The sequence below is a fragment of the Durio zibethinus genome, chromosome 11 (genome assembly GCF_047325235.1).
Source record: "Durio zibethinus cultivar Kanyao isolate XHJ-2024 chromosome 11, ASM4732523v1, whole genome shotgun sequence".
NCBI classification, from domain to species: Eukaryota; Viridiplantae; Streptophyta; class Magnoliopsida; order Malvales; family Malvaceae; genus Durio; species Durio zibethinus.
Window position 1 is genome coordinate 20,013,641 of NC_143172.1, and position 144,179 is coordinate 20,157,819.

Here is a 144,179-nt window from a genome sequence, read left to right on the forward strand (position 1 = left end):
ATTTATAGTGATAATAAATAAATATCAACTAATTCATTTTATAAATTACAAAAAATAGTTAAAATTCTATATCATCCTATTATGAACAATAAAAAGATTTTGCTTACTTAAAGTATCAAATGATGTAAAAAATTATTTTGGTGTTAGAAAAAAAAGCCTAATGGAAATTCACACTTAAAGTAAAGTCTAATATGTTCTCTCTCTATTAATTCAGATCTATGATGAAACCTAATATGTTTAGAAAGAAAAATATATCTTCCTTTTCTTTTTCTTAAGACAGTTTTTTATGCATTTAATCAAACAGTTTTCAACACATCAACATGCACACACTTGTTACCTATTAAGAAGATAAAAAGCTACAACTTGTTTGATTCCCTCAACTTACATTATTAACATCTTGCAAGAAATTAAAGAGAATAATAAAATAACAATAATTTTTTTAATCTTATTACTTTTAAATATTAAAAACCTAATTAAACATGTAAACCACTATTAGTAGAATTGTAAATAATAGAGCGTTTACCTTTCCAAAGTCTGCTATGACCTAAATTGCTTCAATATTGGTTCCATAGAGATTTTCATGATCATAAGCATACAAACTAAAGAAATTACCCATGTCTTGTATCTCTCTCCATTACACTTCGGTTAATAAAATGGTAATGAACTCCATTATTCTCTATGCCCTTTGATGCACATATTGTGTGGCTAACAGAGAATCCACATACAAATATTTTGAACAACTCTTAGGCATCAAAATATTCAAATAGATTTTATGCAACTTAAAAGCATCGAGTTTTGGAATGTAGAAATGCTACAAATAAATGAAGTATTCCAACCGTAGAGTATGTGTAGCTCATCCTTAATCAACCCTTAAAAGATCTCAAGGTTTAAAATACCAACCTCAAGAAACCAAATACTATCCTCCATTGTGGAACCCCTAATAATAATCATTATTTCATTTTTATTCGAAAGAATACGAAACGGCCTTTACATGGCTTTGGTTTTGTTCCCAGAACTGCAGGAATCACCTTAAAAATATTAACAGAAATAATTAATTTATTTTGGTATATGTTAACCAAAAACCAAAATATGTCTACACTTTACTTGGATTTAAGAAGACTTATCCTAAGTTTAGGGAGGTATAAGTTTAGAGATGCTTCAAAATTTGATTATCTAAAGCATATAAACAACATCCACAGCCTATCTAATGTTTTAAATATGTAAAACAAAAACCTTTCTCCTTCATGGCTAATGAAATGATCAAAATATCCGCATGGCTCTTCTTTGTAACTAAGAGTGATAGGAGTTATTGCCGACACAATCCTTAACAATTTGTGGCCTTGTTTTATTGAAACAACTTTGACAACAATCTAAGAATTGAAATTTAAAAAAAAAAAAAAAGTCTCTTAAAACATTAAATCTTATTGAATAAGTCTTGCTTGCTTTATTAAAAATTGTGACAAAAATAAAGCATTGAATATACATATTGCATAAACACCTTAATAGCACTATAAAAATCTAATTTTTATTATTGCTTGATTAGTTAACTTTGTTTATTTTAGTTAAGTTTTTTATTTTTAGAATAAAGAGTGATTTGGTAATTACACCAAATCCTTTTTATTATATTCTTATTATGTGTAAAGAGTAGATTTTTCCTTTAATTAGCTATTGTTTTTATTTTTTTTAATAAATGAAAATCTTGAGTTTTAAGGCTAGGAATATTCAATATTTAGCCTATATATTTTTTCATACAATTCTAGCATTGTAATAAGAAAATATAGAGGAATAAAAAGGTTTTCTAAATATTTGTTTATGGTATCAGAGCATGATCTGAACTTTTGAAATTTTACACACTCAAAGTCCAGATTGGCCAGTTGAACGGAGAGCTCAACATTGGAGATTACCTTTAACCTTCAAGGTATCATCCTTGACAACTTCGATGTATCCGAAAGATCAGTCCTTCAAAATACAAGGCATAAACTTAATGGACAAAACTATATTCAATGGTTATAGTCTATTATGATGTTCATGTGTGGAAATTGATGGTACCAATTTGATATCAAGTTATCCAAGCCTTAAAACATCTTCATAGTTTACCAAATAATTTAATTATTAAAAATTGATCTTAAAATTATTACAATAGTTTGGTGAGGCTTCGTTGTTGGATTCATTAAGTTTTTTATAAAAGCTTTTATTTATAATAATGACATTTAGAACCTAGATATCAAAATTTCTTATCTAAATTCTCCAAGATGTTAGTAAAATTTAGCAAAAATTTTCTTACATAAAAATTTACATAAAGATTGCTATTTGCAATATTCTTAGTAATTCCATCATCAGAGATTCAAAATCTAATTGTTATAAAAGTAATTTATTTTTAGAAATATCTTTTAATATATTGGTAAGATTTTCTGTCAAAGATTATCCTCCATTAGTTTGGTAAGATTGAAAATTTTATTTTATAAAAAATTCATTATGAAATTTACTAACCACTTAGTAGAATTCATAATTTAAAAATCTTTAAATCTATGAAAATCCTACAAAGTTTTTTTCTTTTTTTCTTTTTTTTTTTCTCATCACATTAATTCAATCATAAAATTAAAATAATAAGTAGAAAATAAAAACAAAAACAAAAAATTAGATTAAAAAATCAAAGAAATAAAGCCAAAAATATAAAATCAAAAGGGAAATCAAAATAAAAAATAAAATGAAAAAGAAAAGAAGAAAATTGCAATCCGAGTCAGGTTGGTGCACGGATACTCACACAAATCATCGAGTCATATGCAAGTTAGGAGTTCTTCAAAGCAACATCATTTTGGCTCAGTATAAAAGGCAAAACACTTTGATTTTCCTTAGAAACATCATACTTCTCTTTCTAACCTCTAAACATTTTGACATCTCTCTAAAAAAAACCCTCATCAAAAACTTTAACTTTCTCCAAAAACTAACCAAATTCCTAGATTTCAGCCTAAAAAATTTAAACGGCATCAAAAAATTCAAGCCAAATCCAGAAAACAGCCATTACGGATTCTTTCAATCATCATGATACCTACCAAAAAATTTACAAAAAACCCAAAAAGTATGCAGAGTTCAAATCCAACCTAGAAAAACTCAGAGTTTAACTAAAAATTCGTAGAAAAATTCTCGAAACATTAAAAATTTTTAGAATCCAAAATTTAAATAAAAAAGCTAAAAAATCAAAACAAAAAAACCCTAGCTCTAGAAATCAAACAGACTTTTAGTTCAAACCAAATCAAAATCCCAAAAAACCAAAATTCCAAAATAAATCCTAAAATTCCATAAAAATCAACCCAAAATAGAAAACTAAAAAAATTTAATTGTTACTTGCCCAAAATTGTTAATTGCCTTCCCCATGATTACATATTTTTATCTTTTATAAAGAGATTCATGCTATTTTAATATGGGAAAAAATCAATTTCTCTCAAATCTATGATTTTATTTGATTTAATTTTTTTATGAATTAATTTTTAATGATTTGGTTTTGCATGAATTAAGCTCCAAACTTTCCAAAGATTGAATTCAAAATTAAAACTTAATGGAAAATCCCACGTTTTCAAATTTTTTTGGGTTTTTTGACCTTTTCCCTTTTTTTTTTACATTTGACTAAAAAGGAAAATTAAACCAAAAATAAAATCAAATCAAATTAAATCAAAATCAAATTAAAAAATTTTGGGCTTTTACCCCATTAGGCCCAAAGCTTTCCAATTAGGCCCAATTTACAATCAAAAGCCCATTTTAATTTCAAACAATTTCTTATACAAAATGTAGTATCTACAGTTGCCTCTCTTCATGCATTTTCTGTGAAACAAGAATTTTACAAAGGTCAAAAGACATTCATTTTGTTCGGATCCAGAAAAAGTAAAAATTTTTAATTTGATATTTAAAGATTTACAATTTGAAATTTTAAGGGTTAGTCATTAAATTCAAAGGTTCACTAAATTTCAAAGATTTGCAACGTTCCATAACAAGAATTTAAAGATTTCAAGACTCCAAGATTTGCAAAAGATTCAAAAATTCACAAAGATTCAAGAATTACAAAGGTTTCAGGTTTTGCAAAAGTTTTAAATTTCATAAAAATTTCAAAAGTTCATAAATGATTCAAGATTCTTAAGGATTCCAAGATTCATATAGGTTTCAAGATTTGCAAAGAATTCAAAATTCATAAAAGATTTAAGTTTCGCAAATGTTCAAAATTCGTACAAACTCAATATTCATAAAAGTTTTAAGTTTCATAAAGATTTCAATGGCTCTTATATGATTCAAGATTCTCTAAGATTTCAAGATTCACAAAGAGTTGCAAAAGTTCAAAAATTTAAGATTCTTAAAGATTCTAAGATACGCAAAAGTTCTCAGATTCATAAAGATTCTAAGTTTCATAAAGATTCCCAAATTCAAGATTCATAAAGATTCTCATATTCACAAAAGTCCCTAGATTTACAAAGATTCTAACTTTGCAAAGACTTGAAAAATCGCAAAGACTTCAAGATTTGCAAAGGTTCACAATTTTTGTAAAGATTTACAAACACTTTAAGATTCGCAAAGTTTCCTAAATTTTGCAAATATTTGCGAAAACTCCAAGATTTGTAATGATCTTATGATTCGCAAGAGTTTCAGTTTCACAAATATATCAATTTCGAAAGAATTTTTAGATTCGCAAAAATTTTGTGTTTGTAAGAATTTTATATTCGTAAGAATTTCAAGTTTGCAAAGATTCTTCCAGATTTACGAAAATCTTCAATATTCATAAAAATTTTAGATTTGCATGAATTCATAGTCGTAAGAATTTTTGTTTCACAATAATATCATATTCACAAGACTTTCAAATTCATAAAAATTTCATACAAGAATGTTAAATTCCTAATAATTCAAATATTTGCATTCAAAAAAATTTTGTTAGTGATTCACATCCAAAATTTAAAGTTTCATATTTGAAAAGTTCATGGATTTGCATTAAATATTTCAAAGCTCATATCCATAATTCAAATATTCTCACTTGAAAATTTAGAGATTCACATCTAAAAGCTAAAGATTTTCATTTGAAAAACTTAGGGATTCACATCTAAAATTTTAAAGATTCACATTTCAAAAACTTCAGTGTTTTACATTCAAAATTTCAATAGTTTTTATTCAAAAAATTTTAAGGTTTCACATCCAAAATTTTAAAAATTCACATTCGATAAATTTTAGGGATTCATAATCAAAATTTCAAAGATTCTCATTTGAAAAATTTTAGTGATTATGCCCAAAGGTCTTAAAAATTATGGCTATTTTTTAAAGAAAAAAACTCCTTTAAATAAAAGCTCTATAACTTTAAATGTTTGGAATGTTTTCGTTGTCTAAAAAACACTTTATCATGAAAGATTTTCCTCATTTGAGGATTCAAATGTCAAATATTTCCTCCCAACAAAGTCAAAATCTTATATGCAATAAATGTTATGATAATAATGCAAATGCCTTCTAAATGATGCAAATAGATCAATCCAGATTCTCATTAAATGATGCAAATGCATGTCTTAAACTATAATTAGATGCCATACCATGATTCAATTGTTCAAACCATGATGCAAATGCATACCTAGACTATGATACGAATGCAATTATCAAAACAATGATCCAAATATTTACTAAATTATATACATGTACTTATTCAAATAACAATGCAAACACCATACATGTAATGTAGATGTCACTAAATCAATGCCATGAAATTTCAATTATGGTAATAAAGCTTTTAAGACTCCACCATCTTATATATTCTTTCTTAGCTTCTCAATACTAATAATCTTAGAATAAATTTTATCAACTAATCCATGTTATTTTATTCATCTAGTCATAACTCACAGGTTATATTGACTAATACATCACTAATTCATTATTGGGTCACTTCATTTGTGCCTTTCAAATTATCTTCCCAGGCTTCTTTTACTTTTTTTCTTTTTTTGCCTATGTCATCTTGGATTTCATTCAAAAGAATGAAAGAATCTTTTACAAACATTATCATTCATTTACTTACCATTAGGGGTGTAATCGATCGAGTTCAAGTCGATACAATATTAAGTTCAAGCTTGAGCTTGATTCGAATTCGAGACTCGAAACTTGGCTCGAACTCGATTGAATTTTATTTTTTCAGCTCGAGCTTGACTTGAGATAGAAATCAAGCTACTAAAGTTCGATCAATTAGGCTCGATTAACATATAAAAATAAGCTCGATTCTTATATTCGACAAAAGTTTAATTATTTATGTTTGAGCTCGAACTCGAGTTTGAGATATTTTATTAATTAAAATAATAAAAATATATTTAATATAAAAGCTTGATTAAGCTCGCAAGCTACTTGAGTCGGATATAAGAATGCTTAAACTCGACTCGATCAATAAGTCGAGCTACTCGAGCTCGAGCTCAACTCGATAATAATCGATTCGAATTTAAATTTTATTCAAATAGAATCCCAGTAGCTTACGAGTACTAATGTATCATTTACACCGCTATTTACCATTATTCTAATTCATGACCAATATGATTCAATCATAAATTTTATCAATTCATTAAAAGGATGCACATTTGCTAAAAAATGAAAGAAATAGGTATTTAATATCCAAAGGAAGTTTGGTCAAGAACAAATAAAGATGAACAAAAGCAAAATATTGTGGCTATTTAACTAGGATATCAATATTCAAAATAATAACTAGTCAAACAATTTTGAACTTTAACTCAAAATTTTTTCTCAAAAATACATTTCATTGATATTCTTGATCTTTGAACCAAACATTATCCATATCTTTGGGATCTTCAAATTAAGCTGTTTTTTCAAGTCTCCATTTTTACTTAAACCATCTTTTTTAGTTTTCATTTTAAGTTTTTCTTTTTTTTCTTTTTTCTTTTGCTTCCACATCTTTTTATCAACTTTTCTTTTCATTTCTCTATCCCTTTAATCCAATAGTGACATTTCGATTAAAATTCCAAACAATCCAATTGCAAACCTCTCGTAGTTTAATTCATAATTTTTCAATTCGAACAATTACATTTGATCAAAATAGACTTTTTAAGGTACATAATATAAGCTAAGGTGAAGGGTTATGAAATAAATAGATAAAATAGGCCCAAAATGCATTTGAAGGGTAATCAAACCAATGATCTTTTTTTTTTTTTTTACATAGAGTACTTTGACATTTTACCTTATCAATTTCTTTTTCTTTTTCCTTCTTTCCATTTTTCTTTCCATTTTTTTTTCATTTGTTTATTTTGTATTTTTCATTATTTTTTAAGAAATATTTGAGCATGAAAAGGCTTCACTCCTGAAATCATTAAGAATCTTCATTTTTTTTTTTATGAACAAGCTTCTCAAACTTTAACTACAGTGTGGGGGTGATCCTTGGTTAGGGTTTCTTGAAAAAAAATTTTCAATAGGCTCAAATGGGGTAGTAAAAGAGAATTTTACTTTTTACGTGAAAGGTAGAAGAAAGATGGTCATTTTTTTTTATCTCAAACATGAATACTCTTAATAAAGAACATTTATTGACCAAAAATAAAGATCATGTACTACATCAATTTCATCTTTCAATGAGCAAAATTTTTTATCAGATTTATCTTTCTTTATTCCATAAGCCTAATAGACAATTTTCACTAATAAATCATATCAACATGAATAATACTTTTAAAATCGAATCCTGAATTATTGTCATGATTGTCTAAATATTCATTATTTGGAATTTCAGAATGAATATAATAAAAGATATAAGAAGGTAAAATCATATGATGGTGATTTATATAAAAAAGGGAATGTCTTGAAAATGCATCATATTTATAACTTTTATTAAAATGATGAAAAAAATAAAATCTTAATACATAAAAGAGATCACTATTATAAAGAAATCTTAAAATGACAAGCAGTTTCAGTCAACTTTTTTATATACTTCCCAAACTTATGCTTTTGAGTGATCGAGCAAAGGTCATTATTAACATTCAGCTCCCCTAATTCATTGAAACTCATCGAGTTTACTTTGATCAAACTTTTGTACCTTATGCTTGAAAGCAAGGATAGTTTTTATAAAGTGACCCATATTCCTATTATGGCAATCACACGTGACATCAATATTTTACCATTTAAGATAAGGTGACTTCAATGATTTCAAATGAACTGGAGATACCAGATTATTCTTAATCAATTTGAGAATAGCTCAATATATGTCATGGGTATAGGATTAATGCAAGCTTTCTCTTGGTTGTTCTTAGACCCTCTCAAACCATTCATTTGGTTGTTAGGCCTTGAAACTAGTATAGTGACAAGACTAAGCCCATATGTAGCTGTTTAAAAGGCTGATTGATAAATAGATAGGTAAACTGGCTATAGAACAGGTTAGTAAAAAACTTGTGCAATACTATTGATAGCAATATAATAAGTAGGATAAATATGTTATGGATATTGAGTATAACTTCTAAACTGTTAGCCCTAAAAATTTATAGCTTGGGCTTCAACTTTTTTCTATTTAGGCATCCCTCTTTTTTTTTATATTGTTGGTCTCTCTTTCATCAAGCTGCCACTCTTGATGGCATTTTTTATAATCTCTCTTGAGATCATCATGTCGGTAAAGCTTTTTGTTACATTTCCTATCATATTCTCATAATAGGGTGCCTTCAAAGTCATAACAAACATTATTGTAGTCTCTTTTTTAGTTAGAGGTGATTGAGCTTGAGCAACCATATCTTTCTATCATTGGACATATTCTTTGAAAGATTTTATTACCTTTTTTCCATGCTTTATAAAGAAAAGTGATCAGAAGCCAAGTTAATAAAGTGATAACACTAATTAAAAAATGCCCGAGCAAACTCTTTCAAAGAGTGGATGCGGGTTTAATTTAGCTAGGTATACCACCTTACAGCTGAACCAGTAAGGCTATTTTAGGACATATGCATTAATAGCTTCTCATCACTGGTCTAGGCAATAATTTTTTTACAATACATAATGACATGAATTATTGAACACTTTGTATCGTCGTACTTTTTGAACTCAGAAACCTTGAATTTTCATAGGATTACAACATTTGAGACCAAGCAGAGGTTGGCTACATCCATGGAGCCATCAAAGTCTAAACCTATAATGATTCATAGTCTCTCTTCCAATAGGTTAATTTTCTATTCAAACTCTGAATCCTTTAAACTTTTAACTGCCTTCAACTTTAACTTTATCTTTTCTTTTGGATTATCCAAATTAGGACTTGAATTGGTTCTACTACTTTTTCAGTGAAGATAGAACTAATAAAACTTTAAAATTACCCTTAAGTCAATGTAGAAAGCATCTCAATATAAGTAAATTTTGTAGGAAATATGAATGGTTATAAAAAAATTCCCTAGATGGAATGGACGTAATATGGACCATAGCTAGAAGGATACAGAGGATCAATAACATCTTACAATGGATGGTCTTGAGGTTGAACATATTCTTTTATAGCTTTCCCTTTGTTTAGCTTGCTTAGTGCTTCTAAGATTTTGGTTTAACTCTCTTTTGATCTCTTCTTGAGCCCTCTTTAACTTTTCAACATGGCTTTCATTTTCTTGTTCAATTTGTCTAACTCAAGCTCAGGTATTATACTAGTGGTGAGTTGGTGGAGCTATCTTTAAACCTTGATTTATCACAATTATAGTGTGATTTAGAGTGATGTTTATGAAACCATCCAATTATGTATGAGAATGAATATAGGAATACATAAGAATGAATGCAGGAATGCATGAATGTAATAAGGAGGATTTACTACATAACAATTGTTAACAAAGAAAATCTTTATTGAATTAAAAGTTATTTATAACCAAATCTAATATTACATCCATAAAAAATCTATAATTTATTGAGGAAAGAAATCCCTAATTTGTCGATATTGGCTTTACATTTCATTAGAGAAATCTAGTAGTTCTTGGCCATGTACTCCCACTATTGACACCCTTGTATTTCATTCTTTAACCTTTTTTACTATGTCTTTGGCTTTGTAAGTAACCATAGTGAGTTAGTCAAGCAGGTAGTCCAACTGGTCCTACTTTCTTACATATGCCTTCTTTACTTGCTCACATTCTTCATTCACAGCCCCCATTTGTGTTTTAATTTCAACCATAACCCCATTCAATATTTGGATGTGTTTTATGCCTTAGAAAGAGCATTATTATTTTCTTGTAGCTTTGCTTGCAACTGTCCATGTTTTTTCAAAAGTTGGGTCAACTCTCAAATGTAGATAACTGTGTTGTGTTAAGGTCAGCAAACAGACTCTTTCATTCATTTTTTTCTTATTTAAGTGCTTAAACTTCCTTTTTTACCCTTTTATTTACGAGTTTTAACTATTCGAGCTCTTTTTTTAAGCCAGTAGAGAACTTTATCGGGCTCTTTATAGATGTAACTAAGATTTTTTCTTATTAAAATTGTTTTGTAGTAATTTCTTATGATAAATTTAATGATGTAAATGCATACATAATAAAAGAAAAAAGTTAGTATATATACAATACATACAAAGTATAATATATAAATGTATAATCAAAATAGTAATAAATGTCCCATTCTAACATAATGAAAGATAGGGCTCTAATTTAAATTCTTATCCTTAGGATTTATTTACATGCTAAAGGTATTGAATAAAAGAATAAAGTTAGGCATAAGTGAAGGCTAATGTTAATTAGGTCAAAAGATGCCATGAAAGCTAATGCTAATTAGGTGAAAGCTAATGCTAATTAGGTGAAAGCTAGTGAAAGCCATTGTAAATCTTTTAGACTTAGACAAGAGTAAAGGCTTTCTAACTAGGGCCACCTAAGAAAGTCAGCAGATCAGATAAGGAAGAAGGAGTCCTCTCAAACAGAAAGTAAAATGGTCAAAGTTTAATTTGCCAAGGTGGGAAGGAGTATATCAACTCTAAAGAATACTACAAAACTTGTAATGGCTTGTAGTAGGTCTACTTATGGGTAGGCAACTACAGTTGAAACTGGTTTATAAGAAAAAAAAATTAAAAGGGTTGGCCAAAAATCATTCTCCATAGAGCAAGTTTTCCCCTTATCTTTTTACAAAAAGCTACTCTATGGTGGCTTTGTCTCATTGTTTATCTTATAATTATATTATTCAAAATAATAAGAACTATTTGAGAGTCTCGGTTATTTATGAAAGAGTGATCAAAGATACTATGCAAAGAGTTTGAGAAAAACTTACGGGAGCAATTCCATAGCTATTTGTTATCTTTGGTAGACATGCTACATTAGTTAAATCTGTAACTTTAGCTCCCTTAAACTAGATTATGCATACTACGAAGCTTCATTTGTCTATTGCTAAAGCTATTGACAAGGAAAATAGAAATTTATTTTGGGAAAAAAAAAGTAATCAAAATAAGATTCATCTAGTTGTTAGGGCATTAAAGCCACCTATACAAAAGTTGGTTTGAAATTATCTTTCATTCTAAGGCATAACTTGTAACCATGTGCTTTATATTCACCTAGAGTTTGCTCTAAAAAATATAGTCATCCCTACCCCCTTACATTAATCCTATAAGCCTTCTATCCATTCTTGTTTTATCACGGTGGGAGAGCAAAACAAAATAGAAAAACTCACATTGGGTTTAGGGATAATCAAGCTCAAACTGATGACTTTCACCACATCAAAATGACATTCTACTGCTGAGTTATATTCTTTCCCTGCCCCTATCAAGAAATAGAACTGACTAATCCTAAGGTAAAAGATCAAAAAACTCAACAATGCCACTATTCTTGAACAACTTGGAGCCAAGCTTTCTTTTTTACACTATTATGAATACAAAAATAATAGAAAAAGTTAGATTTGATTTTCTGGGCTTCCTTTTATCTGGACTTGCACTTTGAGTTCTCTCTTACCTTATAAGGCTTTTTTTCGATAAGATGACTGAGCTAAAGATAGTAAGAGATCTTTCTCTACCCTATGTGACAAAGCTATTTTAATTATCCCCCACCTTAATAAGGATAAGATATTGATTTCTTTCTTTTTTTGGTATTCAAGTTTCCAGCCATTAATCTTACAACTGCTGGCCATCTAGTTGAAGTTAGAATAATAGTTTTAAAGGTTTAACAGTTTAAGGGTTCCCAAATTATTCCTTACATCATTGTCCATTATGGACTAATAAAGCACCCTAATCCTCGCCCATTATAGGCTACAACCGAAAAATGTTTAATTTATGTGATAGTATTTTACTAGCTTATGTGGAGATGAAGCTCAAGTGTAGAGCTCATGTTATATACATGTAAGTGAATGACAAATATGATTAAAAAAAGATAAATAAATAAAGCATAGACAAGGGAAAATTTTCTTAAATTTATTAAGTTAGGCTTGGATAACAAAAAATCATTTATTAGCTTGACTCTCAAATTTTCTTAATGGAGTCGCCAAACTGTTATAACATATAGATCTGTAAATCTATCGCTAGACTTGACTTTAGGAGTTATCACAAATCTTTTTTATTTAGGTATGATTGGCTACCTAACTAAATCTATCACATCTTAAAGATGGGCCACAAACTTAACTTAAGTATCTTTAAATGGTAGATTTTAGTCTACGAAACTAGATTTAGGTTCAGGAGTAAGGTTACGTATAAGAAAGGTTATAGCAGCCTCACAACACCAACCAAAAATATGGTACTAATTTGATTTCAAATTATCCAAGCCTTAAAACATCTTTATAATTTACCAAATAATTTAATTATTAAAAATTGATCTTAAAATTACTCTATTAGTTTAGTAACAGTTAAGATAATTTTCTTACCTCAGGAGTATTCATAGAGACTAGTATCCCACTTTGAAGAAGCTTCGTTGTTGGATTCATTTATTTTTTGGTAAAAACTTTTATTTGTGATAACGAGATTTAGAACCTTGGTATAAAAAATTCTTATCGAAATTCTCCAATACGTTCGTAAAATTTAGAAAAGATTTTCTCACCTAAGAATTTACATAGAGATTGCTATTTGCAACGCTCTTAGTAATTCTATTATTGGAGATTTAAAATCTAATTTTTATAAAAATAATTTATTTTCATAAACATCTTCCAATATATTGATAAGATTTTTTATCAAAAATTATCCTCTAATAGTTTGGTAGGATTAAAAATTTTATTTTATCAAAAATTCATTATGGAATTCACCAAATGTTTGGTAGAATTCATAATTTAAAAATCTTTAAGTCGATGAAAATCCTATCAAAGTTTTTTTCTTTTTTCCTCATACATTAATTTAATCACAAAATTAAACTAATAAGCAAAAAATAAAAACAAAAACAAAAAAAAAAAGATAAAAGAAATCAAAGAAATATAACCAAAAAAATTAAAGAAAAAAGAAAAAAAAAATAAAAAAAAAAGAAAAAAAAAAAGGAAACTTGCAATCCAAGTCGGGTTGATGTGCAGATCTTCACGCAGGTTAGTGGTTAGTGGTTCTTCAAAACAACATCATTTTTCGCTCACTATAAAAGGCAAAAAACTTTGATTTTCCTTATAAACACCATACTCTTTCTCTCTCTAGCTCTAAAATTCTCTGACCTTTTTTTAGAAAACCCTTACCAAAAACTTCAACTTTCTCAAGCAATCGACCAAATTCCCATATTTCAATGCCAAAAAATTTAAAAAGCATCGAAAAATTCAAGCCAAACTAAAAAAAACCCTCACAAACCCAAAAAAATCCATCGCAAATTCATTCAACTACCGTGATACCTGCCAAAAAAATTCAAACTTCAATAAAAAAATTCATAGAAAACCCATAAATTACCTAGAGTTCAAATCCAACTCAGAAAAACCCAGAATTTAACCAAAAATTCCTAGAAAAATTCTTAGAATTTTAAAAATTTTCAAAATCCAAAAAAAAAAAACAAAATTATCATAACAAAAAAAAATCTCCAGATCTAGAAATAAATAGAGCTACAGTTCAAACCAAATCAAAATCCTAAAAAAACAAAATTCCAAAATAAATCCTAAAATTCCACAAAAAAACCAAAAAATTTTAATTAGTGCTTGCTCGAAATTGTTAATTGCCTTTCCCATAATCATATTTTTGTCTTTTATAAAGAGATACATGCTATTTCAATTTGGGAAAAAAATCAATTTCCCCTAAATTTGTGATTTTATTTGATTTAATTTTTTTATGAATTAATTTTTGTGATTTGGTTTTGCATGACTTAAACCCCAAACTTTCAAAAGACTGAATTAAGAATCATAACTAAATGGAAAATCCCACGTTCTTGTCTTTTTAGGTTTTTTTACTTTTTATTTTTACCGTTCACTAAAAAGTAAAATTAAACCAAAAACAAATTCAAATCAAATCAACATCAAATTAAAATTAAAATTAAAATTTTTCGATTTTTACCCTATTAGGCCCAAAGTTTTTCAATCAAACCCAATTTACAATCAAAGGCCCATTTCAGTTTTGAATAATTTTTTCAGACAAAATAGAGTATCTATAGGTTATCTATTTAAGAAGATATAAAACTCAGAAGGATCTACGAAAATATACATTTTCAAAGTAAAACCAAGAATTTAAATCGATTTCAAAGGTACTTGAAATTCACATAGGTAACACCCTTATTGAATCTGATTCTATTGAACCTCTTAATGATCTTAATTAATCAATTGCTCTAAGAAAATGTATGAGATCATGTACTCAACACTCGATCTATAATGTGGTTTCTTAATTATGAACAATCCAACTGAGAAACACTTAAAAATTATGTATCGAATCCTACAGTACCAAAAGAAGAGTTTTAGCAAAGGGTTATTTTTTTTAAGAAAACATCAAGCCAAATGTTGAAATTTACATTAAAGCTGATAAGGCCAGATCTGTGATCGATCGAAGATCACTTATTGGTTATTATACCTATGTTTGGGGACATTTGGTTATATGGCGAAGTAGAAAGTAATATGTGGTGGCTAGAAGTAGTACAATAGTTGAGTTTAGCTTTATGTCTCATGGCATATGTGAAAGAATTTGGCTAAAAAAGTTACTTAGGGAGTTAAAGGTCTTTGCAGAAGAATCCATGAAGTAAGTTACCAAAAAATCCTATTCATCATAACAAGACCAAACATATGGAGATTGAACGTCACTTCATCAAAGAAGTTATAGAAGAAGGAATTGTTAGATTAGTTTATACTCCTACATGCCTCTAATCTGTAGACATACTCACTAAAGCTTTATCTCAAAACAACTTTGAGAATCTAAAATCTGAGTTAGATATGATTGACATCTACCACCCAGCTTAAAAGAGAGTGAAAATCTAATCTTCGTTATTGCTTGATTATTTGACTTTGTCTATTTTAGTCAAGTCTCTTATTTTTAAAATAAAGAGTAATTTGGATAATTACACTAAATTCTTTAGTTATTTTTCTATTATGTGTAGAAAGTAAATTTTTTCTTTAATTAGCTGTTGTTTTTAAATTTTTTAATGCATGAAAATCTCAAGTTTTAAGGCTATGAATATTTAGTCTTTAGCTTATATATTTTTTTCATACAATTCTAACATTGTAATAAGAAAATATTGAGGAATAAAATAATTTTATTCCAAAGGGTTTTTTAAGCACTATATACTTGAAAATGTTTTGAAATGCAAGTCTGACCAGGAAACTGGAAATTGCTTTTCTCAGTGTTTCGAATTTCTTGAAACTTGTCTTCAACCAGACTTTGAATTTTATCCAGGCTATTTGAAATTATGGAGCAAAGAAATTGTAATTCCCAACGATTCAAAGTAATCATACCAACAATTCCTTTGTTATACTTCTTCAAAATATTATTACTGTGGGTAATCATAAAATTATTGTCACTTAAATCTTTTTTTTTTTTTGTAAGCTTAATAATTAACTAAGCTTGAGTTGATGAGTGAAAGATATAATAATTGAAATTTTTATCTACATGTTTTTATTGTTTAAATGTTTAGTACTGATTAGTGAGGTTTGTAATAAATTTTTGTATAATGAGTTGGAATATAATTTCCTTAAATTGATTCTTCTTTTATGGAAGCTAAAAAGTAATCAAATAGTTTATTGAAACTATTGCATTTTAATACTTATATTGATGTTTGTTTTTCTCTCAGTTATTTAACATTAAAACTGTAAATTATTCATTATTTAATTACATATTTCGAAAATTAGTTAGCAAGTACTAAAATGAACAATCATCTTATAATCATTGAAAAAAATGCGAGAGTAGGAATTAATGAAAATTAATCACATACCTTCTGAGACAAAAAATACTAACAATAAAATCAAAACCAAACAAATCTAATTTATGTTCCTTGTGGGGACCATTAGATCCATATTTATCAGGAACCAGACCTTTCATTCCATCGGTATACAAGTTTTTCTGAGTTCCTAGTTTTGTTTTCCTACCAATATATAAATAACCATTGAATGAGAAAAGATTTTTCAATAAAATGAGAAAAGCATTACAGGGGTTACCTAATAGAAGATTTGCAACTAGAGGACAAAGATTCAGAATCCATGGAGGACATCTCGAGAATGGCACGATCCTGATAAAAAAAATGAAATAATATTTATAACCATCATTTCATTTAAGAAAAAAACATAACAGGATTTTTTTTTCTTTTTTTTTTCCTTGGTTGCATCGTCGGTTGACAGACATCCAACCTCAAACATTTTGGGTTATGAAAGGCGTCGGTCTACCCTGATAATTGCTAGATTGTTGAGTACTTGAAAGGGCTTGATTGAAACCTTACCCTTCTCTCGCTCCCCCCTTTCTGCCCTCTTTGTTTGTAGCTCGACCTCTTTTTGTTTTTTTATTTCTCTTTTCTTTCCTTCTTGAGTATTTTATTCCTTTCTTTCCTTCTCGATAACTTTGATTTTTTTTTTCTTGAACAAACAATGAAAATAATCAATTAAAAGAATCATGAAACTTTTGGCTTCTCAAAAACCTACGATTTATTTTAGGCTTAAAATCAACATTTAAAAAAAAATCTAAAAACTTAAAAGACTTTAGGAAAAAATAATTGAGAATGGATAGGAGGCAAGAAAAATTTTCTTACATATAATCATCTATTCCCAAATTATCCCTACCATTATTTTTTATGACATACATGAATTGGACAATAAATCAAAATTTGGGACAGTTTTAATAATTTTATTGATTACTAACAATGTGGTCAATTAATAAAATAATTTGTTAAATATCATTAAAATATCAATTTCCTAATTTATCCGCAATACTATTGGATTTATTAATATCTCACTTACAAAAATTTTATGACTAAAAATTAATTTTTTTCGTAAAAAAAAAGATTTATTTTTGTTCTTCGAACAGCGATTGTCAAGGGCTGCAAAATAACGCTACGCTATTGCGACCCAAAACAACTCTACCATCTATCTATCTATCTATCCGGACTTAAAATCAACGCTACGCGGATCACCTGACCCTACTTAACCCTCCCTTTGCTCCATTTTTCCCTCTTTGTTTGGGTTTTTACGGGGTCTCTCTCTCCCTTCCTCTTCCCACTGATTTCTCCGACACAATAAACTTCTGGGCTCTCTCCTCCCCTCCCGATTCAGATCGACCCGAAAAGTTAGCTTTTTCCGAAACCCTAATTTCTCATCTCTGTGTTTATTTTATTTTTCTCTTTCACTCTCACTGCTTCACTGCTCGATAACGCATGCTGATTCCTTCTTTTTCTCTTTTTAATAATAGGTTTCACAATTGCAAGTTCCTATAATAGCTAGCGCTTTATTCGCGATTCATTGAAGCATTGAGCACCTTTTTTCCCTGGTACATCTTCTTTCTTCTTTGTCTAGCTTTTTTATTTTTTGTTTTTAGTTTAAATAAATGAATCAGAAGAAAAAAGAAAAAAAAAAGTTCAATCGCCACTGAAAAATTGATTCTTTTGATACGCAAATAAATGGAAAAATGGATCCCAAGTTTGGTTCATGGCATCACGTTTACCGCATTTAATTTATTTTCCCAACGTTAATTCAAATTGCGCATAGATTCTGTGGAATTTATTTATCTATTTATTAGTTATTATAGTTTCCCTCTTTGTTTAATCTGCTTTCTGCTTCGTTTTCTTTTATCAGTTTTAGATCAAAAACCTGTGGGGTAAAGAACTATATAAACGAAGATGTTTGGTACAACTAACCGTAAGTTTTTTCTCTCACCTTTAATCTTCCTGCTAGAAATCAGATTTTGATTTGATTGGTTGAGTTAATGTTTTGATGAATGTATAATTGCTTCCATTCCTTTTTAAAACTGGAAGCTCGTGCTAGTAACTTTTATATAGGCATTGCGAAATTCGGAAGGTTGAAAATTAGCTTCGTTGTTCAAAAAGCTTTTTTATGTTGTATCCGTGATATTCACAGATTGTTATCTTACTTTTTTTAAGTTATTCTTTTCTTTTATTATAATTCTTTTTGGCAATTTTCTCTACTGCATTTTATCACAGCAAAAGTGTTTACTGGTATCCCAATAGTGCTCTGTTCCCTAGTAATGTTTAGTAGGTTGTATAGCTTCTTGGTTTGCTTTTTGTTGTAATATTTTAATTAGCAAAATTGTTAAGCTTGTTATTGGTCAACTATTTGTGTTTTGTCTGTGATATATATGCTTGTAATTTTTCTTTCGTGTTTATGTATTGTTGTTGTCTTTAACCTATGTGTTACACGTCATCCTTTTTGAGAATAAATTTGTTTTTTCTTTTTGGAAAACTAAGTTAATTGTTAGAAACTCTTTAAACAGCTTTTGGGCAATCATCAAGTAGCCCATTTGCATCCCAATCTGTTTTTGGCCAGACCAACAATGCAGCTAGCAATCCGTTTGCACCTAAACCTTCCTTTGGTAGTCCAACCCCTTTTGGCTCCCAAACAGGGGGTTCAATATTTGGGGGTACTTCTACTGGAGTGTTTGGTGCAACCCAAGCTTCTTCTCCCTTTTCCTCCACAACAGCCTTTGGTGCCTCATCATCTTCAGCTTTTGGAAGTTCCATGCCTGCTTTTGGATCTTCTTCTACTTCTGCTTTTGGCAGTTCATCATCATCTTTTGGTGGTAAGTGTGTCTATGTTTTTTCCTTTCTATTGTTATGACTCAGTTCTCCTTTATTTCATATTCTTTCTGTTCTAGTTAAATATATTAATGAATGGTAATGCCTTTTTGTCTTTTGGTATTTTATGATGCTTTATTCCTAGTGTTCTAATATCAGATACGTGTAGGTCATTTAGTTGTTATGCAAATACATACATACATACATGCATATATAAATATATTTATATTACAATTAGTTGCACTATAATATCATGGAGATGGAAGAATTTAGTGTTCATTAGTAAGAGATTTGTTTGTTTGTTTCAATTGTCATTAAGCACCTAAACATGATCTTGAATGAGAGCCATCTTTTTCATAAGGAGCACTCGCTATTTCTCATATACATTTAATTTGCTAATTTATGGTAATCTGCTTTTAATTATTTGCATGTGACTTTTTGGTCATTAGCTCTTGGGTAACTTGGTGTCTTTTACTCAGTTTTAAACTGATGACTTTTTTTTGGATAGGGCCTTCTGTTTTTGGTCAGAAGCCTGCATTTGGCTTTGGGTCTACAGCCACTCAGTCCAGTCCTTTTGGAAGCACAACTCAGCAATCACAGCCTTCATTTGGTAGTGGTATATTTGGTTCCTCCACACCTTTTGGTTCAACTCAGTCTGCGTTTGGTTCCGGTACGCCTGCCTTCGGTGCCACGAGCACCCCAGCTTTTGGTGCCACGAGCACCCCTGCGTTTGGTGCCACGAGCACTCCTGCGTTTGGTGCCACGAGCACCCCTGCCTTTGGTGCCACGAGCACCCCTGCCTTTGGTTCAACTGGAAGTCCAGCATTTGGGAGCACTGGAACTGCATTTGGCATGTCTAATGCCCCAGTCTTTGGAACTGGAGGTGCATTTGGGGCATCAAGCACACCTGCTTTTGGTACTTCCAGCACTCCTGCTTTTGGAACTTCCAGCACTCCTGCTTATGGAACTTCCAGCACTCCTGCTTTTGGAACTTCTAGTTCTGTTTTTGGGGGTTCAAGCACTCCTGCTTTTGGAGCATCTTCCACTCCTTCATTCAGCTTTGGGTCTAGCCCAGCTTTTGGTCAATCAACGCCGGCATTTGGTAGTAGTCCTTTTGGAACAACTTCATTTGGAGCTCAGGGTTCTCCTTTTGGTGAGCAATCAAGTCTACATGATTAATTATAAACTTTGAAGTTACTTGTACAGTTTAGGCAAAAATGTTTATTTTCATAGGCCTTCCACATTTTGAGTACAAGTTCATATCATATCATATATATATATATATATATATAATTAAATTCTTTTGAGTTCTCATGTAGGAACCCAATCTTCTGCAGCGGCATTTGGAAGCACTAGCTTTGGCCAGTCACCTTTTGGGGGTCAACGTGGGGGAAGTAGAGTAGCTCCTTATACACCTACAACTGAAGCAGATAGTGGGAGCGGTACACAGCCAGCTGCAAAGTTGGAGTCAATATCAGCGATGCCTGTTTACAAAGATAAAAGTCATGAGGAGCTGAGATGGGAGGACTATCAGTTAGGAGATAAAGGTACCTTTGTGTACAACCCTGAAAGTTAATCTTTTTTCTTTTTTGTGTTTGACATTCCCTACCCTGCTATATTAATTTGAAATTTCTAATCTTTCATCTTTTCTTGTTTGACATTCCCTACCTTGCTGTATTAAATTTGAAATTTCAGGTGGACCGCAGCCAGCTGCTCAACCTTCTGGAGGGATTGGCTTTGGTGTATCAACTGCACCTACAAATCCTTTTGGTTCTTCTCCAACATTTGGTCAGACATCTTCAAATCCTTTTTCCAGCACAAGTATCAATCCATTTAGTCTAAAACCTCCATCCTTTAATAGTACAGGTTTTACAACCTCGACTGCTATATCAAATCCTTTTCAATCGACATCATCAAGCCTTTTTGGCCCAACTTCGTCAACATCTTCAATATTTGGTTCCTCTTCCACTCCTACATTTGGAACCAGTTCATCTCTTTTTAGTTCGTCTGTCACTCCTTCATTTTCAACTTCACCATCTATTTTTGGTACTGGGGCAGCTCCAGCTACAACTCCAGCATTTGCTACTGGTTTAAATTTTAGCAGCAGTCAGACATCCCCTCTTTTCAATTCTACCCCTGCAATTGGGCAGACAAGCAATGCTTTTGGGCACATGACCTCTACGTTTGGACAGAATGCTAGTAACTTTGGTCAAACAAGCATTTTCAGCACACCTTCCACTGGATTTAGTGGGAATATGTTTTCGAGCTCTCTATCCTTGGCTCCTTCTAGTAACCCAGCTGCCTTCGGCCCAACTACTGTAAGTCACTCGTGAAATCTTTACAATCATTCTTTTCATCATATTTATGATCCTTAGCTCATGTCATTTGGTTATAAGATGAAGCTATAATATTTGTTGTTTTAGTCTTCATTTTGATCTAAGTGCTCTATTTCTGTACATTTTCATCATTCTGTTGTATGGTTGCAGAATTATCTGCATTTCTTCTTTCTGAACTGAGAATTCAAAATAATTGTCCACTGTTGAGCCCTGTGGTGCATGATTGATTGAAAAGTGGACTAGATATCCAATTTAATTGCTGATAGGATTCAGCTATTTGCTTCTGTATTATGTAATTAAGAAAGATCCAAATAAGAGTTTTTTTACCTTGCCGGATTTAGATGCCTAACTTTTTGTTGATTGAAGAGTCATAATTGATAATTTTACGAGGAAAGCTTTTGCATATCTAAACATCAGGGTTCGTGGGGACTTATTTAGTTAAATTCATGACTACTTGTTGATTGAAACATGTTTTAACTATTTTATGAAAAAAAATTTATGACTAGATTTATGATTTTAGGAGTTTTGCTTGTTTTAATTTGCAATAATACTCTCTAGGTTTATGAATGAGTCTTTGTGTAAACATGCATGCTTTTCTTACCTGTGTCTGAGCCTTAAGTTCAGAGTTTGACCCACTGTTTGTGTAGCCCTCTTTTGCTTCACCTTTTCAGACAGCTCAGCCAGCTCAGACCAGTGGTGCTTTCAGCTTTAGCAATTTTGGTCATACACAATCAGGTAGGAGAAGTTTTATCTTGAATATTATCATTTGAAGTTTGAGCTTTCTCTGATGGTGCTGACCATAATGAAGTTGGTGGCTTTATAGGTGGTGGATTGGGCATTTTTGGTCAGAGTAATATTGGACTATCGTATGTGTAATATCCTTTGGATTTTGCTTCTATTTCCACTGGGACTTGTACATATCCTTCTACATGCCTTCAAGCATATGCATAGCTATTACTATTTACAAGTATAATTTTTTCTTGTTCCTTTGCACATGTCTATGCAAAAATGTGCCTGAACAAGTTTTCCCCATGGTTATCTAAATAGTTATATGATTTATATTTTGGAGCTTAATCCTGCATGCTCTTCTGTTTGATAGGTCTGCTACGCAGAGTGCTGCTGTAGTACAACCCGTGACTATTACAAACCCCTATGGAACACTCCCTGCAATGCCTCAAATATCATTTGGTCGGGCTGGGACTGCACCATCTGTTCAATATGGGATTTCCAGCATGCCTGTAACTTTCTGACCTTGCTTTAGTTTTCAAGTTTGATCTTCTGTTTACTTGTTATAGATCATTCTCTCTCTTCGTGCTAGTATTAGCAATGATTTTGTTGTAAATTAAAATGTAATAGTATTAATTGGTTGACTTGTAATGAATTTATCAGGTTGTGGACAAACCTGCTCCTGTTAGAATATCGCCCTTACTGACTTCCCGATACCTTTCTCAAAGACGGATTAGGTTGCCTGCTAGGAAATATCATTCTAATAATGATAGCCCAAAGGTGAGGGTCCTATCTTTCATGAAAGAGTAACTCTAATCTGCTGATATAAAATATTATTACATTGCTCAGCCTATGAGATTACAGTTCTAACATGTGTTCATTTTATTTGTTAATCTTTATCTACAGGTTCCATTTTTCAGTGATGATGAAGAGACACCCAGCACACCTAAGGCTGATGCTGTTTTTATTCCTAGGGAAAATCCAAGGGCTCTGGTCATTCATCCCAGAGAAAGTTGGCCTTCAAAAGCTTCTGCAGAGAAGGCATCTCCATTGAAGGATGCATCTACTCGTGTGCAGGAGAATGGTAAGATACTTTTGAGTTCGTCTGCATTCCTTTGGTGGGACCAAGTGAATTAGTTAGGATCAGAACAACAGTTTATAGATAGGGGTGAAAGTGATTGCTTTGAAGCATTTATACTCTTTGCAGACTTTGTTTCTTCTGTGCATGTGCTACTACCTACCACCATTTGACAATATAAGGTTCTCAGCAATTGTCTCAAAATGCTATTGATGCTCAAGTCCTTGTTAATAGCATTTAACCTCAGAGAAGTCAGTAGTGAGAGTTTTTTTATTTTTTTTCTTATGTAATTGATTCCTCTTTGTAGTCTTTTGTATTTCTGTTCTCTTTGTCTCTCAAACACACTTCCACAAAAACACCCTTGGGTTATAGTCAAACTGATGAGCTAACCAAGTAATACCAATTGACCTAGCGAAAAAACAATAACGCCATCTCTTGTAAGAAGTCACTTTTCTGATGCCATTACAATATTCTTATTGCACTGAGAAAATGCTGTGATTTTGTTTTTAGATATATGAATTCATATTTACAATTTTTAATGGTCTGATTACATTGTTTTTTGATTGCTCGTCTGACTATTTGGAACATGCGTTTTATTTAGGTAAAATTTCTGATGATGGCTCCAATGCTGAGGATAAAGATAGTAAGTTGTATCTTTTACGGGAAATTGAAATCACCTTTAGTTTCCTATCGTGCCATTTTATTTAATTTATGTTGCCATTATTGTGTCTTTGATTTAGTGTTTTGTGATGTGAAACTTGCATGGGTTATAAAACATTTCTCCCTTTCTCCCTTGGATTGCTTTAGGAACCATTTTATCTCCTCAAGCTTTTCTTTTATGACTCTCTGCTAGACTGTCAGACAGAAATGGGTACCCCGTTGTCTATTTCTTTGGAGTTTCTGATATTCATATGGGACAAAGCAAAGCATTAAAGTAATAGTTTTTCCTTTTGCCATGATGATTCTTTTTCTGATAAAGATGATGAGTGTTTTTATCTGATTATAACTTTAAGATGAATTTAGGATCATTATAAATTTGTTTGCTGACATCTCTGCTACTGCTTAATCTCTTTTGATTGATATGATCATTGTAGAAAATCCAGCTGAAAATGGCCTTGTGAAGGAGCCAATTCATCCAGTCAGAGGTAACCAGAAAGCCAACGGAGTGAATGATAATCAATCTGCTCAGAAAGAGGACTCATACTTGACGCTCAGTGGCCATAGAGCTGGTGAGGCTGCTATTGTGTATGAGCATGGAGCTGAAATTGAGGCTCTAATGCCAAAGCTCAGACGGTCTGATTACTATACAGAACCTCGAATCCAAGAACTGGCGGCGAAGGAAAGGGCAGAACCAGGGTATTGTCGCCGTGTCAAGGATTTTGTGGTTGGGCGGCATGGTTATGGAAGCATCAAGTTCCTGGGTGAGACAGATGTGAGACGTCTTGATCTGGAGTCCCTTGTCCAGTTTAACAATCGTGAGGTGATTGTTTACATGGATGACAGCAAGAAACCTCCTGTTGGACAAGGTCTTAATAAGCCTGCAGAGGTAACACTTCTTAACATCAAATGCTTTGATAAAAAGACCAGGCACCAGTATACAGAAGGGCCAAAAGTCGAGAGATATAAGGACATGCTTAAAAGGAAGGCAGAGGACCAAGGAGCAGAGTTTCTGTCTTATGATCCCATCGAAGGAGAGTGGAAGTTCAGGGTCAATCACTTTAGCATGTATAAGTTGGAAGATGAAGAGGAAGATTACTCAGAAATGTGCTCTGTTCCAGATTGCTGGTAAGAAGATGGGGACACTGTTTGCTTCATGCCAAGTGTTGAAGCAAGAGATTGTGCCTGGTCCTAGTGTTTGTCCCCCCTCCCCATGAAGGGTTGTTTTGAATTGTACAGAAATTGCCAAATTGTGGTAATATTGTTTTGACTTTTGTGGTACATCGGAGTAACACTTGAATGGTTGTGTCTTGTGGTTTATTTTTTTCTTCCTGGGTATTGGTTTTGTTTTTGTTTTTGTTTTTCCCTCTTTCTAGTTTTTACTCCTTTGATATGTTACTTCTGAACTGTAATTGGAAAGGGGAGATGGGTTGTTAGTGCTCTTACATGAATCTTTGAATTTAAGTAAGTCTCTGTTCATGCTTTAAATCATACATAGGTAAGCATACATGTGGTTGTATTTCCTAATTTTTTTTTTTTTTTGGACTGAATATTTATATCTTTTCCGCTTGGATAATTTTTTTTTTTTTTTTGGATAATTTCTTACTTGGAATATTGATATATGGAGTATCAACCAAATATTTGTGTCTAAAACAAATTTATTTAACACCAGTGACATTAGCATGGAATAAGTATCATAATTGATTGTAACCGGTGAAAGTGAAGAAAGAATTTGTTATAAGTTGTGGAGAAGTGATGTGAAGGTTAGTTTAGGTAGACGTAGTAATTTCAAACACAACATAATGATATGAAAACAAAAAAATTGTATGTTTAAGAAAAACATTTCATGTTTAATCTTGTTATACGGGTACACGTTTAATATTTTTAATATATTTAACATATTTTTTATATTTATTTTATTTGAATAAACTTATAAATTTTTTTTAATTTTTAATTTTTTAATTATAATACCTAATTAGCTATTGAATATCATATAAAATTGATTTTAAACATTTAATTATTATACTCATATAATAATTATTATAAAATTATTTTTTATATTAATGATATAAAAACAATATAAATAATAGAATTAAAACGATACATCATTATTTTATTTTTTAATTTTTAATAGTTTATTATTTTAAATTTGATACTAAAAATTAATATAATTTTTTAATCTATATATTAAAAATTAAATATATATATTAAATGTGGGTATCAAATTTTTTTATACTTTTTAATATACAAATACTTTTTTATATTATTAATATATTTGATTTATTAAGTTAAAAATGATGAATAATTTATAATAATTTATTATTTTAGTTGTGTTTTCGTATATATTTGTATTAATCGTATTTATTTATGTATATCCATATTAGTTATGTTTATTTGTATATATTCATGTTATTCATATTTATTTTCATATTATGTTTAAATGAATTAATTATACATATATGTATCATATCGTATCGCATATAATACGTATAATAAATATATCATGTTTGTATTTAAGATTAAAATATGTTTTATAATTTATGTCATATTTAAATTTTAATAATTTACATCATTACATATGTCAAATATAATATAAGATAAAACATAAAAACATAAATTATCACGTCTAAGTTTAGCATTGTAATTGGCACTATTGAGTATAAAAAAACCGTTTATAAAAAGTGTAGTAAGAAATGTTGTTAAAAAAAATTGAGTGAAAAAAATACCTTTAAAAAGTGTTACAAAATGTGATTAAAAATTTTAAGTTTTTGATATTAACGTGAAAAGTGCTAATATGTGAGTAATTTATATGTTTAAAAACATATTCATAAAATAATAAAATATTAAAAATATATGAGTAATATAATAATTTTTTATTTTAAATGTACTTTTTTTATATAAAAAATAATTTTTAATGAGTTTTTTTAGTTTGGATTAGCAAACCAAATTTTTTAATTGAAAAATCATATTTTTTATTATTTAATATTAAGGTTAAATTAAAAAAAAATTTAGAAGGCAAGAATTACTTTCAACAACAATGTTGAACTAGACCTAAATTTAATGGATAAGTTGTGTATTAGAAAAATTATATAGACAAAGAAGACTTAAGGTAAAATTTAACTTTGACTTATGTTACAATGGCAAAAGTACCTCTTATCATATTAAATTAATTTTCTTCTAAAATTTTTAATTTGAAAAGATTTATTTTTCTGAGCAAAGATGAAAAACAATCTTCTCTTATATTTTTTTCCTCTAACTTTTTTCTTCTATCAAATAATGAAATTATATTCTTTTCACTTTCGTATTTACTCTTTTTCAACAGTCACCTCAACATCCAATAATTTTGTTAATATTAATAAAAAAACTTATTTATCAAAAATAAAGTCCAAATTTAGCATGTTCATTAACCAAAAATTTTATATTATTTTAGTCTAAAATTCTAAAATTCAAATGACGCATAAAAAAACCTATTATATATCTACTTAAGATTCATAAATATTAATTGTTTATCCTCATTAATCATTATCGCGTTATTAAAATTTATTGAATAGATTTAAAAATCATTGGTATAATTTATTTTTTAAATGATTATATATATTTTTAAATGTCTTAACATATGTTCATTTTTTAAGTTTTAAAAATATAAGTTGATATATTTTTGTATTTGATTTTTTTTTACAAATTATTTTAAATAATAAATCTTCTAAAAAAATATTTAAGTAAACAGAAAAATAAATAAGAGAGGAAAAACTAGAATGCTTAAAATATTTTATCATATTTTATTATTATGGGTCGCTTGAAAATTAGGTTCACCATAATTATAGAACAAATTTAAGGAAAAAAATTTTGTCCAAAAAAAATCTTTTAAATAAGGCATTTAAATCTAGCTCTGTCCATGAGTAATTGGGCCACAAAAGGTCTTTTGGGTCTTTTTTTTTTTTTTTCAAAGCCACACACCCAAAAGCCGAAAACCTAACCTCGTTTATATAAGGGCTTTTAGGTTTAGGGGTTTTAGAAAGTGAGTGGTGGCTGTATTTCTTCCTCTTCTGGAAGGAGCCGAGAGTCGACGAGGGAAGCAGAGAAAAAGAAAATGAAGACCATACTTTCGTCAGAGACAATGGACATCCCCGATGGGGTTAACATCAAAGTGAAGGCCAAGATGATCGAGGTTGAGGGCCCCAGGGGTAAGCTCACCCGCAACTTCAAGCACCTCAACCTCGACTTCCATCTCATCAAGGACGAGGAGACCGGAAAGCGCAAGCTCAGGATCGAGGCTTGGTTCGGCTCCCGGAAGACTAGCGCTGCCATTCGCACCGCACTCAGCCACGTCGAGAATCTCATCACCGGCGTCACCAAGGGGTACCGTTACAAGATGAGGTTCGTCTACGCTCACTTTCCAATCAACGCCTCCATCACTAACGGCAACAAGTCCATAGAGATCCGTAACTTCCTTGGCGAGAAGAAGGTCCTCTCTCTCTCTCTCTCTCTTCATTTTTTTAATACCTTTTTCTGCATATATTTTTATTGGATCGGAATCTGATTGTCACTGTTGATTCATTTCATTTTTTTTTTAATTTGAGGAATGCATTTATTATTTTTATTATATATTTGTGTTTGGTTCGGGCGTTTGATTTCAAATAATTTTCTGTTGAATGTTTGCCTATTCTAGTGTTCAAAAATGTTGAAATGATATATTCCTATCAATTTCAGTTGAAGATGTCACATTTTGATGCCTGATAGCTTAAACAGAAATTTCCTGTGCCAAAAAAGTACTATCTTTTCGTTAAGGACTGTTTTCTGTTAATACAGGTTGTTTTGTTAATGTCAACACCGCTAATTGAAACTTAAAATTCTTATATGTTCTGGACTTCAGACTTCATTTATTGATGTAGAGAAATGGGCAGGCTTTGTTTATACTTTTTTAACCAAATTGTTCCTGTTCAAAGGGTCAATGAAGCAGATGTGAACCATTTTTTTTTTTTTGAATTGTCATAGTATTATTGTTTTAATAGTTCAAGATGTTCCTTCTAATTCTGTGACATTATATTAATTTCGACTTCTGCTGCTGAAAATCATCAGGTGCGCAAGGTGGATATGTTGGAGGGGGTTTCCATTGTTCGATCTGAGAAGGTTAAGGATGAGATAATATTGGATGGTAGTGATATTGAACTTGTGTCACGCTCAGCAGCCTTGATAAACCAGGTACTCCCTCCCTCTCATTTACAAGTTTTTAGACACTCGATGAACCTTGTGCTAATAGTTCACATTTAATAGCTTGCAGCTTTGCTTTCATAATCTGACCATCTGACTGTCATTTGAACAGAAATGTCATGTGAAGAACAAGGATATTAGAAAGTTCCTTGATGGTATCTATGTTAGCGAGAAGGGTAAGATCTTTGAAGATGAGTGATTGTTGTCTCTTGTGTTATAGTTACAGGGCCACTTTACTTTTCTGTTGTAGTAATATCTTGGGACCTTGGTTTTTTGTTTTCTCTTTCCTCATTCCCTCCCTGGATTTCAGCTGCAGAGTACAACAAGGATGTTATCTTTATTTGTTGTCTGGAAAATTTTGAATATCTGTTTGATCTTTAGTACTTTAATTATGTCTAATTGCATTTTTTAAGTGTTGTGTTTGTTTATAGAATTCTTCCTCAACAAATTGCATATTTTGCAATTTTCTAAGTGCCAAGTTTATTGGTATTGGAAATTTGCACCATAATTTGAAGTTGGATTGAGTTTCTAGTATGAGTGTTACCTTTATTGAGTGTTTCCACTTGCCTTGTTTTTCTCCCTGATCAGAAAGAATTGCTTAAGATCGATTCTAGTGCCTCCCAACGTTCACTTTTTGCCAAGATGAACATTAATGAGCCTCTTTTAATCATTCAATTTTTCAAGAGGCAAAATGGAATTCCATATAGGATGGAGGGCGTTAAAATAAATAACTGGTTACCAATCGACATAGAAATTAGCATTTCTAAAATTACTTCAATGTTGTATTCCTATTATTCAGTTTCTATAATAGATATGTATCATATTTCCTCTCAGATGGAATGAGGAGCCATATTCTATTGAGAAACAGCAACTGATCTAGGAGGCAAGTAGGATAAACATAATCTTCGCAAACGGCCTATATTGTAACGAATAAAAAGAGCAGTACAACAGAAAGAGAAAATTGTGTCCAAGTTATCAAAAAAAATAAAAAAAGTTTGGAAAGCAGAAGCATCTCGGTTTTAATGGCTTAAATGTGAAAGATTGGGAAGTGGGGTATCTTATTCTTATACCGATTATGAATTCCACTGGCTACTTGAGTTAGTTGAGTGTTACAAACTATAATGTAACTAAAGCCGTTTCCATTAGTGGCTGAGATTGATCCTCGACCAATATAAAATCCCCCAATCTGTCTACTAGTTCATCTTATAAGCATGAAAAACTGGGGTTTTTACGTGGCAATGGTGGTTGTTCAATTTGCTTATGGTGGATCTAATATTCTCATTAAAATCGCCCTTGAGAGAGGCCTTAATCAATATGTCCTTGTGGTTTACAGGCACATAACTGCCATGCTTCTGTTAGGCCCCCTTGCTTATGTACTTGAAAGGTAAGCTAAACTTGCAACTTTCAGTCTTTTACCATTCTTAGTTCTACATCTTATGTGTTTTACTGCATTTTTTCCTTTCAAGGTAGTGAATCTGTATATACTTTTGCTCAGCCAATTGCCTGAACATAGCTGAACTGTACCATTAATTTCAAGAGCTCACAAGAACGTCAAAAAGTTGTTATATTGTGGATGTAACAATAAATTGTTGCATTGTATTTTGAAAGCAGGAAGGAACGCCCTTCACTTACGGTGTCAGTGTTCGGAAAAATTTTTTTGCTGTCATCTCTAGGGACTACTATTCATCTTAATGTTTACTATGCTGGTTTAGCTTATACTTCTCCGACTGTAGCAACTGCCTTGAGCAATGTTATCCCTAGTTTGACGTTTCTTGTGGCAGTTTTTCTCAGGTATATGTAATCCTTAATTAATCATGTACATCCACCTTTTGTCCTAATCGTTATCTCTATCTCAGCTGATACCTTTTTCTAGCAATTGCTTTCTTCTGTTTTAATTTCAGGATGGAGAAGCTGAAGATTAAAAGTGCAAGTGGCGGAGCAAAGGTATTGGGTACCCTTATCTGCATTGGTGGCTCACTTATTTTTACCTTCTGGAGAGGAGGGTTCCAATTGAAAGGCGTTGTAGACAGGCCCTTGATAAACATCTACGGCACAAATGGTTCTCATAGTGAGGGTAGGCAAGGTAAGGAAAGTTGGATCAAAGGCTCTGCTCTTATTCTTGTCAGTTACATTGCTTGGAGTGGATGGCTAATTCTCCAGGTGAGCAGAGATTCTATACTCTATGTGACTTCAAATATCTTCATATAGACATCATGGATAATTGTTTTTCTTTTAACTGGTATTAATTTTTTTCTCACAGGCTAAAGTATCCAAAGTCTATCCAGCTCAACTATCACTGAATGTTTTAATTTGCTTCATTGCATCGTTGCAATCTTCTGTTCTTGCCCTGTTCTTTGCAAGAAACCCTCTTTTGTGGAAGCTGGAGTGGAATGTGCAGCTTTTGACCATCATCTACTGTGTAATTTTTTTATTCAGAATTCTACTAACTCTTTTTAAGTTCTCACTGCTCATGTTTACTTAAAAAGGAGAAATTGACATGTATTCTTTGCATGATTTTGCTGATAATGGTATTTGTTATAGGGAGTAGTACTCTCAGCATTAGTCTACTACCTACAAACATGGTGTATCAGTAATAAGGGACCAGTTTTCGCGGCGATGTTCAATCCACTGCTTGTCGTTATTGTAGCAATATTCTGTGCAATTGTTTTCGCAGAGCGACTTCACTTAGGCAGGTAAGTTATGCTAATAATAATTTCTTTCTTCCATTGACTGTCCACTACTAGGGTCTAATTCGGTTACACTTTGATTTACGCGGTTCACTGTCAATTAGTACTTCTTTCTCACTTCTGTCTCTCCAACTAAATGGAAGAAGTTTATTTTTCCTATCTTGTTGGCTCAATAATTGTGTTTGGCAATTTTTCAGCTTGGCGGGAGCATTTCTCATTATTTTGGGCCTTTACTTTGTACTTTGGAGCAAAAGGAGAGACGGTTTTGTCTCTGGACATATGAAGGATGGAAATGATGAAAAGGTAGTGATTTCCACCAACAAATGCCCAATAGCCAGTGATAAATCTGTCACTAGAGAGGCGATATGTTGAGAAAATTAAATCAGCTTTTACCACTAAAAGATTTCGCCATGGTAAATAATGTGCCAAGACTTTGAATCATGGCGATTTTCATGAAGTAGCCAGATCGTTCAGTGTGCTTATTTCTAGTAAAGGAATAAAAAGAAAGTAAATGCATTACGGAAAATGATCTGAAGTGCCGATGAATTAGTCTTCTTCTAAGGAAAATAATAGTACGCATATGTTATCATGGCACAAATAACTACGAAAATTCACAAATCTCTTACCAAAAAGCGCTTTCTATAATGCATTCTTTTTCATCCATAGTGCAGATACTGCTACTCATTTATTCCAGCTTAAATGCTATACATACTTGCTTGGAGATTGGAACGCAGGATAAGCTCTGAAGGCATCTTCACAGACGTGAAAGCTCATATCCATCTATGAAGAATTGATAATGCCGATTCACTATACATGTTTGTTTATGTATTTTCTTGTATTTTCTTCAATGTGGGGATTGTGTAAGCTTAGTTAATATGTATCACAGAAGGTAAATTCATCTTTGCTGCCATGATATCATTGAAGGCTGTTCTCGCTGTCAATCACAAACCGGTACTTAACATCCCTCTTCATTAGCTTCTCAAGAGCTTCGTTTACATACTGAATTGGAAATTAACCCTATCTGTGCCTAAATTATATGGGCATCACAAAAGTCTCTCAATTCTTGGGTTACTTTTGTACCATCTGTTATGGTTCCTAAAACTGTTCTCATACCTAACAAAATATCATTTTAAGTGCTTGCTGACATTGACAAAGTTAGAACACCTATTGCAATAAAAACAAAGTTGAAGTACCCAGGTTAAGACTTGCAGGACTGAATTTGACTTCCCTAGGGAATGCATCAAGGACATAAACACCAGCAATTATTTGGAGTAACATGTAGGATGTAGGTGTTACGGACCAAGATTCAATCTGAACCGTGGCATCCTCCCTCACTCCAACAAAGGCCCATCATCTTCAGTGGCACATTGCTAATACCTTTTAGAGATAATTTTGATACCACTTATCACGGACTGAGACTCAACCTCCAAGTTCGTGCAGCTCCAAAATCCGAGCATAGACTCATCTGTCATCTCAGATCAGTCTAAATATCACGGTTCATACCTCACAATGAAAGAAATGTGTAAACCTTTATATCTCAAAATCAACTCTTATATAAATCCGATGTGAGATTCATGGCTCTTCCCTAGACCATGACATAGGGATCAAATGGATGATCACCAGGTTCAATGTCAACTACGAAGACTAATGATTTTTCTAAACCCTGTGGCCTGTAACCAAGAAATCAGCTCAAGGTCAAAGATGATAAATAATTAGAAAAACGAGCTTCTTAGAAGTTATACTCTTTACCATCATTTGCACTTGGTCAGAGTAGACAACAAAATATGTTTGTGCTAAAAACTGTTACATGCAACCCGAAAGCCTTACCAAACTTCACTGCCATGTGACCAAGATCAACAATTCCTATCTCTTCTAAAGATTTGCCAGGTTTATCCATGCTATGGCGCACCATTGGTGCATAAACAGTGATTCCATCACAAAGAAAAGGTGCTGCTGAAGCCGAAGGATAGTCCAGGGGTATTCTGAAGCAGTACCTGTTGACTCAATGCAAAAACTGATATCTTCATCTGTAGTATTGTTGGATAAAGCCTTTGGAACATTGAAGAACAAGTAAACACAATTAAAGCAAAGGATAACTAACTCTAGGAAGGGAAGGGACGGATCAAACTGTTTCAAATGTTCAAAACTTGTGTTTGTTTCATGCTATATTTAAAAATGCAGTTAGATTGCAAAGAGAGTCCCCAGTTAAATTGACTTTAAGCTTCAAATCTCCCATCATCTTACAAATGTGAAAGGCACAGAAGCACAACTTCACCACATCCTGTTGTTATTTTTGAAGCAAAGAAAACTTTACTCATTGTTACTTTTCTTAACATCAGAAACATTACAATTTAAAGCCTAATTAATAACTACCCACTAAAATCATAATCCTAAGATTAAGCCATGACCACCAGCATGAATAACAAAAAAATAACCAACACCAGAAAAATAGGAACTACATGAAACATTCAATGAATCCACATTAGCAGTCCTAAACACATCTTCTAACACTCCTCCTTGCTTTAGGAGCTACAAACACCAAGTTTTGTCCTCAGAAATTCAAACTTGCTAACTGGCAGTGGCTTGGTGAAAACATCTGCAACCTGATCTTCTGTTTTGCAGTAGACAAGAACAACAGCTCCATCTTTCTGTACTTCCCTTAAGAAGAATAATTTAATATTAAAATGTTTAGTTTTCCCGTGAAACACAGGATTTTGAGAGATAGCAATGGCAGTTTGATTGTCAACAAGAATCTTCGTGCTTTCCTCATGCTCTAAGTTAAGATCGATTAAAATCTTCCTTAGCCACAAAGCTTGATTAACAGCAGCTGTTGCAGCAATAAACTCTGCTTCAGCTATAGATTGAGCTATAATTTCTTGTTTTTTCGAGCTCCATGAGAAAACACCAGAATCAAGTGTGAAACAATAGCCTGAAGTGCTCTTTATATCATCAATGGAACCTCCCCAATCACTGTTTGAGAAACCAACCAGCTTGAACTCTTTGCTCTTTGTGTATTTATTGTCAAAATCACTTGTGCCTTTCACATATCTAAGCACCCTCTTTACAGCCTTGAGATGCCATTCACTTGCACAATGCATAAACCGAGACAAAATGCTTACAGCATTCAAAATGTCAGGCCAAGTTGCTGTGAGAAACATTAAGTAACCAATCAGGCTTCTGAAATATGCCTGATCAATCTTCTCTGTTCCATCTTCTTTACAAAGCTTTTCCTTTGAGTTCATTGGTGTCCTCATTTCTTTACATTCTTTGAGTTTAAACTTCTTCAGAATCTTTTTGGCATATTTCTTCTGATAGATAAAGACTTCATGTTCATTCTGTTTGATTTCCATTCCAAGAAAAAAAGTCATCAATCCAAGATCTGTCATTTCAAAAAACTCCATTATCTCTTGCTTAAACTTCTCCACAATACTTATGTTGTTTCCTGTCACAAGTAAGTCATCCACATATAGTGAGATGATAAGAATGTCAGCTCCATTGTGCTTGACATATAATGTTGATTCAGATAAGCTTTTGACAAATCTCAAGTTCTGTAAATGTTCATCAATCCTGCTGTACCAAGCTCTTAGAGCTTGCTTCAATCCGTAAAGTACCTTTTTAAGAAGATAAACCTTGTCTTCTTCTCCTTCCTTAACATAGCCTTCTGGTTGTTCTACATAAATCTCCTCATGCAAAAAACCATTCAAGAATGTTGACTTGACATCTAATTGGTGCACTTTCCAATTCTTTTGTGCTGCAACGACGAGTAAGAGCCTGATGGTGTCAAGTCTAGCGACTGGTGCGAAGGTATCTGAATAGTCCACACCGAGTATTTAAGCATATCCTTTGACCACGAGTCTAGCTTTATACTTGTTGATTGAGCCATCAGCATTAAGCTTGGTTCTGTACACCCATTTGACTCCAATTACTTTTCTGTTTTGGGGTCGATCAACTAACTCCCATGTTTCATTCCTTTCAATCATGAATAGCTCATTCTTCATTGCAGCAATCCAATTTTGATCCATCTTGGTCTCTTCATAATTTGTAGGTTCACACACAGCAATATTGCATCTTTGATAAACATCAGAAAGTAGTCTTGTACCTCTGATAGGACTGTCATCCACCATTTCATTCTCTCAGTCTTCAATGCTAGGAAACTTGAGCTTGTGCTTTTTTAAGGTTGGATCCATCTTTTTTGCATCATCCCAGTTCCACTCTTCATCTTTCATAAAGTGCACATCCCTGCTTATAATAATTTTTTCAGTTTGTGGCTAGAAAACTTTATAAGCTTTTGTAACTGAGCTATAGCCAATAAAGATGCCTAGAAGTGCTCTTTTATCTAATTTATCTTTCTTGGTCTGTAAAACATAAGTGAAGCACAAACATCCAAATATTTTAAGGAAATTCAGAGATGGTTTATAACCATACCATGCCTCAAAGGGTGTTTGATCCTTCCCTACTCTTGTGGGAAGCCTATTTTGTAAAAAAATAGCAGTATTTGCTGCTTCAGCCCAAAATTGCTTTGGCAAGTTCTTCTCATGTAGCATACATCATGTCATCTCCAATATGAATCTATTCCGTCTCTCACTTACTCCATTTTGTTGTGGAGTGTATGGAGCGGTTAATTGATGTTGGATGCCTACCTCTTCATAAAAATGAGTGAATGCTTCAGAGGTGTACTCTTTGCCATTGTCTGATTTGAGAGTTTGAATTCTACAATCACTCTCGTTCTCAACTCGAGCTTTAAAGTTCCAAAAGACTTAAGCCACCTCTGACTTGTGCTTTAAAAAGAAGATCCAACATATACGAGTGAAATCATCAATGAATGCAACATAATAAAGACTACCTTTCAGAGAAGGCGTTCTTTGTGGGCCTGCAATGTCAGTATGAATTAATTGTAACTTTTTTGATGCTCTCCATATTGCCTTGGGAAATGGTTTCCTACTTTGCTTTCCAAACTGACATGCTTTGCAATTTGAAATATGATCATCAAGTTCTGGAAAATCATTTACCATATTCTTGGATTTCATCTGCAGCAGCCCCTGATGATGATAGTGCTCGAGCCTCTTGTGCCATACTTCAGTGATATTTTCTTTGATTGGGAAAGCAGTTTGCTCCTCCTCCAATAGATTTAGAGCAAAGCTTTTCTCTTTCATTTTTACTTTGAAAATATCTTGGCCAACTACATATTTAATCAAGCAACTTTTATCTTCGAACATAACTTTATAACCCTTTTCAATTAGTTGTCCAACACTTAACAAGTTTTGATCAATTTTAGGGACATATAATACATCAAAAATGAACTTTGTACCTGAACAAGTTGAAATTGCAACTGTTCTTTTCCCTTCACAGTTATGTACTTGCCATTACCAACTCAAACTTTTGATAAGTTTGCGTTGCTTAGTTCCCTGAATAGATCCTTGTCATGTGTCATGTGGTTAGTACAACCACTATCTATAAGCCAACTCTCACTTGATTCGATGCCGGAGAAACATGTAGCTACGAATAGGTGATCTTTCTCCTCTTAATCAGTAATCTTTGCATCTTCACCAGGTTGCAGAGTTTTGTTTTTGCAGATAACAGCTTCATACCCCATCTGATTACATTTAGTGCATTTAGCATCAGGTCTTTTCCAGCATCTAAATGGAGGATGACCCTTCTTTCCATAATGTTGGCAAGGTGAATAGGATTTCTTCTTATTTTCATTCTTTTCTTTTGCATTGGCTGATGCAGTACTTGCCCCATTTCCTTCAAAATCCTTTCTCTTTTTTTTTTTGCTTTTGGCCACATTTTGATGCTTGACTGCCAAAGCTCCTTCAATTGTCGTATCTTTCCTCATCAGTCTTCTTTGTTTTTGTGCTTGCAAAGCGTTAAGCAATTCTGTTAAGGAAATTTTTGACAGATCCTTTGTATTCTCTAAGACAGTGATGGTTGCTTCATATCTTTCAGGTACTGTAACAAGAATTTTTTCTACAATTCTTGAGTCAGTAAATTCAGATCCAAAAAGCCTTACTTTGTTTGTGATACTCAGAAGCTTATCGAAGTAATCTTTAATCGTCTCGGAGTCCTTCATTATTTGAAGTTCAAATTCCCTAATCAAGTTAAGGACTTGCATCCCTTTAATTCTTTCATCTCCTTCATATTCATTCTTTAGATAATCCCATATCTCTTTTGTTGACTTCAGAGACATGATATGAGTGAAGATGATGGACTGCAGCAAACAAGCAGGCCTTTGCCTTTGATTTCTTTGTCTTCTTTTCTTTCTGTGCTTTAATCTGTGCCATGGTGGGATTGTTTGGAAGTGCAGGAATTTCATAGTCTTCTTCCACTGCTTCCCAAAGATCTAAAACTTCAAAGTATGTCTCCATACGTACTGCCCAAATCTGGTAGTTATCTCTGCCGAACACTGTCGGAGCAATTGTGGAGAAACTGGCTTCAGCTTCCATGACGCGTTAATTTCACACACAGATCCCTTAAGAAGAAAGCTCTGATACCAAATGTTGTTATTTTTTAAGCAAAAAAAACTTTACTCACTGTTACTTTTCTTAACATCAAAAACATTACAATTTAAAGCCTAATTAATAATTACCCACTAAAATCATAATCCTAAGATTAAGCCATGACCACCAGCATGAATAACAAAAAAATAACCAACACCAGAAAAACAGGAACTACATGAAACATTCAATGAATCCACATTAGCAATCCTAAACACATCTTCTAACACATCCCGTATGTTGAAGTTTAATTTTTGAAGAATAAAAGCAGTACTTAATATCTGAACTCTGCACCACTTGACCAAAAACTACGCGAAAACAAAATAATATGTAAAATAAAATTCATAGTCTAGATTAAATTCACTATGTTTTGGGGTTTAAATAAAAGTTTATTCAGACATAACTTAGTGGTTTACGTGTACATCAACAAATGGAATAAAGCAAAAATAAATTATAGCATTAATGGAATGGTGAACAGACCAATACTCAGAACTATCTTTGCATTGGCTACACCACGTGGACTTTTAGTTTTATTGGCAAATGATCATGAACTATAGAGTCTGAGACCAATATTTCGTTCACTTTATCACCATGTACTTCCAGATCACTAACCTTGAAACTAATGGTAATTAGTGCTTAGGCATCTAGAGTTAATTGTCTTTTGCTTTGCTTAGTAAACTACTTCAGAAGTTGGGGCATCGTTGTAAATGGAAGCAATGGAGATTGATCTACCAGCAATATAAAATCAGCCATTCAATCTGTTAGTTCATGTTAAGGAAGGGCATGGCCATGAAAAACTTTGGTTTATATGCCGCAATGGTGCTGCTTCAATTGTCATATGGTGCAGCAGTTGTCCTCGTTAAAATTGCCTTCGCGAGGGGCCTCAATCAATTTGTTTTTGTAGCCTACCGGCATATAATTGCCCTGTTTTTATTAGGCCCCTTTGCTTATGTACTCGAAAGGTGAGTTATCATTGCAACTATTTCATTCAGTTCTATGTGTATTATGCTCTATTTCCTTGTTATAGTTACCGGCGCCCTTCACTTTCATATGCAATGTTTGCAAAAATACTTTTGCTCTCATCACGAGGGACTACCATTTACTTTAATGTTTACTATTTCGGTTTAACGTATATTTCTCCAACCGTAGCGTCCGCCTTGAACAATGTTATCCCTAGTATGACATTTTTAATGGCAGTTCTTCTCAGGTAATCTTTACTGGATCAGTATTTCTTTACCATTTAGCTTTATATCGTTACTTCAGCTTCAGCAGATGACTTTGTAGCAATTGATTATGATCTTTTCCTTTTTCAGGATGGAAGAGGTGAAGATTAGAAGTGGTAGTGGTAAAGCAAAAGTAGTGGGAACAGTCATGTGCATTGGTGGGTCACTTGTTTTTACCTTCTGGAAAGATGGGTATCAGCTGAAAGGCTTTGTAGAGGGGCCTCTGATAAACATCCACGGTACCAAGCTGGGCTCTGGTGGAGAGTTTAGGCATGGAAAAGAAAACTGGCTCAAAGGCTCGTCTTATTCTCATTAGCACCATTGTATGGACTGCATGGCTGGTTCTCGAGGTCAGTAAGATAGATAATTGGCTTCTAATATGACATTAATTCAATGCGTATAACACAACTTCTAAACCATTTTTCCTTTTTGGTTAACTTCTTTTCCTCACAGGGAATATTATCCAAAGTTTACCCAGCTCAACTGTCACTGAATGCTTTGATTTGCTTCATTGGATCATTGCAATCTTCTCTGGTTGCATTGTTCTTTGCTAGAAATCCTCTTTTATGGAAGCTGGAGTGGAATGTGCAGCTTTTAACCATTATCTTCTGTGTAAGTATTCTTGTTCATATCTGACTCAGAACTGAAATGAACCTTACACCTCATTTTCATTCAATTGAGAGAAAAAAAAAAGTAGGACATATCTTGCTGCTCCAAATTGATTGGGATGAATCCAAATTAATTGGGAAGAAATTTGTTAGAACTAGTTTAGACCACACGTTGCTAAAATTTAATAAATAATTAAAATTTATGAATTATCCTATTTGCCAGATATCATGATCGCGTAAACATATATGAGTTTACTTTATCCCATAATCATGTACTTTATAATATTATATTATATATGATATATGATATGGAACCGAGCCATATTTTTTGCATGGATTTGCTAATAGTGTGGTGGGCATTTTTGATAGGGAGTTCTGGTCACAGCATTAGCCAACAACTTACAAACGTGGTGTATCAGCTACAAGGGACCAGTTTTTGCATCCACGTTCACTCCACTGGGAACTGTCTTTGTAGCAATATTTTCTGCATTTGCTTTTGCAGAGAGACTTCACTTGGGCAGGTAATTAGTTATATTGACAAGTGACAACAGTAAGTTCGTTTGTTCCAGCGGCTGACCATTCATTTCCTACCCTGATAAATAATCCAAATTAGGGTTTTTGTAAATCCAATGTTTGTAAAAAAAAATCTAATCCTGGAAAAAAGCTCATAAGCATTTCCTGTTGGCTTATTACTTCTTCGGTGATTTTTCAGCTTATTAGGAGCCTGTCTCATCATTGCGGGTCTTTACATTGTACTTTGGGGCAAAAGGACAGACAACTTTATGACTGGAAGCCCAAAGGACAAAAACGACTTCAATCATGGTAGAACGCTGGAGATTTCCTACAATGATTGCCCAACGAGTAAAACAACAGAAAAATTCATTGCAAGTGAAGTATAGGGCTGAGAGAAAATAGATTTGCTCTTTCCAAAATCTTTAGTCATTAAAAGTGGAGACTTTTTGGACCACCTGAAATAGCCAGTTGCTCTAATATGCTACCATAATGCTACTATGATAATTGGCATAAAGAGGAATGTCAATCTACTCTGAACATGAAGATTATAAATAAAAATCTTGGTTGTCAAGGAGATATTATTTTGAGACACATTCAAGATGTCAATTCAGATAAACAATCTTTAGTTTTTAATGCCCTCTCAACAAAGAAAAATGCTCTGCAAAAGTTGCCATGGCACAAACAGGATGTTAAATAAATAAATTATTGTGAAAATAACAGATCACTTTATCTGATCAAAAGAATTGATCTTGTCATTAAGTATCTGCACATTTATTTCCTAAACCTCTTAAAAAAGATTCTTACAAGGTATATCAATTTTCCAATCTGCAACTCCTCATGCAAGAATAAATTGTATCAGCAGCTACATCCTGATCTTCTATCTAAACATAATCGCTAAATTATGACTTCTAATTGCATAAAATTAACAGTTGGCATTAATCTACTACCTAATCCGCTTGATCAACAGAGGATCAAGGGGTTTGTGTGTGTGAGTGAGAGAGAGAGAGAGGGAGAGAGAGAGAAAGAGAGATCTTTGCAAAATAAAGTTTCCGAACAAGCATAAAACAGCATAGAAAGGTAACAACAAGGCCTATGAAATTTCAATCAAAATTCCGTCTTGACCAAACCCATTCTATCCAACGGAATTGATGCAACTATTCACTTATTTCAACTTAATTATTGATCTAGTTACATAGAACACAACATAAGCTCTGAAGTATTCTTCATAGAAGTGAATGGCCACCATTCATCTAAGAATAATGCTAATAATGCTACATATTCGTTCATTGTATATGCTTCAGTATGTGCATTTGTAAGAGCCCGTATTGTGGAAGATAAATTAATTTTTGCTGCCATGACTTCATTTCAGGGTGCTCTCAATGTCAATCACAAAGCGGTACTTAACATCCCTCTTTATTAGCCTCTCCAGAGCTTCATTCACATATTGAATTGGAATTACCTCTATCTGTGGGTAAACTTTATGAGCAGCACAAAAGTCTATCATTTCTTGGGTCACTTTTGTACCCCCTGTTGCGCTTCCTGAGACTGTTCTCATACCTGCCAAAGGGTCAATTCAAGCACTTAGTTTACACCGATCAAGGGAACATAAATCAAGTGAACATAAAATGTAACAGAAATATTGTTAAGTACCCATATTAAGGCTTGCAGGACTGAATTTGACTTCACTTGGGAACCCAACAAGGACATAAACACCACCAATCTTCAGGAGTGACATGTAGGGATCAAATGGATGATCGCCAGATGCAGTGTCTATTATAAAGTCCAATGATTTTGATAGGCCCTGCACTCAAAACATCAACTTCCAGTAGGTCAAAGACTCGAACGTTACAATAATGAGCTTCTAAGATGCAAGCGCTCTTTTTTAGTCTTTACCTTCATCTGTTCTTGGTCAGAGGAGACAATAAATCTGTCTGCACCAAGCAGATTCAAAGCTTCTTCTTTCTTAGATATGCCTGTGCTAAAAACTGTCACATGCAACCCAAACACCTTTCCAAACTTCACAGCCATGTGACCAAGACCACCAAGACCAATCACTCCTAAATATTTTCCGGGTTGGTTCATGTTATGGCGCATCATTGGGGTATAAACTGTGATTCCAGCACAAAGCAAAGGTGCTGCTAAAGACAAAGGATAGTTGCTTGGTATTCTGAAGCAGTACCTGTTGATTCACCACCAAAATTAGTAACATTTTCAACTTTGATAGATTTTGGCTATGGCTGTGGAGCATAATGCAACACAAGCACACATAATCGCAGAAAAAGTTAACTCTATAACCAGAATATCAAATTTGTTATACGGTATTAAACCCAAACATTTGTTTTATATCATCTTTTACTTGGCAATTATTAGATGATTAAATTTAAGTTTAAACTTTCCTATCATGTTAATGGTGAAAAAGCCACAAAAAGATATCTGTTGATTGCCCTTCAATCTAGAAGGACATGTAAACTATTTCTTCTGCCTGATGGTCTATATCATCTAGCTCCAGAATTATATGTATAACACCTTCAAATTTGAAATGCAGATATTGGAAGAAATATCCTGATAAGTAATGCACTCCTGTTTCATGTCTCATGTAGAAAATAACTCCTAAAAACCTTACATTGCACAACAAAACAATACAGATGCATAACAAATGACAGAATGCTTAGATTGAACCATGGTTGTAGGCATTCTGACCACATAAAACGATTAAGAGGATTCTTATTACAGAAAGGTGTTCCAAGGATCTAGAAGCAAAAGATATTCAGATATTACTCGTACAATACAGCTTCATGTCAGCAGGTTATCCTGTTTTTTTAAATCTAAAATATTGGGTAATCTAACAAATAACTGCATTTTAGGAAATTAAAAAGCAAAATAAAGGAAAAGAAAAGAAGAACTTCAGCCTTATAGTTATGCATCATGAAATGCTTGCCTTTCACGGACAACTATATAGTTAGAATATCCTCCTTTTGTAACTGTTCCATCCTCATCAATACCATTAAAAGTGAGAACTGGCCCTTTAACACAATGAACTTCGACGCCATCATTGCAATACTCACAATCTCTGCATGAGTTTACATAAGTTCCCACTCCAACATGATCACCAACCTTGATGCGCTGAACATTGGAACCAACCTCCTTCACAATACCAGCAATCTCATGCCTGATATGAAAGCAATTATAACAGCCACATCAGCTTAAGATCAAGTTTAGGAACCATTCATAATTCACAATCAAAAATCATACCCAGGCACCAAAGGATACATTGAATCTCCCATTATATTCCTAGACCAAACGACATCAGCATAACAAACTCCGCAGTGAGTAATTTTTATGGAAACATCGTCGCTTCCAAGAGGCCTGAATACAGTTTACCAGACAAGAAAAGTGATCAAAGTAATGCAATTGAAAGATGATCAAGTTATGTGTGAATCCAAGTATCTTTGTCAGATGTTCACCTTATTAGGCAGTGTGAACAAAACAATAGTTAGGCTAAGAACATGAACTTGGACCTAAAGTTCAATGATTTTTAATAATCAAATAAATGAAAGGTGCTACAAGAAACACTCCTTATATTGCTATGTTTTGTCAAAGTGCCAATAACTTAAAATATGTAAGTTGGAAGAAAGAAAAAAAGAATCGATCCCAGGCACCTGCGACTGAATTTGTAGGGTGATAGAACTCCAGAGGGGTCTGTGGCAGCCCACCCAAGGCAATCCTCGGTTCTGGTCTGAGAATCCATGGTCTAATTGACCACAATAGAGCAATGCAGAGTCAGTTTTCTTAATGTAAATCGAATTTAAAAAAAAAAAAATAGAAGAGTACAATTTATAGTGTGTATCAACATCTCGGGATTCATTTTGTTTGAAACGATTCATTATAATACAGAATTAATGCTTCGTGTGGGATTCTTCGTTGTAGTCTAAAAAGTAAAGTTTCAAAGAATCATGAGTTCTGATTTCTCGTTGTTGTATCTTTAAAAGGTGGGCGTATGAATGCAACCAATGCGCTTTAAGCAAAGAACAAGAAGAAGCTTAGCCTTACCTTTGATTAATCTGAGGTACAAAGAGACAACTCCTATCGGTACTATGTTTCCTGATCTCCCAAACCCTGTTAGCCCTTTAATAGTTGTAAAACCTTTCTCCTTCACCCTCGCTGTCTCTAACGTCACGTCTTACGATTGCAGGGCCCAGAGGCTGATTATTACGCTTTTCATTTTTTTTTTTTTTTAGTTTTTTCTATGCCTGTTCAGTAAATCAAACGATAAGATTCAAATTTATAGTTTTTAATTTGATTTAAACATAATCAAAAAATTTTGTAAAATATTATGTCATTTTCTCACGGAGTAACCAAATCTTCTTTATCAATTGACTTTTGACTATTTCTTAATCAAATTTTAAATTTGATAAAATTAGAGATATAAATGAATAAAAAATAAAAAATTTTTGATATGTCGATAATTTATTTATTTAATTAATAAATTTTAAAATATTATTTATGATAGAATATAAACAAATAAAAATGTAATTTATTTATAAATCATTTATTAAATGTGCTTTGTTCATTTTATATCAAAAGTGTAAATGAAACAAATAAAAATTAATTTTATTATACTCATAATAAAAAATTTTTATTTCATAAATCTTAAAATATTATTTTGTAATTATTTATTAATTTAATAAATGAAAATAAACAAATAAAAATTAAACATATTTACAAATTATTTCTTAAATATCGTATTTGTTTATAGCTTTAAACAAAACCGTATGCATTTATTTTTTAAATATTGATACCATCTGATTCGTTTGTAATTATCTAATGAACGATTGGGTAAAGTTTATATTTTAGCAAGATTGTAATTGAACTTCCTAATTCCTAATTGGAAATTAATTTTTCTACATAGTTTTCATTGTCTGTTTACCCCTTAAATCGTACCTTCTTTTAAACCCCTTAAAATAAAAGAAAATTAAAAAATTAAAAAAAAAAAAAAGAGATCGTCAGCCTTGATCAACCATTGACCTGCTAGCAATGAACACACGTATTCAGTGACATCAAATTTTTTGTCTGTTTCAATTTACAATAACTTGGAATGGAAGTTCCAGCTACCAAGCCAATTTATTAACTTATCAATTGGAAGGAACTTCTTGGAGTTTTATACCTAATCATAGTAATTTAAAAACTTATTTCTTAAAATATAGTGTTTTTAATCTTATTTTTCAATTTATAGCAATTATTGCTATGTCATCACATATTTTTAGGTCAAATTATGCTACTAGTTCTTATATTATACGTAAAATACGGGTTTAATCCTTGTTTATTAATTTTAATATGACAAGAATCTGTATTTTTTATAATTTTAAATTTTTATTTAATCAATAATGTGGTTTACTTTTTTTCAGTAAAGTTGATGATGTATCCTGTTGATCAAGTGAGGTGACATTGACCCGATGATGTGAATTAAAATATTGATGAATAGGTCATTTTGTTGATGCGGAACTTCAAATAAGATAATTTTCACTAACAAAACCATTTTTATTTCTCTCTCTACAAACTTTAGCAACCTATCTCTCTAAATTTAGTTTCAAGCAATTAAAAGAATGGTGTGACTTAATTTTGGTGATTGACTTTTATCTCTATAGAAATCTACCTTAACAATCTTTTTCTCTCTGAAATAGACAAGATACCCAATCTCAAATCCAACATTTCTCCAAACACCAATCCCATATAACCCATTACTCCTGTTATCACTTTCCCCTAATGTCTTATCTCCAAGAATTTCATCCTCGACTTGTTTTGCTGTCTCTTGTCCCCATTTTCTTACCACTCGTCATTCTACATAAACATATCAAGATAATCAAAATCAATAAAAATAACTATTCACCCAATAACAATACCCGATTAGCAAATTTTGTAGAAAACATTGAAAGTTTCCAAAGGGCTACAATTTTTGAATTTTGAAGAAGCGATTCCAGTGAGCAAATGATGGGAAATATAAACAGCAATTATTGAACGAGGCGTCGATATTTCCCATGAAATTGTTCCAATAAACAAATTATAACTTCAATTTAAATACAAGAGATTTTCACAATGATCAATGTATACTTCCATTTTATAAAATTACCTTAAGAGTTTGATTTTGTACATGTTTTTACATTCGATGAAATATGAGATTTTTCCAATGAGCTTGGCTGAGCTAGTTGAGAAAATTTGGAGCAGACAAACATAGTAAAAACTTAAGCCCTTTCGAGGGGTGGAAGTGGGTATTTTTGGGTGGAGGAGCCAGGTTGTTAGGCTTTAGATCTAGGCTTTATTGAGAGTTTTTTGGCAAATCTAAGTAGAAAAATATGAAAGACCAGGAGAAATTTTTAGATAGCTTTTAGGGGGCAACAGACGGTGATGCCGATGACAATAGTCAGAAGTCCGATGTCAAATTCTGGAGTTGTTGCGGGTGGCTGTTTTTGTTCATTAGTGCTTAAGGTAAAGAGAGTGAGGCTTAGAGAGAAGAACAAGAAAAATAAAAAAGGAAGAAACAAAGAAATAAAAAAAAATACATGAAAATTCCACAGCGGCAAGAATTAGCCCATTCATCAATCTTTTAACCCACATCATCAAATCATTGCCACCTTACTTGGTCAATGGGACATATCATCAACTTTAACAAAAAAAATAAACTACCGTTACTGATCGGATGAAAATTTAAAAACATAAAAAATATAGATACTTGCCATATTGAAATCAATGCATAAAGACTAAATTCGCATTTTGTGTATAGTATAGGAACTAGTAACATAATTTAGTATATTTTTTATTGATTTTTATAGAAAAATTACCTTGCAACTCATGCAATGCATGAATTATTTTATTTATTTACATATGTATTTAAATTGCAAAGTTTGTATTTTTCTTACCATTATATCCAAGTCTTTAAAATTTTATGACATATAAAAATATAAAGTACATATTCAATTAACATGTAATAAGAAAATTAACCTTTACTATTATTTTATTGATCAAAATGTTGAAAACAAATGTGAAAAAAATAGAACATATTAGATATGCATTTAATTTTATGACTACTACACAAAAATTGATTAATTTAAGATGAAAAATATTGAAAACATATATTATAAATCTAATAACAAAAATACAATATCAAAATATATCCATGCTTTATATTATAATAACAATAATAATAATAATTAATAAATAAATAAATAAATAACGTCCAAAACTTTAAAAAAATTTTACAATGTACTTAAATAGTTTAAATGTAATCTAAAAAAATATGTACATGTTTTATAAAAAATGTTCAAATTAATTTGAAATGAGATTTTAATTTTTCATTGAAATGATCATGATAATCTTATCTCATTTAAATGAAGATAAATAATATAAATTATTTAACATAAAAAGATTTGGATAAATCTAATTTTCTTAAATTTGAAATATTTTTAAAATTTATATAATAAGGATATTTGATAAGCAATAACAATTAAAAAATTATCTTACGTGTCAATAATATAGATTGTTCACATAAAATTATATATAAATAAATCTTATCATATCATAATTATATATCTTGTAATATAATATTACTAGTTTTCTTACTCGTGCCCATGCACAGACCTTTTTATTATACTTTTCATAATTTAAACTTTTAATTTATACTAATTTTTATATTATACATAAATAAAAATATTCATAATCATTTATAATTTTTAGTAAAAATTAAAAAAATTATCTATATATAAATTATTAAGAAAGAAGCCAAATAACCATTATGCAAGTTTTACAAAAATTAATTTCAATAAAATTTCTTTGAATTATGAAAATAAAATTACATACAAAACTCAATGAAAAAATCAAGTTCTTATTCACAATTACAAACACTCTTATATTATTTTAGTGTGGAAACTAAGATTTACGCATGTCACATATTATTCATAGGTTGAAAAGTTTAATTTTGCTTTTCTTTAAAATTTTATAGGTAGTAAATTTATAAATTTTAATTTGAAATTTCAATGAAAATAAAAAGAAATTTCGCCTAATAATTAGGATTTACCATCCAATTAATGGAGATAAAGGTTATTATTTATATGATTTTCAATTAAAATTTTTTTTATAAAAATCAAATAAATTCACAATATTTATAATTAAATTTAGCATATCAAGACCAATATAAATACTATTCAAACTCCAAATTTGCCAAAAGAAGAGTGGTGTATGACTTTTGATTACTAAATTATTACATGATAAATGTTTGTTTTCTTTTTTTTTTTCTAAGAAGAAACGAACTACTTTGTAATATGATTGTAAGTTTAAATCAAGATTTATGATTTTAACTATTGGACAAAATTGTGAATAATTTGGTCAAAATATAATTTAAAATTTAAATATGTGTAATTTTAAATTCAAATAAAATAATTTTCTCTTTTATTTTACATCATAGAAAAATAAAGATAAAAAAATTTGCAAACAATAGTGCAACCACAAACTTTATTTATTTAAATTTATGTGAATATTGATTTAGATGATGTATGCTTTTTTATGGTTTTTAAGATTTAGAGATTTAACTTTTAAAAACTATTTGAATTTTGTATTTAATATTTATGAGTAAGAGTGAGATACAATATATGGTTTTTGGATTTAAATTAGGATAAAGCTTATATACTTTGAAAGACTTGGATAAATGTAAATTTTAAAATTTTTAAAAATTGAATAATTTATTGAATAAAGTTATTTAGAATTATCCCATGTGCTAATAATATAGATTGTCTATCTAAACGTCCACAAAAATAAATCTTATCATATTTTTATGTATGTTATAATATAATATTATATATGATATATGATTCAAAACGCTATTTCTTTCTTGCAAAAATCTATTTGTTTAAAAATTAAATCAAATTACTTCAGTTACTATTTACATAATAAATCTTCTCAAATCAAACTATACAAAGGACTTTTATATGTGCAAAAGAATTTTTAGATGCTAGGATCATTTTTTTAGCTACTTATTTATTCACCAAAATTAGATTGTGATTCATGCGATATACGAAATAATTTTACTTATTTCATATATATATAAAAATTAGTTTTTTTAAAAATTATATTCAAAATTTCAAAATTTGTAACATATATAAAATTTTATATCTAACTAACTCGTCATAAAATTTTTTTTTTTTTCAAAAAGCAAGAAGAAAATAACATGTCTTCACTTTGCATTCTCTTTATTTGCACTAATATTTATACATCTAAAATTTATATTAAAAAAAATTACATGTATTTCTTAAAAGAACGAAAACATATATTATCGAATAATAAATTAAATAATAAAAAAAAGTATAAGCATACTTTTACTTTTGTAATCTTGTTCAAATTACTATAAAAAGTATGAAAAATATAAGGAGATTTGTGAAAAAAGGAAAAATAAATAGAAAAAAATATTAATTTTCATAAGAACAAGCTTGCAATAGTAATATAATATACCTTAAAAAAATAAATATGCAAACTGAAAAAAAAAATTGCAATAGCAATAGAATTTTAAAGAGTTGCAAATAAAAAAAATAACACATTACATTTATAGTCTTTAATAAGTAGAATAACTCTTAGATGATATTTAAAATTGAATAGATAATTTTCAAATTAATATTTAAAACAAAACTAAAAAGATATAATAAGTGATAAAAATTAAATCAAATTTTTTGCCTATTTTTGAAATATAAAATTGATAGTTAAAGCTGAGATTGATATAAGTCTTATTATTTAGAGATTTAATATGAAAAGATTATTCTAAATTTTAATCTTTTATGTAAAGTTTTGCAAAGATAATGTTTATTTAATGCAAATTAAGATAAAATAATACAGTGAGTTTTTGAAAGATTCAAATTAACTTAATTGTTATAGTTTTAAAACATGATAAAAGATTTTCATAATAAAATAATTTATAAAATAAGGTTATTTGGTAAAAAAATTAAAATTATTTGAATAAAATCTATATTTCAAATTTTTAATTTAAAAAATATCTAAATTAATTTGATTTCCAATAATAATTTTGATATTTAAATAAATACAAGATTATTTAATTTGTAATTAAAAGAAGTTATACTCTTTAAAAAAACTATCTTACATATCATCTAAAGAATTATTCATATAAGCGTTCATATGACAAATCTATCATATATCTAAGTATGTTGTAATATAATAATATCTATGATTACTCATCAAACAGAGCCGAAACTCTTTGATATCTTCTTTGTTCACAAACTATCTCTTGATATTAACCGTATGAAAAAAGAAAAAAAAAAACATAAACCCAACTTCTCACTTTAAAATAAATATAGTTCTCATTAAGATATCATGAATTCATGATTAACTAGATCAACCGATAATTTGAATTGAATAAAAAAATGTATACAATTTTTCCAAACCTCCCCTCGTTAATCTTAATGTAATTATCAAAAGTGCCTTTTTCTTTTTGGTACAAGAAGGCTCTGGCTTTTTTCTCATAAGACTAAAATCCCGACAAAACAAAGTTGATTTCGTATATAAAGAAATATTGGATCAAGGCTCAAGTGGTTGGCAAAACTGGAGTAGGTCTAATGTTGAAGCAATTTCAAATGTTATCCCATTTGCATCCCCACTTCTCTTTTTTTTGGGACACCATCTTCCCATCTTTATCTCACACAGTTGCCATCCTTACAGAGAAAATGATTGGGCCTCTCTCAACTGTGGCTCATTGAGGATGGATTCAACCGATGTGAGAGTGAATTTGATTGTTCGAGTCAATTGATTTTCAACCCCGTGGATGTAGATAGTGTGAAATGGTTTACGCAAGATTAGGGATGTGCTAACCAGTGAAAAGCATGTGCATGGAAAACTTCATGTTCGCTAACAAATGAAGCAATATATCGACCTTATTCTAAGTTCAAGAAATATCATGATATCTCATGATATATTATGATAAATTGTAAGAATAATATAATTTTTAAAAAAATGAAGAACATGTTAATAGGTAAATATTAAAAAAGTATACATAATTTTATTTAATTTATTAATTTAACAAAAAAAATGATATTTTTTAATTTTATAATATCATTTTATTTTACAAAATCAACTTAATTAATTACGTTTAATAATATATTTTTTTATTTTTTTATCTTTACATTTAGAATTATTAAAACTTTTTTCAAAGATAAAATATTTTAAATTCATTTTACATCTAATGATATGAATTTTATGAATATTTTCATCTTTTTACGTTAACAATTTTTTATTTAAAAATATCAATTCCTTTACATTGTTAAGTTAATTATTTATTTTAATTTTTTGTTACACTTGTTCTTACTTTTTGTTTCATTTAGAATTATTATAACTCTTTCTTAAGGTATTACAATGACAAATGATATCAATTTTACGATTATTTTCACTTTTTTTTACTTTTTTTACATTAACACTTATTTTTTTTATTTGGAATTACTTTTTATTTATAATAATAATTTTTTACATTATAATAATATGTTTTTACAATTGTTCTAATCTTTTAATATGTTTAGAATTCTTATAACTCTTCCTTAGGGTGTTAGAATAGTTCTAACCTATTGTACACAAAATGATATTAATTTTATGATTATTCTCACATTTTTACATCACAATACTGTTAACACATTTTTCATTAAATTATATCAATTTTATGATTATTTTCACATTTTTATATTAACACTTATCTTTATGTTTAAAATTATTTTTATTTACAATAATAATTTTTTATGTTGTTAATTTAATTATTTATGTTACAATAAAATTTGTTACGCTTATTCTTATATTGTATTATATTTAGAATTTTCACTACTTTTTCTTAATTATTATGACATTTTCAAATATATTTTACACTAAATTATATCAATTTTATGATTATTTTCGTCTTTTTACTTTAACATTTATTTTTTGATTTAGAATTATTTTTATTTATAATACTAATTTTTTTACGTTACAAATTTATTAAGTTTTAATAATATCTTTTTACGTTTATTATTACTTTTCATTACGTTTAAAATTAATACAATTTTTTTTTTAGGTATAACCATACTTCTAATTATTTTACATAAAATAATACCAATTTTATGATTATTCTTATTGTTTTATGTTAACTCTTATTTTTTGTTTAAAATTATTTTTTATTTATAATAATAATTTTTTTACATTATCAACTTAATTATTTACGTTATAATAATATCTTTTTATACTTGTTATTACCTTTTATTACATTTAAGATTATCATAACTTTTTTTTAAAGGTGTTAGATACTTCTAACCATTTTATGCAAAATAATATCAATTTTATGATTACTCAGACCTTTTTTATATTACCACTTATTTTTTGGTTTAAAATTATTATTTATTTGTAATAATAATTCTTTTATGTTACCAAAAATATTATTTATGTTACAATAATATTTTTTTATACTTGTTCTTACTTTTTTGTTTAGAATTATCATAACTTTTTGTTAAGGTGTTACGACACTCCTAATCTAATTTACGCCAGATGACACCAATTTTACAATTATTCCTATCTTTTTATGTTACAAATTGTAAAATATTTTACACCAAATGATTTCAATTTATTAATTATTCTCACATTTTTACGTTAATACGTATTTTTTGTTTAGAATTATTTTTATTTATAATAATAAATGTTTTTATGTTGTCAACTTACATTTATATTACAATAAAATCTTTTACACTTGTTCTTACCTTTTATTATGTTTGGAATTATCATAAGTTTTTCTTAATGTATTACGGCACTTCTAATATATTTTACGTCAAATGATACCAATTTTACGATTATTCTCACCTTTTTGTATTAAGACTTATTTTTTTATTCAATTAATTTTTATTTATAATACTAATTTTTTTACGTTATCAATTTATTACATTTCAATAATATTTTTTTTACATTTGTTGTTACTTTTCATTATGTTTAGAATTATTACAAGTTTTTCTTAAAGTGTAATGATACTTTTAACTATTTTACGTTAAATAATACTAATTTTATAATTATTCTCATTGTTTTACATTAACACATAACTTTTTATTTAAATTTTTTTTATTTGTAATAATAGTTTTTAAATATTTCTAACTTAATTATTTATGTTCTAATAATATCTTTTTACACTTATTGTTACCTTTCATTATGTTTAGAAGTATTACAACTTTTTTTTAAAGATGTTACAACATTTTTAAGCATTATGCCTAATAATACCAATTTTACGATTACTTTCACTTTTTTATATTAACATTTATTTTTTTAGTTTAGAATTATTAATTATTTGTAATAATAATTCTTTTAAGTTACAAAAAAAAAGTAATTTATGTTATAATAATATTTTTTTACACTTTTTTTTTTACTTTTTATTACGTTTAAATTTATCATAACTCTTTGTTAGGGTGTCAAGACAATTCCAATCCAATTTATGGCAAAGTGATACTAATTTTACAACTATTCTTATCTTTTTACATTACGATACTTTTAATACATTTTTACGTCAAATGATTCCAATTTTATAATTATTCTAACTTTTTTACGTTAACATTTTTTTTGTTTAGAATTTTTTATTTATAATAGTAAATTTTTTTATGTTGTCAACTTAATTATTTACGTTATAATATTATTTTTTTATGCTTGTTATTATTTTTCATTATGTTTAGGATTATCATAACTTTTTCCTAAATGTGTTATGACACTTGTAAAAATTTTGCATCAAAGAATATAAATTTTATGATTATTCTTTTTTTTTATATTAATACCTATTTTTTGATGCATGATTATTTTTATTTATAATACTAATTCTTTATATTACCAATTTAATTATTTATGTTTTAATAATTTTTTTTACACTTGTTGTTACTTTTTATCATGTTTGAAATTATCACAATGTTTTATTAATGTGTAACGATACCTGCAATCATTTAACGTAAAAAAATACTAATGTTATGAATATTCTCACTTTTTTACATTAACTTTTATTTTTTGGTTTAAAATTATTTTTTTATTTGTAATAATATTTCTTGTTCGATTATGGGGTCCAGCAGTCTCCTTTAGGGACTCAATATGTCGATTCATCTGGGTAGGATATCCTATGGTGGATCAAATTTCAGTGTATGGCAACCCAACCTGTCGAGGCCCAATGGGTGAGGTATCTCATGAAGGCTTTGCAAAATCCTTATGTCCACCTGTCGCTTAGTACGGGGTTCTACGCTACCAAAAGAGAATAAGAAAATAAAGTTGTGCCTTCACTATTAGCTATAGCTTTTGGCGTAGTGGTAAACGTTTGATCCTGAAAACTGGTATCAGAGTGAAGTCTCCCAAGTGCCACTGGGAGGGAGATTGTTGGATTATGGGGTCCAGTGGTCTCCCTTAGGGACTTGGTATATCGATTCATCTAGGTGGGGTATCTCATGATGCATCGAATTTTGGTGTATGCAACCCAACCTGTCGAGGCCTAATGGGTGAGGTATCCATGAAGGCTTTGTAAAGCCCCTTATGTCTACCTGTCGCTTAGTACGGGGCTCTGTGCTATCAAAAAAGAATAAAAAAATAGAGTTGCGCCTTCATTATTGGCTATAGCTTTTGATGTAGTGGTAAGCACTTGATCCTAAAAATAAATTGTTAGCCTTGAATTGATCATTATTTTGAAATAACAAAACATTAAAGCTAAATAAACTTGATCAAGATTTTGAAAAAGGATTTATTTAGTACATGTTTTTAAGTTTTATATTTTGGTACTAAATAAATAATATGATTTTCAAAGCTTAAACAAACCTTTCTTTGTTTTCATATTTCTCAAACCAAATCTATCTTTAAAGATTATTTATTTGAGCTTAATTGAAAGTCCAATTGTTGTTTTTAAAGTGAACTTATTCATTTTGGACTTAATACAATTTTGATAATATTGGTTTTAAGAAATAGATTAACTTAAGAAAGTTGTTTTACAATAACAAAGTTTTCCAACATTGAATTTTTTTTTTATATTAATTCACAAAGTCTTAATATTTGAATTTTATATGGTTGGAAAGCTCTTTGAGTCTACTTTCTAATGGATCAAACAAAATCAAAATCCAAATTTTTTAAGAAAAGATTTTGAATCTTTACTAGTCTGCAGTTGTCAGAAAAATTGCACAAAGCATAATTTTGAAAATTCACTATAATTCATATTCAATGAATTAGGTGATGGATTTTATATTGATAGAAATCCCTTTAAATCTAGTTTCTAAATCTTCAAACGGTTTGTGATTTAGATTTATATAACTCAAGATATGATCAAATTAGTAAGTAGAGTGCAAAATAGGAGATAACCATCTAGACACTGACAGGATCGATCCCCTCATGAAAAAGATCGATCAGGTCATGATTTTCAAGTGAAAAATGGTTCAAAACATGAACTAATCGATCCCCTCAAGCAAAGGATTGATCAGTTCTAGGTAGAAACACTCCAACGGCTACTTTTTGGTGCTTTCAATGGCTATTTTCTTCTCCCAAACACTTCCAACGACTGCCTCTTCAATTTTTTTATAAATTGGCCACTCTAATATACCAAAAAGATTGATGAATCAAGAGAGCAAGAGCCAATAAGCCACATTTTCATTCTTTCAAAGAATCAAGAGTTTTTAGAGCTTCAAAATCCATATATTTGTATTTATTGTATCTAATTTTTATTTGTTGTTCATTCATCATTTTCTTATACTTAAACTTAGCAAACACTTAGCCTTAGAGAGGTTGTTCTATTGTTTGCAAAATTACATTTGATATACAAGGGTGAAAAAGAACAGGAGGTGAGGTATCCTCTTAAGAGCTTTGTAGTGAGATTTGGTAAAATACTACAAAGGGTAGAAGTTTGTATTTTAAGCCTTAAAAAAAAAAGATAGGTTGTATTTTCAATTCAAGAATAGTGGATTGAAGCCTTGGTGTGGACAACCAAAAAGAGAAGACATAGGTGCCTTGTGAAGGATCAAACCTCTATAAATCATTGTGTTTGATTTCTTTATCCATATCTCTTTACAATTTATTGTTGTTTATATTTGATTTTAGATTCATTAATTGTTATTGTTTGCATTATATTTTCATCAAAAGTGCTTATTGTTTTAATTTCCATTCAACTATATTGAAATCATTTTTTTGGGAAGAATTTGAAGAAATCCAATTCACTCCTCCTCTTAGATCACCATCTAACCTATAAAGCTAACAATTAGTACCAGAGCTTTGATCTTTTTTTGTAAGTTTAACCACATTGAGAAAAGATCACATGGCTCAATTTTGGTTTCAAGATGGTGAGAAAGTCCTCAAAGTTTTTATGGTTAACAAATTTGAATTTTGTGAATGGAGAAGGAGGATGAAGATATTCACAATGGTCTAAGATTTTGAAGCTTGGTTAATGATAGAAAGAGGGCTTGAAAGTCCTTTAAATGATGCAAACTATATGAGGTAAATGATAGATGATACAAAGGCCAAGTGCATTCTTTATGAAGCTTTAGATAATTACAACTTGAACTTGATCTCAAAATGTTCAATCTTAAATGAAATATGGAGAAAGTTGGATGAGCTACATGAAAGATAAATTTTCAACCAACATCCAACATGTCTCATGGCTATTGAGGAACCAAAGGTAACCTCTAACTCTTGTGATTCTAACTCTTATACTTTTGATGAGTTACAAGATGCTTACAATGATTTAGTAATTGAGTTTGAAAATATGCATTTGAAACATAAGAAAATGATTTCAAAATTGAAAGTTGAAAATAATTTTTTGATAAATATAAAAAATGTTTTAGAAAAAGAAAATGAAAAGTTGAAAATATATTTAAAAACCTCTCTAAGTAAAAATGAATTTTTAGAAAAAAAAATTTTGATTTGAAAAAGAAATATGATGATTTGATGAATGAAAAACAAATTTTTAAAGAATTCATTTAGTACTAAAATGATTAAATACAGTTTTTATAATTTTCATGGTCATACTACACATACTTGTCATATTAGAAGAAAAGTCACATTTAGAATTAGGCAAGTATGGGTTCCAAAAGGAATAAGAGACTTGGTAATTAACTCTTAAGGACCCAAAGCAATTTGGGTACTAAAAATCAAATGAGATTGTCTCTTGTAGGTGTGCTAGAGCAAGGAACAACAATGTGAGATTGAAGATTGAATATTCTAGACACACAATGAATATGGGTAACCTCTAAACTTTTATTTGAAGAAAATTTGAATTTTGTTACCTATTCTTGATAAAATTTGGATGCTTGATTGATTATGAAAAATTTGGTTGCCTATTCTTATTGGACGTAGGATGCTTAATATATATTGGTAGATGCTTTATTGATATATCTTGAATATACCGATTTTACTTGAGAAAATGTGAGCTCGAATTGAACATGCATTTAATTTGCATAAATATATTTGTTAGAATGATTTTAGCATGAATGACCAGGATGTTTAAAAATTGTTCAATTTGTTTATAGTGCTTGGATCTTGTGAAATATTATTTAAACTTGATTGTTATATTCTAAATTGTTATAACTTTTGATTTATGAATTTATGAACATCTTGTGCTTAAATTATAAATATTTCTATTTGATTGTTCATTTTTTGATTTCTTATGAAATAGTCTTGAAATATTCTTTAATTTTTTATCCTTATTAATTCAAGATTTTTTTCTTCTCTTGTGTTGATGAATTGATGAACATTATGTACTTAAGTGATATATATTGATTCTTTGTTCATCTATGTTTTTGGTTAAGATATGTGCTCATATGATGATTGGTTCAACTTGACCTTAATGCTTATGATTTGAAAATACTTAAATTTTTTATCTCTTGATTTTTAAAATATTTTTTATATACTTGCTCTTGTGCTAAATTAATTCATTAATTTTATGAAATATTTTGGATCTTGTGCTCAATTGATATATCTCTTGATTTATGATTTTGAATATGATGAACTACTTGCTTGTAAATGATATGTATGATTGGTTCATCTATTGTTCTTGTCAAGTGTGTGCATATATGATAAATGTGATTTTTTTTTACTTGACATGGTTGCAACATGACTTAAGTAAATGAATTTCTTATGATGCTTATTTTTAGCTTAAGTTATTGTTGATTATGGATTATAATTTGTGTAGACATATTGGTGCTTTTGTGCTAAAATTTTCTTGAATATCTTTTTTATGATAAATATTTCTTCCTTGAGTTTTTAGTTTTCATATGACCTAAAATTTATTTTGGCATATTCTTTGGTGATTTATTTAATATATATGAATATTAAATATGTCTATTTTGTGTTCATGATTGATCTAAAAAGTTTGATTTTACACATTACATGAGGACTTTAGCTTTAGTGCCAATATTGTGATATTTGATGCTTAACTTGATATATGGCCTCTAGCTTAAGTATATATCTCTCTTGCAATTGACAACTTGTGCTTAGTGAATAAATTTTCTTTTGCCTATAATGACTTAGAATATGAAATTGTTTTTTAACAATTGGTATAATTTTTATCAATTGATTTTCTTGGTGCTTTTAATGAAAATCTTTTGTCAAGAAATTTTTCTAAGTCTATGCTAGGAGAACTTGAAATGAGCATGAATGAGCCTACATTTTTGGAATTTCAAGTATAGCAACCAAAGCATGTCATCATCATCAATCAAGCCTAGTTTTGCTCAAAAAAAGTGGATTGGAGAATTTAAAGCCAAATGAGCACAACAACAAAGCTTGACATGGATGGAGGTAAATGTATCAATTTTATGATATGATGTATGAGTTTGAATAGATATACATGCTTGCTTTTAATATGTGCAAATATATGATTTTGTGGTTGAAGATATGAACACATTGCACAAATTAATCGTCAAGCTATTTGATAAAATTTGTCTTAATATTTTTTTAAAGCTTGGATTGATTAATTCACCTTCATTAATATTCATGCCTAGTTCTTGATTGCTTTGATTAATAGTTTTAATTGCATGAATATTCGTTTAAATCTTTGAACATGGATATGAGTTAAATAGGTTGATTTCTTTGAACATATTCATTGATTGAGTCCATTGAGATAGCATGTACCATATTGTGTCTAAAAGTTTGCATTTTTTTTGGTATATTGCTATACATGTTTTGAAATGTTCTTGCATATGCTTGTGTGATTTTGTTTGAAATAAATATATGTTTGATTACTTGCATATACTTAGATTAAGTACATTATTATGCATTGAAATAATTTGGATTATAATTGAACAATTATGCTTTTATTATTTCTTTGCTATAGCATATATGCTCATCATGTTTGAAAATTGCTTGAATCTTTGTTATGATATGATGATAATTGAACCTCATTGCTCATTAGTACTTATGATTTATTATATACATATGAGCTTTTGGTTCTTGTTTGGATATGACAGCTTATGAAAGATTATTACTATCATTTGATGCATATATTGAATGAATCTTTCATATGCTTGAAATATGTGTGCTCTATGAGAGTTGTTGAATAAAATTGCTAATAATTGGTATCAAAATTGCTAAAATTTTTTTTTTAAACTTTTACAGACACTTGTTTATGTGCTTATCTTTGATATAGCTTGTACCTCTCATGCAAAATTGTCTATGCCTTATATTGATTAATCCTTATTTTAAAAATGAGAAGAAATCTTATAATACAATTTTGCTTGATTTTTTTATGATAACAATTGGTATACTTCTTGATGACATATCTTTAACAATTGGTATTCATAATGATTATTATGAGCTTGTATGCATGTGCTTGAATTTATACTTAATTGTTATTGATGTTTTAGGTTCTAAGCACATCTTATGATAACATGATTTATGAGTAAATTATTTATCATTCATTATCCTTAGCTCATAAATTTCATGTAGTAAATTTGATGATTTGTGCTAAAATGCTAAAATTGGATATATTTATACTATTATGCTTTTGTGCTTGAATACATGTATGTGAACTTCATTGTGCATATTACACTTGATTACATGCATTCAAAATACTCTTGATATTATTGGTATCAAGCATTTTGTCCCAAGCCTTAAATTGATCTCCCTTTCTTTTGAAATGATAAAAGGGGGAGAAAGTTTAGAGATATTTCTTCTTGTATGCTTATTACAATTGATATAAGAGTTTAAACATTTGGTATAAAGAGCATAAACAAAAAGGAGGAGAAATATTTCATGAATATATTTGTTAATGATGCCTCTTTGTGTTTATTTGCTTATTAATATGCTCATGCCTTTTTGCTATGACAAAAAATGGGAGAAATATCATATAGACAAATTTGCTTATTCTTGATACACATATGTTTATGTGTGCTTAATTGTTATGTATGCTCTAAAATATGTTTGTTGAATTGTGTTGGATTATGATGCATAAATTGAGAGGGAGTTTTGCATTGGATTAAGATGCACAAAATGAGGGGGAGTTTTACCATGTATTGTTTAAGGGGGAGTTTTCCAAAATGTTTTTTCAAAATCCTAAATGTTTCAAAAAAAGTTTTTCATCAAGCAAATTTATCTTTAAGTTTTGTTATATAAAAAAAAAGAGATTGTTAGCCTTGAATTGATCCTTATTTTAAAATAACAAAACATTAAAGCTAAATAAACTTGATCAAGATTTTGAAAACGGATTTATTTAGTACATGTTCTCAAGTTTTATATTTTGGTACTAAATAAATAATATGATTTTCAAAGCTTAAACAAACCTTTCTTTGTTTTCATATTTCTCAAACCGAATCTATCTTTAAAGATTATTTACTTGAGCTTAAATGAAAGTCCAATTGTTGTTTTTAAAGTGAACTTATTCATTTTGGACTTAACACAATTTTGATAATATTGATTTTGAGAAATAGATCAACTTAAGAAAGCTGTTTTACAAGAACAAAGTTTTTCAACATTGAATTTATTTTATTTTTCTGTATTAATTCACAAAGTCTTAATATTTGAATTTTATATGGTTGGAAAGCTCTTTGTGTCTACTTTCTAATGGATCAAACAAAATCAAAATCCAAATTTTTTAAGAAAAGATTTTAAATTTTTACTAGACACTCTGTAATTGTTAGAAAAACTACACAATGCGTAAATTTGAAAATTTACTATAATTCGTACTCAATGAATTAGGTGATGAATTTTATATGGATAGAAAGCCTTTAAGTCTAGTTTCTAAATCTTTAAATGGTTTGTGATTTGGATTTATATAACTCAAAATATGATTAAATTAGTAAGTAGAGTGCAAAACAGGAGATAACCACCCAGCCACTGACATAATCGATCCCTCGTGAAAGGGATCGATCGGGTCATGATTTTTAAGTGAAAAATGGTTCAAAACATGAACCAATTGATCCTTTCAAGCAAGTGATCGATCTTTTCTGGGCAAAAACACTTCAACGGCTATTTTTTGGTGTTTCCAATGGCTATTTTCCTCTCCCAAACACTCCCAACGGCTACCTCTTCAATTTCTCTATAAATTGGGCACTCCAACACACCAAGAAGATTGATGAATCAAAAGAACAAGAGCCAATAAGCCACATTTTTATTCTCCTAAAGAATCAAGAGTTTTTAAAGCTTCAAAGTCCATATTTTTGTATTTATTGTATCCAATTTTTATTTGTTGTTCGTTCATCATTTTCTTGTACTTAAATTTAGTAAACACTTAGCCTTAGAGAAGTTGTTCTATTATTTGAAAAATTACCTTTGATATACAATGGTGGAAAAGAACAAGAGGTGAGGTATCATCTTGAGAGCTTTGTAGTGAGATTGGGTAAAATACTACAAAGGGTAGATGTTTCTATCTTAAGCCTTAAAAAGAAAAAGATAGGTTGTATTTTCAATTCAAGAATAGTGGATTGAAGCCTTGGTGTGGATAACCAAGAAGAGAGGACGTAGGTGCCTTGTGGAGAAGGACCGAACCTTTATAAATCATTGTGTTTGATTTCTCTATCTCTATCTCCTTATAATTTATTGTTATTTATATTTGATTTTAAATTCATTAATTGTTATTGTTTGCATTATATTTTTATCTAAAGTGCTTATTGTTTTAATTTCCATTCAATTATATTGAAATCATTTGTTTGGGAAGAATTTGAAGAAATCTAATTCACCCCCCTCTTAGATCACCATCTAACCTATAAAGCTAACATTTTTTTTGCATTACCAACTTAATTATTTTGTTATAATAATATCTTTTTATACTTGTTGTTACTTTTCATTATGTTTATAAATATCACAACTCTTTGATAGGGTGTTATGATACTTCTAACTCATTTTATGTTAAATAACATCAATTTTAAGGTTATTCTCATATTTTTACGTTAACATTTATTTATTAGTTTAGAATTATTTTTTGGATTTAAGGTAATAATTCTTTTACATTGTCAATTTAATTATTTACGTTATAATAATTTATTTTTACACTTGTTCTTATTTTTATTATGTTTAAAATTATCATAACTCTTTTTTAGTGTGTTACGATACTTCTAACACATTTTATGCCAAATTATACCAATTTTACAATAATTCTCTCATTTTTACATTAACCAATTTTCAATTAAATTTTTAAAAATATTATATTATCTTATCCTCTTTTTTTAAATTTTTAATAAATTGTATTTATTTGTTAAAAATTTCTTTTATTTTATTTAATAAACTAGTTTGTAACATGTACGATGCATGGATTAATTTTATTTATTAATTAAAATATTTTAAATTTGTGAAATTATTAATTGAAATTTATTACTACAAACAAATTGAAAAGATTATATTAAAATATTTGTCAACAATTAAACATCAGTTCATAATAAAAAATTTATGTAACCTTTAGATAAAAAAATTACTTTGGATCCAAAAGAAATTTCTTTGGAATATAGTTGATTCCCGCTTTTAAATCTATGAAATTCCAAAACCAATAATTAATGCAAGAACCCTACTCAAGTTACAAAAATATATAAAAAAACTACTTAACTTATAAAATAGTAAAAAATAATCTAGAAATTCTTGAATTGAAAAATATTTATTGACTAAGTAAAACTTACTATCATTACTTTTATGAAAAATTATATTTTGTGACTTAATATTCATATGCACAATTCATGTTATCACTTTTTTACAATTATTGAATTGTTAGGAGAAAAAAATATATATAAGAAGGTTGTGAGGGAAAAACGAGATTACAATTATCAAAAGGGGAAGTAAAGGAAAATGAAAAAAGGTCAACAGAATGAGCTGAATTTACCACAGCTATTGGGACTAAAAGGTTCTAAAGGTCAGAATTGATTGCGGCGAAGAGTTCATCCAACCTATGATAAAACTATTCTCTTCTCGCTTGAGCGTTGTCTTCAATCTATTTTTGGCTTTCAGCAAACATAAGATTTTACCAATAAAAAACTTGACTATAATTTCTTTCTACAATGATAAAGAAAACCTGATCATCCAAATAAAAAGTTTTATGGTCGAGGTGACCTCCCTTTACTTCTACCTTAAAGTTATTAAACATATTAGAATAAAAAGACATAATGAAAAAGAAAAGAAATGTACCAAAGAATTTGAGAGTAAAAAGGTCAAAAGAAAGATGGCTAGAAGTATTAAAGGTTAGTTAAAACTGGTTCGCCTAAGAGCTAGAAATCTGTAAAGTGAGACATTGGGGCCCTAGAAAGTCCCTTATATAGCCAACTTAGAGATCAGATGAACGTCCCAAATTGGGCCACATCATCATAATGGTTACTGAGGATGACCCTTCGCATTTTCAACCTTTATACACTTAATCGCCAAATTTTCTCTTTCTTTAATAAATGTAGATTTAGATAAATTTGCACAAAGGGCATGTTAGTCATTCCAACACTAATTTTGCTGTTTAGTGTAACACAATGCCACGTCAACCATACATCTATGAAAAATTACATCTCTCACGGCTCAATACGAAAGAAAAATCACAAGTCTCATGTCTACTATTAAAATATCGAGACGATGAATGAATTGCAAACATCACAAAGTACAATGTCAACCATACCAATCTATGTTGACAACACTATCGAACTTGGTCAGTGCTACCCTCATTTACATTAGTGTTCGCTACTCACCACCTCAGCTAAATAAGGTCAGAATAATCATCAAAATAAAAATTTTTAAAGCCCACACTCAATTAAGAGTACAACATATAGTGTGTATCAACATCTAGGGATTCATTTTGTTTGAAATGATTCATTATAATACAGAATTAATGCTTCGTGTGGGATTCTTCGTTGTCGTCTAAAAATTAGAGTTTCAAAGAATCCTAATTTCTGATTTCCCATTGTTGTATCTTTAAAAGTTGGACGTATGAATGCAGCCAATGCACTTTAAGCAAAGAATAAGAAGAAGCTTAGCCTTACCTTTGATTAATCTGAGGAACAAAGAGACAAACTTCTATCCGTACTATGTTTCCTGACCTCCAAAACACTAGCAGCCCTTTTAACATTTGTAAAAGCTCCGACTCTCCATCACCCTCGCTATCTCTAACGTCACCTTTGATTATTACGCTTCTTTTTTATAGGTTTTTCTATGCCTGTAGAGTAAATCAAACGATAAGATTCAAATTTATAGTTTTTAATTTGATTTAAACATAATCAAAAGTTTGAAAATTTTGTAAAATATTATGTCATTTTCTCACGGATAAATCAAATCTTCTTTATCAATTAACTTTTTACTATTTCTTAATCAAATTTCAAATTCGACAGAATTAGAGGTGTGAATGAATTAAAAATAAAAAAATTTTATACGTTTGTTATTTATTCGTTGAATTAGTAAATTTTAAAATATTATTCATGATAGAATATAAATGAATAAAAATTAAATTTATTTATAAATTATTTATTAAATGTTATTCTGTTCATTTTATATCTCCAAATATAAATGAAACGGATATAAATAACTTTTTTATATTCATAATTTATTTATTTAACTAATGAATCTTGAAATATTATTTTATAATCATTTGTTAAATTAAATAAATAAAAAATAAACATATTCACAAATTATTCATTAAATATTATATTTGTTTACATTTTTAAACAAAACGTAAGCATTTATTTTAAAATATTGATACTATATGATTCGGTCGTCATTATACAATTTGCAACTCTCTAACGAAAGATTGGGTAAAGTTTATATTGTAGCAAGACTTGTAATTGAACTTCCTAGTTACTAATTGGAAATTAAATTTTCTACATAATTTTCATTTTTTTTACACCTTAAATTGTTGTGTTTCATGTAATTTTTATACTAAAATCATACCTTCTTTTACACCTTAAAAAAATAATAATAATCAGCCTTGATCAACCATTAGCCTTCTAGCAATGCGCATACGTATTCAGTGACATCAAATTTTTGTCTGTTTCAATTCCTAATAACTTGGACAATATCCAGCTGCCAAGCCAATTTATTGACTTATTGGAAGGAACTTCTTGGAGTTTTTACCAAACCATAGTAATTTAAAAACTTATTTCTCAAAGTATAGTGCTTTTAATTTGATTTCCCAATTTATTGTGATTATTGCCATGTCATCACCTTTTTTATTGATTTTTATAGAAAAATTAGCTTGCAACCTCAATTATATTACTTTTTTATTTATGTGTTTAAATCGCAAAATTTGTATTTTTTCTATTATTATATCTAAGTCTTTAGAATTTTATGATATATATAAAATATAAATTATTTATTCAATTACATGTCATAAGAAAATTAAATTTTACTATGATTATATCATATCATATACAATTAATTAATTATAATTTAAAATTATGTGAAATCTATCAAAATTTTATCTAAAGCTTATAATTATAATTAATGGACTCTAACATAATGTTTTATCATAATTGGACAATTATAGAATTATAAAAAAAATTTGTAAGTGAAATGCATTCAACGATTACATATCTATTTTAAAGAAAATAGGCACATTTTGATATATATACGGTTTTACTCTTTGTACCGATTTATACTGGCATATACCAATTATTTCGATTGATATTAACTGTACCAGAAACTATAAGATTTTTAAAATTTTCTTTTAATTGTTTTCGTTATTTTATTCTTTTAATCAATTCTTAATACTTTTTCTTTCATGATATTTTTATTTTTTATAATTTCAACCACAAATAAATATATTTTAATTAAATTAAATTATTAAACAATAATTTGCTATATTTTCTTGATATTTATATATTTATTTCATTTATTCGAGGTTTTAAAATTTTGAATATTAAATATTCATAATTTTTAAAAATTCATATTTACATATAAACAAATAAATGTGTGTAATTGAAGTGTGTTCATATATGTATACATATTTTATAAACAAAATATTAAATAATGTCGGATAAATTCAAAATATACGCCGAAGCATATTGGCGCCGATACGTACTTAACACTGAAACGGTCGAATACAATACTGACTACTTTGGTTTTTAGTCCAAAACTTGTTCCCACTTCAATGCCAAACGGATCCTTACCATGCAACCTCGTGACTCCAATCTTGCATATAGGACTGATACAACTATCTCCGCAAATCAACTAAACTTGATAACAAATTCCTGGTTGAGATTGTGAGTTTCATATAATCTCTGCCTCAACATCCAAAATCATTTAACCTTGCCTCACCCTTCTTATAAACAGAAACAGGAGTCAAAACAACACAATTTTCAGCATATTGCTTGATAAAATTGAAGTCTCAGCCCACCAGCTACAAGTCTGTCACAAAAACCAATTCAACTTCAAGACGACGTAGACCACCCAATTTGAAAAAACAACCTAATTTTTCCATCCTAATATCAAATAAAAGCCAACAGTAACAGCTATTAAGAAGTATAAAATCTTCAGAACAGGAAAAGCCAGCTTAGTGGCCAGGTTAAACCCTGAATGCATAAACATTAACCACGTAAACATGCTTATCGTCTTTCAGTCCATCAGACCAGATTCAAACTCATCACAGGTATTCAAAATATTGTAAGAAGAGATATGCAAATAAAAGTGTAAAAATAGGAAAACAACAGACAAAACATGATAGAAGCATTCAGCCAAAAAGGAAGACTCAAATCCTAAAGGATCTTGCATAGCAATAAAAATTGGCTGCAGGCAAAGAAATAGAATACATTTCATTTAGTTTTCTTTTTTCTAGTGTAAGGCTTCTTGGTTTGCAGTTTAAGCTCTGGAGGGATTTCTAATTGGTCAGTTTGAGGTTCTTCAGGCAGGGTATAGGGCAAAAATTTCTTGTTGGACCTTACTTGGTTGCAGAACAACTTCAACATTTTTCTCCCCCTCATCCATTTGAGAATTATCTTCATGTGTGTTTTGCTGTTTAATCCACCAATACCAGCCTCCTGTCATTAGAAAAAAAAAGCATCTAAATTAGAAACAAGAAGGTTGTATAAATATACAAGATTAGAATAGCCTTCTATTCTATCCTCATTAAACGCTTTCCCCTCTTTCACTGAAAGATGAAACCACACAATAAATGCAAAGCAGAATCTTGGAAAAGCAGCACAATGCATGTCTCAAGTGGAAATAGGAATAGAGCATAATATCCAAAATGAACCTAACTATACAACACAAGTAAATATTTTTTAATATATGCAGAATGGCATTGTGCTACAGATCTAATCATCAAGGTGGTGACCGTCTTAATTGGCATTGCAAGCCACATATGGTAACCTTTTTCCACATGTACAAGGCAATAATGGAAATTGACTACACAAAAGGCTCCCACTGTGTTAACCAGAACACATTGACCATAGTATGTTATATGTCCCACTTTACACAGCCCTTGCTTCAAGGTGCAGACCTGTGATTGATAGGAAAGGGAAAACTCAATACATCGTCAGAATTCGCAAGAATTAAAAAGGATAGAACAGAAAACAGAGCAAAAAAGAAAATTACAGCATTGCCAGTTTAGTTGGCATAAAATACTAAGGCAATCATTCAAATTCATTAGAAACAAAATGCAACTGGCAAAGAGATACTGTGAAAATGAATGTGGAGTCATGATAACATTATCAACAAATTAATACATCTATATTCAACTCTTTTATTTCATAATCCTAAGGAATTATATGTATACAATTCATTTATAAATTTTGACTGATAATAAAAATCAGTCTCTAAGTTCACAGTAAACCCGGAAGGTAAATTTGAATCCACCGGGTAACAAATGCATGATGAAATGGAAAGGAAAAACTGAAACCCTCTACGGCTAACAAACTTAAGTAATCAGAATCCAATCAAAAGAAGGGTGAAATGATGCAAATAGGGGAAAGCGCTGGGCATTTTTGAAATGATAATAAAAAGAATACAGTCAATAATAAAACTAAAAAAAAAGGAGAAAGGGAGAAAGAAAGAGGACGTTGGCTAATTGGCTTAGATCCATGTGTTGGGAATGGTGAGAGGGCCGTGTTACTTGATGAAAGGGAACTCGCAATAGATTTAGCTTCAGGAATGCTTACCTTTGGATTGATCTTTCTCACATTCACTGCCCTACTCCTCGACATGTTCCGAACCAACATATTTCCCAAGCAACTATTCACTCCCTTTATCCGTTCTACAGATTTTAAAGGGCGTCTGCGGAATCTTGGACTTTGGAGAGAAAACGAAATCGGTAGAAGTATGGATTCCCGATAATAGATGAATTTTTTTTTTTTTTTGGGTAACAGAAATTCCTTGTTTTAACTGTATCGCACTATGTATCATTTGATAACCGAATAAATCCTTTATTTTTTGTATAAATCTAATATGAAACGGAAGAATTTTAAGTATATTTGGAATTAAATAGATCTTGCCGGCATGATTTTTTATATCCATTTATTTTTAGAAAGTATATTTATGCATTTGCTCATGTTCATGATTTAATAAATCAATGATTTTTTTGAAAAATCAAGGATATGATAATAAATTCAGTTTACTAATTATGTAGATACTTTTGTTTGATTCACAAAATTTTAATTGTGTGTTAAATGTTTAATTGTGTGGTTAGGATTGTAGTTTTGCCCAATGGTATGGTTATGAATGGCCATTTTCATATTAAAATGAATCTCTATTTATCATGTAATTATGTTGATATTTAAGAATAAAATAGATAAAAAAATTTATTATTAAAGTAAAAAGTGAGATAAAATTAACTTTACTTTCAAAATCTTAAAAAACTATAAAGAAAGATAAGTTTTTAATTCTGGGTTATTTGATACTATAAATCAAATTTGAGAATCAAATTAAAAAAGGTAAAATTCTGGAAATAATTTAACTTTTTTCCAAACCAAACGCACTTTAAGATTTTAAAAAACCCGGATTGGATGTGTTTGTTACTTTGATTATTGGGTCAGTTTTTGTGGGCATTTTATGTAATTTCATTGGGTCTGAACTTTTAAGTTAGTAGGACAAATGAAAAAAAAAAAAAAGTAATGATGAAAATTTTATTAATTTAATGGTTAAAATTCATAATAATTTTTTTTACTTTATAACTTAATCATTAAATTAATAAATTTTTTATTTACATCTCTTTTCATTTTTTGAACCAAGCAAAACCAAAGAGAGTTTCTATTTGCATTTTTAAAAAAATATATTTTTTAGAGTGTATTTGGATGAACAGTAAAATTAATTATTATAGCAATAAAATTAAGTATTATAATGATGATATCAAAATCAATTGTGATATATGTATTTGAACGTAAATATAACAGTGAAGAGAGATAAAAATGAAAATTAACCCTTAAAAATATTATACTAAAGTTGTATATTACGTAATTTAATAATTTATTAATATATTTGATATCTACAAAATTTGTTAAAATATTTTTATCAAAATAATAAATTTTTTAAAAAGTTAATAATAGTAATACATTTATGGATATTAAAAATAAAAACTTTTATTTAATATATGTACAAATATGTTTTTATTTTACCAACCAAAAGTTGTACTATAAGTGAACTAATTATTATTGTATATTTCTTCACAAATTCAAAAATACATATTATATAATTTTAATATTCACTTAAAGTATTTTTGTAATTAACAAAAATGTATAAGGGCGATTGAAACTTTTAATCTTCCATTTTAGTGCAGTAGACTCAATTGGATGCCTAAAAGTTCAGTGGCATTTAAGGTCTCAAATGAAGGTGTGGTGCAGTTGAAATTAATTCACCATTTTGCCGTACACCTTAAAGTGAGGTGGAAATGACTCCATTGCGCCTCACCGGAGCCCATTTTCAATCCAAATGAGAGGTTAAATGAATTTATTAAATTACTCTTTTTCAAATTCCTTTTTATTTTTAAGTTTTTGAATTTGTAAACTCCATAGTTTTTAAAAATTTTCGGATTAAGAAGTTTTAAAATTTTTGTTTCAGACCATTTAAATCAAGAAAAAAATTTAAAAAATCTGAATACAATGTTTTTTCTATCAATTTAAAAATTAGATTATAATTATTTGAAATAAATTTTGCTTTTTCTTTGTGATATTGTGGATATTCTTCAAAATATTAAATTTTTTTCCTTAATTAATTCTTTTTTATAAACTGTAAATATAACTTACCAAATATGAAAATTCGATAAATTATATACCTTACCAGTGTGCATAAATGAAAAAAAAATAATTAAGTAATTTTATCTAAAAATAATTTTAAAAAATTTAGATGTGGAGAAAAAAAATTGGATGCAAATAGAAGCATCCTATCCTAAAAAAATGGACAATGCAACCACATAATTAAATTAGATTTTGTTTAATAAACTAAAAAGTTAAGGACTGAATTTTTAATATTAAATTTGATAAGCATTGAATTTTAATTATAAACGTTGTTTGATAAAAATTTAAATTTGATAAGCATTGAAAAAATGTTTAGAATCTCATAATCCTATCATAGGGTATGTTGATCATTATCTTTGTATACGTAGATTCCCTGAGATACCTTTAAAAATCCTTTGGTAAATTTTGGTATTATAGTTGTAGGATTGGAATCCTTAAAATACCTTTAAAAACCTTTTATCCAATCGTCACTTTGATGTGTATGAGATTTAATATATTTATTATATAAAAAATGACAAGCATTAAAATTTTTTTATTTTATCATTTTGAAGTAAAAATTAAAAACTTTCTAAATTAAATTATATTTTTGTTATCATTATTATAATCTTATTGTAAAAAACAGCCTTGTAAGTGAAGCAAAATGGTAATTTAATCATTCAATTAATGTTTTTAATTATATGATAGAGAATCATGTAAAAGGTGAGAGACAACGAATTCTTTCATGTGCTACCAAATATGGCTTATTGAATTCATTGGACTTATAAAATAAATATGTAAAGCAAAAGAATATAAATAAAATAGTTTTAGTAATTAAAGGCATAAATTACGTTGGAAATATTTATAAAATCGAATAAAAGTTGCATCGATACTTTGGCTATTTGGGGTTGAAGATGCTAATGAAAAAGAATTTATGCTCTTAAACAAAAAAAAAAAGGAGAGAAAAAAAAGAAAAAAGAATTAATAAAATCAAAATGGGAAAAAGAATAAAAGGAAAAAATGAAATAAAACAAAAAATTGAAAACCCAAGAGCTTTTATGCTCGAGGGAGAAAAAAAAAAAAAAAGAAAAAGCGAAAAAAGCAGCGGTCCACTTGCATTTGCCATAAGCCCATTCCGCAGTATCCACCTGTCTCCTGTCTTTGCCTTTTTTTTTTTCCTTGCCGTGGGATTGAAGAACATCGAAGAAAAAGCGAGAACTGTCTCCAGCCCATTATTCTGGATCTCTTCCTTACTCTTCGCATTTCGTCTGAATTTCCCCTTCATCTTTACTTCATTTCCACTCTCACTCTCAGGTTTGCTCCTTCTCTTTTTAAATTATTTATTATTATTATTTTTTTATTATTTGATCCATCTGCTATCTTTAGCATCACGTTTTTTGACGATTTAAATTCTCCCCAGGTTTTTTGTTAGTAATATTTTTATTTATTAGTTTTGATTATTCAGGTAAACTTGTTCTTCTTTGGTTCCTATTCTCTGTATCCATTTCTGTAGATTATGAAATGTCTTTTACTATTTCAATTTCCGACTCTATCAAGTTCTCTTTTTTTTTTTTTTTTTTCTTTAGTTTTGAAAATTCCATGTTTGTGAGTTGCGATTGGGCTTTTGATTTTGATAACTGCACATAGGGGTAAGGAAGGATGGAAAACCTTGTAATCCAATAGTTAAAATTCATAACCACTTTCCTATTTTGCAGCTTAATCATTAGATTAACAAGTTTTCATCCTTATCCCTTCCATCCTCTCTACCACGAAAAGCTGTAGAGTTAACAGCACGTGAAGTTTTTTATAATGTAAAGTAATTGTGTACGAACTCAACTGCATATGAAATTTTTTATCATGTAAAGTTATTGTGTACGAAAGTAACTACTGAAGCCCATTTGTTCATCGCCTTCTGTTGGCTATTGCTTTGGACATCGATCTGCTTGAAAAACTTGTTTGTGGATTTTGATGATCGGGGTCTGTGCTTACTAGTGACAGTAACTTTTAGTGACTGAAACTAACCCGTCAGATCTGTAACTAGATGTTGTCTGAATTAAGAATTCCCATGAAGCTTAGTTAAGACTCCAATTTCTGGATATAATCAATTACAGTTTCCTTGATTATAATATATTTTATTTTTAGTAAAAAGAAAGTGTTAACAAATGGATTTTGGCAGTATTAGACATTTTTACTAGGCTTACATTCACTTTGTACCATCAGCTGTCTGTATGTTCTTGCTCCACATCATCGGTCAAGATGTTGTGTAAACAAGTCTGTGCTGTTTCTGAAGTTTTAGAAAGTTTATTTGATCCCAAAGACTGAATATTTTAGTGTCTCGTATGATACTTGTGCATTCATTTCTTGAATAATTGAGGGACTATGATGTTCTTCAAATGCATAATCTACTTTTTCTGCCATTATTAGGTCTATCTGAAGTATGGCAGAAACCGAAGACATTCAGCCTCTTGTTGTCGATAATGGGACTGGAATGGTTAAGGTGAGAACAATCTATTATTCATTTTCTGGTGCCTGTATTTTTCGCTTTAAGGCTGTAAAGATTTTAATAATTGTGTTTTTCACTTTGAGGCTCTAAAGATTTAATAACCCTCACTTATCAAACAGGCTGGGTTTGCTGGGGATGATGCTCCTAGGGCTGTCTATCCTAGTATTGTTGGACGGCCTAGGCACACAGGTGTCATGGTGGGGATGGGACAGAAGGATGCCTATGTGGGGGATGAGGCTCAGTCGAAAAGAGGTATTCTCACATTGAAATACCCTATTGAACATGGTATTGTTAGCAACTGGGACGACATGGAAAAGATCTGGCATCACACTTTCTACAATGAGCTTCGTGTTGCTCCTGAAGAACACCCTGTACTCCTTACTGAGGCACCTCTCAATCCAAAGGCCAACAGAGAGAAAATGACACAGATAATGTTTGAGACATTTAATGTTCCTGCCATGTATGTTGCAATCCAAGCAGTTCTATCCCTTTATGCTAGTGGGCGTACTACAGGTAAGTAGCGGTATCTGATGACTTGAGAAGATGTGATGCACTCTCAAAGTTGAATGCCAATATGTTGACAATGCTGTTATTTCCAGGTATTGTGCTGGATTCTGGTGATGGGGTCAGTCACACAGTTCCCATCTATGAAGGTTATGCGCTTCCCCATGCCATCCTCAGGCTTGACCTTGCTGGACGAGATTTAACAGATGCCTTGATGAAGATCCTGACAGAGAGGGGGTACTCATTCACCACAACTGCTGAACGAGAAATTGTACGTGACATCAAGGAAAAACTTGCTTATGTGGCACTTGACTTTGAGCAGGAGCTTGAAACTGCAAAAAGCAGCTCATCAATTGAGAAAAGCTATGAGCTACCCGATGGTCAGGTAATAACCATTGGAGCAGAGCGTTTCCGGTGTCCTGAGGTCTTATTTCAACCATCACTTATTGGAATGGAAGCACCTGGAATTCACGAGACCACCTATAACTCAATCATGAAATGTGATGTTGATATTAGAAAGGACTTGTATGGTAACATAGTGCTGAGCGGTGGGACTACCATGTTTCCGGGTATTGCTGATCGAATGAGCAAGGAAATCACAGCTCTTGCACCAAGTAGCATGAAGATTAAGGTGGTAGCTCCACCAGAGAGAAAATACAGTGTCTGGATTGGTGGGTCTATTTTGGCTTCTCTTAGTACATTCCAGCAGGTATGGATTATATTTATATTGCTTTTACAAGGGTGTTTTACCTTTAATTTCTATTTTATCAGCTGTATGAGAAAAGTGACTTTAATTCTTGACTAACTTTAAAGGCTGAAGAGTTGATGTTGACAAAACTACATCGCCTTGAATCGTTAAACAAAGAAAGAAACCAAAGAAAGATTTGACTGAAACTTAAAAGCCTTTGCTAGAAAGAACATATTTAAATAAGAATGAAGACAGTGGATCTGCTTAATGTACTTTCCATCTTACATTGAATGCTCCGGATGATATTGTATTTTCTATAGATGAAATCCTGCTTATTTATACTTGGATTGGTTATTCAGATTTCAGACAATGTTACACTTTCGATTCACACTAACTGTTTTGTCTTGTTTGCATTGAATGTAGATGTGGATATCAAAGGCAGAATATGATGAATCTGGGCCTTCCATTGTTCACAGGAAGTGCTTCTAGATATGTGCTTGTGTTCTTTTGCTGTTTCCTTCTCCGATTTGTGGTTTTGGGTTTTCTGATTTGGTCATGATTGGTTTGGCTTGGTTTTCATTTTGTTTGATTTTATTTTTCTTTTCATTTTCATCCATTATGGATGTGTGAGACATATGTAGTGGATATGTATGGTTATATGCTAGATTGTTTTGTAGTGTAAGCATATAATTATTGTATTCTATAATGATAGCATTGTTGCTTGGTCTGAACAATCATATGTAACGTATCTCCTTTTTTCTTCCTTTGGGCTGCATTGTATTTTAAGCAAGCCGAAAGGTTAAAAGTTTAATGCCAGAAAAGTTTGTGACTTCCACTATAAATCATTAGGCATCTATTGGCCGATGCTTTTCAGGAATGTAGGCACAATTTTGTAGTGGATCATTATCTACTCCGTGCTCTATGTTTCATCAGCCTTTTATATTTTCCCAAAACGTTTAAAAGTAAGTTGCTTGGCTTTGATTATTGTTTGCACTACTTGAAGCTGTTGTGAAGCAATGTTGACATAAAAGGTCTAAACTGCTAAAAGAAATAAGAAAAAAAGTTTTTTTTTCTTTTTAGATTTTAATTAAAGAATTGTTTTAAAAAGGGACCTGTGGCTTGCAAGCTTCTTGTAGATTGAATGAGAAAGTTTAATCGGTCGATGCTCCCATGTAGCAAATAAATACTCATAAAAAATTCCCAGTTGAAGAGACAATTGGAGGATCATATAATTTTAACGGGTTAAATATTAGTTTGGTCCTGGTATTATATATAATCTGTTAGTTTGATACTTAAAATATAAAATTATCAGTTTCATACTTTAATTTTTATTTTGTCATTTATTTGGGTATCTTCCACTAACGGTATTAATTAATTTGTATTAATTTGTTGACGTAGCATTAATATTCAATAAATAAAATATTAAAATGTGTTAAGAAAATTTAATCAACTTTATATTATCAATTATCATATCAGTATTAAAGAAAATTTCAGAAAAAAATTTTTAAAAATTTTAAAAATATTTCAAAATTTTAATAAAAATCTGAAATATTTTTAAAACATTATAATGATTAAAAAATTATGAAAAATTCAAAAATTTAATAAAAAATATAATTTTTTAAAATTTTAAAAAATGAAAATTTTAACATAAATAAAAATATTAAATTTAAGAAAACTATGCAAAAATTTTTAAAATTTTTATTTCATCATCTACTTTGGTATTTTTGACTAATGTCATTAGTTAACTTAGTGACATAAAATTAACATTCAATAACAAGTTAAAATGTGTCAAAAAAAATTTAGTTAACACCGTATCATCAATTATCACATCAATATTAAAAGAAAATTTCAAAAAATTAATAAAATCTGAAATATTTTAAAACATGATAATGATTAAAAGGAATTATAAAAAATTAAAAAACTTCAATAAAAATCCAAAATAAAATAAACATAATTTTGCAAAAATTCAAAAAAAAAAATTTTTAACACAAATAAAAATTTATTAAACTTAAGAAAAATATAGAAAAATTAAAAACATGAAAATTAAAAAAAATGAAAATTTATATGAAAAACTAAAAATTTTATTAAAAAATGAAATCATAAAAAAATTCATAAAATCTTAAACATTTAAAAAATTATGAAAATTTTAAAACAAAAAATCTGGAAATTTTAATAAAAATACAAAAGTTCTAAAAATTATAAAATTTAAAAAATAAAAAATTTAAATTTAAATCAAAATCCAAGAAAATTTTTAAAATTTTTGAAAATTTCAAAAAAAATATAGAAATGAAAGTTTTATTAAAAAAAATATTTCTTAAAACTAAAAAAACCTCAAAACTTAAAAAAATATATAAAATTTTAAAAAATAAAATTATTTGAAAACCTCTAAAAAATTTTTAAAACTTTTTGAAATATATTTTGAAAAATAAAATATTAGAAAATATGAAACATTTTAAAAATATAAAAAATTGAAATAAATTATGAAAATTTAAAAATGCCAAAAACTAAAAAAAATTAATAAAAGTACAAAAAAAATAAAAAATTATGAAAAAAAAAAGTTTTAAAAATTTTAATAAAAATAAAATTTTCTTAAAATTCCAAAAAAATTCACAAATAATAAAAAAATAAAAAAGTTTACAAATAATCTAAAATTTTCTAAAAAAATTATGAAAATTTGAAAAAATTCAAAATTATTCAGATTAAAAAGTCTAAAAAATTATGACAGATTTTTTATTTGTTAGAAATTTTCTTAATTCTGTAAAATTTCAGATTTTTTTATTTTTTAATTTTTAAAAATGTTGCAAAAATCTTTTAGAATTTTCTAAATTTTTCAAAATTTTTGAAAAAAATTAAATTTTAAAAATTTTTCTATTTCTTCAGGGTTTTTTTAATTTTTAAGTTTTAAGAAATTTTTATTTCTTTTGTAATTTTCAATTTTTTTGCAACTGTTTTGAATTTTCCTGGATTTTTTAATAATTTTTTATGATTTATAATTTTTTTGAAGTTTTTATTTTTTTATAAAATTTTTTAACTTTTTTTTATAATTTTTTAAAAAATATTTTAGATTTTAAGAAACTTTTTAATTATTCCAAAATTTTTTAAAAAATTTTATTTTTTTTCAAAAAATTTTAAAATTTTTTTTAGTTCTCATATTTTTTTAGTTTTGGTGAAGTTTTTTAATTTTACTATATTTTATTTTTATTAAAATTTTCATTTTTGTTTTGAATTTTTAATAATTTTTAATTTTTAATTTTTATTCAAAATTTAAGATTTTTTTTAAATTTTTTACTTTTTTAAATTTTTTCAGATTTTTAAAATTTTTCAAAATTGTTTTTGAATTGTTTTTGAATTTTTTTGAAGTTCTTTTGAATTTTTTTGATTTTTTTTAATACTTATGTAACAATTGATAATATGATGTTAAGTGAATATTTTTTATGCATATTAGCATCTTATTCGATGGTAATGTCATATTAATAAGTTGATTGATGATATTAATCTGAAATGCCAAAAAAAAAATCAAAATGAAAGTTAAAATATTAAATGATAAATTTATTTCCTTAGTTATCAAATTGATAAAAAAAAAAAAAATGGTGGAAAGGTCAAATTAGTATGTTTTCAGAAGGTAAGGGTCCAATTGGAAGGCCAAACTTATCGACTGCATTTAGGATCAGTGAGAAATGCGAAGCAGATGGAATTGGAAGTTCAACTCTCTTCCAATATAACAAGAAGCTTTATTGTTGGAAGTTGAATGCCAGACATAGATGCAGTGCTTAAAAAAAAAAAAGAATCCAAAAAAGAATACCAGAGACAGAGAATCTGCAGAATCATTGTCAAGCGTCCATCAGAAACTTTTAATCACTAGAAACCCCGAGGCTGAATATGCGATCGTTTACCAGGAAAAAGCAACTAGAAACCGCTTCACCATGTTTAATATATTATTGGTTGCTAAGATGTCTTACTCTTACGGTACCTATTCAACAGAAACCGTTTTTATTTTTACAGATCTCTGTTTCAATCTTCTTACCCCTGTTACTATTTGATATCTTTAAAATTCAATTTCTTTCGTCTTAACCAACCATGATTCTGGCTAATGTACGACATGCTTGACAACATTTGAAGTTCTCCAATTCGTAAGAAAGGTTTTCCAATATGTTAAATACAGAGGTGTACTCGAAGAAAAAAAAATGTAAAAGCCAGTTTACTTACGCAAGCTATATGAATTAGACGAGCAACCAAAGCTGCTATGGTTCCCGTTCGGGCATCGCTGTTTGGGAACTGTTGTCAACGCATTGGTGGATATTCTCGTCTGAGGATGGAGATGGAGAAAGACAACTACAACGACAAGTGGGACAAGAGTAGTGGGAAGACAACCACTGCCGGATACATTGTACATGGAATCCATGCTTACACTTTGCCAATACTTGAATTCCCTCTCCTTCTACGAATTCAGACAAGCAAATAGCACATTCTGCCTCTGCTCCTGGCAACTTCATCCCGGTTGAGTAAACCAGCGTTGTAGCTGTCACCAAAATTGCTGCAGCTGCCTCTGGGATAGGCTTTCTCTGCTCAAGTTCTTGTTGGGTTTGAGAAAGGTGGTTGTTGCGGGAATAGCGTGGGCGACGCCCACCACCGTCACGTAGGAAGCAGCGGATGGCTGCGTTAAGAGCCAGAAAGCATATTAGAGCACAGAAGAGAATGATTAAGACCATGGCTGCGTTAGTTTCAAAGTCATTTGAGTTGGAGTAAGGCCGCCAACTGCAAGTGCGGGGGTTACATGTTGTGGTTGAGTTGGAAGACATATGTGGTTCCCCGGAAGATAGCGGTGGGGACATGTGGATGAGGTGTTGAGAGGTTGCTGCTGGCGGTTGTCGCATTTAGTTTTCCCTTTCTGTGTTATCTGCAATATTTTCCAGTTTGGAGGTGTTATGGGGTTATGACTTCAGAAGAAAGGTGAGAATGCTTTTGGAATTTCAGGGTTTCGGCTTCTGAGTGGGAGATTGCGTGAGTAGAAGAAACGAGGATGTTTTATAGGAATATTTTGCCAGACAAGGCATCAAGAAATGCATACGTGCACTTGAGGTTTAACAATTCCTTTGTTCTCATTTTTCACCTTCGCTTTTTCTCCTTGTAAAAGTGTGAAAAAAGCCGTTAAGCCGTGTTCTTTTCTTGGGTGTTTCTCAATGTCCCTTCTTCCCGGATCAATCACATATCTAGGTTTTTCAATTCTTCATCGCCTAAAGTAAGCAATAATCGTTGTTTCGCAAACTTTTTCATAATGTTAGGGGCAGGTTGTTGGGCTAAAAGATTCTAATCAAATCACATCAACGGAAGTAAAATCAAACAATAAATCAAATACACGAGAGATAATAATTTAACATGGTTCAGTTCAATTGACCTACATCCATGGATGAGAAATAAGATCCACTAGTTGCAGAGAATTACAAATATACATCAAATCATCAATCTCATTAAACAATCAATACTCATAAGATACTCTCAATCTCCTCTAGTCTTATGGAGTATTCTCAACCCAAACAAACACAAACTCAAACCCTTGTGCACCCTTTCAATATAACCAAATACATACTCATATGCTCCCACACATCATATTTATGTGGACCATTTCAGTCTCCTCTCGTCTACTCACAAACAAACATACACACCCATAAGACGTAGAGCTCAATACTCTTATGGGATGTCTATCCTACAAAACCCTACAATTTTCTTATATTTTTTTCTCATACCTAACCCTGTAGAGACTTCAATTATGTATAACCATACAAACTTACCCATTAAGAATACCTTTTCTGTTAGAATTCTTTTTCTGTAAGTCAAATTTGTCTATTAAAAATTCATTTCCTTTTAAAATTCTTTTCTTGCAAATCAAACTTAACTATTAAGAATCCTCTTTCTCTTAGAATTATTCTTTTGCAAGTCTTCTTATCCATTAAGCAATATTTGACAAATTTCAAACAAATTTTTAATAAATCTCAAATAAATCTTTTATGAGATTTGAGTCAATATTCTTAACACAGTTAACTTTTTCTGTAAAATTAAATCATGCCCGACCTCTTCTATTCTTTTTTAGTATATTTTTAAGATTATATCTTGCTGTCTTGCGTTCTATACTCGTTCCGAAATGTTCAAGCTAGAAAGTACCTATACGATCCGATAAATTTCGAGATTGTATGTAGCATTAATGTTATATGGCGAAGGAGCTTCATACCGTGCTTGTATATAGCTCTTAATCATAGAGATGAGCATTAACAACAATTCCAGCCAAAACGACGCTTATGCAAGTTCCACATATTTTGATAGGCCTTGACAAAGGTGCCACAATCTAACATCCGACTAAGAGACAAGAGACTTCAATGATTTATAATAGTCTGAAATGTAAACAGTAAATTACCCATAAAATAAAATAAAATAAAATAAAATAACCATCATTAAGATAAATGGATTTGACGATACATATATTTATATCATATAAAATTCTAATAATTTATTTATTCATGTTATATTTTACATAAAAATTATATATCAAAATTCATGTTTATATAAAAATATAAAATTTATTTTTTTTATTTTATCAAACTAATGTAAAGATTTATTAAAATTTTAAATCACATTACTTTTATTTTTTTCATATTATTGTTATATCATATCAAATTTTTAATTGCTAGATATCAATACAATGAAGCAATTTTTAAATGATTCGTTGATTACTTATTAGCTCATGGACGACAGTGTTTAAGGTAAGCCCCGTTGAGAGGTGAAAGTTGTTAGGATAAGTTTGCATCACTCTTTACACAGGGTAGACCCCAGGAAAGGCCTATAAGCTTTTCGAAGACGGTAGTGGACAAGGTAAGTCGATAAGGTTTCCAGACCCGAAGTAAACAAAGATGCTGATTGGTGTTTTTTTTGTTGTATTAAGGGAGAGTGAGAGAAGGGTGTCTCATAGATTTCAGAGAAACGTAGACCCTTCTTAAGACATCGTAGACGCAGTAACAAAATCCCGTTTAAAATGTTCCAAAAAACAGATGGGAGAGAGACTGAGCGCGAGGGAAACAAGCTAAGGTCCACATGAGTAAATGAACATCAACATGGCATGGCATGGCATTATGGCAGGACGCTGGCTTTGAGATAAATGCTATCCAAAGATGTCATTATGGACTGACCCACCAGGTCCGCCAGCAGCAGTGTTACCAGAAACTTCTTTCTGAAATCAATGGTGCGTGAATATAAAGCCAAACAAGAAATTAAAATCACGAAAACAACAAGGACGCATAATGCATTGCAATTCGCCTTCGCCTCCAGGCAACTGCACAGTGGCACATCTAATTCTAATGAGTAATGCCAAATCTTTTTACCTGCCACCATCACAACTAATGCGTTGGGTTGAGGTTGCTTTTACTGCAACATTTTAGACGATATATTCATTTTCCTTAATTTCCCACGGCTAAGACTAGTTGTCTAGTTGATCTTGATTAAGTTTTTCCCCATTAATATAGCAGAAGAAACTAATAGATAGTGCCCACTGAACTATATATCCCATCGTCTGCTGGTAAAGTACTTCTCAATTCTCTCTTTTTTTCTTGGGATAATCATTGAACGTGGCATATATAGGTTAATGTCAAGACGATACTGTTGAAAGTCTGGAGCAGACAGAAGCCTTGAAACGTTCGTTGGGTACTCCAATATTAGGATACTGAAATTTGTAACATGGTTTTATTTGAAGGGGCTCAAGCAGCCGAAGAATATTCATTGATTGCAAAAGGAAAAGACCGTGAGCAGATACGTTTCTTTCCACATTAACTCTAATGGGATTCGATTTGGAGTTTGTAGACCAAAAGCTATGTGAAATTGGTGAGAGCTAAAAAGTAAGCACACAAGAACTTGAAGTAGCTATTGGTCGAACATGTTTGTAATTATGATCTAATTTGCTTCAGAAAAATCTCACTGTAAAATGATGCCAAATATTGGTTACTTGATGGGGAACTTCGGGCAGCTTTTGGGCTTTTTGGGTATGTTCATTGGGTCTTTGAACATCAGGTCCTCAGCTATTTTAGTGTTTTAGGGGGCTTTTTCGCTCGTAGGGCTTTCCTCCATTTTCGTTTTGTTGGGCCCCGCAGCATTGCGAAAGCCATTCTCCAGCTAACGGTAATTTTCTTCTCTTTCATTCTCTTTTAGACTCCATTTGGATATAAAAGCAACCACGTTACAGTTAGATTAGGCCACTTTTTGGCCGAATCGCATCTTAGAAATGTGTTTCGCAAAATTACCAACGGTGGCAACGGAGCATTTTAACCGCAACATAGCCTCTAAACGACACTGAAACATAATGTTTTCAGCCGTTTACCATGATGCATACGAGCAATACTATCCTCACTGTTTACTTTTTAATTCTTATTTTACCCGCATCTGTACTTACATGATTAAAATGTTCTTATTACATGTAAATTTTACACTTCAATTTTATTCATTTTATGTTTTTTAGTTCACTTTGATATTATATATATATATATATATATATACACCTTTATATAATAACAATCCCTTTTTAAGTTTTACATTGACAACTCAAAAATGTCAATAGATGTAGATTGAGCGGGTAATTTTGGGATGCGAGTGGGTTTTTAATTTGGATACTTGTTTCTTTGATTAGCTTGGATTCCTTTCTCAATGACTCCAAGCAAACCCACACCTTTGAATCTTCATCGAAACTTTTGGAACTAACCAAACACCATCAACCAGCCTTTTTTTTTTATTTTCCTCCTACGCTCCCAACATTAAATTTATCTACAAAACTCAAAACTAAAGAAATCAAAATACGCTTAGGCTACTTTACATTGAAGCAAATCCATAAGCATATGGAGGTCATGGTAGAAGACGAAGCTGTAACACTTTATAACAATCCATCAGTAAAGCCAAGAAAAACCCATTCTCAATCAAAGTGACATGGCCCAAATGCTCTGTGACAGTGCCATTATCGAAGTTTCAAACCTTAACTAAGCAAATATTGTCGAAGAAATAGGCATTTGTTATTTAGTCTTGTTACAGCTTTTGGTTTTTCATTTTTTTTTTTTGGAGTTATTCATTGTTGCATCTTTTTCATTACTAGTTCAGGTGAGTTTTTGGATTTTTTTTTTATTTGAGACTATAGAGAATGTTTTTTTTTTTGAATTTTTCATAATTTTAATTTTTTTAGGTTGAGGTGTTTGGATTTTGTGGGTATGTAAGAAATGATGTGTTTTATTGTTTTCATTATGGTTTCTGATTTCATGCACTAGTTTCTTTGCATTCGATAATAGAGTTTTTCATTTGCATGTGTTAAAGGTTATTTTTCTAAGTATTTGCTTTTATCTTTGAGTTGGTCTATTTCTTATGCATGTGTCTTTTTTTTTTTTTTAGAAATGGTCAGTGCTTTTTTTTTTATGAGTGTTTTTTATTTGTTGGTGAAGTTTTGAAACGTGGGTTACAAATTAACAAAATTGGTGTTTAGTTTTAATTTTATCTTTGTTTTGTGGGTATGGTGTTTGGATTGACAGAACTGTTGTTCTTTTTTTGTATCTTTATTCAATTAATTTTGTTACTGAATTTCATGATAAAAAAAATATAAGAGTCATGATAAGAGAAATATAAGAGTTTTCAATGGTTAAAAACAATTTGGGAATAGTCTCGCCATTCAAGTAAATAACATCTTCTTTAGGTTTAAATTTTAAATATTTGCTTATAGTATTTTGTGAATGATTTGCTTGATATTCATAAAAGCATCTTGGAGCTGATATGAAATAGATTCTATAACTAGTTACTGAAAACAAAAAGAAGCAACTTAAAAGCAAAGAGTGCAATTAGAAACAAATAGCGACACAGCTAAAAAAGCACATCTAAAGAGAGAATAGTAAAGCAACAAACCAACCTAAAACATTAATTTAGCCAAAATCCAAATGCTAAAACATGAAGAAAAAAAATCTAAAAAATATCTAGATTGAAAAACAACTTAGGATATAAGCTTATGACTTTAGAGAGTGTTAGAAATGAGAAGAAAAAAATAAAAGGAGTTTGACCTAAAAAGAGGGATCTGTAGAATGATAAGAAAGAAATAAATCCAAGATGACATTAACAAGATGTTGTTCAATCATTTTCTTGAGGCCATTAAAGATGCAACTGTAGTTGTTATTCCTAGATACCTTAAAAAGCACTTGAGAAAGAAACCAACAGAGTAATAAACTAGCCCAGTACAAGACTAAAATTATAAAATTTTTATAAGATAAAATGGTCATGTATAGTAATTGGTTATTTATCTCTAATTGATTTTTTTATACAAAAAAAAATTGTAATTGGTTTTTTTTTTTTATACACGCATATCAAATGTGTTTTAGAACATTTTCTGACTACATGTTCATATTGTTAAGTCGTCAACCTTCATTTGCAATAGCTCTTCCTAAAGGTTTTGGTATGCAGCTTGGTAAATCACAAAAAACAAACCAATTTTTAAAATCCCTGAAAGCAAGTGAATTGATAATTGAAAATGTGCAGCCAAAGGCAAGCCAATCCAAAGTGGTCTTAACTCTATGTACTGATCTCTTCACTTTGATAACTGAGGAAAAACTCAATGTCACACCAAAAAGAGATTATGGAATTAGTAACTTTGATGTTTAAGGGACTTTGTCATTTCAAATTCTTAGTTAGGAAGATACAATCATTCAAGTTTAGGTAATAGTTTGGTAATCATGTTGATTCCTTCTTATATTTCAATCAATCACATAATAGTAATAATGTTGCTATTAAAATGTAATATACCTTTTTTCTAATGCCTTTATAGCATTGAATTTACCATTTTTTTCATGCATTATTTAAAATTGAAACTGGGGGCAATCTTGGTATTCTCTTTAAGACATATCATAACATGAATAAGAAATTAGTTTCCAATGAAAACATGCTAGGGTTGAAGGACCCTAATAAGCCTTTCCCGACTAATATATATAAAAGTTATCCTCTAATCGAAAAAACAGGTAAGCAATGTAAAAAAAAGAACAAATTAAAAGGGTAACTGTGAAAAGAAAGCTTCTCTAAAAGTTTCTCCTTTGAACTGCTCCCAAGCTTCAATCTTAATCATTTGATCTTTTTGAAGGCAGTCAATCTAAAATTAAGCTGATAGATTATGATTTAAAAATGATGATCCGATCAATAGGCTATGTTTATGGAAGCTATAAAATTTAAAAGGTAAGTGTGAAAAATTTATACTTTTATAGTGCACTGATAAAGAGATGCCTTTGTGTGTGTGCGTTTTTATATATAATTTTTCTTTTTTTAACTAAATAATAATATGATATGGTTTCTTGCTCAAATATTTTGGGTTTTGAAGAAGGCTATTAGGTTGATACCCCTATTTTTTTATCTAGTTTTGGTTTGAACAAGTTTGTACAAATCGTGTTAGGAATTTTTACGCAAGATGTGAAGATATTGGGCTTGTGGAGAAAATGTTCGATGGAATTCATGAGAGAAACTTGGTAGCATGGATTACAATGATAAGTGGGTTTGCTATGATGGGATTGGTCAATAAGACATTTGGTGTATTTTGGAAAATGTAAATGTTGGGTGTTGTTCTTGACGAGATTACCATGGTAAATGTGATTTATGCGTGTGTTGTGTCAAGGGCATTGAATATTTGTAAGTGGATTCATGTGTATAATGAGAAATAAACAACTAAGACTAATATTATGCTTAGTACTACACTAATCAACATGTATGCAAAGTGTTTTTTTTTTGTCATGCATAATATGTTTTTTTTTTTTTTTTTGTTATTGTTCACTTGAGATTTATTTTTGCCAACAACCATTATTTTTTATATATCACGGCCTTACAACAATAATGTGGGTCAAATGAGATAATTCTTCTCAAAACCTCTAGTAGCCGAAGCAACATTCTTACATCAATTTTAACTTTCTTTCTCTTCTTTCCAAGGTAAAATCAATTCTTAGGGATAAAATAAATTGTTTGCTTATTATTAAAAAAAGAAAAGAAAAATTCAAAATCAATATATTTATGAAATTGATTGTGTAAATGCAAGATTATTATAAGATATTAAAAGTGAATTACAATACTATAGAGGATGCTTGGTAATCAACTTGCTTATATTTAGTTCATTTATTTTGAAATTTGTGAAAGCTTATTTGTGTTAATATTATGATTAATGAATTTCGAAGGAGCTGTTGCAAAAGTTATTAAAACCTAGAGTCTAAAAATTTTTGTGGTGATAGTTCACAAATGGAACCCAAGTCACCTTCCAAATTTAAGCTCTTAGTTAAAGAATTCAATCCATAGAAACGAGTCTTAAAAGTTTTTTTTTTTAGCTTTCTTATTTTGTTATCATCTATTAGTGTTTACTTAGCATTTAACTTTGTAAAGGTTGGAAATGTATTATAAAGTTCATATTATATTATTGTGGTGAATTTTGGAAACACAAGAACATAATTGAATGTACTTGAGTGGGAGAAAAAAGTTTTAATTAGTTAGGACCTGCCTTATTTGTTATATTCTTATCTAGATAATTTGACCAAAAGTCCACTTTAGAAAAACTCTTGCCACTACCATCGTATGTAGATTAAGTTTGGTTTAGACAAATTTGTTGATAATGCTTTAAGAGTGAAGGCATTTTTAGAATCATTAATTGCATGGGTAAAATAGATGGAAAAAGTAAACTTGGATCCAAAAATTTGGATAATGTGTGAAAAGGTAACTTTGTTATAAATTAATTGGATAAGCTATCTCAATATTCTTTGGTACATGTGTTTTTGGAATGAATAAGATTATTTATACTAATTTTTTTTAATAACAGATAACTGTTACACAAAGGTAGAAAAATAGTGCATTAAAAGTTGATTTAGATTTTAAGCATAATATCAAGCCTACCCCTGTAATCACAAAGAAGGTTTCTACATTACTTGAAGATTTGATTAAGATTAGGATTAGTGAGATAAGCTTTTTTCGTAACAACTGAAATTTAGAATCGTTTTTTAGTAAATTTATTAACTTATTTTAGATGTTTACTTCAAAATATTTATTATGAATTGTGAAATGTCTATTCTTTTCTCTAAATATTGTAGCATTGCCTATCTTTCTGTTTCATATAACTCTTTAACCCATTTAAGTTTGGTAAATGCTTAAAGAGTTCAATATATAACTAAATTATAGATGGCTGGATATGAAAATTTATGTAGCTAGAGTTTTTTGTTATGTTTGCAGATGAATGCATTAGTTTCCTAAAGTTTTGTGCCTATTGATATTTGTTTGCTGATATGTTTGAAATAATAGATTTTGTTTTAAGTTAATAAATAATTTTACTATAAATTAGTGATTGTTTTGCTTGGATTTTTTAACAACTTAATATATACATGCTCTAATGAATGTTAAGGACTCATGGCATTTAAACTTCTATGTTTGCCTTACATTTTTTTATTGTTTTTACTGAGTAATTGTGAGATAATTTTATGCAAATTAAAATACTCCTTTGATCCTTGGGGTTTTAATAGATCAAAAAATCATAAATTCTCTTTGACATCCTAAGACAATGTTCACTCTTTTAGTTTTTAATCTTCTAAACTTTTGATTTGTTTAAAACCCATGTTACAACTTGAACAATATAAGCCAACCAATGTTGTAGTAAAAAAACCTTTTTTTTTTTTTTTATCTTTCACTTTTCTATAAGCTTTCAACAAAGAAAGTTTGCTTTTTTTTTTCTCTCTCTCTCTTTTTCAAGAAGGCTTTTGGTTAAGATTTAGAAAAACTACACATGTAAAAATAAAAGCTTCCAAATATTTGGTAAAAAATTAAAAGGTGAAATGCCTACTTGGGTTTGATGAATTTTTGTCAATCCTTTTAAAAGTCATCAATTTTATATGCTTTCTTCATGTTTGACTTTGACTTTGCTTACAATTGAAAAACATCTTTTTTTTAGCTTATTTTTCTTCCATCCCTTATCATGTTAAACAAAATTCTTTAACTTTTATTTAAACTTTTTTAGTGGGTGTGGTAGATTCTTTCTTGGAGCCAAAAATATAAATGGTGTTGTTGTTCTTCTTTATTTTTTGAATTCTTGAATAGATTATTCATTTTTATACATAAAAAAGAGAGAAAAAAAAAGGTGAGAGAAAAAATATATAACTTTATAGGACTAAAAATATTGTAACTTTTTTGGTTAATTATGAGATCTTATCTCATCTAGGTTTTCTACAGTCTTCTTCCACCCTTTGCTATAGGTTATTGACTTATCTAAGGTTCATTTTTCCAGTTGGTTGATTCTTTGCCTTTTGTGCTTTAAAAACCTGCAATTTAGTCATTACATGTCATGATTTTTATGTCATCATGAACTGGAAAGAATCTATTTTTTTATCTCTTTCTCTTTCTTTCTTTATCTCTTTATATTCACTTGGTCTAGAGACAAATTAGATGTTTTTTACTCATTTTTAACTTAAGCATTCTGAGGTAGCACAATGTCATGTGAGTGATTTTGCTTACTACTATTTTTTCTAGTTTGACCTACTTGCATTGCATTTATGACAAATGCAACCAAATTGATTTAACCTATTTAGGCAATTGAGATATGCTGTTAATATGTATAAACCCTTATTATTATTTATCAAACATAAAATAGTTGATCTACCTAGCTTCTGGAGTTATGTTAGCACTCTTTTTTTCTATATTTTTAGGAACTGATTTTAGCTCAATAAAATGATATTGATTATCATTTTCTCCCATCATGTTACTTTTGCTGCAATTAAATAATCTTTTATATTATAATGGTGAATCTTCTGTCAAGCTATGTTCATTGATGATTATTCACTTAAAAGTGTATATTTCTTTGATTTAAGTAGAGTGGATTGTATAAATTCTTTCATTCTGGCCTATATTTTAATTTATTGCATTTAAAAAAAAATCATTTAGATTTATTGTTATTCTTATTCCATCAAATCTTTCATATTATCAATTTTACTTTCTAAAATTTGAAACATTTGCATAACACTTAGCCATTGTTATCCAGATCAATTTCAAATGTCTACAAAAGTTGAGTTTAACATTTGTATCCCATAAGTTTTGTCATTGAAATTATTGACTTTGGTTATGATGCCTTAAACATATGCCCATTCTAAAATACTAACACAATCTTTTGTTTTTGTTTAAATGCCTTGAATATTTTTTTAAATGCAAATGTTGATAGCTATATAATTAGGTTAACATTGATTTTCAATTAGAGGCTTCCTAAAGCTGTGCTACTTGAAAGAGCAAGGCTATCTTCAATTTTTGTATACCTTACTTTGTTTTTTTCGTGTAAGTTTGTATAATTATCAATTTCTCTACTACTTTTTCCCTTATGAATTCTAATGCTCAGTTAGTGAATTCAAAAATTGGCTATAATTAAAGAGCTGTCAAAAGATGAATTCACAAAAAAAGTTGGGGTACTACCTAATTGATTGTGACAAAGTAAATATTTATCTTTTCTTTTTACAATCATCTGTTTGGCATGATTGAACATTGTATTTATCCTTAAATCAATTATTCTGTTTTGCTCAGATATTTATCTCTATACACAAAAATATACATTGATGCTTGGTAGTTATCAATAAGAAAAATCATAAGTTTCAATATCTTAATTCATTAAAAGGACAAGATAATAAAATGTTGAATGCATTGGTATGATTTTTAGTGACATGTTCTTTTATTTAGATATCATATTTTTTTTATGCATGTAATAAATTAATTTAAAACATATTACATAGTATAAATGTAAAAGGATTTAGAGTAAGATCCTGTTAGATGCAAGACACATTTCTTAACTACTTTTTTTTTTGCTATAAATCTTTTATGAGTTTGCTTTGGCTTCCAACTCACCCTTCCCACAAGCCCATTTTTCCTTCTATAAAAGAATATCAGCAAAAGAATTCACATCTTTAATGTCTTTGATATCTCATCTTCATTAATTTCAAATAACATAAATATTCAAAATATAAATAAGTACACAACCATTTTTCTCTTATACATTATTTAATATTTAAATTATTAATACATAATTTTATTTTACTTTTATAATTAAATTATTAATATATAAATTTATTTTATTCTCGTGAAAAAGCACTTGAAATCTAATAAAAATAATTTTAATAATTTTTAATTTTAAAAATATTAAACATATTATAATTTTATTATATAAATTTTAATTTAATATTTTTAATATTTTTTATTACATTTCACTTCATTACTATTAGATATATATATATATATATATATATATATATATATATATATATATATATCCTTGTTGCTTATTTTACTAAATCTCATGCTATACTAATTAATCTCACTACTGCCATCGTTTCCAATATCACTGTAATTAATCTCATTGTACATTCAATGGACTCTTAATATCACCAGGCACCGACCGCCACCGCCTCCGCCTCCAAGTCATTCTTACTCCCAAATTACGATCAAGAATAATAAAATCTGGGACAGAAGAAAAGAAGAGGTAGGAATTGATCATGGTGGGGTTTAAGTTTGGAGGATTCGATTGCTGAATGATTTCGCGGCTGCAATGCACCGTCAATGGCGGCATCATCATCGTCTATGGCGACCATTAGGTCATGGGGACCGGCGTTTCTTGTCCTGAGAGACAAATGCCTAACGAGCCTCCGTTCCATCCCTCAACTTGTTCAATCCCCAAGCTTTTCACACTCTCACACTTATTTCATCTCTGACGCCCCCGACGTCTCTGCCCACGAGGTATCTGTTTCTTTTCAAACTATCATTTCTTTTTGACTCTTCCTTTCTCTTTTGATGGTAAAGCTTTCAAATTTTAATTTCAGGTAACTTCCGATCTATTATTTCTCATCAACTTGGTTGCCAATGCCTCCCAATTTCAACGAGATTTGATCCCTACCTTTTCCAACACTTGCCACTTGGTATTTCAATTTCAATTGCTCTTGCTCTGCTTTTATTTTATTTATTTGTTATATAGTTACTGATTATTACCTTGTTTACCCTAGATCCATGACGTCAGTCGTCGAGTTTCTCTCGATATGAATTCCTCATCTTGGGCTCTGTATCTCGACTTCTCCACCAAAATGACGGTTTTTTCCCTGGCCAAGGCAACCTCCAATGCTGCTTTGTTTAAACCAGTTTTAGAATGATTAGAAACTCTCAGGTTTATTCAATTTCCCATTCTTTTATTTTGCATTTTAAATTTTTCTATGCTTGCTAAAATTCATATGTTTTCTTTTATCCGCAGATGTCTTGTCAGTGAAAACCGACGGAAATGCTCTCTGTCAGATGATATTCAGTTGGTAAATTTCCCTTCGCCACTTCAATGCATGTTCGTATGTGGATTTAATCTCCTTGTATTGTTCAAGTGGCAATCAAAAGAGTGCTATTGAAATGGGAAAGAAATTATTGCGAAATGGTAGTTTATGGGAAGTTCAAACCGCTGCCTTTACTATGCTTGGTGAAGTGTATTCAAGGACTGGTTCTTCTTTTCCGGTTGATATGTGGTATCGACTATTCAGGTAAGTTCTCTACTTGGCTTTGATGGCATATGTAAATGAGTCACTAAGATCGAGTTTTCTGAATTAGGGTTTTAGGAAGATGATGGACTTATTAACATCCAAGAACTTGGTTGTTGAAGATATCGACATGTCCAGGAATGACTCTTTCTCCCATGCCTCCCTTACCCTTGAAGAGAAATTGAGAACATGAAAACAGATATTGCTCTTTCAAGTATTGATAAACAATTTTTCTTGTTGTGCACAGGTTTTATTCATCTCTTCTGCATTGCCTTCATTTGGTTCTTATGGATCCTAAAGGTTCTATTTCTGAACATGTAAGTAAATCATTACAACTAACGACCATAATATTAATTCATAATTATTAAATTGTTTTTTTTTCTGTCTTTGCTACTTCATAAATACTGTTGTTAACAATAATCATAAGCCTCTCAAAATAAAAGGTTGGATAAATTATTTTGAGCAATTTGCTCTTACATTGTTTGGGCGTGTATGCAAGTATAAAGAATGTCCAAACGTACTTCTATGGTTGTATCTTGTAAATGGTTTCCTGCTATTTGGTGTGCTTCGTACCTGAGACAAATGTTTAATATCAAATGCCTTTTTGTCATTTCTAAACAACTACAAGATTAAACCCATCAATACCTCTTTTTAAGGATAAAATATCTGGCCTATCATGAATACGTTCAGGCATAAGTCATAAATCACAGAATTGACAGCTTTTGTTGCCTTTACATATAAATATATAATTATTGTCCTGTGAAGAATACATCCTTTTCTTTTGGTTTCATCATCAATAAGACTTTGCTGCTCATATATCTTAAGCTAAATGTTGAAGGTCTTCTGGAATATTTAAATTAATTCATCCCTAGACCATTTTCATGTTTTGACATGTTTTGTTTATATAAGCAACTTGTTACCCTTTTACAATTTGTGATACCTACATCAACAACAACAAACTAAGTCTTATATCTCATAACTCTAGGGTCAGCTGTATGAAAAGCCAAAATAGGAATCATGTTAGGTCATAATTTTGAATCTTCTTGCACCACTCATTTCTATCTGAAACAACCTTTTTATCTATTTCCTTAACCCTCATATCATTTCTTATTACTTGCATCGATGTCTTTCGTGGTCTACCTCTAGAAGTTTTGGTCTTTTCCAAATCCAAAAGCTCATTTCTACTAACTGGTGCACAGATAGGCCAACATTTCACATATCCAAATCATCTCAAACAGCTCTCTCTTATCTTTTTTTCAATTTGGACCCCAAATTTTCCTCGAATCTTTTATATTTGATTTTGGCTCTTCTAGTTTTACCACATGTCCATCTAACCATCCTCATCTAAGTTATGCTTATTTTCTTCTCATTTTGTTTCTTAACGGCCCAACACTCAGTCCCATATAACAATGCAAGCCTTACAGTTGTTGTATACAACGTTGCCTTTAACTTTAAAGGCATGTTGCAATTACATAACACACTATACGGACTTTGCCACCTCACCTATCTTGCTTGAATCCTATGATTTACATCCCTTTCCATCTCAGCATCCTATGAATAATTGATCTCAATTATAAAAAATGACTACTCTTTGGTACTATCTCACCATCCAATTTAATTACACTATCACTTGCTTTCCTATGACTACTAAACTTGCAATTTGTGATACCTAATTGAGATATGTTTGAAACTATGCATGTATACATTCTTAGCAGGATTCCATTTGTTTTGGCATTCTATATTACTACGACATGATTCTTCGAACTTCAAGATCAGGATCCAAGCTGCTGCTGCCATGGCTGTGCCAGCATCAGCACTTGGTTAGCAGTTGGATTACTTACGGTTTCTGTTGTCATGGTTATGATGTGATTGTGGTTTTGTTTGCCTTGAAATTGATGATGCCTCCAATCCTTATTTATGGCCAAAATAGACTTTTTAACTGGGATTAATTGTCACAATAGTTTATATGCTTCTCTCCCATGTGAAGCTATTCTACTGTTGACTTGAAATTATCATATTGTTTGACAGTTTAAAGCTGGATTTGTGACATTGCTTACTTTTTTTGATGCAGATTATGAGAAATCTTTCCCAGACATTGTCCAAGATCTGGAGCATGTAGTGGAGAATCTATGTTCATACCAAATTTCGGTGCCATCAGGTTTCAAATATAGGATTGCACTTGAGAAGCAGGTTATTTTATGCATATGACATTCTTTTGAAATGATATAACACTTTTTTCTTTGGGTCAGAAGAATGATATAACACAGATTAGAGAATCATGCATTTTATGCAATCTAAGTAATGCTTGTTATGATGTTTTCTTATCCAGGTTGATAGATGATATGATGTTAAATTAAGTGAAATTAGGAGAAGAAATTTGCATAGCCTCAATAATTCCTGTGAATCTGAAGTTTCATGACACTTTAGAACGAATTGCTTCATTTCTTGTTATTTTCAGAGAAGTTTTTTAATGTTCCAAGCTGATTAAGACAAATCCATGTCTACTATTAATTGGATTTTCTTTTTCTCTTGCGGTTAGCTTCGACCGTGTTGCCTGTTCTTAGCCTTGCTTCAACCACTGATTTCCAATCTCTGAAAGATTTTCTTGTTAAAGGAAACCTTAACCAACCTCTCTTAGACATTCACAAATACTATGAATAATTCAATGAACCTTTTTTATGAAATCATGTCTGTTGTTTAAGTTCTCATTCTTACTATTGATGATTTCTCACTTTCAAAATAGAAAAAGGCGGCCCTTTGCATATGGTGATAAATTTCTAAGACTGAAAAACAATCGCCTAAAACTTAGCAACTTGAAGCTTTGGCCCATCAAAGTTTGATACGTATTAACTATTACGCAGTATGAGCATACCTTTGCTTACAAAATTTTGGAATGACCTAACTTACCCAAATGTACAGTGAGATAAAATTAATTATTGTAACTAAAAGATTAAAATCGATAGTAAGATAATATTTTGATAGAAATGTAATAATGATGATGACATGAAGTGTAGTAAGAAAAAAAAAACCAATAAGATCATTAGAATAAAATTTATATATAATAAAAATTTTAATATATATTTAATATTGTGAAATTAATAAATAATTTAAAATTATTAAAATTATTTTATATTGAATAATTTTTTGTTAATAAATTTAAAATTAGTAAAAATAATTTTAAATATTAAAATTATAAAAATACTTCAAATATTTAATATTTGAAAAATTATGTTTATAACAAATATAAATGTTATTTAGATAAATTAATATTAAACATAAATCTAACATATATAACAAACTAAACAAATTTAAATTTAAAAATAAAAAACAAAAAAATTTGTTGAAATGTATTAGGAAACAAAAAAAAAAAACAATAAAGGCAATATGGTCCATAAATTTCAACTGCATGCTCTGTTTGTCTAGTGCACCCTGAATATTTCAGTCTCCAACTGAAGAAATATTGAGATTAGTGGCACTGAAACATGCCATCCAAACGGTACCACGGCACAATTGAAAGACAACAAGATGTCCGATTCCACTGAAACGCAACTTCAGTAGAGATCCGAACCTACCCTAAATTGTCACCTCCACTTTTGTAGTGGTCAGTGGTAATAGTGAATTTTGACATATATATTTGAGGGCTCAATTAATAATTTATTATATATTTTTATTAGACATATATATATATATATATATGCGTTCACACATAATATGCAAATAATATATTAATAAAAAGTAATCAATTTATAAAATTATAAAATAAAAATATTAGTATTATTTTAGGATAAGAAGAGTTTTAAATCAATAGTCGAATTACTACTTATACTTTCGTTCAATAAATTACAGGAAGTTTTTATTTTTTAAAAATTTAAAATTAAAATAAAAGAATATAAATCAATCAATCATTAAACAATATACTTTTACCAAAAAAATTAATATAATTTAAAAAAAAAACGAAGTTGAAACTTTGAGATTAGAAATTATGATTTTTTCTTTTTAACCTTTTATGAAGCAGTTTCAATCTTGTTATTTTTTGTTGAAAAAAAATTTTAGGATAGCATGAGATAAAGATTTATAGTAAAATTAAAATAAAAACTATATGTAGAGAGATATTGTATTAAGTTAAAAATAAAAGGAAAATACATATTTAATACTTAGTTGGAGATATGGAGTTTCGTTAAGAAAGCTAGAAAATTAATTTAATTTTTGTTAATTTTACATGATTATGATTTAAAGCTTCTTACAAATCTTTAGTTTGATTTTAAGAATTTATAAATGATGAATTATAAATACAATAAATAGAAACATAACAATGTAATTTTAATTCCTTTTAAATTGTAATAATACATAAAATTAAAATTTAAAATCACAAAAATATAAATTAATAGTATTAATTTAGAGAATCAACTTAAATTTATTTAAATATTAATATATACATGCTAAAGACTTTTAAAAACTTTGGCCCCCTCTGCTACAATGAAGAACCGCCGTTCGTCAGTGGTGTGTGCTAACTTAAGCGTTCCTTGGTCAATAGGGGATCATATCCCCAAAACTGGCTGCTTGTAGTAAAAGAATCCTAGCAATTCTTGCACATGTGGTCCCACAGGTCCATTGTAGGACCCCTATCATGGATGGCTAATATTTTTGCATTATATGCAAGCAACTGCGAAGAATGTTACTTCTTCAAAATCAAATACTAGCATTTTATTCTGCTGTGGCTCATTTTCTCGTATGCTAGAAAGCATCTTTTCTGGAGGACTGTTTTAAGATGCTATACTCATCATTAGGTGAGTCAAGTATGAGGTTGAAAGTGATTCTGTTGGCAACCAAAAGAAAGAGATGATATCCAAAGCTATACAATCATTAAATGAAGTTCATGAAGCAAGAATCAGCATAAATTTGAGAAGCTGGACATTAGCATATCCTGATGGTTTCATAGTCAGCCATTTTAATTTGCTCTACCGGCTGATCAATTTTGTTTTGTTATATCGGATAATTTTGGTTTCGAGCACCTCGGGATTCTTCTGAAGACTGGAATGGCCATTTGCTCTTAAAAAGCCAATTCATTGGAATTTGGAAACCCCCTTTCCCATCCACTGATTGAACAGAGAGAGTGGGGTAGTAACTGAACCATTCCGTGTGTACGAGGCCCCCCTGGTAGCGAATAGAGTTTGGTGCAGAATTTCCAGTCATGCACAGCTAGTCCTGCTAGAAGTCAATGCGAATTAGATGAATGGGGTCCTACCGTGTATAAATTGTGATAGTTTTGCCTGTATTCATTCACTGCTGCGTGCAGCATGCAGTTGGACTCAGATACAGTAAATAATTTAAATCCATTTGCATATGAATTACTACTCTCTACTGCCTATTTTTCTTGTATGAAAAGAATTGCAATAGCTAAATGATAATGTGCAATAAAAAATCAATCAACCATAGAACCCCAGTCACTGGATCTAGTCCTCCACAAAGAGTAAAAAAATTCTACATATTTTGACCACTTCAAAACTGGTACATAAATTATTGGAGTGTAGTCAAGGGTTCATAAATTACTGGAGTGTAGTCAAGCGTTCTCTGATCAGACTTTGTACTGTGTAAATTAGTCGAAGGCCCTGATTGAAATGCGGTGAAGTATTGTGATTGTATGTATGTGAGCCTTGTTGATTAATAAATATATCGTCGGTGAGTTAAATACAACAGATACTTAGTCCGACTGTGCGGAAAAAAATCTTGCATTGCATACTTAGGGATATATATGTTCATGATAATTTCCCGTTTTTCAATAAAAGTTCTCAGCATCGTTATTTTTTCCTTTCTTTTCTTTGGAGGTATATTAAATTTTGGGTTATATCTTATCAAGCAAGATATTTTTTTTGTCTCATAAATCTTGTCTTTTTGTTTTGAAGTTCAAAATTTTCTTCTTTAAAATTTTTTGGAGACGTTATTAAAGTTATGAATACGTCAATATTGGTCAATTAAGTGAATCTTAAACCAACGGTTTGATAATTTCAATAAATTATGGTTGGTAATGGCGAAAGGGAACAATGCTTATGAGTCATGACAAAATTTTGTTCTTTTGGATTTGGATTAGATCATCTCCCCTACATACTAAACTGGTGTTAAAACAAGGCAAGCCATTGGATGGCTTCTGCTACACCGAGTGGGGGAGTGTGCCTGAGAGATACAAAATCACGAAAATTGTGAATGGCAAACGCTTTCGGCCTTTGACAAAGACAAATTATTAGCATTGTCTAGGAGCCGGAAAACGACCGTACAGACCCATCTCTTTTGACTAAAAGCCAGAGTAGAATGCGCCCACCGCCCACTGGCTACCAACTTCCTTTGTTCTTTTCCCCTTAGCTAAGACTTTTGCAACATTTTTTGTTTTCAGCCGGGATATCAGTCAATTTGTTCTTTTCCCCTTAGCTAAGACTTTTGCAACATTTTTGGTTTTCAGCCGGATAGTAGTACTAGTAGTAATAGTATATGATAATATGATATAAAAATTACATGAAAAAATTATATATGTATTTTTAAAAAGTATATTTTTGTTATGATAATATGATATACAAATGATATGAAAAAAATTATATGTATATATATATTTAAAATGTATATTTTTGTTTATTTGTGTGGATACAAATTTTAGTATAATATAATTTGTATCGTATATATATTGATATATTTAAATACATAATATTATATAAATAATATTTTAATTTAATTTTATTATACGAGTACATATTAAGCATGTTTATCATATTTAACACATTTTTATATTTATTTTAATTTAATATAAATATATAAAGATTATTTTAATTTTTAATCTTTTAATTATGATACTTAATTAGTTATTTAATAGCATATAAAAATTATATTAAATATTTAATTATGATACTCATTTAATAATTATTATAAAATTATTTTTTATATTAATAATATAAATATTAATATTAGTCTTGTACATTATTATTTTATTTTTTAATCTTTAATAGTTTATCATTTTAAATTTATATTAAAAATTAATATAGTTATGTAATATAAATTAAATTTTAAATATATATAAATATATTAAATGAGTGTTATTTTTTTAATTTTTTAATATGTAAGTTTTTTTTTTATATTTTTAGTATGTCAAATTTATTAAATTGTAAATAATTTATAGTTTATAGCTATTTATTATTTTAATCATGTTTTTGTATATATTTATGTTAATCATATATTTTCATATATATCTGTATTAATCATATTTTTTCGTGTATATTCATATTATTCATGTTTAATTGTGTCGTGTTTAAATGAATTAACTATACATATATTAATTATATTGTATCACGTATAATATATATTAAATATATTATACTTGTATTTAAATTTTAGATATATTTTATAATTTATATCATATTTATATTTTAATAATTTATATTACTATTTATGTCAAATACGATATCATGATATAAAAATACAAATTATCAAGTTTAATAATAATAAAAGTAGTAGTATTAGATTCTTCGAGTTGTTGCATGCAGATTGTTATAGAACCAGTTCTAAAGCCAAAAGGTCAAACATGGAGTATCATCCGAGTTTATGAAAAGATAAATGATCAGAGCTGAGCAATGATTATGAATTGGTTTGTTTTGGTATTTTTTATCAAATCATCAACATGACTCCTTTCTCACTTCTACTTTTAGTCTTAGTGCCCTTTATGATTTGGGTGCCCCAATATTTCATCATTACTTGCTTAAATCTTTTATCTTTACCCAAATACCAATTTGATTGGACATCACAGAGTCCATCCTCGAGGAGTTTCTTTGTCCGATATATACGGTCGACTCATCTTTACGTAGACGAGTATAATTATCACCTCAACTTGTTTTGGATGATATTTCCCTTTCTTTTTTGTATTTGTCAAAAAGTCCGGAAGAAAAGGGCCATGCTTGATTACTGATTGTCTGTGGTGGGTCTTGCTTCTTGAAAAGTTGTAACAAATCCCCTTCCCCACTTCCCCAAACTCATATTTCTTTATTATGTTAAACTTTGACGTTGGAACCTAAAAAGCAGGGAAAGAAACGAATGGAAATGAAGATGTAAAGAAATGGCGACGGATGAGAGACATATGAGGCTGGTAACTCCCCTGTGAAAGCTCAAATTCTTCTACTTCCATTTTGTCCTTGTTTATTAGACCAAATTCACGCTCTTTTAGAAGTTAGATGATCACTTGTCTCTCCTTCTGTCCTTTACTTTATTTTTGAACTTTAGAAAAAAAGAAATAAAACCACGTTAACACATGTTATCCAGTCCTCTACTTCTTTTGCAGTAGTAGTATCCTTTTTCTTTTTCAAAAAATAACAACAGTCACCAACTCCTGTAATGGCGGAGATCTTATACTTTCCTCTTTCATGGTACCCTATTATTATAGCCTTCTTTCTGCACCAATGTATACTTGCTTTTCCTTACCGACTTCAGTGGTCCTTCTCTTCTTACTTTATTTTCTTTATTTATTTATTTATGTATTTATACGTATAATATTTTGAACAAAGTTCCATTAACATTTTTTTTTTACAGATACAATCATATTTGGAGTGTCTAAAGGTCCAGAACACCTTCTTCAGGTACTTTCTTGTTTCTTTTTTGGGTACAAAAATTTCAATTTTTTTTCCCTCAAAATAAAAGAAACAAAGTCAGTTTCTTGCTACTTCCATGTATGTTTTATGCTGAATATCTCCCAAAGGCAAGGTTTCCTTTCTATTTAATTTGTTGTGAATGATGAAAAAGATAACCCTATATAAAAGGTTCTGCAAAGTTCATTTCTTCCAAGAAGTTTGCTAGTTTCTAAAAGGACTACTCTGCCCGATGGTTTCCATTTTTTTTTTTTCTTTTAGTGGATCTGATACTTTGTCCTATCTTTCCTCTGTTTGCTCCGTTTAGTCGCCTTGTTCAGTCTGGTGCATGAATTTTTTCACTGTTTGAATTTCACCATTATATCTGCAGTTTACTTAAACCACTTGATTCCTGACTTCTTTGTACGAAATACGCCTTCTTCTCTGTCAGACTGGCTTATTTTTTTCTCTATTTCAAGAAATAATTGAATATAGAATGAAGCTAAAAACATTTTTTTATTAATTTAGGGACAAATTTCTCCTTTCAGGTACTTGTAGTATCCTTCCTCATTTTCTGTAAAGGAAAGTTATGATGTCATCCTTTAAGAGAATCCGTGTGCTGGTATTTTTGTTCACTTTGTGCTATGTTTCAATTCTAATCTCTCCCCTTTTCATCTTTTGTACGATAGCTTGTCATGAGATAACAGTAGCACATCGTGATGGCCAAAGAGTGCAGTGGATCGCCAAAGCATCATCATCTAGAAGCAAAGAGGAAGCGTCTCACTTGGATTCTAGGGGTTGGTGGCCTCTGTATATTGTTTTATGTGTTGGGGGCTTGGCTGAGTAGTTCTACTCCCACTTCTCAATCCGATGTATACACCAAAGTTGTTTGTGATAATAATGCCAATACACCAGACAATGGCAATGCTGCAGTTAATCCATCATCAACCAACTTGGACTTTGCAAGCCATCATCAAGTTGAGCTTGGCAGTTCTAAAACAATCAGTCAATTCCCACCATGTGATATGTCATTCAGCGAGTACACTCCCTGCCAAGATAAAGTGAGGGGAAGGAAATTTGATCGTAACATGTTGAAATATAGGGAGCGGCATTGTCCCACGAAGGAAGAACTCCTCCTCTGTCTTATACCTGCTCCACCAAAATATAAGACCCCTTTCAAATGGCCTCAGAGCCGAGATTATGCCTGGTATGACAATATCCCTCATAGAGAACTCAGCATTGAGAAGGCAATTCAGAATTGGATTCAGGTAGAGGGTGATCGTTTCAGATTCCCTGGGGGAGGCACCATGTTCCCTCGGGGAGCAGATGCATATATTGATGACATTGGCCAGCTCATTCCCCTTACTGATGGAACTATCAGAACAGCAATTGATACTGGCTGTGGGGTAAGTAATGAACATCCTTTGCAATTTATTTGCTTGCATCTTTTCCCATCCTTCAGAATTTGTTGCTATCTAATTTGACTTATGAATTTTTTAAAATCATGAATTCTTTTTGACTCGTGTGCTATTACAATTACCATATCTACTTTTGGTCTATGTTAATCACCGTTACTCCAATTGTCTACTAATTGCCTTTGCTAATTCTTTTCTTCTTTTCTCTGGTGTTAGGTTGCAAGTTTCGGTGCTTACCTCTTGAAGAGGAATGTCTTGACAATGTCTTTTGCTCCAAGAGATACACACGAAGCACAGGTCCAGTTTGCGCTGGAACGTGGAGTTCCTGCAATGATTGGAATCATGGGTTCACAGAGGCTTCCGTACCCAGCAAGGGCTTTTGACTTGGCTCATTGTTCTCGCTGTTTGATCCCTTGGCAAAAGTATGGTAAGGCATCTCTCTATCTTTTTTCAAAAATAAAATTACTCTGTAGGGAAGGTGGAAATGACTCTTTCACTACTTTTTATCACAGTTCTTAATATTGTACAATACTATGTTTCTTATTGTATGATTGACTCACTGAAAAATTGATTTGTATCTATATGGAGAATCGGTGGCATATATGTTGATACCCAAGTAAATCAATGTGCATCATACGATACATACTATCACTTCAATATGCTTATGGTGAGTTTGGGCTAGGTCCAATTACCTAAAATTGCAATTTTAATTGTTTTTTGACCAAAAACAAAACTTATAAAAATTTTAGACTTTAGTTACTAAACTAACAAGAAAAATACAAGAAAGTTTTTATTTAAAAATGTTTACTATTAATGAGCATGTTAGGAGTTTGAAAAACAATCATATTTTCTATTTATGCCATACAATCACTCTATCTTAGTAAAATATATATATATAATATTTTATTTATTTATTTATGTTTATTTTACATTTATATATGTTATTTATAATTAATTTTAAAAATTTTACTTTATCTTACAGGATACTTAATACACGATTATCAAAAATAAGATTTTGATTCATGATACATATATCGATTTAACAACTATGCCTTCTATGTTACACAGCTAACCATCATGACCCTTGTACTAACCTCTATTTCATTCTCCTATAGGTTGAAAAATTGTTTATTAGCTAATGGTTTCATTTAATTGGTATAGATGGTTTGTATCTCACCGAAGTGGATCGGATTCTAAGGCCTGGTGGTTATTGGGTTCTCTCTGGTCCTCCTATTCACTGGAAGAAACACTGGAGAGGCTGGGAAAGGACACAGGAGGATTTAAAACAAGAGCAAGATGCTATTGAAGATGTTGCCAACCACCTATGCTGGAAGAAAGTGATTGAACAGAATGATCTATCAGTTTGGCAAAAGCCCATCAACCACATTGCATGTTTTAAAAGTAAGGTCTTTAAAACACCACAGATATGCAAGTCAGAGGATCCAGACACAGCTTGGTACTCTCTTTAGTCTTTCATGCTCTTATTTCCTCCTTTGACTCACATACACATAAAGACCTTTGTGGTCTCATTTTCCATTTGCCATTTGTGCTAAAAAGGTACAAAATTTTGGAAGCTTGCATAACCCCACTTCCAGAAGTAAGCAGCTCAGATGATGTTGCTGGTGGTGCTATAGAAAAATGGCCAGAGCGTGCATTTGCTGTTCCTCCTAGAATCAGCAATGGCTCAATACGAGGCATCACTGCTGAGAAATTTAAGGAGGATAATGAATTGTGGAAGGAAAGAGTGGCACATTACAAACGAATTATTAGTCCCCTACCTACTGGACGATATCGCAATATTATGGACATGAATGCTTACCTTGGAGGATTTGCAGCAGCGGTGTTAAAGTATCCAGTTTGGGTTATGAATGTGGTCCCTGCAAATTCAGATGATAACACTTTGGGAGTTATTTATGAACGAGGTTTAATTGGTACGTACCAGGACTGGTGTGAGGCATTCTCAACATATCCAAGAACATACGATCTCATCCATGCTAGTGGCTTGTTTAGTATATATCAGGACAGGTAATATTTCAGAGGATGGTATTCTCAGTCATGAACTATCTTTGATCTCATAATTTATAGTTGTGATTGAACTTTAATATGTTTTTTGAAGGTGTGACATCACTTACATCTTGCTGGAGATGGATAGGATTCTGAGGCCAGAAGGGACAGTTATATTTAGGGACACAGTGGAGCTGCTTGTGAAGATTAAGAGTATAACAGATGGAATGAGATGGAAGAGTCAGATCGTGGACCATGAAAGCGGACCCTTCAATCCTGAGAAAATTCTTGTTGCTGTCAAAACATACTGGACGGGTGAAGCAACCCAAAAGTAACGCTAGTAAAGATTTATAGCGTATCCTTTTCTCTTTGCACTTTCTGTCTCATTTTTAATCTTGGGAAATAGTCAAAGTCATTGAGATTTCACCTTAGATCATTTTTCCTTTTCGAAGAGGAAGGTTATGTTTAATTAAAATGATTCTGTATTTTATTGATGCACTATAAAAGTAAGCATTTTACGCGTCTCTCTGTTACTGTCATTGTCTTGATGGTAGTAGGATTAGCGAAATAGAAATGCTCACTGTCTGCATTAACTGAAGAGCAAGCTCTCGCCTCCACAGTCGTTGAATTAATGATCATATTTATGTATATATTGCAAGAGGATATGTTATGTCACCCTAGGAATAGAAGATACACGTCTTCTTCAAAAGCAGGCCTACAAATGGGGTGCTTTTGAATTTTCTTTGCAGCACATTATTTGGATCATCAGGGGCTACTGGTGGTTGAACTTGGATGTTAGTTACACTTTCCAGTTTCCATGGTGCACTGTTGGAAATGTGATTGTTTTTGTTGCTGATGAATTCTTTTTTTTCTTTCTATCGTTTCTTTTTTGTTGGGCTATTGATTATTGAATAGTCATGTAGCTTTCTAATTGCAGCCGAGTAGAGAATTGCACGTCTCTCACAAGTCAAAACAAGCCAACAATGTTGGTCTACCATTTTTCATACCTTTTTACAATTACATGTGCCAATATCATAGCCTAGCCTACGAAAGGAAATTAAGAATATAACTTTGATAAGTGTCCAACAAAATAATAATTGCCTGATTGGCGGACGAGGTAGGAATCCTTGATTCGCGTGAGCGACCTTGTATTGAATTTGAGATTGGGGTTTGTTGACAATGAGAAGAGTGAGGCCATGGTTTTTTTTTTTTTTGTCAGATACCTGGGCTTTGGATCGTTGGATTATATTCAAGTTTCTTGGGTCTGAAGGTGTTTTGTAAAGTTGCCAACCGCAAGAGACCTGGGCAAACTCCTAAAAGATGGCTATGGATCATCATCGTCCATGATTAGGGGCTAGCAAGGTTCCCAGGAGTTGGATAGGTCCAGTGTTGTACTTCGGTACAGGTCCGTTATCGCCCTGTAGAATTATGGAAAAAGCTGATCTAATGGTTAAGCAATGTTGCTTGTGGGTTGTGGGCAAGCAGTGAAATGAAAGCTTTGGTTGTTTGATAGTTGCTGTGGAAACCAAACCGGGGAGTGGGGTTACTGCTTTAATGAAAAATTCACAGTTATTACCATTTCCCTTTATCATCAGGAATGAAAGGTAAAAAGAAAAGAATATTTTTTTCTTAATATAGTAGATTAAACCAAAGTGGAATGGAATGTAAGAGCGTGTAGGAGTTAGGTCCCCTAACACCCACGCAAGAATCCCGTCTGCCTGCCCTCGTGTGGTTAAGAAGTTGAATTAATTGGGCAGACCGTTTGGTGGGGATTGAGGCTATTACCTGTGTTGTCTACTGTATAAAAGCTAAGGTTGCTGCCATTGGCCCATCGGCTATTACTGTTTTTTGGCTTGCAATGTTTTTTTTGCCTTCGGCTTGTTTCTGCTAAAACCCAAACCTCAAAAAAAAAGAGTTGCAAATTAGTGCCGAAGAGAGAGAAAGAAGGGCACAGAAAAATGTGGTAATCATATACCCAAACAACATTCCTTTTAATTTCTTAATCTGTCCCTGATTTCTTTTATTTTTTATACTTTATCTAATTAAAAGAAATATTAGGTGAGTGAATTCATTCAACAAGTAGTGTTCAAATAACATTTATTTGTATATATTCCAGGCCGATGCCTATATTTTCTTTTGTTGATAAATACTACTAATTATTACTTTTAAAAAATAATAAAACATAGAATATTAATGTATTTCGTTCATATATATATATATATGTAAATTATTCTCATTAATTTTTTTACGATATATTGATATAATAAAAAATAATATAAAAATAATATAATTTAAAATTGATAAAAATTATATATAAATTTGATAAAAATAAAAATTATATTTTATATTTGATTTATGATACAAATTATAATGTATTAATTTTTGTATTTTATATATATTTCATATGAAATAAATAAAATATAAATACACAAATTTTGACTATATATAAGTACATAAGATAAGACTATTTACTTTTTTGTTCGGAGGGGATATAAATAGAGTTAATAAATAAAAAGAATGATTTGTGTTGAGTGGGAGTGCGAGCAATGAGTAAAAAGGGAAAGCATTAGAGTTAAATCGATACAATTATACAAAAATTGTTCCCAGTTACATTTTGGGTTAATAGCTCATTAGTGTAATAAAAAATGATTGGGCTAGTTATTTCAGAATGAAAGTTGATTTTAAGCTTGGGAATCTATTTCTTTTTCCTCCCTTTTTTTTTTTTTTTTAACACTTTCAATGTTTCTTTCTCTATTTCTCTCTCTTTAGCTCCTGCAGGTATAATTCTTCTTTTTTTCTCATGTTTCTTCATTTTTTTGGGTTTATTTGTTATTTTCTTCTCATGTCTCTATTTTTCATTTTTTGAGTTTTTTTTTTCGTTGATGGTGAATTCAAGACTATTGAACCGATAATTTAAGGTTTTTTTTAGTTTATTTTTTAAAATTTTTCATGCATTGTTTAGATTTTTTTTTTGTGATTTGTGGGTTTCATTTTTGTGTTTTGATTTTTTTTTTGTGCAGGTTGATTTTTTCTATTAAGTAATGTTTTTTTTTATTAGTAATCAAATGTGATTTTTTGTTAGAAAATCGATTTTTCTTTTATTTTCGTGTTTTTTTCCTTCATTTTTATAAGGTTTTTTTTTTATGGATGAAGAAATTTTAGATGTTGTTACTGTTATAATTTGAGTTGTTTTAACATTATTTTTTGTGTGCATATGTGTTGTTCATTTTATTGTTTCATTTTTTCATTCATTATACAAATTGTTATTTTTGTGGTTTATAGCTTTTAGTTTTGTGTTTAGATTGATTTTTTTCATGCATTGAGTTTTTTATTTTTTTTGGTTTTGCTTTTTTGTTTTGGATGAGTAATTAAATTAAGTATTGGTAAATGCCAAATGAAGCTCTTGTTAAAAAGTTTAACTTGAAGCATATATGGAAAGGTCCTAATAAGGGACAATCGGACAAGAAAGTAGTATCTATTGTCATAATATTGGTTTGCGTCTTCAGTGTTGTGTATTTGCAACCTATGAAGTTCTTTTTTGCCTAATGAGTTTCAATTTTCTATAATGAAAGAAAGGTTATTAATCATACCTCTGCAATTAGTGTGGGCTAGGTGCAATAATGATATTAATGTGATCTATCAATATTTCTACTATTATGTTTGACTTCCTTTTTCATTTGAAGAGAGACTTTAGCTAACACGTAGTATCAATTAGTGATGATCTATAATTTTTAGATTATAAGGAGTGTCAGTTAGCGGTTTGCTGGAACCAGCCAAATAGAAGAAAACATTCATTATGCTTATTGTTCCCTCATTGAGAAAGTAGAACACTATGTTTATATAGAGGTATATATTGATTTTTTAAAATCTTTTATTGCATTTCACTTTGAATCTATTAATTACATGGCTTATACTCCTTACTATTATTTCATTCTTCCACAACTCTTCCTAGAACCAATTTTTCGTGTCAAGCCTCTTAAGAGATGAAATTATTTGGAATTGCATGTAAAAGCATTATATCGACGTATTATGCAAACATACAATGATAAGAAATGTTTTAAGGTTATTATTGCCATACCTCTGTTTCCTAGTTTTCAGGTTTTCATTTTGACCGATACTCTTTTAATTTGAGTTTAGACAATAGCATTATGTTTGAACTCATTTTTAAGTTTAACAAGGGGCACGATGATGTTGGTGTTGCACATATGAAAGCCATAATGCATTAGCAGTATTGAACCATTTGTCGAAGACATAATTCAATATTGCATAATCTTTGTGATGTTTTTGGTTCTAAAACTCATGATTACATATCTTTATATAGTATGAAAATCTTTTTTATGGCGGTTCTATGGCTACTAGTCTAGTATGTTCTTGCACTAACATTTATCCTCTATCATTTGTCGATTCTTTTTTATTATCTTTGTAGGCATAAAATGTCTTAGCAACTTAACAATGAAAGTTTAGAATGTAGCATACCTATATTTGGTATATAAAAGCTGTCCCTAAATTCTTTCATGCTGGAATTTAGTGGATAGCTATTCAAAGTCTTAAAAACAAATTTGGGGGTAAATTTGGAAAGAATTGGTAGGCTAAAACATAGTTGAGAAAACTATTGCAATTAAGAGCCACTTGTCAATCATGCATGCAATTTGCTTACTTTTTCAAGCCATCTATCTTAAATAATTGTTTACTTTCTCTTGACATTTAAAGAAAGAAAAAGGTCTTCATTTGAATAAAAAAGATAGACTATTTTTTTCCTCTGATATTCTGAGTTTTACATTTTGTATTCAACTGAAGTTGATTTTTTTGTCAATGTTTTTAGTTGTTAGTTCGGTCTATTTACTTTTTTCAAAAAAAATAGTAGGAAGACATGGAACAGCTAACTATCTTCACCCCATTTGAGATTACAAGTTCAAAATTTACTAATTTCAGCAATGTTCTAGACAAAACCATTTTTCTTGTCATTACAAGTACTTGTTACAGTTCTAATTCAAGGAATGTCTACTGCTAAAAGGAATGTGAGGGAAGATAAGTGCATTGGCTCTAGCAAAAGTGAACCAAACTTGGTGATGGAGTTGCCTTCAAGCTACCAAGATAAAAATCGTATGTTTTTAAAACTCTTAATTTAAAGTTCTGTCTTTGATTATGGCTTTCATATTTAGCCATTTTTTCTTCTTGAAATTTTAAGGTTTCAATAATATATTGTTTGCTTCTAACCTCAACAATTTTGTCATTAGTCTATAAATTAGGTTATGACTAAAATCTTTATATTGAAATATTTTTAATAAAGAATTATGCTTGATAGCAACTAGGGTTTTTCTTGAGACTTAATAGGAACTACTGAAAGAGTGAGATAGAAATAACAATGAGGAAGACCTTTTAAAAATTCTAAAGATAACTTTTGTGCTTTTTTTTTTCCAATAACTTTTGTATTTTTTGGTTGCATAAAAAAAGTGTCATGTTTAGCTGCAATAAGCTCCCTTTAAAGGAATATAGGAAAATGTAAAAAAGTTTCATTGGTATTTTAATATGACTCATTAATCGAATCTTTTAAATTTAAAATTTATTGATGTTTTATTGTTAATGATAATTTCAAACACACTTATGAGGCATAATTTTTCAAATCTTTGATATGAAAAACTAAAAAACTTAGAATATTTTGCAATATAATAAAAGACTTGGGCTGGGGCTCATAGGGGAAAAGAAGACATAAGAAAGCTAAGATTATGGCACGTAGGAAAGTAACAGTGAAAAACCTAAATGAAATATATAAGGCCAAGGAAAAAGTTGCATGTAGGTCGGTGTTGCCTAGAAATTCCATTAGAACCTAAAGAATTTACCTTCTAAGAGAATATCTATGTCACACACACACACTGGAACTATGCTAACTAAAGAATTGTACTTTTATAAGTAATTCTTATGGTTTTAAAGTTAACTATATTTCTATTACATTTTAAGGTTGGTAAGGTATAGTGGTAGGGAGGCAATTTTATGATTATTCTTATCTCTCTTTAGATTGTTATACCTTTTGGGATTGCATATTTGGCCTTAAGGAATATTACTATATAGCACTGCCAATGGTATTGTTATTCAGCTAAGATTCTAGACGTTCTAATTGATAGAGGAGGAAGAGCAAAAAAAAAAATGGTTAATTTAACTTCAGTTTCTGCTATATGCTCATTAAGTAAATGGAATATATCTAACTAGGTCTAGTTTTAGGGTTATGATTTAAAATTTGGTTCGCTTATCTTGGCAAATGGCTAATTTACAGGTGTGTTGTCATATTACATGTATTCTTGATTTGTTTGGTTTTTAATTCAGTCTAGCTTGAGCACACTTTTATGCATTTTTAACTTAGAACGTTTAACTATTCATGTTAAACTTTATTCTTTTGTTTCAGATGATGCATAAGTGCAAAATCACATAGAGATATATATCCTTTAGAAAGCCAAAAAAAAAGTATATCTATTAATATTAGGTTGATATTTTGCACAATTTTATAAAGTCTTAACTCATTGTCTTTATTCAATTATTAATTTATGGTTCTGGGAGGTATTTGTTTGTTGAAATTCTTGTGAAATTGGTGTTCCTCTATTTCTTTAGTTTTTTTGTAGCATGTCCTTTCCTCTGCTTATATTGGTCAACATTCGATTTTGTTGATCATTTAATTTTGGCAATATTTAGTTTATTACTTTCAATATGTTCATGAAAATGTCAATTTAGGATTTGTATGCATTCGGCCATGGTGGTATAGTTTCATAACTTGGTGAAACACTCATGGAAATATTAATAATCACATTTTGTAAAGTTGAAGTTTAACCCCTTAGCCAACAGGTCTTTAATTTGCTAATGAATGAAAGAAAAAAAATTTGTAGCTTAAGGTCCATGAATTCTTCTATTATACTGTAGTGACTTTTGCTCCATTAAGGGATAAAAGATTGTTAGGATTTTGGGCAGATGCTACTGTAAGGAATTGAAGAAAATCATTTTCCTTATAGAAGAGATAAAGTTTCATAAGCATTGTAGACACCCATTTTTATCCGGCATGCGATCAAATTTTATTTTGTTTATTATATTGTTATATTATTCCTATTATTTTGTTTATTTTTTATTTTATTTTTTTTCTTTCTATTAACAAGGAAACTAAGGATAATAAAAAGGAAAGGAAATTAAACCAATTTCTTAAAATCGGGCAAAAAATTTGCATAAAACCGAATCAAAGGGATTTAGGCCTAAAATCAGATCAAATCAAACAAAATTAAATCTCAAGATTCAAGCTTGGAATAAGTTTGTCTAAACCTTAAAATTACTACTAAAACAAGATATAAACTGAATGCAAAAGCATAAGGGAAGATAGATAGGGAGGTTGGCATGAAAAATAGTTTTAACAGTTCTAAGTTTTTGTGAAAATTGTTTTGAATTTTTACTATTCAAGAATTGGATCTTTAGTAAACTAAAAAAAATTTTTTGGGTTTCTAGGAAATCTGGAAAATTTTGGGTTTTGGGTTTGAAGGTTTGAATTTTTTGGTTAAATTTTTTGGCATGATTTGAAGTTTTCGGCCAAGTTTCGGTGATAGTTTCCAAAAACTAGTAGATTGTCCAATTTTTTATGACTGAATTTGGTAATTCTAGAGAGAAGCAAGAGAAAAATTCTTCCGAGAGAGAGCCAGAAAGAAGGCTAAAGGTTTATGAAGAAAAATTGAAAAGCTTAAAGCTTGGCTTTTATACTAACGCCAGACAATGTCATTTCATTTAGCATAACCCACGTCCCAACCCACATGGATTCGCGCTAACCCACTTTTGGACTTGACCCAATCACAAGTTTTCTTTTTTATTTTTTGTTTACATTTTTTAATTTTTAATTTTTAGGCTTTTTATTATTCTTATTATTATTATTATTATTATTATTATTATTATTATTATTATTATTATTGTTATTTTAAATTAAACAATTTTATTATTTTTTAATACCTCTATGAATTTTATTTTTATTTTCTTATTTTTTAAAAGTAACCAAAACCACTTCTAAAATAAATTTATAGATCCTAGCAAACTATTGGAGGATTTTTCATGAATTTATTATGAATTCTATCAAACTATTAGAGAATTTCATAAATTAATTTTAAAAACAATAATAATAACTATTATCAATAAAATGTTTTATTTTGATCCTACCAAACTATAGGAGGATTTAAATCTTAAATTAAATCTTACCAAACTATTGAAAGATTTAATACATTTTCAAAGAAAATAACTTTACAATAAAATCTCGCCAAACCGTTAAGAGATCTGCATCAAAGTAAATCTTACCAAACTATTAGAAGATTTTACTAACTGTTTTCTTGAATAAAAATATATTAATGAATCCAACGTCGGAGTTTCTTTAAGGTGAAACATTAGTCTCTATGAATACTCCTAATGTGAAAGAATTATCTTAAAGTTGCTACCAAACTATTAGAGTAATTTTAGGATCAGTTCTCAATATTTAATATTTCTATAGATCATAAACATGGTAAAGTTTGGATAATTTGAAATCAAATTGGTACTATCCTTTGGATGGGTGCTACGAGGGTGTTATAACTTTCATCACATGTAACTGTACTCCTGAACTTAAAATCGGGTTTCGCAGACTAAAATCTACTAGTTAAAAACACTTAAGTCAATATTAGGATTCCTCTTTAAATATGACAGATTTAATCAGGTGGCCAATAACACATTAACAAAAAAGATTGGTGGCAACTCTTGTAGTCTATGTCTAGAGGTAGATCCAAGATGTACTTATTATGGCAGTTTGGTGACTCCACTAGAAAAATAGAGAGTCATGTCAGTAAATGATTTCTTGTTATCCAAGCTTAACCTAATAAATTTGAGATTTTTTTTCTTTCCTTGTTTGTATTTATTTATTTATTTATTCATTTTCAAATATGTCATTAATTTACACATACATAATATAAGCTCTACACCCAAGTTCTGTCATCTAAAAGAAAGTAAAATACCTATGCCTTCGTAAGATTCCATGTCTCTATATGGGTTAGTGAAAAAACTCACTCAAATTTAATCTTTTTCCACTTGTAGCTTATAATGGGTGAGGATGAGATGCTTTACTAGTCTATAATGGATAATGATGTAAGGAACAATTTGAGAACCTTCAGATTATCAAACTTTTGAACCTAGCATATAAGTAAACCCTAAGGGTCTAAATCTAAGTTAAAGTCATGTCTTTTCTTGTGTTAGAAAATCTTAACTATAACATATGATAGGATGTTTATTTTACTTGTAAATTTTTTTTTTGTTTTGTATATATTTTTTACATACTAACCCTGTATGTTGGTCTTGGTATTTATATATTATTTTTTATGCCTATTAACCCTTTTTTACTATGCATTCACATAATTAGATTTATCATAAGGGATATTTGCTATAAAACAATTTTAACAAGTCTCAGCCATTTTCATGAAAAACCTAGCAAAGTCTTCTACTGGTTTAAAAAAAGAGTCTGAAGAGTTGAAGCTTACAAACAAAAAGCTAAAAGGAGAAGTTAAAACACTTTAACAAGAAAATCATGAATGAAAGAGTTTGTTTATTGACCTTAACACAACACGGTCATCCACTAATCAAGAACTACCTAACTTTTGAAAATGAACAATCGTAAGTAAAGCTGCAAAGGAATGAGACGCTTTTTAAAGTATAAAGGCACATCCAAACATTGAATAGAGTGGTGGTGAAAATTAGAGCATAGATGAGGTCTATGATTGAAGAATGTGAGCAAATGAAATAAGCATATGTGAGAAAACATGATCGGTTAGAGTCCCAGCTTGACCAAATCACTGTGGCTGTTTACAAAGCCAAAGACATGGTAAAAAATATTAAAAAATGAAAGGTAATGGTGCCACTAGTGGGAGCACATGGTCAAGAACAAACAAATTTTTTTAATAAAGTGCAAAGCCAATATTGACAAGTTATAGATTTCTTTCCTCAATAAATTCTAGACTTTTCATGGATGTAATATTAGATTTGGTTAAAAATGACTTTTAATTCAATAAAAATTTTCTTTGATAACAATTGTCATGTGGTAAGTTTTTTTTATTACATTCATGCATTTTATTTTTGCATTCATTCTTATACATAATCTGATGGTTCCATAAACATCATTCTAAATTTGAACATTATGGGAAATCCAAGTTCGAGGATAGCTCAACTCTAGATTAACACCCGAGCCTAAGCTAGAAGAATGGAGCAAGATAATGCAAGTTATAATGAGAAGTTAAAAAGGGCCCAAGAAGAATTTAAATGGGAGTTGCGCAAAATTTTGGAAAAGCTTAACAAGCTGAACAAAGAAAAGACTGTAAAGAAAGGGACTAGACTTAAAGACCATTCATCGCATGAATTATTGACCCTTTATATCTTTTTGGTTATAGTCCATATCAAGCCCAATCCATTCAAGGCACATCACCACAATAGTTCACATTTCTTGTAGGGTACACTTACACATGAATGCCATATACCCCAATTCAAAAGTAATTTCCAAGTCTGTTAATCTTGTCTTCACTAAAAAGATAGTAGAGTTAGTCTTAGTCCTAAACTTAGATTACTTTAAAGAGAATGAGAAGCTGAAATTAAAGTTGGTTGAAAGTTTAGAGGACTCGAAGTCTAAACATAATATGAACTTACTGGAAGAGAGACTATGAGCCATCGAAGGTATAGACTTTTATGGCTCTATGGATGCAGTTGACTTTTTCTTGGTCCCAAATGTTGTAATCTTGCCAAAGTTCAAGGTCCTTGAGTTTGAAAAGTACAATGGTACTAAGTGCCCAATCACACATATCACTATGTATTATAAAAAAATGATTGCTCACACCAGTGACAAAAAGCTACGCATGCATGTGTTTCAAGATAGCCTTACTAGATTTACTACAAGATGATATATCCAATTGGACATGACCCATATTTGAACATGCAAAGACTTGATCAATTCATTTATTAATCAGTATCATCACATCATAGACTTGGTTCTTGATCACATTTCTTTACAAAGCATAAAAAAAAAAACAACTAAGTCTTTTAAAAAATATATCCAACAATGAAGGGATATGATTGCTCAAGTTTAACCTTTTTTTATTGAGAAAGAAAAGATCGTATTGTTCGTTAGCACCCTATTATAAGAATATAATAGGGAATGCAACAAAATACTTTACTAACATGGTGATTTCAGAAGACATTATTAAAAATGCCATCAAGAATGGCATGTTTGAGGAATAAAAGGCTAATAGTACCAAGAAAGGTGGGATGCCTAATAAAAAAGAAGCTAAAGCCCAAGCGGTAAGTTTTGAGGAGTAACAATTCCAAAATCATGTTTCATATCCACCATATATTGATCTTGCTTACTACTTGATAGCAAATAATATTGCACAAGTCACTTACTAACCTTATTACCCAACCATGAACAACATCGCTCTAGGTCCTTATCAATCAACCTTTCAAATACCTATATATGGGCCTAATTTTTTCAATACACTAGTTTTAAGGCATACAATCAAGTGAAGAGTTTGAAAAGATCTAAGGGCAACCAAAAGAGAGTTTATATTGATCTTATCCTTATAACCTATACTGAGTTATTTCTAAAATGACCTAGTATCCTTAGTCTTTTTGAAACCATTGAAACCACCTTATCCCAAACGGTACAATGTTAATGCCACAGATGACTACCATAATAGGAATATGGGTCATTCCATAGAAACATACCCTCTTTTCAAGCACAAGGTATAAAATTTGATCTGAGCAAGCTTGGTGAGCTTCAACGAATTAAAAAAATTGAATGTCAATAAAGACTTTTTACCCAATCACTCAAGGGCATGATTTTAAAAAGACTAATTGAAACTGCTTATCATTTTAAGATTTTTTGAGAATATGAATCTCTTTTATATACTTGGATTTCATCTTATTTTTTATCATTTTAATAAAAATGACAGATTTGATAAATTTTCATGCCATTTCTTTTTTTATGTGAATTACCATTACATACTTTTACCTTCTTACATATTTTCATTATATCCATTCTTTGATTCTAAATAATGAATGTTCATATAATCATGACAATAATTCAGAATTCAATTTTGAAAACATCATTCATGATGATCCAATTGATAAGTTGAGATTGTTAGTTCATTGAGACTGCTGAATAAAAAAAAGATAAATCTAGTGAAGAATTTTGAAAGTAATGCAACACATGATCTTTGCAATTATTCATTTATAAGTCTATTCTTGATCAATAAATATTTTTTATTAAAAGTATTCATGTTTAAGATGAAAAATGGCTATCTTTCTTTAATCCTTAAAAAAAAAAAGTAAAATTACCATTTACTACCCCGTTTGAGCTTTTTAATTTTTTTTTTTTGAAGAACCCTAACCAAAGATTATTCCCACTAAGGACAAAGTTCAAGAAGCTTGTTTATGCTTAGTGATTTTAGCGGCAAAGCCCTGTTGTGCTCACATTTTTCTTGAAAAATGACAAAAAGAAAAAATGAAAAATGAAAAAAAAAATGAAAGAGAAATTAATGGGGCAAAATGTCAAGGTGCTCTACATGAAAAGAAATGGTTCTTCATTTGACAACCCTTCAAATACAATATAGGCCTATTTTATCCATTTTTTCATAACCCTTCACCTTAGCTAACGTTTCGTTTCTTAAAAGCTTATTTTGATTGAATGTGAATACTAGAATTAGATAATCATGAATTGAACTTAGATAGATTTTTTATTGGATTGTTTGAGATTTTGATCAAAATATCATGGATCAAAAGAAAAAGAAATGAGAAAAAAGAGTGCAAAAAAATGAAAAAAATGGAGACTTAAACTGAAAACCCGAAAAGACGGTTTAAGTAAAGATAAAACTTGAAAAAATAACTTCATGTAAGGATCCCATGAATGAGGGTGATGATTGGCTTAAAGATTGAAGATATTGATGAAATGTGCTTTGAAAGAGAATTCTAAGTTACAGTTCAAAATTGTTTGAACAATCATTATTTTAGATGTTAATATCCCATTTAAACAGTCACAGTATTTTGCCTTTGTTTACTTTTGATTTGTTATTGACCATTTTTTTTTCAATAATGAAAACCTATTTTTCTTTTTTTTTACCAAATATACATCTTTTAGATGAATTGAGAAAATATATCATGTTTATCAAGAATTAGAATGATGATAAATAAATAAATGACAATATTCGTAGAAGATTTTTTTATTCTTTTGAAAGAAGTCCAAGATGAAAGAAGTGAAAGAAGCATGAGAAAATGATCTAAAAGGGACAAACAAGGTGACCCAGTGATGAATTCAGTGATAGATTAAATGACATGACCTGTGTGTTGTGACCAAATGAGGAAAATGACATAGATCAGTTGATAAAATTTATTCTAAGATTGTTAGTATTGAAAAGTTAAGAAGGAATGGTGGAGTCCAGAGGACCTTGTTACCACGATTAAAATTTCATGACATTGATTTAGTGACATTTGCATTACATACATTGTGATAATTGCATTTGCATCATTGTTGAGGCATACATTTGCATCATGTAGAGAACGTTTGAATTATAGTAGGACATTCGCTTTTGTAACAATTAGTAAGAATATGGATTAGGGCATTTGTTGTATTTAGAAGGCATTTGTATTATTAGCATGACATTTGTTTTTATGGGAGAAAATATTTGACTTTTGACTCCTCGAATGAGGATGATCTTTCATTTTTAGACAAGGAAAATTTTAAAACTTCTAAAGTTTTAAAGCCTTGGTTTAAAGGAGCTTTTTGAATGTGAATCCTAAAATTTTTCGAACGAAAATTTATGAAATTTTGGATATAAATCTCTAAAATTTTCAAATGAGAATCTTTGAATTCTAAAGGTGACTCTTGAAAATTTTTATGTAAATCCATAAATTTATTTATATGAAACTTTAAATCTTTTAAAGTGTGAATTTTTCAATACAATTTACAAATCTTTACAATTATAAAAATTTTTGCAAACTTGAAATTTTTACAAACCTGAAACTCTTAGAAACTTGGAATTCTTACAAACTTTTATGAATCTTGACTTTTTACGAATTTTAAATCTTTACGAATTTTATTATGAAACTTGGAGTATTGGAATCTTTCAATTTCTGTTTTGGAATCATGCAAATCTTTAAAATTTCAAATTATGAATCTTTGGGATTTCAAGCTAAAAATTTTGAATTTTATTTTTTCGATCAACGGTTCAATCTCAATTACTCATTTTTTATCTTAGTTCAATCCAGATCATTTTCAAACATATGATTCAATCCCAGTCACTCAGTTTCAATCTCGATTTAATCTAGATCATTTTATTTTTTTGACTGACGGTTTGACCTCGATCACTCGTTTTTTTATCTCGACTCGATCCAGATCATTTTACTTTTTTGACTTGTGATTTGATCCCAATCACTCAGTTTTGATCTTGGCTCAGTCTAGGTCATTTTATTTTTCTAACTCGCTGTTCGATCCCGATCATTCAGCTTTGATCTCGGCTCAATCCAGAGTGTTTTACTTCTTTGACTTACAGTTCAATCCCAATTACTCAGTTTCGATCTCAACTTGGTCTAGATCATTTTATATTTTTGACTCGCGATTCGATCCTGGTCGTTCAGTTTTGATCTTAGCTTAGTCTAAATCATGTTTTTTTTTTTTATCATGGTTCAATCCTGGTCGTTCAATTTCGATCTTGACTCAGTCCAGATCATTTTATATTTTTAAACCTGCGGTTCGATCCCAATCACTTAGTTTTGATCTTGGCTCAATCCAGATCATTTTATTTTTCCTAGATTATGGTTCAATCACAGTCGCTCAATTTTGATCTCGGCTCGATCCAAATCATTTTTTTTTCTAACCCATAATTTGATCCCAGTCTCTTATTTTCAATCTTAGCTTGATCCAGGTCATTTTATTTTTTTGATTTACAGTTCAATCTCGATCAATCATCCTCAGTCTTCTTTAGTTTAGATTATTTAATCTTCTGCTTCGTAGCTCAGTCTCAATCATCTTCACTTTTATACTTTGATATACCTTAATAATTTTTACTTTGACTCAATTCAGTCATTTTCACATTTTAATTTGACTTCAGTTTTTGGGCCTGGACATAATGACTATCTATGTCTTTGCATCATTCTTGTTTCACAGAAATATATAAAGAAGGACAACTGTAAACACTTATTTTTATTCAAAGTGCGATCAAATTTTATTTTGTTTATTATATGGTTATATTATTCTTGCTATCATTATTTTTTTGTTTATTTTTTATTTTATTTTTCTTTTCTTTCATTCCGTTAACAAGGAAACTTAGGGATAATAAAAAGGAAAGGGAATCAAACAAATTTCTTATAATCAAGCAATAAATTTGCATAAAATCGAATCAAAGGGATTTAGGCCTAAAATCAAATCAAATCAAATCAAACATAATTGAATCCTAGGATTCAAGCCTAGAATAAGTCTATCTAAACCCTAAAATTACTACTAAAACAGGATATAAATTGAACGCAAAAGCACGAAGGAAGACAGAAAAGGAGGTTGGTGTGAAAAATAGTTTTAACAGTTCTAAGCTTTTGTGAAAATTGTTATGGGTTTTTACGATTCAAGAATTGGATCTTTGGTAAACCAAAAAAGTTTTTTTGGGTTTTTGGAAATTTAAAAAATTTTGGGTTTTAGGTTTGAAGGTTTGAATTTTTTGGTTGAATTTTTCAACGGGATTTGAAGTTTTCAGCCAAGTTCAGGTGACAACTTCCCGAAACCAGTAGATTGTCTAGTTTTTTATGACTAAATCTAGGAATTCTAGAGAGAGACAAGAGAAAAATTCATCCTAGATAGAGAAAAGGCTAAAGATTTCTAAAGAAAAACTAAAGAGCTTGGCTTTTATTCTAATGCCAGACGACGTCGTTTCATTCAGCTTAACACGCATCTTAACCTGCGTGGATTCGCATGTGACCTGCTTTTGGATCCGACCCGATCGTAGATTTTTTTTTTTTTAATTTCTCATTTACATTTTTTTAATTTTTAATTTTTAGGCTTTATTTATTTATTTATTATTCTTATTATTATTATTGTTATTTTAAATTAAACAATTTGTTATTTTTTAATACCTCTATGAATTTCATTTTTTATTATCTTATTTTTTAAAAGCAACCAAAACTACTTCTAAAATAAATTCATAGATCTTACCAAACTATTGGAGGATTTTTCATGAATTTAAATTTTTATGAATTCTACCAAACTATTAGAGAATTTCATAAATCAATTTTAAAAAATAAGAATAATAACTATTATCAATAAAATATTTTATTTTGATCCTATCAAATTATTGGAGGATTTAAATTTTAAATTAAATCTTACCAAATTATTGGAAGATTTAATGCATTTTAAAAAAAAAATAATTTTACAATAAAATCTCACTAAATTATTAGGAGATCTACATCAAAGTAAATCTTATTAAACTATTGAAAGATTTTACTAAATATTTTTTGAATAAAAATATATTAATAAATTCGATAATGGAGCCTCTTCATGTAAAATACTAGTCTCTATGAATACTTTTGAAATGAAAGAATTATCTTAAAATTGCTACCAAACTATTAGAAAAATTTTAAGATTAGCTCTCAATATATAATATTTTGGTAAATCATAAACATGGTTAAGGCTTTGATCATCTGAAATTAAACTGGTACCATTTTTTGGATAAGTGTTGTAAGAGTGCTATAACTTTCTCATACGTAACCATACTCCCGAACTTAAATTCGAGTTTCATATACTATAATTTACTATTTAAAGATACCTAAGTCAATCTTAAGATTCCTCTTTAAATAAGGTAAATTCGATTAGGTAACCAATCACACATTAACAAAAAAGATTGGTGGTAACTCTTTTAGTCCATATCTAGTAATAAGTCCACAGATGTATACGTTATAACAAACATAAAGATTTGTCTTAAAAATTTGAAAAATCCAACTATATCACCAAATAGGATGCAAAAACCATTTGAAATTCTTAATTCACAATCAACAACCATTTATTTATGACACTTATATGCTTGCATGTTATCTATCATCAACCTATAAAATACAATTTAAAAATGAAAACTATAGGGAGGTCTTACTTTGTTTATTTGGTTAATGTGTTTAGATGTTGTTCTTACCTGGTTTCCCTTTTAAATCATTTTTATACGTAGATAAAGTTTTGTTTTGTAAATCCCTACAGCTGCACTATACAAATCATTATGTGTTTGAAGCCTATATTGGAACAGATTAATGTGGTTTGGACCTTTTATCAAGTATGTACTGTAACACATGTTGTTTCAATTTTCTAATTTAAAATATTTTGTCTAATTTTTTAGTTATGAAGTTTATTACATGACAGAGGTAAATTTCTATGAAACCTTTATCAATGCATTATGGTTTTGGCTATTGAATTGTCCATAAAAAAAGGAAAAAAATTACTGCAAAAGCCAAAAAAAGATGATGATATACCTGATCATAATCCAAAAGGGAAGAAGAATAAAAGATATTTTGTCTCAACCAAAGTGGGGATAGTAGCAATTGGAATTCTTTTAACATGTTGCATTTTTATCTACTCCTATTTATAAGAAAAAAAAAAAGCAATTGCCCACACTGTTTTTGCAAAGGAGCCAAATTCAAGTGAGTCTTAACTTACATAAGTTGTATTGTTAATTTTGGCATTTATCAAAATTAAAGAAGATATGAACAAGGTTTTGTTGTGGATAAGATTCAACAAGTAGATGCTAGTTTCAAATAAATAGTCAATAATAGTAATTTGGTTTTTCAATCTTTCAATTTATAAACAACATAGCAATTATGTATTTCTTCTTTGCTATTACATCTTTGTTAGTTTGGTTTTTCTATTAATTCAACTTTCAAGTTTTTGTTTATGGAATTAAACTTTTTAAGAAAATAAAAAAGGGATCAAGTTATATATGAACATAAAACTTTACAATCTTTAGCACCAAACTTTCAGTCAAACCCTCACAATTTTTAAAAATGAACGAAAAAATTATTAAATATAAAATGTCAAGCATTTCAACCATGATAACTTTAGCTTACAGTTTGATCTTTCTTCTTACTTCTTGAAGTTTTTTGAAAAAGCTTATTGTCTCTTGCTTTTTTAAAATTACATGAAAATATTAGCTTTGCCTGCATTTATCAACATTCATTAATGTACATTCCTGTGAGATATAAGATGCAATTCATTTTTTCTATTTGGATAATGAATTCTATAGAAAAAATAAATTTAGAGATTAGATTTTTTCACAAACTTTAAGTAGACTTTACTTTTTAAATACCATTTATCTTTCTAAATAGTTTTAATAATTTGATTCGGTATCATTTTATCTATTATTACTCTATTACAATGAATTCATTAAGTCTTTGTGAATATTGTGATTATAAAATCTATATTTTTTAATATTAACATGTAACTCATTTTTAACAATCATAAACTAACTATCCTCACTATACTTTATTATCACAAAAATTTTCATAAAGTTTTAGTCAAAAGCACATGTCTATTGTTCCAACTCCAACACCTATGCAAATTAATAGTTTTCTCCCAAATTCATTCAAAATGGAGAAGTAAAAATTTAATGGCCGACTTTGCTTGTAAAATGGGTGGAAAGAATTTGTTGAAACACATAATTTCAAAAACAAAAACATTTTAACTTTCAAATACAACAATAATATGAATTTCAAAGCTTTTTTGCATACTGAATCAACTGCTATTAAGATATCAAATGACCTGCAAGAAACATAAGGTAAGATGTTCATTTGACATTCATTACATTTATTTCTTATCTACTTAAATTATACTTATTGGTTTTTCTACTATTTCAATTAAAGAAAAATTTTAAAAATTGAACAACCTTTAATTCTAATTATCATGCAGAAAATGAAAATGATACTTATTGTGATCATTTTGTGTTTCATTGCTTGATGACCAACATAAATGTTGAAATAAATCCCACCTTGATAAATAATTAAACATAAAACTACTATCATGAATTACTATATAATTTCACTCATGAATAAAATTGAATGAACAATGAATTCAAAATATCTATTAATGATTTTTTTATCATGTTGTGTATATAAAATATCTCAACTTCTTTCCACAAGCATTTCTCATATCAACATACTTTCATCACTTTACTAATTTCATAAGAAAACAAATCATGAACTATCCATTACAATACTTGAAATAAGTCATTTACATAAAGATGAAAAAAAATTTATCATTAATAATCATTTAAAAGTCAATGATTATTAACTTTTTTGCATGATCAAAATTAACACTTTCAAAATTGTCATTTATCCTAATTATAAATAATTTTTTTATTATTATGTTGTAAATTTTAACTTTAACTTTTATTTTATATCTATAATTTGGATATTATCTTCTCCATGACTAAGCAATTATAACTCATATCATTTTAATAATTTTAATGGAGGCCACAACGTAACGTGGGCATCTCACCTAGTATAAAAGACCGAAGAGAGAAGAGAAGTGAAGTGAAGCCCTTTTCCTTTCCCATTCTCCAAGCGCCCAACTCCCCAATGACATGGTTCCAAAAAGACTAACTGAACCACATCCTCACTTCTATCAACCTTTGAACAATAAATAAATATTTTCATATTTCATATTCTTTTCGTCTTCCGCTATAAAGACTATCAAAAAAAAAAAAAAAAAAAAAAACCACGAAGTTGAGATTTCATATCAAAGTATAGAATAGTATAGTGTTGATCATTTTTTTTTTATTCGAAAAACCCTAAGGAGAAGAAAATGGAGAGGGTGGATGAATCGGCGAATGAAGTGGAAGAACAAGTAGGGAGAGTGGTGGAGCAAGCCAGAGAGTTGCAAGAATTAGGCGCTTCGCTTATTTCCAGGATATCCAACGAGGAACAATCTCTTCGCCAGAAAGCTAATTCCCTCGAGTCCTCTATTCGCCGCCTTCGTTCCTTGATCAATTCCCTTCTCTCTCAAAAGCTTTTGGATCCCAAGCTCGCCGACAAGGCAAACTCCTCCTTACCTTTGAATGTTCCTTTTTCCATTTTTTATTTTCTCTTTAATTAATGAAATCTTAAAAAAAAAAAAAATCAAATTTGGATTCCAAACAGCTCGATGAGGATTTACTGAGAGCCAGATGTATTATAACCGATGGGGACGCCGCTGCTTTTCTTCCTGCTCAAGCTCAGGGTATAATAACTTCTTCTCGCTTTTTGTTTTCTTTTTCAAAAATTTTGAATTGATTTAGTTTTCCTGATAATAAGATTTGTTAATTAATTAATTGTAATTGGGAAATGGCAGGAAGATTTCTGAGGATGTTTCTGGGACCAATCAATGTGCGTGCATCCCGCAAAGATGTCCAATTGAAAGTTAAGGAGGAATATAACAGCTATAGAGTGCGCATCACTTTTCTTTTAACTTTCTTTTTTTTTTAATTCTATTTTTTTATTGGCATCCGAATATATTCTTCAATTTCAGAATTGCATGTCATTTCCCTCATATAAAAATTCTCCCCAATGTGCAAATGCAGCCTTATTTAACATTTCACTTACCCTTGATTACTGTATGTTTACACATCTCAAATTAGTAGTAGAATTTTTTCTGGTTCCTGGTTTATTTGTGAATTTTTTTCGAGAAAAAAAAGAAGGGAATATTTGAAAATTAACTATTTATACTTACTATCTCCCTTCAACAGGATAGGACTGCCTTGATGTTTCTTCTTTTTCCATTAACTTTGCTTATTTTAAGATCTTGGTTCTGGGAAGGATGCTTGCCTGCATTTCCAGTTCAGTTGTACGAGGTATTATACAAGTTATTCCTTAGGGGTTTTGTTTGAGATTCAGTTTATTTGTTGCTGATCTAATGCACACTTCTTTTTTCTGGGATTTAATGCTGCGTGTGTGCTATGTTAAGGCATGGTTGTTGTTCCTTTATACTGGTTTGGCTTTGCGAGAGAACATATTGCGAGCAAATGGAAGTGATATTCGACCTTGGTAATTACATGCCATCTTTTTTCCAACATTTTCCTTCAAAGCAAGCATTTTTACATTTTAGTGTTGTTTTATATAAAAGGGACTGTCATAAAACTGCGATTGTGATATGCGATACTTTTGTGATTAAAATAACTTGAAAGGTGTGTTTAGGTTCATGCAAATGGTGACCTGTGGACAGGATCATATTGGAAGATATGCTCATTCTCCTAGCAATCAGATAGCCTTATCCTTTCTGTTTTTCTTTTAAGGGTTATTACATGATTTTAAATTATGTATTCATGGTTTTCAATGTAATGCTTACAAAGGCACAAGGTTGGATAGAGTTTAGAAATTGGTGACCTTGTTCTGGTGTATGTTTATGCACTAAAGTTAACCATCCTTGCCCTGCCCTATTGTATTTTCCTTTTGGAGTAGTCATTTCATGTTAATAATTCTCACCTGCCCTTAGGTTGGTGATTTGTGCAATTATTTAGGACAACTTGGATGAAATGGTTGCACTCTATAAAGTGCTTGCCCGTGTGGGAGTGTGTAGGTGAGTGGAGAAGAAGTAGAAGTTAGTGAGTAAGATGCTTTAGGGAGGATAGGATGTCATAAGACTGAGGGAGGTCATCAGTATGATTTTCTATCTTATTATAACGCTGAAGTTGATGTTTCCTAAAGTTTTGAAGGATGGAATACATCCTCCTGTTTGTTTGTTTGAGGACATAGATAGAAGATGGTGTCTATGTCCATGTTAATTTTATCCTTTAGTTACATCATTGGAACCGATTTTATGTACCAGTTGTAACTTGTAACCATTTTCTTGTGCTGAAGATGCTTTATACATATCTTATCCCCTTTGTTGTTGAATTCATATATTTAGATCTTCCATTAGATAATTGTTGCACAGTTAATACCTGCAAGAGTCTCTTATTGCACTTTGTTTAAACCCTTTTGATTTCTTGCTATTGCCAGATTTGTGTGAGAGAGAATAGACTTGCTTGTGATTGTATACATGCATATTTCTTGGTTAAATTGGCCTTTCTAGTTTGTTTGGCGAACTACATTAGTTACAACTTCAACCTGTCAAAATCAGTCTTTAAATAACATCTGTGCTACTTAACGTGGGTGGGGAAAGAGGTTTTATTCATGACCATTTTATCTGGGTTATTTGAAATTGTTCAGATCCTCTTAGCAAGCCAGTTTGAGCTATGAAGGACCTAGAATCTTGTGAAATCTTCTTTTCGATTAGTATGTATTTTATGATTTTGTGGAAACTCTTTATCTAGTCTAGATTTATTGTGTACTTAGCTTTGTTTGGATAAATGTTGATAGATTTTGGCTTAAAACAGCATGGGAAAACAATTATTACCTTCTTATGGAACAAATCTATTCTAAAACTTCTAATGTTCATTTCAGTGTTTGACTGTTTGTCTGTAGTTTGTGTTTGTGTTTGTGCATCATATTTTCGTGGCTACTCGTGCAACTCAATTGATGACTATATAATACTTTTGTAGGTGGATATACCATCACTATTGTGCTATGATCATGGCCCTAGTTAGTCTCACTTGGGAGATTAAAGGACAGCCTAATTGTGCCCAAAAGCAGGTCTTTGTTGTACCATTGTGCGCTAATTATATTCTGGGTTTCATTGATTAACAAACTGTTAAATCCTCTGCAGAGAGGTGTAGAACTTTTTCTTCAATGGGCTATGATGCAAGGAGTTGCCATGCTTCTACAAAATAGATATCAGCGCCAAAGACTTTATACTCGTATTGCCCTGGGAAAGGTGTTATTCCTCTTTCTGCATCAAGAATTGAACTCTTTGTTTCCTTTGTTCAACTTTAATTATTTTTGCATACTAGCTATAACCTTGGTTTGAATCCCCTTTTGTTGTTTTTCATATTACAAAATCTTTTCCCTTATCTGCCATTAGCAGTAGCTATTATGCCTTCATTTCAAATCCTTACAGTTATGGAGAACCAGTTCTTAATTCTAATCTTTAATGTTGTTGTTTTCAGGCTAATAGAATGGATGTTGTCTGGGGAGAAACAGCTGGTGTAGAAGGGCAATTGTGGGTTTTATATCCAATACTTTTCCTTATGCAGGTAATGCAAGCTAACTTTTGACCAACTGCTGGGAATGTGTAGATGGGACAATATCCATTTTTATGCTGTTCTTTATCACTAAAAGGGTCTAAAACCTTCAGTTCAAACTCACAAATTTGTAGTTTCCTTATGACTTCCATGATTTACAGTTCGAGTCAGCAAATAAGTTGATCTCTTGTTGCTATCAAATTCATATTTATCTTTGAAGTTGCACGCCGCATGTAGACTAATAGTTTGTATAAGTTCTTTGAAGTCCCCGAACAGATTTGGAGTATGTTTTAGCCTTTTAGGCAATTTGTAAAGTGATTAATTTTAGTTTTCAAGCCACATAAAACTTAAATCAATCACATTCTGAAGGTTTTGTGAAGTGCTTTTTCAGGGTTGAACTTCCATTAGGTCAGTAATACTTCTCAAAGATAGTCACTTCGATAATAAGGGCTTTAGAGTATGACCAAGGTCTTGCCGAAAATCTCAATTGTTGGTTACAAGAACCAAATTGTTTTTATTTTCTAGTCTTATGTCCTTTTATTCTTTCTCCTGCTTAGCACTAAGGATGCTAGTATCTATATTCTTTTCCTTTTTCCCTTCCTCGATACAAAAAGGGAAAGATTGATGAATCTTGTCTATTTATCATTGCAGCATGTTATTATAATTGAGCATGATGTGTGTATTCATGAGTTATCCAATTTCTTTTGTAGTTTCCCCACAAATAATTGCAATTAACCATATCATATTCTTGTGTGCTTGTTAACATGATTATAGGGTTTTGAGGCATACGTAGGAATACAATTGCTCAAGACAGCATTTGTCCGGGTTGTTTCAGAATGGCAGGTAGGTTTTCACTTCTCACTGTATCTCTTTTTGTTCATTTATGCAATAAAAAAAATTCGGTTGTATATATGCTAGAAATAATGTAATTAGTTATGGAGAGCTGGTTTTTGGCAGATAATATTTTGTGGGGTCGTATTGGTTTTGATGGCCGTTGGGAACTTTATAAACACAGTACAGACGCTCATGGCAAAGTCAAGGTTTAAGGCAAAGATGAAAAGAAGTAAGGGCAAGCAGGAGTTGGAATAGGGTGTTCCTAATTGTTAGGTCAATCTTACATAGCTTTTATTTAGTCTGATTTTTTTATGATTCCGGTGGCTCAAACATGTTTGCTTTTTAGACGAGGCAATGAAAATTTCTAAGTTTTTTCATTTTCAGGGGCAGTTCACCTTCATATATGAAACTGCTGCTGTTGTTTTATTTTTTCTTTTCTTTTCTTTTTTCCTTTATCCAAACAGAAGAGAACTGTAAAGTTGGATGGAAACCTAAAATCCTCGGCCGTTCTTCTCACCTTACCCAAAGCCATAGGGGATTATCAAATTAGGTAGTTTTGATGGGCCCAAAGATCACATCATCGTGGGCGGCCTAAAAGGTAGTCAGTCCATAATATTGGGTTTTTTTTACCTTATTGGTCCTCATTTCTCTACTCTCTTGCAACTCTAAGAAAATTGCCAAGCCCAAGGGTCGGCTTCTGGCTTTAGCACAAATCATTGGCATGAACACTAGTTTCATTTCTCCAATGAAAAATTGAAGAGGGACTTCTAAAGTTAATTTGTTAAAGATTATCATTAATAGTAATTAATATACTATTTATAAAAAAATATTTTCATTAAATGCAATAATTGATAGTTATATGATGTTTTCAATGTATTTAATGAACATATTTATTATATATAGTAGTCTTAAAGTATAACAAAAATCTTTCAAACTTAAAAGATTTAACATTAACCAATACATCCTGATTTTCTGGCAATGACTGCTTTAAAAGTTGTGTTAATTATTTATTCCCATGTCACTATTCTATCATTAAATGTCTTACTAGATTCATCATATAGGGTATTATTTACATACGTAATCTCAAAATTTCTAACAAAAAATGAAATAATTTGATGTGGATAATTTATATTTTTAACATGTGAACAATTTAAAAAATTGATGTGTTCAAAATTAATTATATATTTAAATTTTAAAAATTAAAATTTAATGGTAAAATAAATTTAATTTAAAATATCTTATTTCCATTATTACAAAACCATTCAATGATTCTTACTAACATTTATTTTTAAATGATTAATTGACTAAAATAAATTGTTATAAAATTAAATTTTTATTAAATGATAGTTTTTATACATTTCATAAATTACTCTCATTAATTTCATTTTTAGTTTTTAGTCAACTTATTATAATAAATATTAAATACCTTGAACACCTTATTGATCATATATCTTATCTTATACAAATATATAAAAACCAAAGCCTTCAATAGAAAGGAAAATATTCAATGTGGATGTTCTATTTTTCACATATGTACAATCATTAATAAACATCATGTGTCATCTAATAAACATATATATTTTTTTTTATTTGATACATATTTAATTTAAAAAATCAATATGCTTAATTTGGTTTGATTCATTTGTAATGTAAAAAAGTAAATTTATTTAATTTAGATTATTATATTTATTCTTTTTTAAATATTCATTACTCTTACCTTATATTGTTATCAAAGTTAATTATTTTTTACCTTAAATCACTCTCAATTTTATTTAATTTTTAATTTTTTACACCAAATTCAATATTATAAACAGGAATATATTTTTGTCCATTACAGATAATAATATTGGACTTTTGTTCTATAATTCTAATATGTTCTATTTTTATTTTTTCTTTTTAATTTGTTCCATTGATATGTTTCTTTTTCTTCCATTTGTTTTATTTCTCTTTATTTTAAAGTGTGATTTCTTTTATTTTTTTTTAATATTACAATTTGCTTTTTAGCAAAAAAACTAATCTACATTTAATTTTTAGAACAATATTAGTATAACATACAAATATGTTGATATGCCTTAGAAAACATTTCATACACAATATAAAATGGCTTGTTTTATTTTTCTTTAAATTTAATTTTTAGTTTATTTTTTTATGAAGTAATTTATAATTTTTATGTGCAAATGTATATACGTATGCTATGTGATTAGTATTGACTACAAAGTTTTTCTAGCTTTTCTAATTACTAACAAGTTGTTATCAGGAACATGTTTGATTTCAAATACCATAGTAAATGATTATTGCCATGAAGAAAATAGGATATGATACCCAAGGGAATGTCCAAATAAATATAGATGGTTTACACAAATTAATCTTGCTTGGGATTAACAATTTTTAAATTTCAATTATTCAAATACCAAATGAAATTAAACTATCTTATACATATAACTGAAAATAAAATTGTAATTCATTATCTAAATTATAAATGTATTGATTTCTTAAATATTATTATATATAATGGGAATTATGTTAATTGATTTGCCTTGTCATTTCGTTTGAAAATTCAAAACGAAATTGAAGTTCACATTAATCACTTAACGTACAATCTCCATCATTTACCTCTAACTAAATTAATTAGTATCTTTTAAGTTTGAGAAATGTGTTAGAAATGTATTGGCATTCATTGGAGTAAATTGAACAATAAAGATAATAAATTATTGCATTATTAGAGATTTGTTATTTACCCATCAATAAGCCTTTACAGTTTGGAAAAATGGATCCAATAATAAGAAATTGTGTTAATAAGCACAAAGGTTTTAAGAGTAAATTTGTTTTTTTTTTTTTTAAATTAAGTAAAAATCAAGTTTTCAGTTAGTGTTAGTATTGATCAAATCGAGTATTATTGACAAAGTAAAATTAAATGGGGATTTAAATCTCTCAAAAGATTAAGAGTAAAGAATTGATTTATTTGAATGATTTTATATAATAAATATAATATTTCAATCATTTTCTTATAAATAGCCAATGTTTTTGTCTTTTATGAATAAGTTAGGGTTCAAATTGAATTCAAATTGTAATTAAAATTCAATTTTTTATTATTATTTATCTTAAATTGTGCTCAAAATTCTTAACTTTTAACATTCAATATTGATACTACATAAGAATAAGAGTTTGTTTTGATGTATTACCATTTAATAATTAATAATAATAAATTTTTAATTTAAATTATTATCGAAAGACTAAATTTCAATTTTATATGTTATCTTTCTAATATTACAATACTACATTAAATGAAAGATTCTTATCTATCTCATGAGAAAAAAATTTGTATTATTTCCAATTAATTAATTCATATAAAAAACATATTTTAAAAATTTATTATCTATCAACTATTCAACATTTGAATAAAAGCTTATAAAATTTGAAAACTATAGTCATTAAATTAATAACTTTATACTTTTATTAAAATTTTATTAATTTATTTAGATAAATTTTATCCTATATTAAATTAGTACTATGTACTTTTGATTTATTTTTATATTATCTAATGTTTTATATTTATAATCTAGCCTTAAATATAATCTTAAAATATATGTTAAAATATATGTAAATATCAACAAGAAAAAATGATATGTGCAAGTATGAAATAAATGCACTTACTAATAAAATCTTTTAATTATTATTTAATGGTTAATTGACAAAGATAAATATCAGTGGATTGACTACAATTAAAATTATTATATTTTTTTTAACATATAAAAAAATTTTAAAATTAATTTTAACATATATTTTTTAGATTATAAATTTTTTTAGTGTTTTTGTTTGATTGATTAATTCATAAAAATTAAAATAACTTATTTTAAAATGAGTGATTGTTTAATCCTGAATTAATATTATATTTTTATGTTCTTTATCACATATTTTACACTAAAATCCAAATTTCTTCTCTTAATTTTCAGTTACCAATCCTAATACATAAATAGTTGGAAAAAAAAAAAGACAAAATATGCTTTTCAATTTTAAATAAAATTTTATATAGAAAATTTTTTATATTTTGATTTTAGATTAAAATAAAGACAATAACAACATATAAATTTAATTAAAAAATATAATATTATCATACTAAATTTAATTAATAAAATAATTTTATAAAAAAATAAAAATCCCGCATGGGTCGCAAACTACAACTACATTAATTATATACAACTGTAAGAGGTGGGCCAACTGGACTGATTAATTATACCCTTCGAGTTGTCTACCACTCTTTAATATTATTATTATTAACATTTTTTTAAACAAAGAGGTCAAGAAAAATTAGATTAGAAAATTTTGTAAATGTTGAGGATCCTATCCAATTTTAATAAAATTTGGTTCTTAAAAAAATATAGATGAATAACTTGGGTTAAGCTGCTCCAGGATTTTTTGTTAAAAAAAAAAAAAGTTTAAGGTGTAATTGGAGAAGAGGAATTTAGAAGAACTAGATATCAAATCTCAATCGAAAATCCACCTTTCAAAAGACAGGAATAACCATTTGAGTTAAACCCATATTTTAGTCTTATCGATTTAACAGACGAACTGAAAAAGTGCAATACAATATCTTTTTCTATATTTGTTTTTAATTTTATGAAAAGAATATTACAAGTTGGATCGTCGGATTTGAAAGAAAAAGGTGATGGCTAGCAAATTGGCTACCATTTGGATATATATGCTTTCGAAGATTTATTTACAGATTGATCTCAATGATTAGTTGATGCGTGTACACGAAACTAGAGATTTAACAATCTAAAAATGCAATCAAAATAAATACCCATTGTTAAAAAGGACAACGGGGTTTTGCAAACAAAGACACAAAGCTAAACAACAGTACTAGGAAAGAAAAGGAAAGAGTGAATGATGCTATAACTGAAGGGTTCTCTTCTCTCCCATACATAACGCACTGGCGCACATGGGGGATGTCCAATTGTCTATTCCCATTTGCTAAGTGTAATCTAGTTATGAATAATGTCGTATTATTTCCTTTTGATTCCCAAATAAAAGCAGCAAAGTGAAAGAATAGGATAAGTGGGAAAGGATGGCTCTACTTCTCCTTTATCACCTTCATCTTTGCCTTTGTCGTCTGCTCACTGATCACTTAAAATGCTTGGAAACAGATATGAAAATTTTGTACACTCAAGGCTGGGGACATCCTTTATTATATGTCCAAATTAATCCAGCCACCAACACCAAGATCACCAACCAAAACCACTTCTTTCCCACCCTCTATGTGCTGCTGTGCAACTATATTTACTTGTGTGTGTGTGTATAGTTTTATGATCAATATGAATTCATGATGTATTCTTGTCGATCACCCAGGAGATGTATTCTTGTCGATCACCCAGGACCAGCAAGCCATTCCCAATACAATTATTAACATCATAAATACTATACACATACGTATACATATGCTTGTCATAATAATTACATGAAAAAAAAGCAGCACATGAAGGATAAGTAAGTCGATAAAGATGGGAAAATGAAAAGGCAAATGGGCAATAAAAGAAAAGAAAACAAGTGGGGGAGTCTGTAGTGGTAGTAAAATAACAAGCACATGGGTAGGGGCACGTCGGGTGTGGGGGATTGAATGATCATCAAACATCATCTTTTACTTTCTTTTTCATTTTTTTTTTGGTGGGGGGGGGGGGGGTGTTTAGAGTTGAGAGAGACAGAGATGTTGTCATTGTTTGATCATTGATAGATGGAGAGTATATGAAAGTGGGGAAAAAGAGGAAGTGCAGATAAGAGAACCCATGTTTGCTATACTAGCTAGCTAGCTAGTTGGCAAAGCTGAATATTTGCAAGTGGAATTATAGGATAGCACTGTGCTATGCCTAATTGCTGCCCCTTTTCAATTTGAATTGCCATTATTAGTTACATATGTGGCTGTTCTTTCTTTTTATTTTTTTTATTGTATGCCAATATTAATTGATAAAATTATAATGTTTCATAATTAATTAATTCATATAATTATTTTAAGAGATAATATTTAGTACATTTAAAAAAATAAAATATTATATTTTTTTGTTTTTTCATTTACACAAGGCTCTTTTGGGAAATTTTATTAATTTTATGAGAAATCTAAATATTTTGACAGCCAAAAGCAATTTTGACAACGAATAAATTTTTTTTTTTCTTTGACAGATATATGAACAGTACAAATGATATATCGTCGAAAAGTAAGATATAAATCACTAGAAAAAGTGTCGCTTTTTGTTATATTTCTTTTTTTTTCTTTTTTTTTTTTTTATGATGTTATTACTTGTAAATGGAATTTCTCTTCACAACGCACTGAAAGCAGTGGCCCCGGGACTGGACTGGACTGGTCTGGATGTACCAATGTTTTTGGTAATTAGAAAGAGTACTACTTAGTTTAGCTAATGTTGCTTTCGGTTCGTTACGTTTGTCTATTTATTGTAATTTTTTTTTACAATTAATATATATAGAGTAAGGATCCATTTATACCAGTACAAGAGTTACATTTTTTGTAGATAAAAATGACTAAGATTAAGTGTAAATATTATAGAATTAATTTTAATCCACCAGTAAAACAAAATGTACAACTCTTATTATAGTATAAGTGAATTCTTTTATGTATATAAAGAGAAGAGAGATTAACTTGCACCATTGTAAATTTTTTCTAATCATTGATTTCAATAGATCTAAAGATTAGATTTATTGATCCATCTTAATAATATTTTTTAATTTAGTAATTTGATCCAATAATGTCAAAAAAATGTAAAACTTATATTAGTGTATGTGGATCCATACTCATATATATATATATATATATATATATATATATATATATAAGAAATCCATTTACGCTAATATAAATCTTACACATTTTCTACACTTTTATATCAAAATTAAAACCATAACACTCACACTTAGCCATTTTGATCCAAGAGTTTAAATAATATGTAAAACTTACACTAATATAAGTAGATCATTGCTTATATATATTAATATATATATATATATATATATATCATTTATATATAAAAGTGTTAAAAGTGATTGACCTTAATATCCCTATAAATTTTTAAATTAACAAAATTTATCCTTAAATATGTAGCTCTTATTAATTTATTTTTAAGTTTAATATAAATAAACTAAAATAAAAAATAGAGTTTATGTGAAATTAAGTTACTTAAAATTTAAAAATTTTAATTCCCAAAATATTAAAAGAAATTGACTAAAATATCATTGGTAATTTGTTTATAAAGTTTAATTTAGAATTTTATTTTTATTATTAGACTCCTTTTTTATATTAAGACTTAAAAAGTGCTAAAAGTGATTTATTAAAAAATCTTTAATAAAATTTTAATTCTAAAAATGTTAAAAGTAATTGATAAAAATATCATTAATAAATTTTTTTATAAATTTTAATATAAATGGTTTTTTTATTATTAGACTCTTTTTTATAATTAGATTCATATTAAGATACAAAATATTATTTTCATATCAAATAAAAACAAATAAAACGATATCAAAGTTTATTAATATGCCTAGAAATAAGACAATAGTTTGTTTCTTTAATTATTATAAAAATAATAGCACATGTAATTTATATTGATAAATAAATTCATTAAAGATAAGCATAATTAAGTTATTGAAGCATATTTATTTTTTTATATTTTTTCCTTTCAATTTTTTGTTTTAATTAATTTGCTAACTATAATATTTATGTTAATAATTTTATTGTTTGTATGTTTTATAAGTTGATCATTTGATTATTGATAACATAATTAAATCCTTTTAGACCTTTGAAATAATTATTTAATATATATCATTCTTATAGTTTAGTCTAACCTACATAATTAGTTTCTATTTTGTATTTTTCTCTAAGAATTTGTAATTGTTATTCCCATGGACAAAAACTAATATAAAATCAAATGTAAATCAATGCATATACTCCTACAACAATTAGTATTATGTAATTCATTAAACATTTTAAATACTTTAATTAAAATTTCACCTATAAAACTAGATGGTTCATGAGGTAATGGAGTTATGAGTAATTCAAGATTAGGTCTCGCTAAATTGTCATAAAAATTATTCACCTTAATTGAAATAAAAAGTAATTTAATTTTCTCCTAACTTTTATCTTAATGTGCATATATATGATTCGTTTTTATTTTAATATGATTTAATTATTCTTATTTGTATTAAATTGCTCCTTTTTTTTTGTTTTTGTTATCTAGGTGGTTGAATAACCTAATATGAATTATTCTAAATAGAGAATTATCAAATGAAGTAAAATTAATTGTTTTTTTTTTAATTCTTCCAAGGGGTGATAAAATTCATTAGAACTATCTTTTAAATGTATTAATGCCAAAATTATATTTATTTATGAAAATTTATGTTATTAACGTTGAAAATGAAATCATTTTAAATTGTATATGAGCAAAATAAAAAATTTGTTATTTTGAGAATTAGAATTTCTTTAAAAAGAAAATATGATAAGTACCAAGGTTATAATTTTATTTTTAAAATTATGTATTTTAATCTTTTATATAATAATTATTTACATATAATAAAAAATTTCAAATAAAAGAAATTTTATGTTTTAATTGGTAGAACGTACAATTATATTTAATTAATGGAAGCACCAATTGAATATTATCCTCAACAAAAAAAAAAAAAAATGAAACGAAAAATTAATTGGTTATGCATAACTCTATCTTCTCCATATGACAAACAAGGTTAGTAATATATGATATTTTATTAAAGAATATAGAAATGTATTTATTTCAATTTTCTTTAGAATTAATATGAAACTATTTTATTAGGAGAAATATTGCATACTCATTCATTTTCTCCTTTATATTAATTGAAAAATGTTCATTGTTGTATCAAAATTTTAAAAATTACCATATTAGGTCATATTTTGTTTAGAAGTATTGAAATTCATCAAATTAATTATCATTATTACATTTAATGTATAAATATCATTATAAATTATAAGTTAACAAAACTTAAAAGTGATTTAAACATTTATTAACAAAACTCATTTAATAAATCTTTATTTAATTGTGTATTTAATATTTGAATAATTTTAAATTTTAATTTTTCATAATTTCAAGCTAGATTTAATCGTAGGATCAGCTATCAATTAGATTTAGTTAAGTTTTATCATCTATTTTTATTCATAATATATCAATTATCTATTTTTATTCATAATATATCAATTATTCACTTTAGCCCTTGAGCAAATTTGATTTCATAATTGGCATATGCTCCTGTTTGTTTAAAAAGTTAAATTTAAATCATCCTAAATTTAAATAAAAAATATATACTCAATTACTTATAATTACAATTTTACTTTAGAAATATTCTTAAAAGTTATTAACTAATTCAGCTATAAAGACAATAAAAATAAGATATTGAAGAAGAAGGAAAAAAAAATAGTCTTAAATCAAAAACTTTTAAATTGTTACGAAAAATAGAAAAAATATATTTGATTTTGATTGGGTTACTACTTCAATTCAAATTTCGATTATATTTAATCATTTTGGGTTTTAAATAATTACTAAGTTGTCAACTTTTTTAAATCAATTGACATTAGTTAAGTTAATTTAGTTTTATAATTATTTGTATTATATTATTTTTAATTAAATTAAAATTTAAAATGAATAAAAAATTTATGTATACTCAATTTAAGTTCTAAATTATTCCAAGTTTAAGTTAATTAATCCATATTATTTTTAGTTATACTTTTATGGCATCGGTAATAAACTTCAAAATAGAATAAAAACATGACACAATAAAAATTTAAGTGCAAAAATTATAGAGATACTAATGATAATTTAAAAAAAAAAACATTTTTATGCCCAATATTTACAGAGATTAAAAACTATATATTTTTTAGGATTTTGCAATTCGTATCGTAAAAATGTTAATCTAAACAAGTGTTCATAATCATTAATTTGCAAATCAAGTTGTTACTATATGGAACAACATTAGTACCAATTTGTGCATTTTATTTCTTTTAATCTCTGCACAACAATTTCTAACTCAAGAATTTATAATTGTTCATTTGTAAATCAAATTGCTATTGTATGAGCAACTTTAGTAACAATTTTGTGCATTTTATTTCTATAGCTATATAATTATCTCAATTATATACTTAAAAATAAAAAAATAAAGGCAAAATTTATTATTTTCATTGTTGGTAGCACACTTCAAAATTTTTAATTTTATATATGCAATTGTATTTTGCTAATATGTATGAAAATACACACTAATCAATCAATCAAAGCATTATCTTAATGTGTCCTATTTTACTATGAATTGAAATATTTGAATAATATCTTAAAATTTTTGACTTAATATATATTATATAAATTAATTTAATTTAATTTTAATACTTACATTAGCATAAAAAAAATATGATTTGAATTTATGTGTCTTAAACTAAGGATAGTAAATAAACATCATTTACATTATTGCTTTTCAAATCAGCTACATTTCAACTTTTTCTTCTTTCCTTTTTTATCTTATAAATTATATCATCTATCATACATTGTGATCACTTTAATTTTGGATATATGCAAATCAATAATAACATAGTAGTAGATAACTGATAATTTAGTAATCAGTCATTGAAAACTTAAAAATAATCAGTATAATTTAATAGTAATCATTAATAACTTAATAATTAATCAATGATAACATAATAGTAAATCATTAATAACTTAATAGTAAATTATTAATAACTTAATAGTAAATGAATAATAATTTAGTAGTCAAGAATTGATAATTTAATAGTAAATCAATAACAACATAATAATAAATATATAATAACTTAGTAGTAAATAAATTATATTTATAATTGTAAATGCATAACAATATAATAGTAAATTAGGGATAACTTAATAAAAAATAAGTAATAACTTGTTAGTTACTTATTGATAACTTAGTGATAAATGAATAATAACTTAATAGTAAATTAGTGATAATTTATGGTAAAACAATTTTGATTTAATAATAATTAATTGATAGTAATAAATAATATAATTTAGTAGTTAAGCATTGATAATTTAATAGTAAATCATGGATAATTTAATATAAATCAGTGATTATTACTTAGTAATTAATCATAGATATTTTAGCAGTAAATCAATGATGATTTTATTGTAAATAATTAAAAATTAAGTAGTAAATCAATGATAATATAGTAATAAATACATAATAATATAATAGTAAATTATTGATAATTTGTAGTAAATTATTAATAATTTAGGAATAAATCACTAATAATATAATAGTAAATTATTAATAATCTAATTGTAAATCAATGATAATCTAGCAATAAATTAGTTAATCATTGATAATTTTTTAGTAAATCATCTATAAATTAATTATAAATTTATAATTATCAATATTTTAATGGTAAATCATCAACAATTTAATAGTAAATCATTTATAATTTAATAATAAATCATTCATACATTAATTGTAAAATCATTGATAACATAATAGTAAATAACTAATAACAAGCATTAAATCAATGATAACATAATTGTTCATTATTGATAATTTTTTCATACTTGAAATTGTTAGAGATTGAGCCATGATCTAGTAGTAACGAAACAAAACTTTCATCTTGGGGTTAGGATAAACCTACCATAAATTTATTCAATAAAAAAAATTCTAAATTTGAATTATGTAGTAATGTTATTATATAAAAAGAAAATTATCTCATATATTGTTGGACTTTTTAAACTACATATTTTATAGTTGTAAATGCATATATATTAGTAAATCAATGATAGGTTAATAAAAAAAATGATAACTTAGTTGTTAATTTTTGATAACTTAATAATTAATCAAGGATAATATAATAATAAATTAGTTATAACATATTAATAAATCGGTTTCAGTTTAATAGTATTTAATTGATAAACTTAATGATCATTTAATAGTAAATTAATGATAATTTAGTATTAGTCAATGAAAATTTAAAAGTAAATCAATATTATTTACTAGTAAATCATCTATAATTAAATAGTTAATCAATGATAATTTAATAGTAAATTGAGAATAACTTAATATAAATTAGTGATAACTTGATAGTGAATCATGAATAATTTAGTAATAAATTTAAAATAATTTTGTAGTAAATAATTAAAAATTAAGTAGTAAATCAATAATAACATAATAATAAATGTATAATAATGTAATATTAAATTATCAATAATTATTAATAACTTAATAGTAAATCACTAATAAAATAGTAATAAATCAGTAATAACTTAGTTACAAATCATCGATAGTTTAGTTATAAATTAATAATAATTTAGTTATTCATTGATAACATTGAAGTAAATTATTGATAAATCAATAATAAATCAATTATAACTTTACAATAAACAATCAGTAACTTAGTAGAACAATTTAGTAGTAAATCATTCATAATTTAGTAGTAAATCATTGATAATTTAGTAATAAATCATTAAAATCTTAGTAGTAAATCACTGATAATATAGTAGTAAATCAATTATAACTTAATTGCTTAAGTTATAAAGAATTGAACCTTACTAGTAGACACAAAACAAAAACTTTCATTTTAAAAAGCTAGAATAAACCTATTATGAAACTATTTAATAAAAAAATTCTAACTTTGAATAAAATAATAATGTAATTATATAAAAAATTTTATTGTATACTAAAATGAAACCTGCACTTTGTTGCAAGAAACTATTATTAAATATATAATGACACAAGTTTTATAAAAAATTACTAAAAATATATTATAAGTTATCAAAATTACATCAAGTTATTATCAAAATTATATTATAAATTACCAAATCGAAGGTTATAAAAACTTTTGTCAATGATTATCGAACTTCTAACAAAAATTACCAAAACATATAAATTTTACTCATATGATATCAAAATTGAAGTTAAAGTATTATTATTATTATTATTATAGTACCAAAAAATTTTTTTATTGAATTGAACTTTTAGAAATAAAAATTTTACTTGCATCATACACGGACAAAAAACTAGTGTATATATATATAAATATAAATAGCAGTCAACTGACACCGTTTCAGGAATCATTATTTAATTTTTTATTTTTTTCCTTCTGTTAATTAATTATCACTATTCACTGCCATTTCCAAATTCCGAAAGCTTTGATAAAGACTTTCTGGCTATATTAATTACTTTGCGTCAGATGTGTTGAACTGTTTGTTAATGGGCAGCCAATAACCGTCGTAGTTTATTATAAAGTGTGTTGAACGATTGTTAATTCAGAAAAAAGTTCAAATCCTGATATCCCTAAACCAAGGCCACAAAGGCAATAAGAACAATACCTTGAGGCAACAAAGAAATGAATGGTATAATAATAATAATAATAATAGTGGAAGAAAATCAGGGAGAAAGGGGATTAAAGACCAAGATCCGTAATTTCTCCTATCAGAACTTGTTTGGTTGAGATTCTGGACTGCTAGAATTAAACCTATATACAAAGAACGATGACAAATTAAAGACAAATAATAACCGATCACGAAGTTAAAAGGGCCGGGGAAGAATATGAAGAGTGAACAGTTGACGAAAAGAAAAAAAAAAAAAAAATCTAAGAAGCCCTGGAAGGAAAGGAACTAATATTCTTTAATTCCTTAAATTTAAACCAAGCAAAGTAAGAGAGAACGGAAAAAAAACTTATCATCAATAAAATTAACAATTGCTAGCTTCTCCTACTTACATCCGATATTTCTTGCACTCTTTTATCTCCTCTTCTCTCACATACGCTGCTGCTGGTATATGATATGTCCATTTTAGTTATGTTTTTATTTAAAATTATGTTTATTAGGATAAGTAGTTAGGATTATTTTGAATTTATTATTATCTAGTTTTTCATTTTAATTGAATTAATTTGAAAACTAGGTAAATCTAGTCTATAAATTCATTTTTAAGTTTGTAAATGTAAACAAGTCTTAATAAAAAGTCCATAAACATTGGAGTTCTCTCTAAAGAAACTTTCCTCTTAATTTTCTCCTTTTTCTTGTACACAACAGTACAACCCAAGCTTATTTCTTCTGTCACAATTCAATCTCTCTTTCCCGATTTCCTTTGAAACGGAATTCCTTATTCACCAACAAATCAATAAATTGCAAACAAGTGATGATAGATGCAAGTGGGACGTCTGCCATCCAAGAGTCTGTTTTGTCTCAGACGACTTTCTGTGTCAGCGAAGCTATTTTGAAGAAGAATGAAGAAAGAAGAAAACAACGAGGATTGTGAAGAAGAGGGTGATACTGAATTATTGAAGGTTGAAAGGAAGGCTAAGGCAAGGACTAAGAAATGGAATTAGGAGAAGATACAAAATGGAGAAATGAGGAAGCCTTTTGACGATAGAAGGTTTTTCGAACTAAGTTGTTAGGTGTTTTGTTGAGCTTCTGCACACATAGGTACATATGGTACATTTTTAGTGATGGAGCTGCCAAGGTTATTGAACCATGGCCAAAAAGGAGGGTGCCCCATTTCCTCCTCCATTGGGAGTGCTTGCATTCTGTCTTTGAAATTCTATCTTATAAGCTATCTTTCGCTCTTCTTCCAATTCGTCGCCATCTTCATCCTCGTCTTCGTCTTCATCATGATCCATATTATCACTATCAGGTTCATCAATCCTATCATAGCCATCCACCAACAAGGATTGTCCTTGATGGTGTTGTTGCCGGTGCATCCCCCGCTCTTCCATCAGCTCCCTCACAATGTCTTCTGGCTTCAATGCCAACCCAAGAATGAATAGGCATCATATAAAATGGTTTATCAAAATGCAATGGTAATTGAAAATCTCAAACTTAAATGATGGTGGTGAGTGATAAAAGAAAATAAAGACCCTGGTAAGTAAAATAAATTTACCTTCTTCGCAGCTCCACCATTTCCTTCTCCAAAGAGACTCCCAGGTAAATGTTCTTTGCTTGTCACCACATCAGCTCCGGTTTTGTCTTCAGATTGATCAGTAGGCTGCGTCAATTGCGGCGCTGCCATGATTGGTGGGGCGTCACTAGTTTCTTGATGCTGTTGTGACGTTTCTTCTTCAGGCCTATTCCGGTCACCAAAGCTACTGGAACCACCGCTAGTCCCACCTCCAAGTATTTTCTCACGGTAAAGGAAATCGAGTTGGTGAAAATAGGGGCAGGTTTTGGCATCCTCGGGACGTTTCTTATTACTTTCTTTCACCTTCTTGAAGTATTTGTTGATGTTCTCCCATTTTTCCTTGCATCTTTTGGCGCTTCTCCTGTAGCCCATCCTGAACATACCAGTGGATATTTCTTCCCAAAAAGGGCCCTTGGGCCCAGCCTCTTGATACGTGGTTTCAAGCCCACTCCTCAGGTTTATCAGTGCAAGAACTTCAGCTTTAGGCCATCTAGAAGAGGCAGGCTCCAAGCTCGCGCTCCCACCAATCTCCTGTGGTGGGACCTGTTGTTCCGGGATAGCTATTAGTACTTCTGAAGAAATAGGCTGTTGATGATGCCTCAAAACTTCAGTATTTTGAGGTTGCTGTTGTTGCTGCTGCTGCCGATGTTGATAGTGCGACTGTGACTGTTGCAGTTGCTGCGGTTGCGAGTTACGCTGTTGTTGTTGTGGTAATGACGGTGGCTGATGCGATGGTGGAGTTGCCGCAGGAATAGGAGCTATTGGTGGAACAACTGGCACCGCCGGTTGTGTCAGTGGAGGCGGAGCAGCGGGGATAGTAACAGTTGTGGGTAACCATATAGTCTGACCAGTAATCTTCTCCAAAAAAGAAATAATAGCAGCATCCCTGGAAGCAGCAATGGCACGT

The 144,179-nt window shown here is 29.4% G+C and overlaps 10 protein-coding genes and 2 pseudogenes across 60 annotated transcripts in view; 8 read left to right on the forward strand and 4 right to left on the reverse strand.

The window, feature by feature from the left end:
* Positions 1–17,448: 17,448 nt before the first annotated feature.
* On the forward strand, positions 17,449–25,307 carry LOC111289800 (nuclear pore complex protein NUP98A-like). Of its 37 annotated transcripts, none has more exons than XR_016346468.1 (16): positions 17,449–17,557; positions 17,681–17,758; positions 18,064–18,126; positions 18,719–19,024; positions 19,528–20,172; positions 20,339–20,566; positions 20,715–20,807; positions 20,886–21,337; positions 22,003–22,090; positions 22,164–22,221; positions 22,455–22,593; positions 22,745–22,861; positions 22,988–23,165; positions 23,761–23,802; positions 23,967–24,093; positions 24,254–25,307. XR_016346468.1 is itself a non-coding variant. In XM_089768212.1 (15 exons), exons 3-15 carry the CDS (start codon positions 18,108–18,110, stop codon positions 24,946–24,948), a joined length of 3,060 nt encoding a protein of 1,019 aa, XP_089624338.1. In that variant the 5' UTR covers positions 17,449–17,557; positions 17,681–17,758; positions 18,064–18,107; the 3' UTR covers positions 24,949–25,307. The 37 variants fall into 37 exon arrangements, 31 of the variants coding, with proteins under 31 accessions (XP_089624338.1, XP_089624340.1, XP_089624341.1 ...); XR_016346469.1 differs by having other exon boundaries at positions 22,179–22,221; XR_016346470.1 differs by having other exon boundaries at positions 20,357–20,566; positions 22,179–22,221.
* A 2,523-nt stretch (positions 25,308–27,830) lies between these two features.
* On the forward strand, positions 27,831–29,439 carry LOC111289747 (large ribosomal subunit protein uL6). Its single transcript, XM_022881025.2, has 3 exons — positions 27,831–28,281; positions 28,896–29,018; positions 29,140–29,439. Exons 1-3 carry the CDS (start codon positions 27,907–27,909, stop codon positions 29,224–29,226), a joined length of 585 nt encoding a protein of 194 aa, XP_022736760.1. The 5' UTR covers positions 27,831–27,906; the 3' UTR covers positions 29,227–29,439.
* LOC111289746 (WAT1-related protein At5g64700-like) lies at positions 28,943–32,675 on the forward strand. Its single transcript, XM_089768235.1, has 9 exons — positions 28,943–29,018; positions 29,140–29,203; positions 30,361–30,411; positions 30,639–30,818; positions 30,929–31,187; positions 31,288–31,446; positions 31,569–31,720; positions 31,912–32,017; positions 32,386–32,675. The coding sequence occupies exons 3-9, from the start codon at positions 30,374–30,376 to the stop codon at positions 32,458–32,460; spliced, it is 969 nt and encodes a 322-aa protein (XP_089624361.1). The 5' UTR covers positions 28,943–29,018; positions 29,140–29,203; positions 30,361–30,373; the 3' UTR covers positions 32,461–32,675.
* Positions 32,676–38,991: 6,316 nt separating this feature from the next.
* LOC111291241 (WAT1-related protein At5g64700-like) lies at positions 38,992–41,142 on the forward strand (annotated as a pseudogene). Its single transcript, XR_016346654.1, has 6 exons — positions 38,992–39,027; positions 39,087–39,415; positions 39,522–39,781; positions 39,885–40,043; positions 40,409–40,560; positions 40,752–41,142. The product of XR_016346654.1 is annotated as a WAT1-related protein At5g64700-like (transcript).
* Positions 41,143–41,568: 426 nt separating this feature from the next.
* LOC111291051 (putative cinnamyl alcohol dehydrogenase 1) lies at positions 41,569–44,850 on the reverse strand. Its single transcript, XM_022882597.2, has 7 exons — positions 44,603–44,850; positions 44,212–44,303; positions 43,805–43,918; positions 43,491–43,721; positions 42,446–42,731; positions 42,203–42,353; positions 41,569–42,109 (listed from the first exon to the last, which is right to left on the reverse strand). The coding sequence occupies exons 2-7, from the start codon at positions 44,298–44,300 to the stop codon at positions 41,913–41,915; spliced, it is 1,068 nt and encodes a 355-aa protein (XP_022738332.2). The 5' UTR covers positions 44,301–44,303; positions 44,603–44,850; the 3' UTR covers positions 41,569–41,912.
* A 22,022-nt stretch (positions 44,851–66,872) lies between these two features.
* LOC111290629 (uncharacterized) lies at positions 66,873–69,397 on the reverse strand. 3 transcript variants are annotated; one of them, XM_089768807.1, is made up of 4 exons: positions 69,079–69,397; positions 68,291–68,420; positions 67,859–67,959; positions 66,873–67,330 (listed from the first exon to the last, which is right to left on the reverse strand). In XM_089768807.1, exons 1-4 carry the CDS (start codon positions 69,136–69,138, stop codon positions 67,265–67,267), a joined length of 357 nt encoding a protein of 118 aa, XP_089624933.1. In that variant the 5' UTR covers positions 69,139–69,397; the 3' UTR covers positions 66,873–67,264. The 3 variants fall into 3 exon arrangements, with proteins under 3 accessions (XP_089624933.1, XP_022737757.1, XP_022737756.1); XM_022882022.2 differs by having other exon boundaries at positions 67,864–67,959; positions 69,079–69,391; XM_022882021.2 differs by lacking the exon at positions 66,873–67,330 and having other exon boundaries at positions 67,573–67,959; positions 69,079–69,391.
* A 2,884-nt stretch (positions 69,398–72,281) lies between these two features.
* On the forward strand, positions 72,282–75,583 carry LOC111289434 (actin-7-like). Of its 2 annotated transcripts, XM_089768236.1 has the most exons (6): positions 72,282–72,438; positions 72,545–72,589; positions 73,549–73,621; positions 73,747–74,140; positions 74,227–74,840; positions 75,243–75,583. In XM_089768236.1, the coding sequence occupies exons 3-6, from the start codon at positions 73,562–73,564 to the stop codon at positions 75,306–75,308; spliced, it is 1,134 nt and encodes a 377-aa protein (XP_089624362.1). In that variant the 5' UTR covers positions 72,282–72,438; positions 72,545–72,589; positions 73,549–73,561; the 3' UTR covers positions 75,309–75,583. The 2 variants fall into 2 exon arrangements, with proteins under 2 accessions (XP_089624362.1, XP_022736213.1); XM_022880478.2 differs by lacking the exon at positions 72,545–72,589.
* Positions 75,584–78,521: 2,938 nt separating this feature from the next.
* On the reverse strand, positions 78,522–79,823 carry LOC111291043 (RING-H2 finger protein ATL79 pseudogene; annotated as a pseudogene). The gene has a single exon (XR_016346471.1). The product of XR_016346471.1 is annotated as an RING-H2 finger protein ATL79 pseudogene (transcript).
* Positions 79,824–91,147: 11,324 nt separating this feature from the next.
* Positions 91,148–97,728, forward strand: LOC111291305 (uncharacterized). 5 transcript variants are annotated; one of them, XM_089768242.1, is made up of 8 exons: positions 91,148–91,595; positions 91,679–91,774; positions 91,859–92,016; positions 92,101–92,374; positions 92,442–92,506; positions 92,616–92,692; positions 94,443–94,561; positions 94,701–94,865. In XM_089768242.1, the coding sequence occupies exons 5-8, from the start codon at positions 92,454–92,456 to the stop codon at positions 94,710–94,712; spliced, it is 261 nt and encodes an 86-aa protein (XP_089624368.1). In that variant the 5' UTR covers positions 91,148–91,595; positions 91,679–91,774; positions 91,859–92,016; positions 92,101–92,374; positions 92,442–92,453; the 3' UTR covers positions 94,713–94,865. The 5 variants fall into 5 exon arrangements, with proteins under 5 accessions (XP_089624368.1, XP_089624365.1, XP_089624366.1 ...); XM_089768239.1 differs by lacking the exon at positions 94,701–94,865 and adding an exon at positions 97,159–97,728 and having other exon boundaries at positions 91,152–91,595; positions 92,442–92,688; XM_089768240.1 differs by having other exon boundaries at positions 91,152–91,595; positions 92,442–92,688; positions 94,701–94,822.
* Positions 97,729–100,222: 2,494 nt separating this feature from the next.
* LOC111289814 (putative methyltransferase PMT18) lies at positions 100,223–104,909 on the forward strand. 3 transcript variants are annotated; one of them, XM_022881143.2, is made up of 7 exons: positions 100,223–100,493; positions 100,934–100,980; positions 101,658–102,374; positions 102,600–102,810; positions 103,545–103,839; positions 103,941–104,408; positions 104,500–104,909. In XM_022881143.2, exons 3-7 carry the CDS (start codon positions 101,688–101,690, stop codon positions 104,720–104,722), a joined length of 1,884 nt encoding a protein of 627 aa, XP_022736878.1. In that variant the 5' UTR covers positions 100,223–100,493; positions 100,934–100,980; positions 101,658–101,687; the 3' UTR covers positions 104,723–104,909. The 3 variants fall into 3 exon arrangements, with proteins under 3 accessions (XP_022736878.1, XP_022736880.1, XP_089624363.1); XM_022881145.2 differs by having other exon boundaries at positions 100,476–100,770; XM_089768237.1 differs by lacking the exons at positions 100,223–100,493; positions 100,934–100,980 and adding an exon at positions 101,212–101,516.
* Positions 104,910–123,950: 19,041 nt separating this feature from the next.
* LOC111291027 (uncharacterized) lies at positions 123,951–128,866 on the forward strand. Its single transcript, XM_022882573.2, has 10 exons — positions 123,951–124,455; positions 124,560–124,638; positions 124,750–124,844; positions 125,144–125,248; positions 125,362–125,441; positions 126,938–127,028; positions 127,102–127,209; positions 127,442–127,528; positions 128,291–128,359; positions 128,474–128,866. The coding sequence occupies exons 1-10, from the start codon at positions 124,225–124,227 to the stop codon at positions 128,603–128,605; spliced, it is 1,077 nt and encodes a 358-aa protein (XP_022738308.1). The 5' UTR covers positions 123,951–124,224; the 3' UTR covers positions 128,606–128,866.
* A 13,407-nt stretch (positions 128,867–142,273) lies between these two features.
* GTL1 (GT-2-like 1) overlaps positions 142,274–144,179 on the reverse strand; it is a 4,888-nt gene continuing 2,982 nt past the window's right edge. For 2 of the 4 annotated variants that reach the window (XM_022880656.2, XM_022880658.2), the window contains 2 exons: positions 143,255–144,179; positions 142,274–143,114 (listed from right to left, as the gene is read on the reverse strand). The exon at positions 143,255–144,179 is cut by the window's right edge and continues 711 nt beyond it. In XM_022880656.2, the coding sequence (XP_022736391.1) occupies positions 142,839–143,114; positions 143,255–144,179 (1,201 nt within the window). In that variant the 3' untranslated portion in view covers positions 142,274–142,838. The remainder of the gene's footprint in view (positions 143,115–143,254) is intronic. The other 2 variants (XM_022880659.2, XM_089768243.1) reach the window with 1 other exon arrangement.

What these genes read in the sequence shown, in the direction of transcription:
- LOC111291027 (XM_022882573.2), top strand. Translation starts at nt 124,225, where the DNA reads ATGGAGAGGGTGGATGAATCGGCGAATGAAGTGGAAGAACAAGTAGGG. An exon ending in CAATACTTTTCCTTATGCAG is followed by an intron (nt 127,529 to 128,290) that starts GTAATGCAAGCT and finishes ACATGATTATAG; the next exon opens with GGTTTTGAGGCATACGTAGG. An exon ending in GGGTTGTTTCAGAATGGCAG is followed by an intron (nt 128,360 to 128,473) that starts GTAGGTTTTCAC and finishes GGTTTTTGGCAG; the next exon opens with ATAATATTTTGTGGGGTCGT.
- LOC111289747 (XM_022881025.2), top strand. Translation starts at nt 27,907, where the DNA reads ATGAAGACCATACTTTCGTCAGAGACAATGGACATCCCCGATGGGGTT. An exon ending in ACTTCCTTGGCGAGAAGAAG is followed by an intron (nt 28,282 to 28,895) that starts GTCCTCTCTCTC and finishes GAAAATCATCAG; the next exon opens with GTGCGCAAGGTGGATATGTT. An exon ending in CAGCAGCCTTGATAAACCAG is followed by an intron (nt 29,019 to 29,139) that starts GTACTCCCTCCC and finishes TCATTTGAACAG; the next exon opens with AAATGTCATGTGAAGAACAA.
- LOC111289800 (XM_089768202.1), top strand. An exon ending in TTCATCATCATCTTTTGGTG is followed by an intron (nt 19,025 to 19,527) that starts GTAAGTGTGTCT and finishes TTTTTTGGATAG; the next exon opens with GGCCTTCTGTTTTTGGTCAG. An exon ending in AGCTCAGGGTTCTCCTTTTG is followed by an intron (nt 20,173 to 20,338) that starts GTGAGCAATCAA and finishes GTTCTCATGTAG; the next exon opens with GAACCCAATCTTCTGCAGCG.
- LOC111291305 (XM_089768239.1), top strand. Translation starts at nt 91,419, where the DNA reads ATGGCGGCATCATCATCGTCTATGGCGACCATTAGGTCATGGGGACCG. An exon ending in CCGACGTCTCTGCCCACGAG is followed by an intron (nt 91,596 to 91,678) that starts GTATCTGTTTCT and finishes TTTTAATTTCAG; the next exon opens with GTAACTTCCGATCTATTATT. An exon ending in TTTCCAACACTTGCCACTTG is followed by an intron (nt 91,775 to 91,858) that starts GTATTTCAATTT and finishes TGTTTACCCTAG; the next exon opens with ATCCATGACGTCAGTCGTCG.
- LOC111289746 (XM_089768235.1), top strand. Translation starts at nt 30,374, where the DNA reads ATGCTTCTGTTAGGCCCCCTTGCTTATGTACTTGAAAG. An exon ending in CTTGCTTATGTACTTGAAAG is followed by an intron (nt 30,412 to 30,638) that starts GTAAGCTAAACT and finishes TTTTGAAAGCAG; the next exon opens with GAAGGAACGCCCTTCACTTA. An exon ending in GTGGATGGCTAATTCTCCAG is followed by an intron (nt 31,188 to 31,287) that starts GTGAGCAGAGAT and finishes TTTTTCTCACAG; the next exon opens with GCTAAAGTATCCAAAGTCTA.
- LOC111289814 (XM_022881143.2), top strand. Translation starts at nt 101,688, where the DNA reads ATGGCCAAAGAGTGCAGTGGATCGCCAAAGCATCATCATCTAGAAGCA. An exon ending in CAATTGATACTGGCTGTGGG is followed by an intron (nt 102,375 to 102,599) that starts GTAAGTAATGAA and finishes CTCTGGTGTTAG; the next exon opens with GTTGCAAGTTTCGGTGCTTA. An exon ending in GAGGATCCAGACACAGCTTG is followed by an intron (nt 103,840 to 103,940) that starts GTACTCTCTTTA and finishes TGTGCTAAAAAG; the next exon opens with GTACAAAATTTTGGAAGCTT.
- LOC111291051 (XM_022882597.2), bottom strand. Translation starts at nt 44,300, where the DNA reads ATGGATTCTCAGACCAGAACCGAGGATTGCCTTGGGTGGGCTGCCACA. An exon ending in CCCTACAAATTCAGTCGCAG is followed by an intron (nt 43,919 to 44,211) that starts GTGCCTGGGATC and finishes AACTGTATTCAG; the next exon opens with GCCTCTTGGAAGCGACGATG. An exon ending in ATGTATCCTTTGGTGCCTGG is followed by an intron (nt 43,722 to 43,804) that starts GTATGATTTTTG and finishes CTTTCATATCAG; the next exon opens with GCATGAGATTGCTGGTATTG.
- LOC111290629 (XM_089768807.1), bottom strand. Translation starts at nt 69,138, where the DNA reads ATGTTGGTTCGGAACATGTCGAGGAGTAGGGCAGTGAATGTGAGAAAG. An exon ending in TGAGAAAGATCAATCCAAAG is followed by an intron (nt 68,421 to 69,078) that starts GTAAGCATTCCT and finishes TATCAATCACAG; the next exon opens with GTCTGCACCTTGAAGCAAGG. An exon ending in CCTTGTACATGTGGAAAAAG is followed by an intron (nt 67,960 to 68,290) that starts GTTACCATATGT and finishes TTCTAATGACAG; the next exon opens with GAGGCTGGTATTGGTGGATT.
- LOC111289434 (XM_089768236.1), top strand. Translation starts at nt 73,562, where the DNA reads ATGGCAGAAACCGAAGACATTCAGCCTCTTGTTGTCGATAATGGGACT. An exon ending in ATGGGACTGGAATGGTTAAG is followed by an intron (nt 73,622 to 73,746) that starts GTGAGAACAATC and finishes CTTATCAAACAG; the next exon opens with GCTGGGTTTGCTGGGGATGA. An exon ending in CTCTTAGTACATTCCAGCAG is followed by an intron (nt 74,841 to 75,242) that starts GTATGGATTATA and finishes CATTGAATGTAG; the next exon opens with ATGTGGATATCAAAGGCAGA.